The 144179-nt window shown below is 40.8% G+C and overlaps 3 protein-coding genes across 3 annotated transcripts; 2 read left to right on the forward strand and 1 right to left on the reverse strand.

Moving 5' to 3' along the window:
• The first annotated feature begins 5852 nt into the window (after window positions 1-5852).
• Window positions 5853-41606, forward strand: slc4a3 (solute carrier family 4 member 3). Its single transcript, XM_041056594.1, has 22 exons — window positions 5853-6153; window positions 12803-12977; window positions 13242-13492; window positions 13721-13908; window positions 15962-16188; window positions 26077-26222; window positions 27044-27224; window positions 27523-27658; window positions 31710-31893; window positions 32679-32784; window positions 33264-33448; window positions 33681-33900; window positions 34548-34763; window positions 34860-35008; window positions 35162-35356; window positions 35489-35680; window positions 36150-36239; window positions 36346-36512; window positions 36642-36895; window positions 38569-38738; window positions 39780-39953; window positions 41529-41606. Exons 1-22 carry the CDS (start codon window positions 6100-6102, stop codon window positions 41604-41606), a joined length of 3738 nt encoding a protein of 1245 aa, XP_040912528.1. The 5' UTR covers window positions 5853-6099.
• Window positions 41607-60214: 18608 nt separating this feature from the next.
• On the forward strand, window positions 60215-77069 carry LOC121194910 (insulin-like growth factor-binding protein 2-B). Its single transcript, XM_041058057.1, has 4 exons — window positions 60215-60650; window positions 69212-69363; window positions 73287-73427; window positions 76653-77069. The coding sequence occupies exons 1-4, from the start codon at window positions 60293-60295 to the stop codon at window positions 76773-76775; spliced, it is 774 nt and encodes a 257-aa protein (XP_040913991.1). The 5' UTR covers window positions 60215-60292; the 3' UTR covers window positions 76776-77069.
• A 6338-nt stretch (window positions 77070-83407) lies between these two features.
• LOC121194301 (insulin-like growth factor-binding protein 5) lies at window positions 83408-96367 on the reverse strand. Its single transcript, XM_041057091.1, has 4 exons — window positions 95669-96367; window positions 86742-86950; window positions 86377-86496; window positions 83408-86026 (listed from the first exon to the last, which is right to left on the reverse strand). Exons 1-4 carry the CDS (start codon window positions 95994-95996, stop codon window positions 85892-85894), a joined length of 792 nt encoding a protein of 263 aa, XP_040913025.1. The 5' UTR covers window positions 95997-96367; the 3' UTR covers window positions 83408-85891.
• Between the last annotated feature and the right edge of the window lie 47812 nt (window positions 96368-144179).

The raw sequence follows: 144179 nt of genomic DNA on the forward strand, positions 1-144179 counted from the left end.
AGATGTAGATGAAAAGTTAGGGGCCTACAAAAAAACATTTCCTCAGAGAAAAATGCTATTTTTCAGTGCTGTGAGCACAGCTGATGAAATACTGTTTACCTCGATCATACTGGTGTGGAAACAGAAATCTTTGACTGATAAAGCTTGGGCAAGACAATTGCATATCTGCAAACAATAAAAAAAAAAGTTTCTCATTTTGTTTATCTTTCCTGTGTTTGGTTTAAAGAGCACTGAATGTAGTAGAGGAGGGTGACTGATTTTAGAGGGAGTTTAAGCTGAAGTTTAGGTTGATAAATTATAAATGTTAGCACACTCTTTTATCACTTCTGGTGTCTGAGTGAATTAAATACTGATCAGTATAGTGATACGAAGATATTTGTTTACTGGCTGTACTTTGGCTTTGTCCTTGAAGCTTATTTTACTGACACACCCTTTATCTTTAACACCATCACAGTGTGGTTTTGAGGCTTTTGTAGATCTCTGAGCCACATGTCTCTGGGTTTGCTTCCCACTTGTCTCTAAATATAGATCTATACATCAGAAATAGCTTCCTGCTTTGTCTGGAGTGGCTTGATCTGGCCTGGAGAGGGAGGAGTGGTTCATACTAGGCAAAGACCTGTGAACGGTTCAGACCTTAGACTTTCTGACCAACAGGAGAGTTTTTACATTGTCTTTTTTTCAGAAGACAACAATGGCCTGTGTGGACGATGTTTTAGCAGTGCTGCCTGGTTGTTGTTAGAATTAGTGGTGTTAAAGACTGATGTGTGGTTGAACAAGTTGACTGTGGTTTGCAGTAACTCGTGATCTTACACTCTCCCTCTGCACTCAAAGTGAAACTGTGTCCATGTTTGTCAGTATGAACTGTGAAACTCTGCAAGATGTCTGTGTGCTGATGCCAAGACTAATTCTTGTTCAGTTTTTGATCAAAGTTATGACTCTCCATTTTCTTTGATGCAATAATTATTCCCAGATAATATCATTTACCATCCCATTTACCTGCAGTTTTAGGTTAAGAAAACTACAGTTCCTGTGAATGTAACAATGAACAGAGATCATCACATGAACATAAACCTTGTTAGTCTGTTTGTTTACACTGTGCAGCAAGTGTGTGAACAGACTCCAGCTGAGGGACTGAGTTGCACAAATACGAATGAGCAGGAATATAATAAGAGTAAACAGGAAATAGAATAACAAACATTTAAAAAACTGAAAGAAAATACACTTATACACTGATTTTAAATATAGGGATCGTAAAATTTGAGTTTGCACTCTCTTTTTTTAATGCATTCATTAATTAACAGATTGATTCAATTCAACCATAGAAACAGTATAGTACTTTAGACTAGATCTTTAAAGAAATGCTATTCATCAGTAGATGCATTGGGATCAACATAAAACACCAAAACCAATAATGTAAATAAAGCAGTGAACCAAGCTGAATGCTACAATAGCAGCATTAGCTGTAATCACTGTTATAATACAGTAAGGAGCCCTTTCCTTCAGCTGATTGAATCCCTGCAGCCATCTGGAGGCCACAGGGCAGATAGGAGTTTGGCATCTGCAGCATAATTTGTGAAGTGCCTCACCAAAGCACAGTACCATTAGGCACAAATGATCCACTGTGGTTACTTTTATTAAATGATGGGCAACAAACACAAGGCTGCTGAAAAATAACCACACCAACATCTCAGCATCTGTGCAGCTCTGCACATCAGACAGTTCAGATTTAAGTTAGACGTCTCCTGGTTTGTGTTTAGCTATTAAAAGTTCATCCCTCTCTTTTTCCCATTCACCCTCTGTCTCTATCAGGGGTCTTAGCTTTTATTCAAAGTTGGATTTCATTTAATTCCTAATCTTCTAGTATGTTGTGAGTTAGTCAAAATGTAAGTTATGTTAAAAACAACTTCACTCTGGGTGGTCGTGTAAACAAGTTAATTACACAGTTAATTCATTTGATTGTATAAATGGCTTCTTCATTCACAGCTTTGATGGAAGTGGTGTCATTGTGAGATGTAAACAAAACTAAATCTAGCTGAATGTATTTACTGTTGGTTGACAAAAGATTTAAATACATGTTCAATGACATTACATTGGGTTTGGGGAATTTGCCGTGTTTCTTTAATTTTTCAGCTTAGACCAGATGAGTAATTTATAAGTTGAGAAACCAACTGAGCAGATTTGTTAACAATGAAAATAATTGTTAGTTGCAGCCCCTAAACTAATGATAAACAATTATTAAGTACAAGTGAAGTACTGTAAAATAGACATACTCAGGTAAAGATCAAGTACAGGTAGTTGAGTAAATGTATTTTTCATCTCATGACCTAATATTGTTTCACCTAGTGCATCACTGTACTGTTATTTTTTCATGTTGTACTACCTCATAGTGATTCTACCACTTCTGCTGGAAATGACATATTTAATGTAAAGCTGAAATAGGTTTAATAATTGCTGACATAGTCAAGGAAGCACATAATTGGAACAAGATAGGCACCTTTAGATTGTGCATGCAGGAAAAAAAAAAAAACCCTGAATGCAGCTATTTATAAAGCCAGCTCTTTGGTTAAGAGTTCCACTTCACATAGTAATCTCATTAAATCAAATGTCTGCTGATAAAGACATCTTTCTGGCTCTCTTATCTTCCAAACTAGTTACATTCTTTAGCCATTTGCAGTACTGTTGTTCTTTGTTACTGTTCACTAACTTTTTTTTTAGAAAGAAGTAGCATTTGCTGTCATCATTCATTTTTATGAATCTAATTCTTGTGCTCATGCACAGTATGTTCTGTTTCACCCTCATCATTTGTATCCCTCTCATTCACCAGAGAATTTGTTTGTTGATCTGTGTTGACATTCCTCAGCTGCTCCTGTCCACCCCCCACCCCCCAACCTTAACACTATTAAAATGTCTTACACATGTCAGCGTCCCCTTCACACATTCAAAGGACGAACCATTCAGAGCTCTCTGATTACACAGTTGGGATGAAAGGGTTGGAGGGGTTGGGGGGGGTTGCACTGGATATTACTGTAGCAGTGAGTCAAGTGGTTGTGGGTTGGGTGTGAGCTGGGTCAGCTTTGGCCAAGGTGATTACACACTCCACTGGTGGGGAGTCAGGATGACAGCCTGGCCCTTCAGGCGCAGTGGAATGTAGGGAGGAGCATGTGCAGAGGACATATTTTCCTGTGGCACATTTAAACAGCACAAATATTAGTTAGTGAAAGGGAATGAGATGGTGGGAGTTGGTCAGAGTAGTTGAGTCTATGGCTTTGCAGGCTTAGGCACATTTAAAGGCTGTTTATTGAGCTGTCAGTACACATGTTGTTTGCTTTGTGTCATCCGTTAAGCTACTGTTGTAAGATAATTCTACACGTTAAAGCTAAAAATGCATGATTTTAACTAAAAAATGAGATGTACATGCATGATGCATTAATGGACTGAATAATGTCCATTAATGAACACTTAGCTCTAATTTGTCTACAGCTTCAAAGATGCCAAAACAGCAAAATTATTGCACATAAAGAAATTACAGCTAAATCAGGATAAGGTGGCTACAGTTCTGTATTTATACTCTTAGCACTGACAGAGCTGTAGTGCTACTTGTTTAAGCACAGGAGCACACGTGTGCACTAGTACAGTTAAGCTGTGGCTCGTTTCGAAGGTTTTGTAACCACTGTGGCAAGTTTACATACGTTAGTCAACTATAACTGATCACACAATAAAATGTTACACTGACTTTATGAATAGTTTCATCATGTTGATAATATAACCCAGCAGTCCGCCAAACATCTAAGTAGTATTAGATGATACCATGGAGCGTGGCATTAGGTATTATATACCTATTAAATAATACACCTTAAATGTCAAAATGACAACTCTGATCTGGTGCACTCCAGCAGCACTACACTAGTATTCAGCAACATATCACCTGTAGCGTAATCAAAATCATGCTTCACAGTTGGACCTCAGCTGCCTTCATTTTACACAAGATAAGGAAGGCGCAAAACTTCTTAAAAGAAGCCATTTAAGCATGGCGATGACTAAGAAACCCCACTGTAGCTCGTTCTCAGAGTTGCAGCACAGCATAATAAAACCATATTGTGCACAATAATTGCAGAAGAGCCCAAGAGATACCCCCAAACTGTTCTGCGTACTCATCTCTACAGCGTTCTTTTTGTTTGTGCAGTGCCTTGTGCATAATGTGAGCTATGAGACAGCTGTAAATGTCTCAGAGGGAGCGAGTGAGTCAGCTGAATAAAACTGAGACAGATGTAGAGACTCTTATTGTGACAGTGGGAAAAACAGCAGCTCCAGACAGAGTGGGCCGTTTGGGATTTATCAGCTATGTTCCATCAGTTCCCAGGACTTCTTTATGTCCAGAGAACCTAATAATCAAATGCAGTTTGTTTGTTTAATTCAGTTTGGTATTTTTTGTTTTGCCTCATCATTTCATATATTGCGTCATAAAAATCTTTTCAAAACACAAAACTTTAACTTCTGGCTTCCTCTTAAACATGCATCTAATTGATGCAATAACCTTTTACTATATACTAGCAAATTATCATTTGACCATAAGTAATATAATTAACTGAACAATTCAAGAGTATGAATTGTACAACAGCACAGTAATGCCTGTACATCAGAGAGGGGTTAATAGAATGACACTTTCTAGTATTTCCTGTCAAGTCTTTGGTGGAGTAAATGGCAGTTGTCTCTGCTGGCTTGCCCTCTCCTACACTGCCCAGAATAATTACAGACCAACAATCCTTGGCATGTTTACATAGATGAGAGGCACCTGTTTTCCTCCACGTTAAAACTAAAATAATCACCAGTGTGGTGCCTTCTCTGGTTTGTTTATGCACGTGTCTGTGTTAGTGACTTTCAAATTAGATTGACAATTGAGACATTAAGGAGAGTTAACTAATGTCTGTAGCAGGAGGTGTTACTGGAAAATAATGTGAAGTAAAGACTGAATTTGATAAGAGAAAGGCTAACTCTTTTTTAAATAATAAAAGAAAATAATAAAGACGTATATAGTGGCTAAATATTTGTCTATGAAATAATGTTTACAACAGCCTGTATGGTGGCAACCTGTGGGCTTGGCTAAGACTAGAAACAGGGGGAACCTCTAATAGCTCTTCCATCTTGTTTGTTTAAAAATCATGTAAAAACAAATTTTCTTGTCACCACAGTGTTAGCAGGCATGCAGCAGGTGCTGGTGTGCACACTTTGTCACTTTTGGAATACCAGAAGTAGGAAAGAAGTAGAAAAAAAATAAACAGCAAAGGTAACATGGGTACAACCACAACATCTTCACTTTTTCTGTGTCCAGACAGGGGCTCTGCTTGCATGTCAGCACTCTATCACCATAGCAGCTGATAAAAACACCACACACATACACACACGTGGACCTGAAGACTTATTTATTCCTAAAAAAAACAAAAAGAAATGCACAAATACCATCTTGTGATTGGAAGCAGCAGTGAAATACTGTGATGTAGCAGAGTTAGGTGCTTGATCAATTAAATAATTTAGTGGAATATCTTTGCATAAAGGTAATACAGGTTTTTGCCAAAATTTCTCAAATTTTAAGAAATAAATTGAAACTGGGGGTAGGTGTATGTTTTTCAGCATACAGTGATCATTTACAGTGATTAGACTACATCATGTGTGCTTGGTTAATGCCCATAAATTCCTCAGACTAATTTTGTCTCTCCTGTCCATCTCCTGTCTCCTGCAGGTTATGCCACCCCAAAGGCTTCCTGGATCCCCAGCCGTGAAAGAGAAGGGCTGAGCTCCATTTTCCCCCCAATTTCCTGCTGCTTTGCACCCCATCTTTCCCCCTTCTTCCCTCTTCTGATTATTCCCCCCTCCCAACCTCACTAGTCCCACACGGCACCCACACCTGACCCCTGCCACCCCTGTCATCCTCCACCCGTAGGACTTCTAGTCCAGTCACATAACCTCCCCAGCACCAACACCATACCTAGTGTCTCCTTCTACTTTTGTTCCAGCCACACTAAGCACACACTAAGACTCGCCCACAGTCCTCTGTCCTCTTCAGAGATCTGCTCTTTACCTACTGGCTGCTCGCCAAGTCCCATGGCTACAGGAGGTCATGCCCCTGAGACAGATGTGTTGATCAACCTACAACAGGTAAGAATTATTTTGAGGTGTTTCCTAAGCTTAATTTAGTAAGAAGATGACGCATGAAACATGAAATCAAAATATACACAAAACTATCTTTTGACAAACCCATACATTACCTTGGTGCTCGGTGGTATAATGTATTAAATTTTGCATTTCACATTTATTTAATCAAGAGCTACTCAGGCCTGCCCTGGAGAGGGTCTGTTGTCTTAGGCGAGCAGCCCTCTCAGGAGGTTAACTGTCCACCCCAGTGCTTTGAACAGTGTAACCTTGTGAAAAAGGAAACATCTTTCAGTTTGATTTGAATTGACCTCATTAGACTTAGAGCTCTCACAAGCAACTGAGTGATTAAGAACAATGGTAGAGTCCCTTGAGCAAGTAAAATAACACAGGCTCCTACAGTTGTGCTCTGTGTGTTTTGCCTGATTCAGTTCTGCGTTTACCATTTACATATTTTCTGTAGAAGCCCACTATAACAAAAGAGGGGTGTATTTATTGTTTGTGTATTCCTGATAAATCTGCAAAATCGGTAACCAGTTTGACATTTTTGAAAATATGTCTATTCTCTGAGAGATACTTTAGTGGCATCTGGACTGGATTCAAACAGCAAGTCTATTTGCAATATGAAAGCAAAAAAATATTACAATACAATACAATACACACTGGCTGTGGTGCTGGTTTGCATTGTGGGATGCATTGTGGGATATGGAGGTAAGAGAAGTGATGGAGGCTCAAGAGCACTGCAAGTCTGAAGGATGGAAATATGCAAACGTGGACTGCTGAGAAGTTGAGGAGAACAGCTGGACAGTGAGTGTGTAGCAGATGTTTCTCTGTCAGCTTGTGCAATGGAGTCATGCTCAGTGAGGCAGTAAAAGAGTCCTTCAGAGCTACAGTAGGTGGCCTTTTTAGTAGGGACATTAATGCCAGCAGCTCGACTGGAAACATTGAAAAATGAAGTGAGAAAACGAGTCTTCAGATAACTATGAAATAAGTCTTTAGTGCAGTATTAACTCTGTTCTTAGCTGCAAAATCTCTGACACTCATTTCACTATTTTCACACCAGTCAGCTGCCAAGTAGCTAGTTTATTGCAGTGCTTGTGGATCAGGTAAAATGTGCTATATGCTGTTTATTATATTCTGAAAAATAATATTTGTCGGACATGGTGTTTCCTCTTTTCCCAGATTGTGCGTTATCCAGCTGGATGTGGTATTTCAAAGGGAGGCATTTGGCTATGACAGTTTTCTAACCCATAGGAAAATGCTGCCCTTTGAAACAGCTTGTGCATCATAAATGTCAAAAACAAAGGACGTTTCAGTTCTTTCTTATGGCTTTTTTTTTTTTTTTTTTTTGTAGTAATATGGTAAATGAAATGAATTCGAGTAATCTGTGCCTAATGTTTTAACTTTATCTTCAAAGAGACATCTATTGACAATAAGCAGATTTTACTAAACAGTTTAATAAACAATCAGGTTAAAAATATAGCTACACATTTACAATGACATTTTTTAGAGATGGCCACACTAAAAGAAACAAATAAGAATTAATCCTTGAATCTTTGAAAATCAGGTTGTTTAAGAAGATCGTAGACATAACTACCTGCTGACATGCTAGCCTGCCATACCTCTCCCAGCTTGCTGTCACTTAGCAAGTTAGTTAGGCTCTCCGGCTCTCCATTCCCTCCAAGGTCAGCCCTGCCAACATGGTTTACAAGTGGTGAACAGAACAAACATGTTTGTCAGAGTTCACCAAGGTTAAACTCTACACGGATTTACGTCACCCCTTTGAGGGGATCCACTAATTCCATTAAAATGAATTGATTCTCCCATATAATGCTGCTGTTTCAAATACTGGTGTGGCCAGGTCTTTATTTCTGCAAAGGTTTAGAGGGACAGAATTGGCTCACACAAAGAGATGATGATTATCTGGAGAGAAAAGTGCACTGAAGTGAATTTAAGACTGAATTGTTGCCTGCAGTGTCTCAACACAGGCATGAGTCACACGTGTGTCTGTGGAAAATGGTCATGCCCTGCATAGCAGAGTGCTTTCTAGCTGTTATTCAAGTGAAAGAGATTAGCCTGTGTTCTCAGGGAAAACTAGCTCTGCCAGCTAAGTAGGTGATGTGTCATTAAGCGCAGTGGGGACGGTGTCACCCACAGTGTGCATAGCATATTGTGACACTGGTTAGAAGGAAATAATAGGCTGAATGCTTGGCTACATAAGTGGACCCTCCAATTTCCTACCCTTAATTACTTGTGCACTGGTGTATTTCAAATAAACATACATCCACAGCATCCATGGAGACAGACAGAACAGGTTCTTTGCATCGTTACCTCATATAACCTAACAATGCCGCTCAGAACCATGACAGACTTACTGTTTTAGAATGAGAGAATAGAATATGCTGCATGTCTGAAGAGTTTCACTCGCCTTTGTTTTCTTTAGTAATGGAACAGTTACACTAAACGTTTGCATAGTCTGGTGTCTGTTGAATCTGACTGCTCTTTATTTCTGCTGCCATTGTTTGATATCGACAGTGCAGAGGAGGTAACAAATGATTGTGCTTGTGACACATTTGAGTGCATGTAATGATTGGTCCACATTTAAGGAAATCTTAGTGTTTATTTAAAAAAAAAACATGTTAAGTGATAAGGCAAACATTTTAAAAATAATTGCTCATAAATATTAGTTACCCAGTGAGAAGAAAAGCTAAACACTGATGCTGGTATTTATGTTAGTTGTGGTTTGTTTGTCTGGGAAGTGCGCCAGCTCCTTCAATCAAAGAGACCAGAATGAAGGGAGTGGGAAGCAGTTTTAAATGCTGCTGAATAAAAAGAGCAGGAAGCAACAGAAAGCAGCATACTCTGCAGAGGCAAACAAACTGATTGCATATTTTTCATCAGCCTGAATTTCAATAAATAAGATGATCAGTAAAGAATTTTGTGTTTGACATTTTAAATTGACTCCCTGGGACTATCTATCTATTCAATTGGAATGACCAATTTACAGTATCTGTCTGGAGAACAAACAGTCACACTTACAGACAACACTGACAGACTGTATTAGATTATGTTGATCTGAATGCACCTACCGAGTGTCTAAAGATATTATGTCACATTCATGTTATCTAGGAGTTATCATAATTCATATTCTTTCTCCCTTTCAAACTGCGTTCATGTCAGCATCCGAACTGACAGGAAAACTCCGAAAAAAATTTCTTTAACTCTCCGATATATCCCAGTGGGTGCTTTATACCTCACTTCAGTCAGACTGCCTTTGACTATACTTAAACCCAAATTTGGTGGACATGGTATTATATTGTACATTGCACAGTATTTAATCCTCGCATGAATAATTTAGCAATCTCTGGCTCAACCAGTGTTTTTCTGTTGTTGGTGAATTTCTCTGTTTCAATAAGCATGTTCCTTAAGAAGATCACTAAAACCTTACTCTAACACGAACCAAATTCTTCTTCTTGTCTAAATTTTGGTTGCGTGAGAGAAAGAGAAATAAGCCAAATATACTCTCATTCCAGAGGGATTTCCTCATCGCTAATGTGAGGGCATTAGCGTTCCTGACAAGGCAAACGTGTAACACACACTCCGACACACACACACACACACACACACACACACCATCCTCCATATTAGTCAGCAGCTAATAAATATTTTAATACATCACTCTGGCTCAGCAATCCATTAAATATGAAATATTAACGTTGTAGTACTAGTTGGACAGTTCATGAGAAAAGGTTAGACAGCATGTTTTTACCTGAAGTGCAGCTTGGCTCAGATGCTCAGGCTGTTTTAAACCAAGTGTCCCCTCATAATTGAGTAGAAGTGGCCAAACCAGCCACAGAGCAGTTGAATTTTCATGTATCAAATATCATTGTGTTTGATGTAGATATTAAGAGGACCCACTCTGCTCACTCTGCCATTTTCATTTGAGCTAACGTCAGTGACACTGCTGCTTCTCATTATTACAACAAACAAAATAATAGAGTTGTCTAAACCAGGTCTGAAAGCAAAACTGTTTATAGCAGTTATGAATGGTCACACTAAAAGATACGTGATGAATCATACAAATGCAGATAACAGTGCAATGTTCAGGAGTTTTTACTTAAAATAATTTATAGTGTTGCATTTGGTACATAGGAAATGTGACAGAATTCACTGTGTTAAAAATGAAAGAGAGCTTTTCAAAGATAAAGTCTAACCCTGCTCCATTTCTCACCAGAACTGATGATGTTTTAATTATACTGAATCGATACTCTTGAAGAACTTGATACAGTAGGTAAAGTTTGTGAATACAATTAATCCATGTTATAACCAAGGTCATAACCAAGGTTATGGTTATGGTTCCTTTTCTTCAGGAACACATAACCTTGGTTATGGTTATAGCCCTTTACTAGACGGTATAACTGGTATAACTGTTAGTTTGAAAAGCTTGGATCTGTGAAAAACTTACTGCTTATCTCCTTGATAAAAGGGAGTGGTTTACACAGAACCCAAGGAATGCTTTAAAGGTACACTGTGGGGTTTCTGACCACTAGTGGAGCTATGAGCAATGTTTTTATGAGCAGGTCACTGTTCCCTAGAGCTCTACTTTGTCATGCACAAGCTCACACACGCAAAAGCTCACACAAAAGCACACTGTCCTACTGATGGTGGTGTTAATGCTGAGAAACTTAGAAACTTAGCAATGTACCAGCAATTAGGGATGTAAACAAAACATTTAACAAGAAGATTTGCTGAAAATGCACTAATTTTTGTGAGAAACACTGAATGTAAACAGAATTGTGTGTGTTTACAAAAAGAAGAAAATCCATGACAAGGCTTGAAAAACAGTGAAATTGAAAAAAAAAGTGTTTTATATATTATTTATATTTTAATAGCAAAATCCCTTAGCAATTAAATATGAGTCGGCGCGACATGCTAACCCTGCCTGTCATTTAAAACCACACTAGACCACAGAGCACTATCATAGTAAGATGTGTTTGTTTCAAGCAGTTGGCAAAAAAAATGTTTACATTTATGAAATGTGATTATCCACTAATTTATTAATTACTCCCTCAATGCAAGTGAGGGATGTGCGGGTGGAGGCCAACAGTCATCTGCAAACTCCATTAACTCACGGCTGTCCCATATCTGAGCTGCATTAGCTAAGCCACTGCCTAAAATGAACTGTATTTGAAATCACTGTGCTCCACTGTGTGTCATCTCACTCCTGTTCACATAGTGCCTCCACCACCTGGGCTGGGGTTGCCCTCCTCCTGTGTCCCTCCACCCCAACTGACTTCAAAGCTGACATGAAAGAGTTTTGAGTAAAGCAAAAGCAGGTTTAGAAGACTGTAACATCTTCCTCAGATGATTCCTTCTGGCTTTACATCAGAACTGTTAAATTCAGGGTCTAACACTGATGAACAGTGTTTACAGAATAAGGAAAGGAAATCAGGATGCAAGAGGAGAGGCTGAAATTAATCTGAAAATGGGTTTGGTTTGTTGGAACATTGAGCACCTTAAATAATGAACAATAATTGAACTGGCTGTCCAGTGAAAACAAGGCTTTTACTGCTCACTCAACTTCGAATTCTCCCTTTTATATTCCGTCTGGCTTCATCTGCCTGGGCCTTGTGTAGATAGGTAGCTCAGATCATTAAACGTATCCTGTCCCTTCATCCCACTGGTAATTAGGAAGTAATGGATCCCTGGCACACAGAAGTCTGAGACCACAGAGCTGCAGCCAGAGTGCTAACCATGCCAGCACCAATGTGAGGCGGAGAAAGCGGACGGTCCCAGTGATTTGACCTATCAGAGGTACCAAATGGCTCTGGCAGGACACTCCCTTCAGCTTCCACTGTCTCCAGGGACTGTCGAGTGCATTAGTTCTTTGCTGCTTAGCACTTTGTTGTATTGATTTAACGTCCTCCCTACATGAAGTGAAGGAAATACAGACACCATATGCCTATTCTACTTAAATGGAATAATCTTAAAATACATTTTGACACTTCTCTTATTATAAACAGGGCAAAAGCAGGGTTTTGGCTTGAATGTGGGTGGAAACAATAAAAAGCAATGTTAGAAACAGATTTTATTGCTTGCTGAGTTGCACAATTTTAAGTTGCATGTAGTCTGTTGATGCTGTTTCTCTATAATATAGACATAATGTAGAATTGGTGTTTTGGAACTACCCCATGTTTACTTGTTCTATGTGCATCCGGGATTAGCATTTTATTTTCATGTAGCGTGAATCTGCTCCCTGTGCAGCTGGTATTTCTGATGTCAGAGCCAAGCTGTGTTATGCTAAAGGAATGTCTGATTGGATTACCCATTCAGCTAATACATACAATACAGCAATCAGAGTGGCACAGTTCAAGTAATCACCGAGTTCCAAATCCATGGCACTGGTGATTGCTCTCTTAATGAACAGATGCCCTGCTCATGCAGAGATGATTCATCCTAAATTTTAAGTTCTTTATGAACTGAAAGACCTCTCTTTCACTGATTGTGATTGGTCATATGTGAGAATATCAACCTTTTAGTACCCTTCCACTTTTATCTCTTACAGCTCTTCTCTTGTATTGCCCCTCACCTCACTGATTCTCTCCCTGTTTTCTGTTAAACTGGAAGTGTTTTCTTTCTGTCCGTTCCTCTCCAGGTGAAGGTGGAGGAGGAAGATGAAGAAGGATCTGCGGAGGAACAGGATGAAGAAGAGGAGGAGGAGAACTGGGAGAAGGCGCTGTCTGTGGAGCGCTTTGGAGACATTATCAGTGACTCTGCTTCGACCAGTGGAGACAGGATGGGCCGACACTACACCGAGAAAGACTTTGAGTGTAAACAAAATTTCAGTTTTTACCTTCTAGAATTTTTTTAAATTGATAAAAAAAAATCAAAAAATGATATTTAATAATGTTATGAAGAAGACGATAAGATGCTTCTTAATGCAGTTAACTTACAGAACAGTCGCTTAGTTCCCTCGTATTTTGTACTGTCTTGCTTGCATAGTGTATTATGGTATTTATATGGTCAGTACACATCATTTCTGCATTTTATATTGTGATGTATTTTTGACTTTGTTTTTATTGTTTTTAACACAGATCACAGACACACATTTCACCATACGCACCACCCCTTGTCCACTCACCTGCCCCTGCCCCAGCGTTTACGCAAGAGGGTGCACAGCACGGACAGAAGGCGCAAAAAGAAGCGGAAGAAAAAAAAGACCTCTCTGCCCCCCTCCGATGTTACACCCACCATCCACGAAGTAGATGAGGAAGAGGCGGAGTCTGAGACAGACGGACTCGGGGCGGCTGCCACGCCCACAGAGCTACTTGATATCCAACCAGAGGTAAAATAGGACTGCAGAGCCATAGCATTTCTGTGGTATAAAGGTGGCAAAATAAATTTCCAGAATTTACTTGTTTGTGCCTTATTATCTGCTGTTGAGATGATCAAGGCACGAACATGTTTAAGTGTACTGGCGCAGGATAGGTAGCAGTGGTTTTGGCAGAACTACCAAGTATAACTACATGTAAGCAGATTCCACCCCTCTCACAGATCTTCCTTTTCCTCTCAGTTTAGTTTGGGGAGCCAAGAGGACTTGGAGGAACCCCTTCCGCTCACTACTTTCCACACGGAAAACGAAGAACATCCATTGTCGAGGAAAGCTTCACTCACTCTGATAAAGGGGGCAGCTCATAATGGGGGAATCGCTGTTCTTGGCCAGAGTGAGGAGGTGGATGGGGAGGAAGTGGATTGCAACAGGTAGGCTCTTACACCATCTCAGGTTGTTCTGTTTTTACTGAAGACTCTTCTCTGCTGTCTGCATAGCTTTAGAATGCAAGAAGCAGTGATACATGGGCTACACGATTGATACATCAGCTGAAAGAGGACTTGGGAGACACTGCAATATTATAATACAAGACCAATATTTTCATATTAACAATGGATTAATTGACTATGTGTAATGTGAGAGGAGTCGCTCAAAGTGATGAATTATCGCCTCTGCTGAGCATCTTTCACCTAACTGCTTTGCTTTTGCGAGCCACAAATCTTTGTGTTTGGTTTATCCCTACCACTCCTATTAACCTCATTTCCTGCAGTTATTTTGAGCAAAAACAGCTTTGATAAACTGACTCCACCCTCACCTTCACAGGTGGCAGATTGAGTGAATAGCACATAGTGAACATATCCATTCACAGCAAGGGAAATGTCTGGTTATCTAGCATTTAGAAGTTAGAGGGCCATTTTGCCTTTGGATTTGTTGGAAACCAAACCAGAGCTAAAAGTAGAATGAATATTAGACGTACACTCTCCAGGTTGCTGGGGCAAAGGGCAACTGTTTGCTAACAGGTTTGCCACAAGAACTTGACAAGGTGACAGTATGACAATATGTGTAAGTTCCCAGCTTATTCTGCTGTCACCATGTGGCTAACAAAAACAGAAACACCTGTGCTAGTATAGCAAGTCGAAATGTGTCTGCTGTTTGGTTCTGGGCAGGTGATGTTCAGTGGGTATATTAGAGCATTTTTGCTAAAATCAGCTGCCTGCTGGTTAGAGCAATGGGAGTAAAGTAAATTTGTGGGCCATAAAACTAAAACAATGAGATGGAAAATGCTAAAAAACTCTGTAGCACCCAAGAGAACTGCAGGGTGGGATGATAATTTTCCTTGGGTTCACCATAAGTGACCCCTTTCATGTGTTTTCATTTGATCCACTTGTGATATATTTATAAGAATAGTATTGAATTTGCAGCTTTAAAGGTTTGTAGTCAGTTTATCTAATAGTTAGTCCATTTCACCACAGAGAGTTAACTGGTAGTGTTGCATGAAAGTAGTGGTAAGTTTCCATGGTTACCAGCAGTTTAATATGCCTCATGGACTGGTTTGGTAAAAGACAATGTTTTCTATCATGGCCACCTCTCAGCCAGTCAGAAATGAGTATTTTGGCAGCAGTGGTATAAGAGAGGAACACACGCATACAAAAGCTGGATTGAAGATAGTTTAATATTCAAAGATTTATTTTGCCTTCTAAATTTGGACCTGACCCTGTGCGTCAAATACATACGAGGTAGGTCCTTTTCTGAGCAGCAAAGGACTCGAGCAGCTCAAAACAGGATAGAGCACAGAGTTGTTTCCATTCTTATTACATGCATTTGCTATAACGTTCAGATATATGTGAACTTTACATTAGCAACTCAAGTGTTTTATTACGAACAGGAACAGCATCAAACAAATAATCAATATGTAGAGTTCTTAGAGTTCTTAAGGCATTTATGATCTGCTAATGGCTCCAGCTGAACCCCAGATATGAGAAGACCCATCTGGCCAGCAAACATGCATAACTATCACAATATGAATTATTTGGTGATGGTTTGAATTATGTATGCAGTTTGCTGCAGGGAGGTCAGGGTCTCCATGGTGATTCAGGTATTTGTCTGTGCTAATGCTTGGTTTAGAACAGCACGGAAACACCATCATGCCTGTGCCACGCAATATCGTGTTGTGCTGTGTCTGAGTGAGCACAGCCGTGCATGACTCAGAGGCTCGGAGAGGAGATCCTGGGCTGCTGCTGTGTTGTGAAGCCCCCTGTTGGGGAAATGATGGCAATACAACCAAGAGGCACAGCATAGAGGAAATTTGTTTGGATCTTTTATCTAATTTTTAACCTTTAACATTTTCAACATTTTTGACATCTAAATTGAAACACACTGCTTGGCATCATTTTTTTAAGCTCATATAACGTGGAGCTCATCATAGCAACATCTGATAATCTTTAAAGTTTTCTCACCAGTATCTCCCTCTTTTCTCTTTGTCAGCGTTCCCGCAGAATCAGATCCCTCAAACTCAAACACGACCCGCGGCTGGTTCCGCAGGAAGCCCGTCCACCATCGCCTGCCAGGTGCCCAGCGGAGCAACTACGACCTGCGGGAGCGGATCTGCATTGGCAGTATGACTGCTCTGGAGACTGCCGTCTACCAGCAGGTGCCCACTGACGAGGCTGAGGCCCAGATGTTGGCCAGCGCTGATCTGGATGACATGAAAAGTAAGGAAGATACTGATCAATAAAGTGTTGTCAGGTGATGCACAGTAGCAGGCTTTTGGAAACTATGTTGGAAGATTTCAGCTCTTGGGTGATAGTGGATGATGGATGTGTGTGTAGGCATGCTACAACATGGCCATTTAAAATTACTAAAGATGTTGTTCATTTCTGTGGTTCTTTTGACCAACAGGTCATCATTTGATATCAATCCAGGCTGCAAGTAAAACTGAAACAGCTAATACTGATCAATTAGTCAATTGTCCCATCAACAGAAAATCAAGTGGCAACTGTTTTGATTATCGATTAATCTGGGATTTTTCCAGGAAAATGCTAAACATTCACGTGTTCCAGCATCTCACTTGTGTGATTTAGCTACTTTTCTTTGACTTATTTGAAAATAAAACTAAATATTTTGGAGTTTTTCACCAATTGTTTGACAAAAAAAAGGCAGGTTGAGAAAGTTTTGTTGGATGTTTTTCACTATTTTCTGACAATTTATGGATAGACTACTACTATTAGGCTACAAATCAATCAGTGTGCTCCAGTCCCCCTTTGTACCCTTGGAAGTTTCCTGTCCTGAAGCACCTGATCCACTGCACACTGCTGGAAGATGTGCGTAGAACCCATTTTCTTTTAGAGCTTATCTGTAGGTTCATTTAAAACATCATGAGCAGTTGCGTTGATCTCATCCATACTTCGTTGCAATTTTTTAGGCCAATTTTCTGTTGCTATTTTTGTGAATCAGGCACAGGAAGGCCGTGTGCCCATTCTTAATAATGCCTAAAAAGCGCTTTGCTCAGTTGTGTTACAAACCAGGGAACTGTTGTCATTAAGTGTCAGCAAAAAAACTTTGGGCAGAAACTCTCGATGCAGGGTAGCTCCATATACCCTCTGTACACATATTTAAGTAGCTGACATGGCAGAATAAGTGTTTTGTTGTGCTGTACCAGGCAGATATTCTCGTCAAGCTCCAATGAAATGGCATGAACTCAAAGTACTGTTTCTATTGGTGCCTGCAGTTTACAATACAGTATCATGTTCACTGAGGTATGTAAGTGGTGTCTTGTTATATACCTACTAAATAATTACAAACAAGTATATTCCATTCCATACCGGGTTTTACAATTTACAGGTACACATCTAACACAGAATGTAACCTGCTGCAGTAGTGCAAGATTTAACAGGGAGGTCATGCAGTACCATTGGACTGCATTATATTCAGGGGTGTTTTTTTTTAATATTGTGTGTAATACGTATGTAAAGGAAGGGTGTTTCTAATGTGGGCAAATTATTAGAAACACCTTTCAGTATAATGCTGGTGCTACCATAAGAAAGCAGCTGAATTGTAGAGAAAAATGGGCAAACAGCCCTGTGTGAGACAGAGATGCTGTTTTCAGAGATCTATGGTGTTTTTATCCCTGTACTGCTGGGGCACTTTACTGTTGCCAATGGACTGAAAAACTACCTTTATATTTGTTCACTGCTACTGAGAAATAAAGGCTGTGGAACAGGGTAATGGAAGATGAGTTCCTCTGTTTCTAAATAGACCTTCTGAGATGACTGAGTGTTACTTTTCACCCACACCACAACAACATTGTGGAGGAATCTTTGTGAGGTGTCTTTTTCTAGCTTGGTTGTTATAGATCAGCCTGTGACTGAGCTCTGCCATTTCTCCATCAGACCTCCATGACAGCACCTGATATGATTGCTAGAATATTTATAGCTGCCAAGTCTCTATAGCAGTTAAAGCAGTCATACATGAAGAATGTTTTCATATTGTTCAGCCTGTGTACTTCTTATATTTGTATATATATAATGTATATATATATATATATATATATATATATATATATATATATATATATATATATATATATATATATACATTTTATTTATTTATTTTAATAGTATTTTTCCCCCTTTCCCCTTAAAGCTGGATTCATAATTTAAGGTTCAGTACCCTCTACTGGAAAAGAGAAGTATTACTACACGGTTGTCTAGTCTGCCTTGACAACACATTAAAGGTTTAAAGAAATAATGGCTATTTGGAAAGTTACAATTGAGGCATTTCAGCTGTTTAAATGTAATCTTATGATGTCTCTTTGACCCTGTCCAGTAAATGGATCCTGGGCATATGTATTTAGAGAAATTTGAATTTTGCCTAATGACTTTTTCTTTCACACACACATAAAGTATTTTTTTCTTTTTAAATTTTTCTAAACATTTAGCAGCTTTCTACGAGTTACCTTATGACTCAGCAGCTCCTTGCATGCCCTCAAAAACAGGACTGTAGCTTACTGTTTAATTTAAGAAATCTTAAATATAGATACTGACTGTTTTTTATACTCTTTATTATATATTATCTGTTACATTTGACAGAGAACATATATTATTTTGTACTCTTATCAGAGCAACAGACATTTGTTGTCAGTTTCAAACAGCACGTTTTCTAACTATATTTTCTGACTGTAATAATATTGAAATCTTTGAAATACTGGTCAGCTTGGAAAGTCTGTTATACAGTTATTGACTCCCCTTGCTGCTCTGCTGCTGACCATTCACAAGTTTTGCTCACTGCTGCCTGTGGCTTGGCTCCATTACGTGCGTCCCACACTTTCTGTTTCATGAAGCCAACCCACACAGCTCCTGGCTCCCACACACACTGTTAAAAATAAGTTTCCAACAAAATAACACACATGATGGAGGAGAGAGAAATGACAGTATCTGCTGATTATTTCTGTAGATGATTATCACATGCAGGCTGCCTCCTGTGATAAAGAATAAACACCTGGATTTTTATTATATTTTCTTTGACCTTGAAGTGCATTTTCAGTTTTCAGATATTGTTTATTTGTTTATTATTGTGGCACTGCATTAATGCTTCAAATAGTGTATTACCAGCCATTAAGGCCCACTGCAGTTCAGAATGTCAATGAGGCAATTAGTCATACAATTAGGGCAGTAAGTATCAGTATCAGTAAGTATCATTTTTAGCTCCTGTCCTCATCTCTCATTCAAAAGTCTGATTCTTCACATAAATTGCCATTGCTGGCAGACTTTATCTCACCAAGTGGCTGCCCGAAATATCAGGTTTGCCATTACAAGGTAGAGGCCATAGCTGTAAATACAGAGTTAAAAGGGTAGAATAAACAGAGTACAATTAGAAAGAGAAAAAGAATAAAAAGAGAGAAGAGGAGAGAGATGGAGCCGAAAGCTCATATGGCCAGAGAAAAACTCTGCCATCCAGGGGAGGTAATTAACAGAGGCTGCGGTCGATTCCCCTTGAGCAGCGACCCTGCCCCTGGCCTTTCCTGCTTTACCAGAGCAGGGTAATCATTGACTGTTTAGGATCTGGAAACAGAAAACAGGGCACCCAGAGTCACTCAAAACAAGCTATCGGATTTGTAGCGAGTGATCATTGACAGGCCGTGTATATCACCACTGTTTGTCCCTCTCTTCCATTCTGGTTAATTTGAACTTTATCTCAGTAAAAAAAGAAAATTTGGCTCATAGATAATCTGAATTAGGGTTTTTGTCTTTATCGTAAACTGGGAGGACTTATTGGTTCAACAAATAATTGTTGTTTGAACAAATTGAATTTACATCCTTCAAATCACTTAAGTTGCAATTTCATTAAGCCAGTTATTTAAAGTTATAGCCTGAAATCAAGAGAGGTAAATGTTCTGGTAAGTAAATTCATCATCATCATTTATCATCACACATCAGTTACCTCGCTATAAAGTAATTTGCATTGTCAGTCTGCAAAGGATTAGAGATCTCCACTATGCTCAGGCAAAGACAAGTGTTAGGCATCAACAACTCAACAGAATGAGGCAAGTCCATGTATGGACAAGTTGTGAGGCTGCAACCAGTAGCAAGACAGAGACATCTTATGAACTGTTTCACATAGCTTTTATAAACTGCCTTGAAGTAGAACAGTGTGATACGTCTGTGTCACTTTAGGGACTGAAAAGTACACACAGAGATGCATGCATGCACAAAAATACAGAAGTGAGACACACTAAAGTATGTTGAGCATGTTTTAGAGAGGGTCCTGTTTGGCTTGTATTAGGTGCACTTGTTGTAGACCAGTCAGACCACGACACCTCAGGCGACGCATGGTTTCCATGGAGACTCAGGGATAGGAATGGTGCAGCTCACTCTGATAATTAGCACCATGATATCGCACTAAGCACAGCGCTGGAGCTGATTCCTGGGTGTTATTACATTATTCTCCTCAGGTCTCTCTACAGTTCAGTTCTCAGTTCTCTGCATGTGGCTGTGTGGTCCATATGTGTGCTTTTTCAATTTGGGGTGGAGACGCCAACCTTTGGAACTTGACCTTTACCCCTACACATCACATGATTGGACAGTGATGGTGGCACTATGGAAACGGAAGGCATGAACTCCTCTGCTCCAATCCACTTTATGTTGGTTTTCCAACAGCCACGAGGATCAATGGGCTGTGGACATCATTAAAAAAAGGGCGGCAGTACCATATGGCTGACAGGCAGGTCTCACAAAGATCACCGCCCCTTATCAATATTTGCCTTCAGAGTTGCAGCTAAAGTGAATGTTTCTATCATTTATTCATCTTTCTGATTGTGGATCCAGCAGGAGGCTTCTGCCTGAGGGTGTAGCTCCAGCTTTGCATTTTGTTTGGATACAAGGCAAAAAAAAGTTTTTGTGATGCTGAGGATCTTGTGTCTATACCTGTGATTTATATTTTTGGACTGTATGTGAATATTTTCAATTATCTGAAAACTTTCTTGATTTTTCTATATTGTTGTTTTTTGCTTCGTACAATACCTTATTCAGAAGTTGAAGTCCCTGACCACATCTTTTTCCTTTCTTGGTTGCCTAGGCACCACTTAGGAGCTGGTTAGTTTGGACATACGTGTGGTATTTTTTTTGTTTTGTTTGTTGGCACAACCAGTACAAAGAGGCAGGCTGGTGGACCCAAGCTCTTCAGAACAGTGACCCAGGGTGAGCAACGGCGTTGAACAGTTTGAAGCCCTGGATGAGCAGTGCGTCCACTCGGAGAGAGGAGGATAGAAGGAGGTACCGACCGTGGAGATGACAGATATTGAGGGACAGGAGAATCAGGGGCATGGGACCTCTGATAAGAAGCTTGCCACTGACCAACATGGTCAAGATCGTCGGTGCAGTGTCCAGAGAGGCTTTGGCACTCCAAAGCAGCACCAACATGAACACCACAGCTCTTTGTCCAACGTGGCTGGGTTTGAGGACTTTGAAGAGTTTGTGCTGGATTTTGATGATTATGACTTGCTTGAGTCAATCCACACTCAGCTGGGGTCACCACTCGAGCCTATCCGTAAGTTGTGTGCAGTTTGCGTCTGTGGAGATTCACCTTTACTTTACTTGCTGAGTAGCATTACATTTTTGTTCATTCAATGAAGACCTTTAAATCATGCATATTTGACAGTAGGGAAGGTTACATCAAGCTTCTGAGGGTCTGATGCAATTATGACACAATGGGAAATTTACATGGATCAGCATTTTATTTTGTTTTTACATGGATAGTCAATGGATGAGAGTTCATGTTTCTATTCATTGTAGCCCACTGCTAGTTTAATTAATGGCAATATGAGGCTCATTCATTGCACAAACAGAGCAAAGTTGTCCACAGTATTGAGCGAATTGACACTGTGCACTTGACTGGTGCTGTTTCCTGTTTTTCCTATTGATCCAGTGGCACCCATTTGGCTTTGGGCTCAGCCACAGGTAGAGCGGAAAGACATTTCATTGACAAACGGTGTGGTTCAGCTATTTTTATCCCTATTTGGAAATGTTAGAAACTTTAGTCCTATGATGAAGGTAGATTCCAACAAACTGAAAAGAAATGAAATTGACCAGCCTGAAATATTCAAGCTTTTATTGATGTTAAGTTCAATTGTAGCTGAACACAGCTGGTACCAACTGGGTTAATATGAGTACACTGGGCACCAGAAGTAGATCCTGTATTTATAAAAGATACAACAGGGATTTAACTATAACTTGACTCTTTATCCTGCCAGTATGGTTGTTGTTGTTGTTTTTTTTTTGTTGTTGTTGTTATTGTTATCTCATAGAATATCAAGCTAATAGCATGAACTTTCTGATGATGATTGATGGTACTATCTCAGAGTTGGTTGCTCTTGTGTCAATGTGCAAATGTGTCTGCCAAATGGGCTCTGAGCTTGTGTCAGGACGTCATTGACTTACTCCAGCCAGTTTTGGAAAATAAGAAAATCTACTCTGTATTTATTTTTAAATATAATTTTTAGGGACTCTAAGGGTAGTGATCCACCGGTCAGTATGGAAAGATTTTGATAGTAACTTGATGGATTGCCATTGAGTTTTTTCCACAGATATTTGCTGGTTCCCAGAGGATGAATCATCATGACGTTGGTGACCCTCTGACATTTTCTTTAGTGTCACAGTGAGGTTGATGTTTTTGGTTTTGTATGAAATTTCACAGAGACTGCGATTAATTACCCTGAAATCTGATAGACATTTAAATTCTCCAGAGAATGACCTAACCTCTGTGGCGATCCCTTAACTTTCCTTTTAGAACCACCAGCAGGTTTTTAATTATCCACTCTATTTCCACTCTAATGGATGGATTGGCACCAAATTAAGTTGAGAGAGTCATGAGTCCCACAGCGGGGGGGCCATGACTGAAGTGATGGAGCAGGTTGGTCACTGATTCCTGGGTTGACGATTTAATTATTGGCTCCCCAGGTTGCGCCAGGAAGGCATCTGGCGTAATAACCTACTGTGGCGACCCCTAATGGGAGCAGCTGACTGACAACAACAACCGCATTCACAATTCCCATGCTAATTATACAGATTTCTTTGGTGATCCCCTGAGTTTTCATCATCAGTGTTTTGGTTAATGATTTACTGTATTTGCAAAAATAATAAATAATCCCTTCAGTCTCAGATTAGCAAATATTAGCATGTTCACACGCTAAGCTAAGATGATAGAATCACTCAAGCCCTCACAGAACGGCTTGAGTGATTGTAGACTCCCAGTTCTGTGCAGTTATCAGAAAGTGATGGAAACTGTCCACAGCGAGTCCAATTTAACACAGACTGAAAACACTCATAAGACAAAAGTGGTGGCGAAGTTCAGGATCTTACTGCCTTTTCAGTAAAAGGAACAAACATTTTAGAGTGAGGCTGTGACCACCAGGCTGTACTGTATTCTTTATTGCCCGCACATATTTAGCAATTATCCCTTCAGCTGAGATATGTTATTCATCTGTCCCTCTAATGCAGAAACATTCCTTTCAAGCACTACCCCTTAAATTCAAAGGTTCATGACTAAATGTCTTCTTACTGACTGATGTGTCTCTCTTTCTTAGTAAAGCCAGATCCCATTTCATTTTGTACACAAGCCCAGTTCTTAAAACTAAGGCTTATTCATTGGGTTTATAGGCTCGTACAGATAAATATGTTACATATCAGATTTGTACAACAACTGGATCTCACTAAGGCCCAGAGCACACAGAAATAGAAAATCAGATATGTGGCAAGCAAATATCTAGCATTATGATTTTTGATATTGAAGGTTTTGGGGGTTTTTTTTCAATCATTCTTGGCATTTATCTCATTTCTAAAATGTACATTAATGAGTGTTATCAATATGAAATGATCGGCTACACAGATATGGTTTAGCTGGCCCCTTTTCCTCAGAATAACTATAATGTAGTACGTGTGTGTTTTATCATTGGCCCAAATGAACAACAAAGACTGGGCATGAAGCTGCTCACTTCCCATCACTTCCCATCAGCTAAAGGGTTTGTCTTACATCTCATTACAAAAGAAATAACAGTCAAAGGCTTATGAATGTGCCACAGCTCTATAGTCAGAGATGTCTGATATAAAAGAATAATTATGTTTGAATTCTGGATAGACTTGACTTTGCCTTTTAAAGGCAAAGGATCACTGTGCAGCACAAATGACTTTCAAATTTCCTTTTTGCATAGTCTATAGTGAATATTTGTTTGCATTTACTCCCCAATTAATTCATGACAGTTACTATTGACTAACAAAAGGTACTGATCTACATTGTTTAATATAGTTCATAATGTATTTTTGGTTCTGTTTGGTTGTAATGATGAAAGTAATAATGCTCATACTTGCTCACAGTTCCTGTAAATTCAGGGTTCAGATATTGTAGTGTTTTAACCATGGGGTACTTTGTGTTGTGCCTTCTCAGCAAGATTAAATGTCTTAAACCAAGTCAGAAACCAGGTCAAGAAGAGGAGGAAGAATAACGAAATTACCTCCTTTTCATCCAGAGTTATTTGCCCTGTCATTGCCTGTGGTGAAAAAAATCAGGTTGTCCAAACCATCTGAAGTTCAGACAAGGACAACCTTTAAAGCTTTTCCCTTGGGAGACTCTACAAAATGAAATACAGCCTGATTTCATCTCCATTTCCATTTCTCTCTGCTTCCCTGAGGAAGGCATGACGCAGCAGAATGGAACACTTACTGCAGTTTATGCATACACACACACCCACACACACACACACACACTCACACACACTCTGTCTCACCTCATTTTGGTTACCTCTCTGTGCTTGTGTAAAAGATTAAAAAAGACAGTGTTTATTTAGTAAGAAATTATATTCAGCCATTGGCCAGTCTTACCGGTTGGTCACAGTTCCACACTGAATACAAATGTCAGTTTCTAAACTGTCTCCCAGATCATTTCCCTGACCTTAAGTACACCAACCCCATGCCATAACTGAACCATGTGTGCCAGCGATTTTTGCATGTTACAGTGTAATAATGACAAATCATGTTCTGCCAACACTTCCACTCTCACATCCTGATGCTAAGGGCCTCTTTGGAAACATCGGAGGGGAGAGATTTCAAAATAGTCCCTTGTGCATTAGCATCATCTTTTAACAAAGATCATTTTTAAATTAATTCCAAATTCCAAATATTTATTGCATTGGATCATGCATGTGTAGTCCTTGCAAGTCAGATTTTCAGACTGAAGTAAAATGAGCATCAACTGTTTTGTCTGCCTGGAAAGTAGGAAATGAATCTAAACACTCAGGGTATGCTTTAGAAAATAGTTGATAGTAATTTGAATGAATTCATTGTTAAACATGCTCAACTACTGGTTTTGTATTTTCCTGTAACAATCTGAAATATATTTCTCATATATATACTTAAATGTCACCAAATACACACGTTGGACCATTTCTGCATAAAAAAAAACAAATATGGGACGTTAAAATAATACATCGGTTATAATTTAGCTAAATTATAGTCATTACCTAAAATAATCCTTCACCGCTCTCTAAACACATTTCCTAACAGGTGATTAACCTTTTACTTTACATTTCTCAGTTCTTTTGTCCAAATTAAGTGACCACCCAGGCTTCCCAGCCGTTTACATGGCAAATGATATACAGGTCCTCACTGTAATGAGAGGACCTCCTTGTTATGTTAAATTCAATAATGATTTGCACGTCAAGGAAATTGAAAATGAAATTACTCTTTTTGAACTGACAAACGTGTGGGGCTAAAAACCACCTCATCTGGAACAGTTTCCCATGGCACACATAGATTCTCACTCACCCATGAAGCCTTCTGTTACTGGATGTTTTTCTTCTGTCAGCTGGAAAACTAAACAGACATATAAATATGATTTCTGATTTTCCAGCATGAAACACATTTTCTGACTTAGAAAGGATGTTTGATTTGCTCACAGTCCTAAAAGAGCATTTCATTCTATTGTTTATGAAATGCTTCTTAGTAGGTTGGTTTCTGAATGACTCCTCCACCTGGCCTCCTAAAACCAAGACATCGTTGCTTAGAAATATTGACTCTTTTGCTTTTTAACTGAAGACACTTGTGGTTGTTCAGGTCACAGATTTGAGGACAACCCTGGGGTGAGACGCCACCTGGTAAAGAAGTCGTCCCGATGTCAGGTGACCCGGGCCAGTAACAGTTCCACGCCACTGTCCAGCCTGAAGAAGAAGAAGAGAGCTGCAGAAAAGAAAACTCATGAGGTTTGTAGCACACTCACTGCAATGCTGCCCCCGTCCCCAAGTGCATTAATCTGCATGTTGAACACTGGATGAATATTTGAAAATGCAGGCATCATACAATTTACTCTAGTTTCTTTTGTTAAACACCACTGTACAAACACATCCACAGACAGACATTAACATTTATTTGGAGTCATGTCTCAGAACACCCAACAGATTTTAGTCCAGTATTCACTCTCCTTGTGGCTCTGCTTTGGTTTTCAATCTTTTGATTCGGTGTTAAAATAAAAATATGAAGCTTTAAACATAACTGCAGAGCTCGTGGAGTGAGGCCTGCGCTTAAGCACATTCCTCTTCATTGACTTAATGGCTAGTCACCAGACCAGAAGAAACTATAAAATTGATCTTAGTGTTTTGCCTCAGTTTGACTGCAGAAATGGCACAAAAACACAAATTATATCACAGTCATTTTGTTTCCCTGAGAACGCTTTGTTAAAAATTCATTCTTTGTTGAAATGTAACAGAATGTCCCTCCAAACCATGTGGTTATCCCAAGTCAGGCCCTATAAGCATGTTTCCTGACTGCGTTGGATTGGATTGGATTAGCTGTCATTGATTATTATCGTTATTTTCTCCTATAGGTAAAATATGTTTTAGTTTAAAAAGAGAAAAGAAAGAAAAAAGGGAAAACAAGGTCCATTGAAAGATCTGGGAGAGGCATGGGGAATTTTAATGATTCAGCTGGTAAACATATTCCAAAAGTAATCTGTGACAGCTACGTATGACATGTAAAGCCATATATCTTATGTTTTAGTACTTACTTGTGTGCCCTGCTTCTTCAGTTGTTTGTGGAGCTGAACGAGCTGATTGTGGAGAAGGATCATGAAATGCGCTGGAAGGAGCGGGCTCGCTGGATCAAGTTTGAAGAGGATGTGGAGGAGGAGACGGACCGCTGGGGCAAACCTCACGTGGCCTCACTCTCCTTCCGTAGCTTGCTGGAGCTTCGTCGCACCATCACACAGGGTAAAAAAGTCCTGCTTGCATTCAGCAATGCAGATGCTCACAGTACAAGTCTTATGGTTCATCTGTTTCCATGTGCAGCTAGCATAAAATCCACAAGGATAAACACGACATGCAAAAAGAAGCAAAACCCATCTTCATTGACTACTAGTTTGACGACAGTGTGTTTTTGTGTTTTCTCAAATAGAATAACACTTGAAAATGTTTCTCCTGATTCTCCCTGGGACTGCCAAGTACTGAAATACTTTTTAGACAAACCAGTCAGTTTTGCCCCTTGTCTTCCTGTACCTTCGCTCCCTAGGTGCCATCCTTCTGGACCTGGAGCAGAACACTCTGCCTGGCATCGCTCATCTGGTGGTGGAGACGATGATTATCTCTGATCAGATCAGAGCTGAGGACAGGCCCAGCGTTCTTCGGGCTCTGCTTCTCAAACACAGGTCAGTAACCAGTCTGAGACTGACCCCAGAGAGAACAATTTTTTTTCCCTTGCACCTCAGCTGAAGGTAAGGGTTTAAAGGCCAAATCTATAATATTTTTGACATACTAAGTTCCTAGGAGCAGTTGGAAAGCAGCATTAGAACGGAAAACACAGGGGGCTTTTACTCCTGGTTTTTGAGTCGAATTCAGTGAGGTTTGGAGATTTTAGTGAAGGTTTGATCTTTAAGCTTAAACACACACTGCTGCATGCAGTTTAGATGTGGTGTTAATTGCTATGGCAGAACCAACCATCTCTATGAGACCAAAAAGCGAAGGATTAATCCCAAAGTTACCTGACTAACCCTTGACTCCTGCTTCATGTGACAGGTCCCGAAATATATTCTTACCACAAATGAAGTTTTTTCTCTAGCCATTTAACTTGTGTATTGTAGTGTGGATGGAGCTTTGTTTACATGTTGATCATGGATTGTAAGTCTGGCGGCATAAATAATCAAACCCTAGCTCTCTTCCTCCTCCTCCTCCTCATTAATCATTATTCTTTAGGGGAGTTTGCTAAAAAAAAAAAAAAAAAAAAAAAAAAAAAAAGCCTAACTCAAGGGAACTGGGCAGGGAATTTCCAAAAAGTGACATTTATCAAGACTTGGCTCATCATCTGGTGTACTTCCCCAAGCCTGACTAAATTGCAGATGTCAAGACTGTAGCTGCACTGGGTCCTAAGGTCTTCAGATTTAAAGGTTGATGCCTCATTGTGTGCGTTTTCCTCTGATCTCTGGCTTTGTTAAAATCTTTGTCTTCTCAGTCCTTCTGTCTTTCTGTCGGTCCTCTAGACCTAGGTCTATTTCATACACAGAATGTGTCTCAGCCTGACACTGATTACAGCACCATAAGAATGAGAACGACACTGTTTGAGGCCTCACATAATACATAAACTGTCTAGCTTGAAACCAGAATTTCTTTTAAACATTGATACTTTTCATAAATGCATGCTTGTTATATGTCTGAAATATTTGATTTGAGATGAGACAAACATAAAACCCGGGATTTGTCTTTTCTGCATGAACCTGTCCTTTCTAGCCAGCCCAGTAAGTCAAGCTCGATGGTGTTGTTGGAAATTATTGGGTGTGATGTTGTTAAACCAGCGGAAGCGGAAGTGTATGTGAGTAGACACAGAGAGGGGATAGACCATGGGACACCACAGCTTGCTTTCAGGTGTCAGGGTCAGGATCTTTCCCACCCGAAAACCTCAGAGACACGAATCCTCTCAGCTGATCCCATTTTTCTGTGTAAGTGCTCACAAAACACCAGAGGGAATAGTTACATCAGATCCTGTGCACTGCTAAATATACCTCAAATAAATAGCATGTCACATGTCATCTCCTCACTATCTCTAGCTCTCTCGAATGGTTCCCACATATGGATTAGCACTCGTATTGACAAACCAGCTAAACTGACCTAACACATGCCCAATGGAATAGTGCTCCACATATAGAGCATTATAGATTTTTCAGAGTTACATAATGAAAAAACAAGTTAACTAAATGTTGGCTGTCAGACTGAATTACCAGAGCGGAGATAAGCCATGCCTGTCAAAAATACAATGAATTTTGCCATCATGTTTACTCATTCTCCCGTTAATACTTTGTGTGATTTTAAAATAATTTAAAATGTTATTTAACATCTAAGGACGAAATTTCCATTACAATCATATAACAAGGCTGGAGGCAAATCTGCAGAGATGAGCTTCCATCTGTGTTGGAGCTTTTCATCGCACCTCCTCAGCAGATGGAGTTTACTCTGTTGTCATGGATTTGCTTATGTTCTGATTTCCATTTTTCTGAGAACTTTAAAGACTTTGCATCCATCCATTAGCTGAAAAGTTCTCAACTTTTATTGTGTGATAAGATCAAAAACTCCACCAAAGAAGGTGGAAGGTAAAAAATAAACTCATGCCTGTTTTTGTTTTATTTTCCAAGAAATTCATCCTCATCCTTGTGTGTCTGTATACAGCTCCTAAGCCAATGGTCCAGCAGTGTCTGTCTGCCTCGCTCTCTGCTAAGGGAGCATGATACAGCAGTAACAGTAATCTTGCATGGACAATGCTGTGCTCTGGTGATTATGGCAAATAATTCAATATTAACATTGTGGTGACCAGTTTTACTGTTTCACTAAAACCCTTTGCACAAGATGGATTTTTTTTTATATACACTCACAAAGTGACACAACAGATGCACACAGGATCAGATGGCCAGCTTCTCAGCAGCAGGCCATCGTACGCTCATTCCATCCTTCACAGCCTTTCCACATAAATTCCCGCGTGTTACTGGCTGCTTCCACAGGGGAAAAATACTCTCTGTCATTAGAGTCATCACCAGTCTGAGATATCAGATTTATGGCATGGAAAGAAACACAGTGAGGCGCTGCTAAAATTTAGCTCATTGCTCTCTCAGACCACTTTAAAGATCCTCTGGAAACGTCTCGAGCTCAGTTCACTTCAGTGTCACACCTCGTTCTTTTGTCTTGGGGTTGTGTCGCGTCCAATTTGGACGCCGTCTTATTGGATTATGCGGGCTTAATGAGAGAGGTGATGTCACCGGTGGACTCTGCAGTGATGTAATGAAGCTGTGTTAAAAACTTGGCTTGTGTGACGCATTATATACTTTTCTTTGATAGGGGAAATGCATTCTTACCCTCACATGCACAAAAGTGCTGATAGCAAAGCAACACAGATTAGTCTGTGGCTGTTGTAATGCAAATATCACATTTGGAAAAGTGTCTGTGTCAACTCAGACTTTCTCGTAACAGCTTTCTAATTAGCTTGACATGAAAAGTGGTTTCGATTTTGCTGCTAATTAGCTTGACATGAAAAGTGGTTTAGATTTTGCTGATGACTTTTGTAAATTTATGAGCTATATTGCTGCCGCAGGAAGTAAAGCTCTTCAACATGTCGAACGAAAAAGGTGGATTAGGTGAACAAGAATCACAGCTGTGCTGGGCTTGTCTAGAATCCAAATTATCCTGCAGATCTTTCAAAAACAGTACTTCATTTTTTTCATAGGTGAAAACTGATCATTATAGTATAATTATAATTATACTTATACTATAATGGTAGTCATTTCTCTTGTTCCTGATATTTTTGAGAAAAACATTAGAGCTGAATAAGAGCCTGAATCTTCATTCTTGAGCATCAAAACAGTAGTTTAACAAAATAATCTTAACAGCAACTGAACCAGCTCTATGAAAAATAAGCAAACCCCATTCACAGATGAAAGTTCAGGAAAAAGCTAGTGAGTGTACTTTAAGTTGTGATGAAATGTCAAACAGATATGTGTTGATATATCAATGAAGGAAGGTCAAAGTCTTGTAGAAGCACCTGTTAGGCCCTCCACCATGCTGCTAGGATGGCTGTGTTTTGCTTTGCTTTGGTTGAAGCCTGTAAGGCTAATTTTGAGTGATTTTACCAATGTCTTCCAAATAACGTGAAAATTAAACTTGGATTTTCAGGTCTGACTAGAACCATCCTCCCAGTATTAACTGGTTTTTACTAACTGGTCCAGATATCTCATCATTATCCAATTATTGGAAGGATTACCATGAAAGTTCATGCAATCTTGGAACAAACATTTAATAACTTTAATTATGCACTGACATTTTCTCTAGCATCACCATGGCATTGACATTTTGGGATTAAAATGAAATGTCTGGATAATTATTGGGTGTGGAGATTTGGTGCAAATATTCACGCCCCCCTCAGGATGAATTGTTTTAACTCTGGTGATCCCATAGCTTTTAAGCGACAGGTCAAAATTTTAATTTGTACTTTTGCTACTTTGGTTCATGAACTGTTAAACTAATGATATCCCTATAAACCTTGGCCACCCTTACTATGTAATGCTAATTGCCAAATAGTCTAATAACATCATGTGCTAGAAAACAACTTGTCTCTCTGCTGACATGAGCATTTAGCTCATAGCACAGAGGTGCCTACATCCTTACAAAGTTGCAAGCATGGCTGTAGACTATTATTCATGTTTTGTTTTTTTTTTCCCACAGCCATCCGAGCGATTTCAAACACCGCTTTCACCGCCACCACTCATCCGGCAGTCTTCATGGCAGCTTCAATCACAACCACGTCCATGACACCAGTTTGCCACTAGTGGCTGAAGAGCACGATGAACACCAGGATAACAAAGGGCCAGTATACGACCCCAAACAAGACGTGTTTGTCAGCCTGTTTGTACGTTTTTTTCCTGTCCTTAACTGTAAAGCGCTCCTTATTGTTCACACTTCCCTCACTGTTGTGTCAATCTGAGAGGCAGATGACAGGGATATGAGAGATATGAGATCTGGGTGATAACAGACTGTGATGTAGTTGAAACAGTGTAGGCAGACTGCACTCTGCTACACTATTTACCAAAGCCAAAGTAAGTGATTAATTAGTTTTGACAAGGACCCACTTGGATAATTGAACTCAGCTATCTAAATGGACAGAGATAAAAGCAACACGCTGAGCTTTCTTGTTCTAGTTTATGGTTCGCATTAAGTTCTAAGAATCAGAAGTAAGCATAGATTAAAGCGTGATTACACTAAAGGTCTGTAGCTCTCGCATTGTTCTTTGAAACACACCTCTGTGAGGTCAGAGGTCGCGTAAGTAGTTCTTGAAGTCGGAGAAAGCAAGCCTCCCTGGGCCACATGTGCTGAATTATGTTGTTAGTCAGCTTGCAGGTGTTTCCAGTTAAAGCTTCTTGATGCATTAACTGTGAAAACTTAATGTTCCCCATGGCTTAAATTGTTGGCAAATTTAAAACAGCCCATCAAAAACATTCTCTTCAAACATAAAGAGCAAGTTATGCAATTGTGTGGTTTAAAATGAATTGCATTGGTATATTATTGTTCATACAGGCACGTACATCACAATCCCCACAATAGTTTGACATTACTGGTCCCATGTTACATTATGGTGTCACATCACGTTGGTCGGAACAATGATGTGGATAATCTTTGTACTGGTCTTCCTCCAAGAAATCCCTCCACCCTCTGCCTCCTGAGAGCCATCCAGCTGCAGCCAGATCGATGAAACTGCTCGCCAAGATTCCCAAAGATGCTGAAGCTGTCATCGTTTTAGTTGGTAAGCTCGGGGAGGTTTGACTTAAGTAGATTAGTTAGAGGAATTAGGTATTTTGTTATTTGTGTTTTTTTGTTTTTATTAACTGTTAAGAGATGAATATACTTGTTGTAAATTCTTCATTAGTGTGGGCCTCAATGGTATCATACTATTCTGATCAGCTTTCGCGTTTGCTGGAGTTCGTAGTGTTTCACTGCTGTTAATGTAAAGTCAACACTTCTGCAGCTGTTTTTCTATTCCCCTGAGGACATGGAAGACTCTAAAGCTGCAGGACGTCATGATGTGGCTTTAACAGCAAATTAGCGCTACAAAAGATGTCAGACAGCAGCAGATTTACTTCTGTTGTGATTTTTGAGAATAAACAGATGATGAATGTTCTGTTAGCCAAAGTAAATCGCAGACTCTGTTCCTAATGTGGAGCTGTGGAAAATCACTATTAACTAAACATCTTGTGTTTTGTTGTTTTTTTTTTTTCCTGCCAGGCTGTGTTGAGTTTCTGGAGCAGCCAGCCATGGCCTTTGTTAGGCTAAACGAGGCTGTGCTTCTGGAGTCGGTGCTGGAGGTCCCTGTCCCTGTTCGCTTTATTTTTGTCTTGCTGGGCCCTAGCCAGTCCAACATGGACTATCATGAGATTGGCCGTTCCTTCTCCACTCTAATGTCTGATAAGGTAGATATTATATTTTCCTGATTTCAGTCAGAGGAAACAAAGCATCACAAAACAAAAAATATCAACTTGATAAGTGCAGGTGGGGTGCTAGTTATTCCCCTCAAAGTAACTAACTGAATAGATATTTACTGCCCACTGGTAATGTGTTTAAGTTGTGAATCCCATACCCTGAGCCAATAGTGTTTTACATGTATCTTGAATTTCCTTTCCATCCAATTGTATTTTGCTGTAGAACTTCCATGAGGTGGCCTACTTTGCTGACGACAGACAGGACCTCCTGAATGGCATCAATGAGTTCTTGGACTGCAGCATTGTCATTCCACCCTCAGACGTGGAGGGCAAAGACCTCCTGAAAACAGTGGCCGACTTCCAGAAGCAGATGCTGCGCAAGAGGAAGGAAAGAGAGCTTAAAAAGCACCACTCCTCATTTGGAATGGTGCAGGACAACAAAGGTGCTCAGTCAAGTCTCTAAAGAGCCTTTTCTACATCATATCTCCAAGTACAGTGCTATGTTTGAGGGAGGCACTTCTGATTCTGAAAACCAATGTTCACCCAGCAATGCAAAGTTTTTATGGCTAAAAATTACTTACCAAAAAAAAAAAAAAAATACCATTGCACCTTTTAGTAGATTAACACAGTACATGACACCATCAGTAAACAAAACAGTGGTGCAAGATGGAATGGATTTTCAGAAGAAAATACATTACCAACTATTTTAGTTATTGTTTTCAATCAGAAATGCTTAACATGTGGTGGTTCCAAATTCTCAAATGAATGAAGGTGCTTTTCTTGGTCTTACATATATTTTCAACTGTGGATTAATACATATGTTGCTCTTTGGAGAATTTAAGGTAGCATTGTGTATAAATGAACTCTGTTACTCAGGAATAAGATATCAGGCTTTAAATGTGTTTCTCTTTGCATAAGATAGTGAAGTCTCACCTTTTAGACTTTTCTGCTTGCATTTTGCCTTACAGATTTTGTCTTTAACATTAACTGTTGACTTGTGTAGTTGTTCATTGTATTGTTGTAGTATTACCATCATTATGATCAGCAGTAGTTTCTTTATGTAATGGAGCCTGTTACAAACCCTCTCCAGAGGTGAGTCCAGAGGAAGAGGAGGAGGGAGACCAGGAGGTGGACCCATTAAAGCGCTCAGGGATCCCGTTCGGAGGCCTGATCCATGACATCCGGCGTCGCTACCCACACTATGTCAGTGACTTAAAAGATGCCCTGGATATGCAGTGCATTGCTGCCGTCATCTTCATCTACTTTGCGGCACTTTCCCCTACTATAACCTTTGGAGGCCTGCTGGGTAAACTGAAAGTATAAACAACATGAGGAAAATTGGACTCCATGTCATGTTGATAATTGTGTCCTGAAGATGCTTTTTCTTTGTTTTTGCATACAGGGGAGAAAACAGAAGGCATGATGGGAGTGACTGAGCTTATAGTTTCGACTGCAGCTCTTGGAATTATATTCTCACTGCTTGCCGGTCAACCCCTTCTCATCATCGGCTTCTCAGGACCCTTACTGGTGTTTGAAGAAGCCTTCTACAAGGTACGTGACCTGTAAAATGCAGAAATTGTATGAATGGATTTTACGTCCAATAGCACCCACACAGTACATAACATACTCCCATTTTTTTGTGTTACATAATTCAAATTTTGTTTTCGCTGACCGTGTAACTAATGTCCGTGTCTTCTCACTCAGTTCTGTCAGGCTCACAACTTTGAGTATCTGACTGGTCGAGTATGGATCGGCTTCTGGCTCATCTTCATCGTCCTGGTCATTGTGGCAGCAGAGGGCAGCTTCCTTGTCCGCTACATCTCGCCCTTTACCCAGGAGATTTTTGCTTTCCTCATCTCCCTCATCTTCATCTATGAGACTTTCTCCAAGCTCTTCAAGGTAACTACTTCAGATATCACACAGCTCACTGAGCTCTATAAGAATTTGGACAGCATAAGTACCGTCTGCAGACAGCTCTGTCAACACTGTCAGTCACTGGGAGATAAATTGAGACTCTCGTCTTGTTTCCAGGTGTTTAAAGAACATCCACTGATGGCAATGTATCCGAGTGACTCCACCCCAGCTACTGAGCTTCAAGATGGTGATGGCCCCGTCTTCAACCAGCCCAACACTGCTCTTCTCTCTCTGGTCCTTATGATGGGCACTTTCTTTGTTGCTTTCTTCCTCAGGAAGTTTCGAAACAGCCGATTTTTAGGTGGCAAGGTAATCTTTTAAAAACGTTTACATATCTGTTTTACTTTTTGACTTTTATAGTCAAAGCCCTAAAACTTCTTTCCAGACTCAAAAGTTTGTACCATTACCTGCAAAACAATACAGCAACATGTATACCCTAGATGCAAGGCACCAGTGTCTCTTTCAGCAGTAGACCTGACTGATGCTAATGAAACACAGCCAGTTTTATCTTCAAAGGAGCTCTGTTCATGCAACTCTGAATAGCCAAGGCAGTTAGAGTAAAAGTATTACTAATTTTTTCATAGAAGAACGTGGCGATTATGTTGAAGAAAGTTTAAATCAATAATATTGATGCATACAACAGCGAATGTGTCCCTTTAAACTGAATATGAAGATGAATTGCTTTGACTTGTTTGTAGTTAATCTCTGGCTTGTGGTTAAATAAGCCTTCAACAAACTTTGCGTGCTGAACAGTGACTTTGTTTCTCAATGCTCCCAGGCCAGAAGAATCATCGGGGACTTTGGCATCCCAATCTCAATTCTGGTTTCAGTGTTGGTGGATTACTCCATTACTGACACTTACACACAGGTAACTGTACTGTCAGTCACAGCAGCAGTTGAATTCCATTTTAATACAGTTGTAAGAAATCAGTGCCTTTCCTGAGTACTTAAACATTACTTTTATCTGCTTTTAGAAACTCAATGTGCCCTCAGGCTTTTCAGTCACATCCCCTGAAAAGAGAGGTTGGTTCATCAGTCCCTTTGGTGACAAGCAGCCCTTTCCGACCTGGATGATGGGAGCAAGTGTTGTGCCTGCCCTTCTTGTCTTCATCCTCATCTTTATGGAAACTCAGATAACTTCGTAAGTAGAGTGTGATTATCTACAGTGGTAATACTCTGGGTGTAGTAATCTATACTTTTTACAAACTGTGTGCTTTAATGAAATTTCCACCTTCTTAAACGTGTACTTGTTGTTTCACCAATCTCTCAGATTGATAGTCAGTAAGAAGGAACGTCGCCTTGTTAAAGGCTCAGGTTTCCACCTGGATCTGCTGCTCATCGTAATCCTGGGTGCCATCTGTCCCCTTTTCGGCCTGCCGTGGCTCACCGCGGCCACTGTGCGCTCTGTCACTCATGTCAACGCACTCACGGTCATGAGCAAGGCCACGGCCCCTGGCGAAAAGCCCATGATCCAGGAGGTGAAAGAGCAGAGGCTGACCGGGCTTCTTGTGGCTGTGCTTGTTGGTAAGAGGAAAGAGGAGGAATGGAAGGGTGGGGTGACAGGTGACCATTATAAAACGTCCAATCATAGCATAGTAATTATAGCTAGGCACACAGGCAAAAAGTTGTGCTTGGAATGGGTTTCCAAGTTAGAGCCCTTACAAGTTATAGTAATGATAGTGACTGTTCAGTTCTTTGGAGAAAGTAACATGCCAGGAGCTCCAAACTTATCAGCCAGTCCTCGTCCTCAATGCAGTTTGTTTTTTTAAAGTTAAGCAAACTGTTTAAAATCATTAAATCATAAATCTAACAATTGCACTGCCTGTCCATATGTTTTCCTGTCGAAGGCATCTGAACCATCCCAGGTTTCTGCAAGAAAAAATTACATTTTAATTACATTTGTATCTACGATAATGTACATGTTGCTTTAGCCCCAGTCTTTAAACTGAATATCATGCCATGAGGACCCTGTTACATGGTTGTTATTTCTAAACAAATCAGCTGGAAACATTAAAAAGTCTGCTGGAGATGGAGTTTTCAACCAGCTCACAAAGTTTTATCATTAGCATTGGCTAATAGACTCTGCCAGTGACAGTTGTCATTCAGCCAAAATCTACTGTTGCTGGACAGAAACGCCTACTTTTGTGTGAAGCCGGAGTCCCATTGTTTCAACAATTACTGCAATTACTTGTGTGGTAAATCTGCCATTGTTATTGCTGTAAGCAGTTTGTGGTAATGTGTGCTGTGCAAGAGCAGAAAGCTTGACAGGCAAAGCAGCAATAACCACGGGTGGCTTAGAGAACAGTGGACTGGTTGATGGAAGGCTCCTTTTGAGGACCATAAGAAATCTTGTCTTTTTAAATCTTTTTATCTGTGTGACAGATAAACTTAACTTAAAAGGCCTTAAATTTGACAAAACATGTTTTAAAAGTAGTTCTCTCATTAGAATTAATAATAAGTATATCACATCAACACAGTAACCAAAATAGTGCATCTGAAATGAGCTGAAGAAAAAGAAGAATCTCAGCTGAAGACTGCTCCCAGAGCGATCACTCTACTTTGTTTTGCAGCTGCAGGGATTATATTTTTCTCCAGCATTAATTACAGTGCTGGAACCTCCAGGCAAGTGATTGTTATGAGAGGCAAACACGAGCTAGAAGGTACAGGGAGGCACTTCAGCAGCTCTTGCATGTCTAGACATTCATGAAGTATGAATCATCTCATGCAACAGCTTAAAATGATTTTACATTCTGTTTACAAATTGTCTTTAAATGAACCGAAACTGTCATTTTTAGTTAAACTCAAAATGCAATGTCTGACTGTGCAACGTTGCTTTTATCCACTGACTAGTACTGTTTTGCCAGCAGAATATCTTGTTTCAGTTAAGGTAGGTTTCCCAAAGTAGCCTTAAGTGTAGTTTGATCCACTTTGGGTATACCACCATAATGAGTCATCGTGATTGTTGAGCTTTTGTTTGATTGAAATGCTGTTTGGATTAGGACTAAGACTTTTGGATTAGCCCAGAGAGTGTTTGAGCTAAGGCGTCTGAACAGTGAATATGTTTCAAATAAACTGCACACACAGTGTGTTTGTCATGACGGCTGTTCCAATGTCAAAAGAATAATTCTCTCCACAGTTGCAAATCAGGGCGCAAGTGTTTAAACAACAGTCACCTTTAACCGCTCTCCACCCATCAGGTATGTCCATGGTGATGACAGACATCCTCCGCCTCATCCCTCTGGCTGTGCTCTTTGGTATCTTCCTGTATATGGGGGTCACCTCTCTGACGGGCATCCAGCTGTACGAACGCATCACTCTAATGGTCACGCCTGCCAAGCATCACCCTGACCACATCTACGTCACCAAGGTAACACAAGCAATGTTGAATGTTGATGTGCTCCCCTCTTGTATTATCAGTGGTAAGATGGAGTCCAGGCAGCCAGAAACCAAAGGGGGTTCATCCTTAACTTTTGAGTTAACTCAGTCAGTACAGGAATAACAGGGTGGAGCAGGGCGTTGAGAAGTCAAAGACATAGCATGACTCATATAAAAACATTTACATGCACACCAGTATTCTGGTTTTGAGTCTTGGTTTTTAGCCTGGTTTTGACAAAGTACCTTAATAATTCATATCCTTTCATATGTGATACGTCAACATTATCCAGGTTTCTACAGCTTTTCAAATCCTGGACTCCACCAAATCCAGCAAATCTGTCATGTCTGTAAGAACAGAGACATTTGTAGAAAGTGCTGCTGAAGTTTTGACCCAAACAGAGAGTTACCTCAACAACTGAAGATAACAGTTTAGTTTCTGGCTGCCTGGTTACTGCTGGATTCATTACTCTGGGCGGGTTTAGCTTCTCCATCTGATCATCGGTAATGGAACAATACAGCTAATCTGTCCTCGGCATTGCTGGTGTCTCCTCCAGCTAGCATACTGTATGTGTGTTTCTCAAAATTGGAACAAAGGCTAACCAATCCTTCTGAAACCAGGATATTGTATTAACATGCACAACAATTTGCCATGGCACCTCAAAATTGTAATCACAAGGAGTGGGTTTACTATAAAACAAACAAGATACAAGATGCAGCACTTTTCAAAAACGTGCTGTGAATGGCAGCTGAGCCCTGCAGAGCTCAAGGTGCAGGACAAGCCATAATTACACTGCACAGGTGAGTGCATTGGTTCAGTGGGGTTGCATTGGCCAAACACATCTTGTATATTTTAGACAAATGAGCAGGATTAACCACTAGATGGAGCCAAAAACATGTAAGATTTTCATAATACAGTGGAGCAGTTTGGGAATGAGTGTGTTTAGTGAGTATCTTTGTGTGTACACCTATGTGTACTGCGATCTATGGTGTCCTGGTTTTCTACCCATTAACAACCATGTGTGTGTTGCTTCAGGTGAAGACATGGCGGATGAATATGTTCACCATCATCCAGCTGGCGTGCATCGTGGCTCTGTGGGTAGTGAAGTCTACTGTGGCCTCCCTAGCGTTCCCCTTTGTCCTCATCATGACGGTGCCGCTGCGCCGCCTCATCCTCTCCCGGATCTTTGAGGAGCGTGAGCTCCAGGCGGTGAGTTGGGTAGCGGAGGCATTCCAGGAATATTTGAGTCTGTGCCACAGTCATCTGATCCAACATATAGTGGCTTCAGGAAACTTATTTTACAGCAAATTTAACATTAGATGGCTGTGGCCATGTTTTTAAATCTGCCTAATACTAACATTTCTTAAAGAAATGCTACAGAAGAACTTTACTCTTGACATTCCTGATGATTTCCTCCTCTGTGATCATGCACAACTTTCTCATCCAAATATTTTCATATGATATGCAAATGTTTCTTTTTGCTCTGGGTTCTAACCAGAAAAAAGGTTCACGGTCCATTGTGAAGCCGGGCTTCATGTTTTCTTGGTTTGATCCTCTAAACCCGTATGTCTCCTCACTGTCAGATTAAAAACTTGTATTTTCAAAATGTCAACTTTTTCAGGAGCTAGGATAAACAGCTTTGTCCTTAACTTCACCAACATTTGTGCTGTGTTCATCCAAAGGTCACATGAACCCAAGGCATTGTAGAATTGCCTTAACCACCTTAAAATGAAGTTATACTTCCTAAAATTTAACCTCCATAACATCAGATCCCTCCATCCTCTAACCTTCATTCTCATATAAAGATTGTTTTTTTTTTTCTTTGGTTTGTTGTTTTATTATTTGGTACCTAAGGGCAGCTTCACACCTGTTTGCTTTGATTTATTGCTATATTTTAGTTCTGATCTGGTCATGTTCATACACTTTTTACAAACAAACCAAGAAGAGAAAAGATAGAGTCAAACAGCCTGAGAGGCAACTCCTTGGCTGGGCAGTCCTGATAATGTCCCCTTGCACCATCAGTGCTGTACAGTATGTACCCATGTGAAGGACACAAACGTTCACTTTCATGCACCTCATGTATTTATTTATCTTCTGCTGTGTTTAAAGGGGGCAAAAAAGAGGCATTTTGTACTACAATATATGGAGAAGATAGTTGCTGAGTGGTTTCAGCCACATTCGAATGTACATAAATGTTGACATTACCAAGTTATGCATGAATATAAGCTACACATTGCTTATAAAGCTCATGAGATTATGTTCTTAAAGGAATGATTTTGGGAAATATGCATATTCGCTTTCTTGTTGAGAGATAGATGAACAGATTGATACCACTTTCATGTATGTATGCTAAATATGGAGCGACTGCCGGCACATAAACCCCGTCTGTAAAATAGCAGTTTGTTGTTTTCACTTTGTTTTTACACTTGTTTGTTGTATGGATTAAACAAACAAGATATAACATGTTAATTAGTGAGCGGGTAGATGGATTTCATTACCTTTGGACTGAGCCACACTAGCTCTTTCCACTGTCTTTATACAAGGTTAACTTAGCTGTGTGCTCGCAGTGGCTTCATACTTTATCAGTAGAGATCTGAGTAGTATCAAGTGGACAAAGACCCGCTTTTTCAAAACGGCCTCGATCTGATCGTCCACACCAGAGCTCAGTTGACAGCTCACAAACTAGACAAAAGAGCTCCAGAGTACGTTTGAACAGAAGCAAACAGGTGAGGTGTGAAAGTGCCGTAAGTTTTCCCATTTTAAAGATAAGTTGTGTTTTTACAGCTGGATTGTGATGAAGATTCTCCCAACTTTGATGAAGACGGACGAGATGAGTACAACGAGATCCACATGCTTGTGTAAATTTCTATTGGACCCAGCCAACAGGACTGCATCCCTCCTCCACCTCTGAACAACCAGAGCAAGCCTCTCTGGAAATCTCAGCCGTGACAAAGTGAGAAGAGCTACCATAACGGTGTTTGTAAAATATACAAAGGCTATAGCTGGATAATTACTCCTTAGCTTTGTTTATTCCAGTTTTTAAAAGAGCACACCTAATGTTAGATCTCTGTGGTGGTAGTGGTGTTGTGTTAACCTCCCTGAAGATGTTCCGTCAGAGGCCAGTGAATAACTCTGAGCACCCTACCTGAAATGCAAGATGCAAATCTAGCAAAATACCCTTTATCCCTTTAATTTATTGGCAGGTTCTGGGCATAAGTGCAATGATGATGTTGACCTCTTGGACTTCAGCTGGCTGGATGATTTAGGTTCATTTCGGGCACTGGAAGCAGGAAATAGGGTCGACTTCCCTACATTTCATTTTATTCAGGAAGTGGACTTTCATCCAAATATATAATTGTTCAGGTGAATTGACCCTAAATCTCAAAGTCCTGAAAGAATTCCACTGCCTTCTTAGTTAGTAGCAGCCTTTTCCCTTTATACTACTGACATTGCAAACAAGGAGTGGAGTAGTCATTTTCCTTTCTGTACAGACTTTTAGTAATGAGCACTTTGACTCCCTGGCACAAAGCCTCCTCTCTACATGTAGTCTCCCCCTGAAACCAAAATCTCTACAGAGACTGTGCAAGCCTCTTCAACACCTTGCTAGGTGTTTAATGCCCAACATACCAGTCCACTGACCTTATTATTGTGACCTTGGATGTATGACTAAATAGCCGACATGGTCTCAACCTTATTTTTCTACTTTGTTCTATCTATTTATTTTGTGTCCTTTGGACTCCAAATAGCTTGAACTGCTATAAGAGTTAGTGTAAAGTAAAAATAATATTGTGTAGGTTGACACACTCAAACAGAAAATGTGTAATTATTCACCCATTCTTTCATCCTCTCTGCGAGATTTCCACAGCGTGGTGCATTTTTAACAGATGTCATGAATAATATAATAACACACTTGACTGGAAAAGCATAGAAACTAAGCAAACACACAAGCACTAAAAATGCTAGGGAACAGTTGAGTGTTGGCAGAATGTATGAATGATGCATTGTACAGTAAGACTGTGAGCTTGTAATTATAATGTACCATCTGTGTTCAGAGTTGTTTTGAAATACCAGGAGATTTAGTTTTCACCTCCTATATTGTGAGCCCATTACAGAATTTAAATTACCATTCAGCCATAACGCTTTTCAGAAACCTTACTTCTTCCACACAGTAACACATTTTGTAAGAGCTACTGTACATAAAAATGGCACAAAACTTCATAAGGCACGTGATTATTCAGCGACATGTAAACTGTGCACTGATTTGTGTGCCTCACCTATTTAAATATAAGAAATAGATGTGGTGTCACTGAGACCTGTGTATGTTCTGACAACAGCTCAGACATTCCCAACACCCGAAATACTTCATCTTGGAAGAGCATTCAGATTTAAGTCTGAGGTGGAGAATAAACAAGGAGAAGCCTTAAGTGAAGCATTCACTGGATGTTTCTGTGTCAGCTCTTCCAAACGTAATGATAAAAAAAAATCTAAAAGATGCTTGATAACAAGGATAAAGAAGGCTTCTGCACACTGTCACACTTCCTAATATTCAATATTAAGTCAATGAACACAATTTTCAGTAGGAACTGTGTGCAGAATTCCACAAATCTTCATTTTTGTTGGCCTCTGCACTCAAGTGTAAATGTGAGTCAGTAAAGAGGCACTGTGTGGCTGCTGATGAGGTTTCTATAAATAGCTACATAGAAGAAAACTCATCATATTTTGTTGTATTCATCAGATGATTTTGTTGCTGTAGGTGTATAGCCAATTAAAAAAAAACACTTAAAAGTGAAGCACATTCTAAAAAAGTAAAACCCATACTTTAAGGGTTATCAGTGTATTAGAATTCATGTGCACCAACCACAAGATGTCTCATTTCACATAACCATGACCCAACATTACAAGCCATGCAAGAATTCTGTCTCAGGGGAAACTGACCTTCGATCTGTAAATATTGCGTCCCAGTCTTTAGTTTGTTGTCTTTTGTGTACATAAAGCGGTCAAGGCAATCCAACACTTGCAATGTAAAACATATATGACATACAGTCCAGGCTTTTGTGTTCTACAATGGAGAAAAGGAGGTCAATAGAAGAGAATAATGTGGTTACTCCAGTGAAGCAACATGCAATTTTAACTGTAAATTAACCCCATCTCCACCTCCTCTATTGTTCTCCTCCACTTGCAGCTTCACTTTGATGTGAAGCATACACCTGCTGGAGTCTGCATTTAATTCTGCAGCTCAAAAAGTTGAGTCACTGCATGTGCTTCACATTAGCACTCCATAGCAGTTGAAAACTGGCTTCTCTGTTAATGGACCTTTTCAACCATGTGTTTATGTTTCAGGGTTTACAAAGAGAGGACAAGTTTTGTTTTTGTTTTTTTTGTTTTTTTTTTTGTTTTTTGTTTTCCATTATATTTAGCCCCTGCAGTGTTCATGACATTTTTGAATGTAAATGTTTGGCAGCCTGTGTTTTCAGGCTCATGATTTTCCTTGTCAGATTTAGCAGAGCTGATTCCAATTTATGGAAGTCTTTCGCTATTGGGTGACCACCAACAAGTTAAAGTGATCATTCAGGGTTAAATATGCCATGAGCACACAAGAAGGGTTATTCATCAATTCAAATCAAGTGAGCAGGCTCATTGTCAGGATTTAAAAAATAATTCGCTTTAGCACCTCACAAAGAACGAACAAAACAAAAAACAGCATAAAAGCAAAAACTTGTCAATGTTCTAATACATACTAATATGAATGCTTTTATAGTTTTCTTTTTATTAATTTAAAACAAGTACGTTATGCAGTATGCCCACATAATCATTTAAAACCTGTTTGAATAAGAAATTCCCCTCAAACAGAAATTAAATTCAAATTTAGTCAAATTCAAAAGAATTAAGTCTTGTAAAATCCCCCTCTACAGTATGTAATTTTAAATTATAAAATGTAAACTACATTGCAGGTCCTCAAATTACCAGACAAAAATACCAAGGACATAACCTCTGTGTCCTCAGTAGTATCTAGCAGTGAGGCTCCTCTGCTCTCTGTCTACAAAGCCACACATCTTGTGTTTTGGCAATTTATATTCCTTTCATGTAAACTCCAGCTGAAAGCAGAGCAGGCCATGAGAGTTAACCTGGAATATCATCTGGTTCTAAAATTTACAGCCTTGAACCAATTAAGTATTGACAAGCTGATTGACGTTCTCAAGGCCCAGTTTCTGTTTAATTTGCTCGAGAAAAATAAGAACAGATTTCAAACAGGATTATTACATTTTATTTTAATCTTATGAGTCTGTAAATTGTTTGCTCCTATCTTGATTAAAGCTTGAATTTGTTTTGTGTTCGATTAACAGTTTTGCCATGAATTAACTTCCATATAAAACCAGCACAGGTTTATAGTCAGTTAATTAAACGCACAACACTTAGAAATGCAATGTTCTGAGCAGCAAAGATTGTTTTGAGGATCAAGCTATTAAAACAAAGCCTATTTGAATAAAGGTTAAAATAATAACTGTGCAGGAGTTCATTTTTTCCTTAACTGATATTAAATTAGAACATAATCATCTGATCTAAGCCTTGACAATCAACTTTTTAGCCAGAGGAGTTGTCAGTAGGCATCTGTGTATTTGCTGTGCTGGTTGACCCGCGGTGATAAAGGAGTCACAAGGGTCTACGTCCTCTGTTGTCAGAGAATACAAGTCAGTTAAGACTGTTCAACACATCCACGCGCTCTTATTATGACAAGACCTGGTGTGTCTGAGAGGGCCACAGTTCAGACTGAACTGAATACTTGGCAAAACATCCTTTTAGTATTTACACAGAGGAAAAAAAATGGAATTGTGGGTATTATTTAAGATAATAAAAGGTGTGGCGCTGCCACTCTGTCCCGTCTGGGCGCTAGATGTTGAAACACGCGAGATGAAAAGAAAAATAGTTTTGTTTTTTTTTTGACCCTCAAGAAGTTCTGCCTTGTCAATGTTCTGAGTTCACCACATTTCGTCGCCTCATACCGCCACAGTAGCAGGGCAGACCACCCACCCAAATCAAAGGCTCTGTTATTTTTGAACCTCTTTTAATTCAACATCATTGGTTTGAGTAAAGGCGTCTGGCTATCTTGGAGTTCTGACATATGGAATAATGTATTATGTTCAACCATTATTTAACTATAAATCAGGTATGTGAAACTAGATCATCTGAAGGTTGGCCGTGCTGCAGAATTATAGCTATAACTACAGGAATGCCATTATTTTTATCTTAAATTGCACTGCATACCAAAGGGTTAGTTCCTCAGTAGGATTAGTGTCCTAAATGTGGTAATCATGGACACACGTTGTTGGTGATCTCCCTTGCTGTAAATAAAATACTATCCTTACAAACTTATTTTATTTTATTTTATTTTTATTTATTTATTTGACAGAATTATGATGATGCCACCTGGATAGTATTTTATTAGTTTCCATGCCACTCATTTAAAGCTATGGATTCCATAATATATCAATATTCATCTCAAAACACTGTTAAAGCTGCAATAAGCACTTTTTTTTTTAAACCTCTAGAGCACAGACGGCAACTCTTCAAGTGCAAGCAAGTGCTTTTTCAGCTTGTCAAAGAATGCTAGTTAATGTGTTAGACATTACGTTATAGTTCCACATCCAGCAGAAACACATCAACATGGTCATCCCATTGGAGTCCAGCATTTTCATACAGATTGCCTTCGGTGTAGTCCACCAGCTCTTGAGAGGAACGGTGTATTTCTCTTTGGATTGCTAGATGCTCAGTTCTCTTTAATGCCCTTGTTTACCTCGGCTCCCTGCCATGCTGGGCACGTAGAGCTGCAGGTAGAGGTGGTGATTCTCAGTGAGATCAGCAGTACAAGCATCCATTTCACCTTATATGCAGTCCTAAAATTCCATGATAAAACTGAAGACGTTGCTTAATGGAGCTTTACATTGTTTTGATGACACATGGGTGGTCTTCATGAGGCCCACGCAACAATCATTTGATGTATTAATCCGATGATATGATAATTATGAAATGCAGTATGTTTGCATTCGTAACACAGACTGACACTTGGGTCGTGTGGATACTTGGATAGCAAGTCCATCTTGCTATTGCTGTAAAAAGGTTTTACTGTAACTGTAAAATGTTATTTTTTTGTCTGAAATAAATATTTATTATGTGTTTCAAATACAGACAGATTCCTTGTTTTTGGTCAACTTAAAAAAATGTACAATACAAAACAAATTTATTAGGTATCACAAACACATCTGTGAAGTTGGTATAAAACTTTAGTGCACTTACTGTAGGTGCCAGGTGGGTGGAGTTTATCATGTAAAACAAAATGATGAGTTTCAGACAGATGAGTTTCACACATTCACAGCAAAGCACTCAGTATAATTTTCTATGTCAACAAAATAAATGATAAGCAAAGATCATGGTGATGATAACATGGTCATGATCATGGTGATGACTAATGGAAAAACATTGTCCTTTTCTGTATATGTGTATATGCAATGATGTAGATATTACTTAAAGGAAAATTGCAGTATTTTTTCATGCTTTAGGATTATCACGCTGACTGCCCCGTCACGCTGATTTGCGAGAGGTGAATCTCTGTAACAGAGGCGCTGCAAAGTTAGCATGATCCCCCACAACTTGTCTTTGACATCAAAGTGCAGCAGAGCCCCAAAGTGCAACTGAGCAACTATGTGTTCCAGGTCGTGAGATTAACGCACAAAACAGGCATTAAGAGTGTGGCAACGACACCCGGTGTTATTAACATTATGAGAGTGGTGAGTGGGGGGTCCTGGACCAGTCCACAGAGCGAAAAGTACGTCTGATGGACCTCCAAGAAGACCTTGTCTACCAACCCATGACCCCTGCACCAAGACACATTCATCCAGTCGTCCACGCAAATCTTCAGTTTGTTGTAGATGCTGCGGAGGAAGAGAGCAGGTCAAAGGACAATGTTAAATTTGTCTGCTCACTGGATATCCATGCAATTGTGAGGTTAAATACGCTTAAGGCTGAAAAACCAAAAAGACCAGCTAGGTCCTTTAAAGGTGCACAACACGGCTTTGTATTTTGGCACATCCAGAAGAGGCAGCTGAGATATTTAAAGTACTTTGAGATGATGCAAAGTGACACCAGCCAAAAACATCTAGCCATGGCAACTCCAAGCTTTTTATGGATGGAACAATCACCCGCTGATGTTTAGGAGGCAGCTTACGTTTCACTGTTAAGTTTTGATTTGTCACGTCTTTTGGGTGGGGAGGTGACCATAACCTCCCTAAAGCAGCATAAATCTTGCAAGCAGTTGTCACTATGCAATTTTAGTGTGGAAAACATCCACTGATATTCAATTGAGCCTGACAGCTGGAAGCCTGACTGGCCTCCTTGCGATGATGGATCCTCCATTTAAGCTCTATGAGAGCACAGACTCAAACCATGTTAACAGTAAAATATGGATTATTACAGCCGTAATTAAAGTCTACTGTAGGTAGCACGGCAAGAGCAAAAGTCTCCACAAACAACTGCTGTCAGGGAATATGAGCACAGGAGTAACAGTCTAGCACTTTTTCATTAACTGATGACTAATTGGTTGAAACGTTGACCTCCACCAAATGTAGCCAGGAAGCAGGAAAGTATCTGACTTTCCCCATCACTAAACGTCATATGTCTTTACTGAAAAGGCCATAAAACGTGTACTGTGCCACACTGGGCTCAGGAACAGCCTCTGGCCAAACATGCATGCCAAGGCTCAAACAGCAACTATTAACACTGACTCACAGATGCATTTGTTTGCTAATCCCACACAATTCATCATTTAAATGTTGTAAGTTGATGAGGACTACTTGTCCACTCAGCTACTCAGTCCAAACCTGTATTAAGGGGAAGAAAGTTACATTAGCTAAATGATGTCAGAAAGAATGTACCGTTTTACTGTCGGCCATGGGCACCTGTCCTGATAGCTGCTCGTTGCCATGCTGTTGTTGAACTCCGACAGGCAGTTGTCAACATTACTGTAAAACATGTGCTGGTCACATGGTGGAGCAACAAATTTTGTAGCCGTTCCTGGAGAAAGCAACATTCAACGTCAGAGAGAGTTAACAGCCCTATTTTCAAGCTAAATAAACACCAAGTGATATGACAGACACAGACCTGGATGTGTGTCCAATAAACAAAAGTAATCTTAAAAAAAATATAAAGCCTACTTTCATCAGAAACTACACCAGTTATGTAAATGTAAATAGTCTATTTTACTATGTGAATAATATAGTGTGCTTCACAGCTTTGTCATTTACAACAGAATGGTTCTCTAAAGCTGTTTCCTGCTGTAATCCTGTTCCACGTTTGTTGATTTTACCAGGCTGCAGAGACAGTGTGGCCTAGGATAGTAAATATCCCTTAGTCACTGAATGAGACTAAGTCCAGACTAAATGACTAAATCTGAAAACCTTGTGAGAAAATGACACATGTCCATATAAGTATTTTTGTGTCCCTTTCAGCAGAAGCCAACATCTGGTCAGTGGTGGGACAGATAAAGCCTGGTTACTCTGCTGAGTCTCAGTTAATTAAACTACACATATTCTCAGCTGAATGAGATAAAAAAATAAAAAAAAATCATTCATTTGTCAGAGGGTATTAAATGCTACCTGTTAACCCAGTAAACACCAACTGATCTTGCTGGTCTTCAGCAGGCTATGTACCAGGCTGTGTCAATATGAGGGCTTACCTGTCCAGATGAAGACAAGTGCTAGAAAGCATGCAGTCAACACCATCTGTTAACAAAACAACTGTGAAATTAATTAATTATAAAGGACAACACGTGTTTAGATTGTTCTACATATTACAGTGTATTTAAATAAATGAATGACAAATTACAATTTTGCATTAATAAAGTTAGAAATATATTTTTTTAATTAATGTGTCACATGACTTGATTTTTGACACAGTATTCTGTGCCAATCGTTTAGGACCAACAACAACAGAACGAGCTCTCTGCTTTCTCTCTAAACTACTTAATCAGTTTGGGATATCTGTTATGCCTGTTACATTCATGCTAGCAGGGAAACTTTCTCCAGCTGGAAAATCCATTTTCACTTTAGTGATGATGTGCCAGACAGTACCTTGATTAAATGCAGAACCAAATTACAAAGGCAATACAAGATCTGTTCACAAACAATGTTTTGCTATAGTGGTGATACAAAATTAGGGTGAGAAAAAAAAGACCAGTGTTCAAACTGGAGAAGATGATTCCTTGCTCGTACTGTGTCTGCCTCTCCTTAAATTTACATTTACTAAGCCCTTTCTCTACCCAAGACACATTTTTAACAGTTTCAATTACAAGTCCAGCCTCAGATTAAAAAAAAAAAAGAGAGAAAATTAATAACAATAAGCTCTGTATGAAACAGACGTGACGGCCATCTGCTTCCTGGACATTCCCACAAATTCATGAATTTATCTCATGGGAGGTAGACACTGAAAACAGATGTTACCAGGGAATGCAATGAGAAGAGGTTTTTTTTTTGTTTTTGTTTTTTTTTTTTTTGCTTTCCTTTAATATGCAGTCATGTAATGTCTGTGGTTTTATGAAGCAAATATACTGCTGTGTTTTCCCTAAACTGGTGAGTTAGTTACAGGTCCATATGGAAGCTTTGAAATTTTTTATCAAACTGTGTAAAATAAATGCATTTAATGTCTTTCACATTATTTACACTAATAATAAAAAACATCAGATGTTGAACTCAATACATTAATGTAAAGCAGGCATAAAATGTTCAAACCTCAAACTCAAAGAGAAAATGCTCTACATGTACATACCTCAGCTTTTTTTGTTGACTGTTGTTTTTCTCCCTTTTAGATCCCCGACTGAAACCTGTGATGAAGATGCTTTAAATCATTAACGCACAAGCCAACTAACATATGCTCAACTGCATGGTCACAAAGAGCTCTTCTGGTTATGATTATCTGGTTCAGTTTCTTATCGGTGCAACTCGGAGCTAATTAGGTTGTGCAACAGCAACAGACAGCCTGCTTCCTTTCCCAGACTCAGCCTGGCTGTTCCCATGCTACCCGAAGACATGTTCCTCACATACACACACACACACAGATCCTGACCTAAGAGGCCTCAATGTCAACAAGCCTAGTCTCTTTTAAACATAATGTTATATGTCATGTTATACATCAGCTTTTTTTTTGAGGGGGGGGGGGGGGGGGGTGAATCTTATAATTTTATTCCTGTTCAGGATCAGAGGAGTGGACTATATTTTGCTATCCCCAGCATGCACACTGTAAAAGGTGAAGAAATATCTTAACCAGTTTGCCAAGGCTTATTCCAAAGCCAGTATACACACAAACAGAAAGACAAACATCTACAACCAGAAGCAATTTACAGTTTCCAGATCCCATGAACCTCATGTCTGAGAGGGAGCCAGAACTCCTGGGGGAAACGCATAGAAACATGTTCCCATCCATGCTCAGTACTTTCACCACAGACTGGACATACACATATTCACATGTGAACATGAAAACGTGCACACACATTTGGGTGTACTTGCATTTTACAAAACAGTTTTGAATTACTTCATTTCCTGAATCCCTTAGCTAACACTAACCTTAACTCTAATTGAGTTATAAATCATTTAGAGATGCTCAATGCAACTGGGAGGAAAACAAATTATGATGCAAGTTCTGTCCCGAAATGTGACACAGGTTCAGAAACTCACCCACACATAAATACAAATCCAAACATGTTCACTCTGTGGCTTTTGTCAGCTAAAACAGCACATTTGCCAACTGTCAAACATTTGGCAGGACCTAATAGATAGTGAGAATTATCATGTATTACAGGGTTTACAGAAAATATAATAAAGTCAAAGTTACCTAACATGAGCACTGATACAAAAATAATCAATGCATCCTTATAACCTACAGCAGCATGAATTCATTTTTTGGCCACTTGGAGGCAGCAGAAAAAGCTGTAAACAGAAACACTGACATATTGTCAGTATAAAATGTTGTAATGAACGGCTTAGCAAACGATTACCAATTTACACATCCACCTGATACAGATGAACTTTAGTATCCATTGGAAGTTGTGTTTCTGTCAGCATGACAGACTTTGTCTGCCGTCTGGTGCTGGGCAGCTTGCATACAGTGAGTTTTTAGAGTTGTTTTACAGAAAGCAGCTTCCTGCTACACACTGTCAAAAAGGATTTTAAGTTTAAGTTTTATTGATGCCTCCTGGGGAAATTATTCTCTGCATTTTACCATTTTGGAGGATGGTAAATATAACACAGCAAATCATTTAAATTTTAAGTATATTAGTCAGCAGGTAAAATATGTACTAATGTGTAAATTCCATCTCGATTATCTATTTGTCAACACTTACAACTGTAACATTAAAAATATAAAATACACTCCAACATATTCGCCCTGTGCTGCAATGTGCGCATGCGTCAGCGTCCAGGCGTGACGACCCAGGCCAATCCAATCAATTTGATCAGCGCGGCTGCAGAGCGTCCGGCTGCTGATGAGAGTCTTTTTTAACATGTTGCTGTGCATCATATCATGGATGAAAATGTTAACTTATTTAATGGTAAGATCTACCACAAGATTTGTAGTCTGTGTTTGTTTCTGTGTTACACCAGGAGCTTCAGTTTGTCTGTCTGTCGGCTGAACGTACTGTCAGGCTCCAAGTTTAGGCTAGCTAACTAGCAGCTAACTTGTCCGTGCTACAGCTCGTTACTGACAGGTTACAGTTTGTAGTCAGTCACTTTAGCCTTCATAGCAAACTGCAGGGTCCAAAATTAGCGCCCAGCACCCGACAAATGTGAGTAAAAATGTGCGTTGGTGAATAAAATAAATTCAGTCAGCTGATATTAGCGGGTTGGTCCTGAGAGCTCAGCGAACTGCAAATTAGGAGGAATACTATGTGTGTGCTGCCTTATTGTAAATGAATTTGCTGTGCAAAATATGTAACAGTCGCTTTCTCCTCATGCACAGAGTGGCAGAAGTCAGTCTACAGCATAAACATACATGGATCATACATGGACCTGACTTCAACAATTTCCCAAACTGTGCCATCAATGTGTCCAAACCGTGTTCAGCTCTAGTGTCCTCTGAAAACACTTTGTGTTTTTTCTAAAAGCTGCACGTGTTGTCAGATTAATGATGTTTTCTTAATTTGCTGGTCTTTTGTCTGTTTGCATGTGTTTTGTTTTAAGTTGCAGTGTGTTGAGCTCTCAGTTCCACTGTACCTGTCACTAAAATACATCTCCTTATTGTCCCAGAGCGTTGAGAGGAAAAGGGACGCGGCTGTCTGTTGCTTCATTGAGGAGCTTGGGGAAAACCAAGAGGAGTTCTTCAAAGTCTGTCAGGTATGTTATTAAAAGATCGATCATCAAGGTAAAATATGAAAGTTTTCCTCAAAGAAATTAATGAATAAAGAAAAGAGGTGGATGACCTTTGGTAATAGTGACTTCCTCTGAAGGAGAATAAGGATCTGATCTTTGTGTTGGTGTTGATGATAAACTGGTGTCCTGGTCTGGAACGTGCCCGTTGAACCAGATGTAACTTCTGTCCTGATTGTGACTGAGCAGCTTTTTATTTTCTGTTAACTTACAAAAAGTTTCTGAATGTGCTTCATTGTCTGTTTTGTATCATGTGTCACTGCTGAAGCAAACATAGCAGAAACACTTTGTAAACTGCAAATAGAAACATTGAGTTGAAAATATGCAGCTGTAATTTTATTATTTTTATATGGTCAAACTTTTGCCTACACTTTGAGCACTTGAAGTTGAATATGCTTTGAACATTTCATTGATTAAAAAGTTATTGACATGATCAATATTCTTTCCTGCGTCTGAAAATAATTTTTTGAGTAAAGCTGACCTTCCCTGAATAAGTAATGTTTAATTTGTCATAATGATTAATTATTAATTATAACGAGGCACATGAACAGTTGCCTGCTAATAATCAGGAGTTAATTTTAAGCACTTTTTTATAAGTTATTAGTCTTGAGGAATGTTAGGTAGACTTTAGTTTTAGTGTTAGTGTTGTCGTTTAGTGTGTCAGAGCTGTTAAATTTACGAACTCTTAACTCTAAACATGGTGTGAAACCTACCCAAACAACTCGAGAACAAATTGTTACCTCACGCTTATTGAGTAGTCTCTATGGTTTTGTTTTTACAGTGCATGTACTGAGAGAGGTGAGGATCCTCATAGCTTGTGACAGACACAGGATTTAGTGGTAAAAGTCTTTACTTGCCAATGGGTTCGGTACACAGGAAGAGAGTCAGTGGAACAGGCAAGCAGACCTGAGAGGGAATAGGCTACAGCTAGGTCAGGAAAACTTGACTCAAAGGACAAAAGCCATCTAGCACAGTGCAAGGGGAGCACAGAAACTAAATACACTGAGGAGGGGAAGACAGTGAGGCACTGGTGAAACCAAATGGGCAGGGCAGACAATCAGACTGATGGGAGACATTCAAGGGCCAGAGGTGAAGGATCTAAAACGAGAGGAAATGTGAGTCACACAAAACAAAACAGGAAATTAACTATAATAGGATATAAAAAAAAACATAACCTAGAACTGAGCTCTTCCTGAGCTGAAATGTCACACAGATGTATGTCAGCAGCATGAACATGAGTGGGCTGAGTACACAGCCCTGGGGAGAGCCAGAACTCAGCGTGGTGGTGGAGGTGGTGGTGTCGCTGCAGATCTGGACTGACTGCAGTCGACCAGTGAGGAAGCTGGTTCAGCTTGATCATCAGATGTTGTGGGATGATTATGTTGGAGACTGAGCTAAAGTCAGTCAAAAGCATCCTGACATCTGCTTCCTTACCTGGTGGGAGAGAGCTGAGTGGAGGGCATATGTTACAGCATCTTCAGTGGAGTGGCCGGAGTGGTATGAAAACTGTAGGTAGTCAAGTGTGATGGGGATGCTGGACAAGAGCGACCAGTCACTGGCTGGGATGGACCAGTCAAGAATAGAATAGAATAGAATTTTTTATTTGCCATTTGCACAGATACATTGCAGTACATGTGCATTGGAATTCTTGTGCATCCCTCCCCTGAGTCAAGCTTACTAAAAGGTTTAAAGAATACAATAAAATAACCAAGACATAATACAAAAGAAGAGCAAGACAGTAGCCCAACTTGCCCTGTGTATTTCCCAGGGCCATGGGGCCATTGGTTATGTTGGATCCTGTAGTACAGGGGAGACTTCCACTGGGATGATGGTTGGATGCAAGTTAGGGTTGAAGTTTAACAAGAAGTAAACTTTTCTGCTTTAAAAGTAAACCCATACTGTAACTGTAGCAGCACAGACGACGCAGCCAGTGCCAAACCTCTGATTACATACTGGTTAATGTGACCACTGGAGACTGGATCAAATTCAGTCCCAGATCCTCATGCACAGCCACTCTGATAAAAACGACGGCTGGACAGAGTCATGTTTCCTGCTTCAGGGCTGTTTGTTGTTCTCTGGAGTAATTACATGATAATCTGCTCCCACAGATCTGCTACTGAGCCTACTGCTCCAAGCACCTTTAAAATGAGCAGTAAATAAATATGATAGAAAAAGACGTAGGCTGCCTAAAAGCAGTACACTTCATACTGAGTTTTGCTTCTTGAATTCACCATTTCAAGACTGTGTAAACCCCCACACACACTCCTGAGAACACTTTGTTCTGAGGTTTTAACACAAAGATGGTATACTGTATATGCGTATCTGTGTTTAGCTGTAACCTTCAGTGCTGTTTGTTGTTAATGATAAACCAATAATGCTCCTTATTATAAAAGGAATTTTACAAACCCAGTCCTTTAATAATCCCTCAGATTAAGTCAAAAGGTGTTTTTTTTAAAAGAAGAAAAAAGAGCAAAAGCAGCCTTCTTTTCCTGTTAATCCTGCTTTTTCATCCCAAATCATTCTAAGACTTTTTTTTTTCTTTTAATCCTGCAATCCCACAGTGTGTAGTGCTGGATATGAGAATCCTCCCAAATATAGGCCTTCTTTTCACTTCTCTCCTTTGAATTATAGCCATGACTGAGGAAAATGAGTGACTGTGGAAAATGTGACCACCTGTCTGTGGTATTCCATTTGTCTCGACTAAATGACTGTTTGAAAGATGGATCTTTCAGGAGCCCAGTTAAAATATCTCTCAGCACGGCACTATCAGGTCGTTCCACTTAAGTGTAAAATTAAACGTTCCAACGTTGTTCAGCTATTGCCCATTCATTTGGAGTCGCTACGCAACACGCACACATAATGTAACAATAATGCATCTGTGAGCGGAGACATGTTGACGAGTGGTCATAAGAAAACAGTTCCATTTCTGTAGATTGAAGGCATAATAGTGTAAGCGACAAAGCAAACAAAGTACACAGCAGATACAGTTTGGTAAATGCTCTGCGCCTGTTAAAGGCAACACACGTGCTGTTTGGACAGCGTCTCTCATTTATAGTAATGGAAAATGTTTTCTCACGTAGACACAAGAGTAGAAAGAGGAGGCTGTGTGCCGGGAACTTAGACATCCTGTATTTAACTAGTATTACCCTGCTTTGCAAGTTAGACAGGAGAGGATATAACTATTCAGACAAGAAGGTACAGCATGGATATGATCACCCAGACAGTGCGGGTTGATAAGAAAGAGAAAAATACCATATTACATGGACGTCTGTTAATTGGATAGAGATAAGTGAATGTTTAACTTTCCACAACTGTGTAAATCTGATTTAGCCATTGAATAAATTTATTTACCAGGATACAGTATGTACTGATTTATTTTAGAGATGTGCAGATCAGCAGATGGACAGCACATATCCATTAGAATGGAGACTTTACAGAGACTGTTCAGACAAATAAAAGGCCCACAGGATGTATCTTGGTTTTGGAAGCAGCATTGAGCTGTGTTAGCAGTTAAAGGGATATTTCAACATTTTAGGAGGAGGCCAGTGTTTGCCAATAAAGAGCTTGCTTACAGCCTTGTAGTTGGGCCACTTAGCTCGTGGGTCCAGCTCTGTACTTAAAGCACACACAACAGTGGTATTGTTCTTCTCATCTGACTCTCAGTCATATGGAGCAAATGAGCACATTTTTCAAAATGTCAAACTATACCTTCAAATGGATCTGTAACAGTCTCAGATTAGCGATGTTCATGGGCTGTGTTAAAAAATAACTGACCACATTCACCTATATGATTTAATTCTATCTATATGAATCCCTAAACCAGAAAGAGAGCACGGACACACTGTAGCTGTAATAATTAGAGAGACTGTAGAGGAGGAAGTTTACGATCAGAGATTAATGAAGAGAATGTCTTGCTATCCTTTTGGGGCCTGAGAATAAAATGTCTTGTCATATGCCAGTTGTTCAGTGGAACAAGTGTGTTCCCTCACCCTGCAGCTGCAGACGTGGGTGGGAAGGAAACTGCAAGTGCTTTTAAATGTCAGTGGGCTGGAATTTTTGTCCAAATTGGTGTTTGGGCCAGAAAGTTGGAAATTTTGTCACCGTGTAAAGTAATTGTGTCAAAGCAATTTCATGCATTGCCATCAGCCCCAAAAAGCCTTTTTGACACAACCGACCAAAGAAATCTTTAAACTGAATCCATAGCAGTTTAAATCAAAACAACAACAACAAAAAAAACTGTTTCCTAATCAAATGTTTTCAGTTAACTCATAATATTATATGAAGCCTCATAATGTGCTTTTACTTTTATGCCAGTAAGGATTTCCTGACATAAAAGTGTTTCTCAACTAACAACTGCTTTTTTAGGCCCAGCATTCAGAGACTTCAGTTTTATTTGTCAGGAACTAATCTCATAAATTTAAACTTTATAATTGAGTCTTGTTTAGAAGTCAGTCACTCCAAAAACAACACTTACCATTCAGAAGCTTTTCTTTTTTTCCCCACTGGTCCTGTAGCAACCCCCGCCCCCCAGTCCAGAAACCTTATGCAAGTGACAGAATCAAGCAAAGTGAGGATAGATGGTCCTGACAGACATTACTTCATACTTCCAGACCAGCTAAGTTGAAGCTTGTTATACGTGCTACACTGACATCACACTGGAGCAGCACTGCGGGACTGGAAACCCTAGCATGCATCCTGGGGTCAGTCAAAGACGAGGAAATATCTTCCACGTGTAATGGGTGAGAAGTTTCCTGTTAGTGCGCGGTCTCAAAGAGGTGCGACTCACGCCTCATCATATGACTGTGTGTAGTCCAGTTGTTGCATGTCTTTGTTTTAGCATAAATGCCCTGGAGGGGGGGGCATAAATGCAAAGAAAGTCCTAGCAACTTACAGTGGCTTCAAAAGCAAGTGACCTTTTTGGGGCATGTGATCACTAGAGAAGTTCGATCCTTATTTAGCCTCGCATGTCTTTGTAGGCTGTGAAAACCTAACTTTATTAGCTCCTCATGCTCTCTCAGTGATGTTCCTTCAACAAAAAGCTGCACATTTGTCATTAGCATGTTGTTCAAGATACAGTGCAGCCCTGCTTAAAGCGCCTAACAGCACAGTGAAATGTTGTACCGTCTCTTATTCCTGCAGCTCCTTTTCCATCCCCAGATGATGGTGAACCTCTCGACTGTGCAGCAGCCATCATGTTTGCAGCTCCATGACCAGATCTCAGAGATGCACCGATGCCTGATGCTGACCTCAGCCAGTTTGCAGATGGCTCCTCCTCCAAGGATCCAACCACAGGTTTGAATGCTATTTGCTATTACACAGCATGGCCCTTTACATTGTGCACCCCTCCCACCACACTTCTCTGCTTGAGCTGCAGAACTGACAGCTGTTACTGAGGCCTTTGAATTGGCAGAGGCACTCTGTTTGCACTGATAGTCACACAGCCTTCGGGGTCCTCCATGACTTTGGCACGCTGTGGAAACACACATTTTACGACACCCACAGGTAAAACTTGCTGCCCGTCGCAGATTGTTGGCAAATCTCCTTGATACAGGGCTACTTGCTCAACAGCTTATATTAAAAAATAAAACAATATAAGGAAAGAAACACTACATTTCACTTGGAAATTACACAGCAAAACTACCCCCCCACACCCCCACTTCCCAGATCTATTTTTAGACTCCACACAGCACACTACACCTACAGCTGATCTTAGAGAGCAGCAGCAGCATGTCACTCTGAGAAATGACTGTGGTGGAGCTGTGGAGCTGTGTTTGGTGTAGTCCTAATATTAATCTATGTCTCCTTGCATGTTGTGTCAAAGGGAGAAATTGGGTCACAGAAATCAGGTACTGACTCACAAAAGGACTTTCAACCTTTGCTGCAAACTTTTGTGAAGTGTTGGACATTCTAAACTTGTACATAAATATGTATGTAAACATAACTTGTATTTGAAGCACCAGCAGTTGAAAAAGAACAGACGTGGGTGATATGGAGGGGTGACGGTGACATTACCTTGTGGTGCGGTTTACAAGACAACATCACAAATCTTTTTGGTGTAGATTACAGAACTAATGTATTTTCACTGGAAAAAGTGAAGAGTCAAGTTACACTTAAAACATGATAAACAGTATCTCATTGCATTAAAACCATTAGAACATAATTGTCATTTGGGGACTTTATAAAGATCAGTCTACTTAGAGGTTTTGCTGGCAAGGAGGGTTATGTACTGGTTCACAAAACACCTAGATTGCTCCAATCCGATGTAAAACTGCTATTTAGCTATATGCTTTAAAAATGTTCTTATTGTGGAATGAATGACAAAGTCAAAAAAACATCAAGGTGACCTGAAAAAATAAAGGGGGGGCTGAGAAACACCACAACGATGTTGGCACTACGTCACAACTGACCCAGCTTCATCGAGTGAAAGTCAACAGTTTGGAGCTGCAGGACAGCCAGGCTGTAATCACTTGGGTTTTCCAGGTGCTTTGGTAAAACAAGACATTACGTTGACTACCACCACTAGGCAAAGTAATTGGGCTACATAGACATGGAGAGTAATTTCTGCCCCCCTAGCCTCACCTTTAACTGAGTGCCAACTGACATGCAACAAATGAAGGGGCCACATCACAGACACTCAGCACTGACTTTAATATTCCCAAGGAAAGATCTGGTTTTCTGTGATTTGCTTTGAGCTGAACTTTCTTTTATTGTTGTATTTTTGTTTGTCATCTAAGCTTGGCACTGAAATGAACTTAACAAAAAAAAAAAAGAAAAAGAATTACAGCCTTCATTCTCTCCATTAATCTTGGCATGCTGAACTAGAATACTCTTGAATATTCTCTGCAGATTCCACTGCATATCTTCCAACTCATTTTTTAAAAACATGTATATATTTATATTAGCAACAGTTTGCAATGAGCCAAACCAAATCATTCCAGTATGTATACTTTGCTGGAGAGAGAAAGGGTCTCTCCTGTTTGTGAGTCAGCAAGTAAAATGAGAGCAGATAGGACCCTGTCAGTGGCAGCAGAATGTTTACCCACACACAGCTGACTCTCAGGATCCTGAGGTTCACACACACTGTTACCTTCCCAGGGTCATTTTGGATTTCAGTAGTCACTAATAAACCTAGCAAATGTTAGAATGGTTATATATTTTACGTACGGGTTGCTGTTTGCGTACTTTGCTTTGCCTGGAATCTTATTTGGGGATTTAGCTTTCCGATGCCCAAGCTGCACCTCAGAGGATTTAGCTTTGTGTCCCAAAGAGACACCAGAATGTGAATTGGTGAGGGAGCCGGGCTGCGGCTGCTGTCCAATGTGTGCCAGGCAGGAGGGGGAGCTTTGTGGGGTCTACACGCCGAGGTGCTCCACTGGCCTGAGGTGCTACCCGAGCACAGACGCTGAATTACCTTTGCAACAGCTCATCCAGGGTTTAGGTCGATGTGAACCAAAAGTGCCATTCAATGACACACAAAGTCAGGACCAACAGGCAACGAATGGTAAGAAAACTGAAAAGTCCAGAAGAGGAACATTAAAGCAACACTAATTTATAATTTCATGTTGAAAATGGATCAAATTACTCTGTATAGTGTAAAAGGTGTCACTTGTAGATGGCCAGATATTTCCCTCAGGAGTTGGTAGAGACCAGAACAGCGCTAAAAGGACAGTGAATGTTGGACAAGACCAGTAGCATGACTCTAAATGAATATTAATGTTGCTCCATATCTGCTGGATGTGACAATAGACATTTGCAGCAACAGCAACATCAATAACAAGATACTATGTCGTTATGCTTTGTTTTTAGCTGCATTAAACTAAATTAATGCAGCTTTAAGTCTGTGTTGTGATTGTAATGCTTATTAAAAGTTGGTAGGTGGTGATGTTAACTTCCTTAAGCCGGTTAATGTTAGTGTTACATGATCTACAATGTAACTGTCACCAGAAGGTGTTGCTAGAGGTGGTAATTTATGGATTATGATACAGGGTAGGTCTATAAAGGTGTAGTTGCAGTAGCATAAACGTGGTATAGTGACACAGTATATGTGGAGGGTCTGTATAAACTTGTTTTGTAGATTGGTTCTCTGCCAAGTACTTGCTTACAGTAATTTAATACAGACTCTTCCAGTATTCATAGGGGAACATCTTAATTAATATTTTCGCAAGTATGCCAGCATCACCCAGTCAGCTAGTTTTGACCTGTCATCATACCTGGGCATGATGTTCAAACCATTACCTTAAAAATAAAAGTTTCACGGAAAGCTGCACACTGAGGCAAAACAATATTTTCACTGCAGGACTCTTTTTATGTCAGAAAAACCACATCTACATCAAACGCATTCTGTGACAATAACTACCCAAGAGAAATAACTCCAAAATCCTGCGGGGACACAGAAATGTTAAGCTTTGCTGTCCCACTTTATAGCTATTAGGGACAAAAGGTCACTATTGATTCCTCCGAATGAATGTTGACATATGCAATGTGTTTGGCAGGCAGTGGCAGGCTCACATCTGTGAGTGCAAACAAGCAGTATCCGTGCGATGACCCCGCAACGTGTCTATAACCCACATATCCTCAAAGCTCTCGCATTGGGAGTGTCTTATTTTCATGTAGGGTTTTGTCTGTGGTGCTTGAGAAACACAATGGAAAGAAAAAATGACTTAGAAGCCAAATAGATTTTGGGATGTTAACATGCAGCTAATATGGAAGATGAACAACACAGACTCTCCTCACAATGGTGTTGGGGAAGTTGTGGATCTCCATGGCAACAGGTGCCACCTAATTTTGTCAATCAGGCTTTTTTTTTTTTTTTTTTGGATGTTTGTTGGGTCAGCTGTGTGAGGAATGTGCTTGACAAGGTCTTGTACTGAAATATTTTCAAAACTGAGCAAAAGTGTTGTTTTCTTATTTCCTGCAGGAATTGTCATTTGCTTCAAGGATGTTTTGGTGGGAGAGGACAGTAAAAACAAATCCAGCTCCACTGTAACTTAAGCTAAGCATGATGGACTGGTCTGTCCTTTGTACTGAGATCCTCTGTCCCTGGTGTTCAAACCAGTTTGAACACAAAAAGGAAAAACTTAAAATGAGTGTCAGTTGAGACTGTGGTTTTGCCCTAGGTTCACTGTGTTATGCTTGGCTTTTCAAGCATGAGTAGCTGCTGGCTATCAGATGTCAACATCTGTCTCCTTTGTACTTATTAAAATGCACATTTTGGGGTCCTTTCCTGCAGTTGGTTGAAATGACATTAACACTCCTCAATAACCACACTGCTGTTCACTTGAAAGAAAACAGAGACTTGCATTTTCAGGAGTTTAGTTGTGGTCATTCGGTGCGATTCTGAGTTCAAAAGGTAAAATTCTCACTAAACTGAAGTAAACAGCATGACAGCCTGAGTAAACAGTGCAGAGTTCAAATGAACCACTGCAGCGTTGTCTGGTAGGAGCACGCTTCATATCCTCTTTAACATTTTTTGACATCATTTTGCACCTTTGTACCGGTGATGTCATAAACCACCTCTGCTCCTGCTCCACCTCCTCTGCATTTTGTGACAGAAATACGGCAACACTGATGTTTTAAATCCATGGTCTGAAAGGCATGTAATATTCAAACTGGCACATCATCTTCAGTGTTTCCATGTCAGCTGTTTTTGCAATTGGAGTCGACGTGGAACTGTTCTCCCACTCGAGGCCCACAAAGGTTTTAGTCTCCAAATGAGTCAAAACATTTCTCTTTCTTTGAATCCTGGACAAAGGAAATGATCTGAACGTCTCTCATGAGGTCCTGAAGTCCATGGCAGGTGTGGAGCATCTGTCAGTGATGTGGATGCATCATTATACAACAGTATTTGTATTAGCCATCAGCTTTTCAACATGTACTGTGTTTATGCAAGGAAGGCCTGCTGAGCAATGCACACGCTTTGTTCAGCAGCTCTGTGTCCATCTGACAATCTGAAACTTAATGCTTCAATTCCACAGCATTACTTTCAGTCCCCTACCAGCAACAGTTTGGACATGTGGTCACTCAGATGTCTGTGAGGGGGAGAGAAGCTCTGAAGGCCTAAATAATCCCAGTGGCTGGGCTGGTGGTTGTGGTGCTGTTGTTACATCCATCGGTTTAGTTTGTTGCTGGTTTATTAGCTTATCACAGTAATTTGTGGATTTGGTTGAAGACCACTTGGTGTCCGCTTTGTGTTCTGGAAGGGGCAGTTCACTTTTGTGGGGTCTTTGTGTGTTGCTGACAGCACATGACAGCAACCTTGTCGTTGGTCTGCTTGTTGTGACTTTGTTGGTTTGCAGCTGCTGCACTCCACTTTTGGGTTGGTCACCTGTGTTACTTTTTTGTTTTAGGTAAATGCTGTAACATTTATCTGGTTTTGTGGTATTTGTTCACCTCATGGTGGTAACCTTTTTGTGTCTATTCGGAGTGGCACCCCCTTGTGTGGCTTGAGTACAATCATAATTGGTCCACATGCTCACAGAATTAGTGGTGTTTGCTTTTCATTGACTTTTGTGGACTGCGTTTCTGGTTTGTGTGTTGAGATAAGTAACACACAGCCTTGGTAAGTAGCATCTATTTTGTAACTGCAAATGTTGCTGCATGTTAGTGCCACACTTAACTTGAATGTTCTTATTGTGTGTGTGTGTGGGTTGTGTGAAAACTATCCATTGTTTTAGGGGTGGGTATGTTACAGCTGTGTGTGTCCCTGGTGCTGTTTGTCCCTTTTCCTTTCCTGTCTTCTCTGTAGCTCTGCCCAGGTACCACCTGATCAATCATAAGAGGTGCATCTGTCCTGGGGATGAGCTGCTTAAAAACCCCTGTGCCAGCATCACAGGGGAGAGGCTTCTACGCTGGTCTTGATGTGTCTCGGCCTGGGAGTTTATTTGGTGGAATTAAGACATGTACTCTCTGGATGAATGAATGAAAGGGTGAATGAGCAGAGTGAAACTCAACTGTGACACAAATGTGTGTTTCTCTCTGCACGTAGCCTTTCTACGACTCAGCCAGGCTTATCAAGGAATTACATATAAGATTATTGTGAACTTGACAGTTTAAATCCTGTGTCTGTAGTGTGCCATTGATGTAGCCAGGCAGGAGGTCAGGGCATGGTGCTGTGGGTGGTGGACTGGGGTGTAGTAAGTCAGACTTTTGGAAACTTGCATCCTGTCAAAGCCTTGAATTTAATGTTTGCCTTTCTGTTGACTGTAGCATCAGTTTTTTTTAATCATTTATTTCTTTGCCATAACCACATAACTGTAACCCTGCAGGGGGGAACCCCCCCCCCCCCCCCCCCCCGGCCCTGTTACATTTAAGGGCTTGAATGTAACAGGCGTGCATTTCTATGTAAAAATCACACATTTCAGCTTTAACCATATGGTTAATAGTGTAAGACAATTTTATAAACATTGTCACTGATCATAATCTGGAGTTTTGGAGAATCCAAGATTCACATTCTGGCCTTGCTGTGGGTTTGCTCCATCCACATGCTGCAGTAAGGCCTTTGCCCGAGTCCATCTCACCGCTAGGTGATTATGCAAGATGTGTGTATTCTTTGCTATTTAAACTATGGGGATCACTATTCCTCTACTGACACTCTCCTCCAGTCATTAGGATACCATTCTCCTGTATAATCCTTTTTTTTTCTGTCGTTTTCTCTCCTTCCCCTGTTCCTCCTGCTGTCAGTGGTCTAAAACTGGACTTGCTGCCCTGCAGGTGATCCTCTGCTGAGACTTGCTCTCTCTCCTTTACTCACCCTCTGAGGTCTTTCATTACTGTATGTAGATGTGAGTGCACATCGCATATGTGCATTACACATCCAGAGGAAAAGGTGAAGCCATAGATCACTTTGGGTGGGAGCTGCGTGCCGACGCCTGCAATTCTGAGAAATCTCCCCCTGAGGTGTAAATAGAAAGCCCTCCCTCATTCATACCAGTCGTAAAACAGGTTATGTTGAAAAGTCACGTGTGGCATAATATGATCACAACATTAATGAGCCACAATTTACTGTTACAACAGGTAAAGTACATTTACTCTACTACTGTACTTAAAAACAACTCTGAGGCACTAGTGCTGCTTTCTACTTCAACTCAGCATATTTTAGAAAGAAATATTGTGCTTTTAACTGCATTTACTCCACAATTAATATTACCACACATCAGTGCAGTTAACATTTACTACAGTGTTAAAGTTTTGAATCATTGTTAAAGCGTCAAGAATAATATTTATATAAAAATAAAAGTAAAAAAACACAAAATAACTGAAATTGATGTAGATGGTGAAAAGCGTACATTTTGTAAAAATAAATCACCTTGACCTCAGAGCACACTTACTGTCTTTCAAGTCTGACAAACCCTGTCGTAGTGCCAATTGGCAACAGTTGTCCTTTAAACTACAAAGGCAATTTCATTTGGTTTGGATGACACACACACACACACACACACACACACACACACACACATGCACAGCCCCATGGGAGCAAAGCAACATCAGGAGTTGAAAGAAATAGCTAACCGTAAAAGGTTTGAAGGGAATCTCTGGCTAAAATCTTCTTCATTATTCCACTGCTTTTTGTACACTTGCCAGCAGTAAAGTGTTTGAAGTGGTCGAGCCTTGAGAAGAGCCATTTACACTGACAATGGTTTGAAGTACTGTAAGGCCACTTTCTTGGCTGAGGAACCACGGTGAAGTGTTGGAGACACAGCTCCAGTGTATACGATAACAGGGCAAATACATTAATGCTAAGCAACTCTGGAAAGACATTACTCACTCTGTGCTATGAGAGAACTGTGAAAGCATTGCTCAAAGGCAATACCAAAAGCCAACACTCCCAACAGCTTGAGACAGGTAGTTTCTATGGCACTGAAGACAGAATCAACACAGTATTTAGATGACAGCTGTTGGCTTAAGACGTGTTTTTTCTTTTCCATGGAACATGCTGTCATGAGTTTTTCTAAGTGTCTATAGAAAACAAGGTCTAGAAAACCTTTACAACCTGTCTATATTTACACCTCAGTTAGCTTGACAACAATACAGAGCCCTTTCATTCTCCGTCGCTTTATGATATGAATTGCTGTGGTAATGCAGCGTTGTAACAAATCTGTTCTTGCTTCTGAAGAGAAAGGAAAACTCATCAGTTTTCTTTGTTTCAGAATGTTTTTCTTTATAAAGTTTTAACAACAGACTAAAATTAAAAATGTCATGCCCTCTCTTGCACATGTACTCTCCATATGAGAGACTCTTCCACTGTTTATGAATGAGTGAATATCTTAACACAACTTGGATCATAATTCGAAGCTTGTGTGGTCAGCTGGAGGATGGAATTTATGACTTTTAGCCATTGCTGGCACACTAGTGAATATAATATGACTTCTTCTTAAAGCTTAAGGTCTTGTTTGTGGCCACACAGTTTTAACTGTCTGCCCATGGGATGCGTTGCCTCCTTCATCAGACTGGGAAGATTTCCACGTGTGGCTATATCCGCATGCTAACATGTTAGCATGTTAGCAAGGTTAGGGAGAAGGAGATGGTGTTTCACAGTCTGTTTCACCTTTAATATGTTTTCCCTGAACTTAACCTGATCCTTCACTCCATGTAATCGTCTCTTATGATGCTTAGCCTGACCTCAACCTTAACTTTACCTAAATCCTAGCCACTTATCTCCACCTGTTTCCAAGACCTGGAATCTAACATCTCCCGTGAACACAGAGCTGCCAGCATGGCTGTAGACTCTGTGGTTCAAGACAAAGACTCAGGCTCAGGTAGAGTCGTCCTCTAAGCTCTGGGTCCACACTTTGATCTCGGACCCTTTCTGTCCACATGTCGAGGTGTCCTTCAGCAAGACGCTCAACCTGAAGTTGCTTCTATTGTGAACACCAGCACCTTGCATGGCAGCTCCAATACTATGGGTGTGCGTGCGTGCGTGCGTGCGCGTGCATGTGTGTGTGTGTGTGAATGGGTGAATGAGAGGCAAAAATTGTAAAGCACTTTGTAATCCGCTAATAAGGTGCTAAATAAGTGCACTCCATTTACTGTTTGCAGTTTTACAACAGCTGATACTGCCCAGGTGTAGCTGCTTGCATGGTCACCTTACAGTTCAAGTCAAGTCAATTTTATTTACATAGCAGCGAATCATAACAGCAGTTATCTCAAGGCACTTTTTGGTGTAGACTGCACTCTTAATATCATTATTTGCAGAGATCTAGCATTTCCCCCCAAGAGAAATTGAATTGATGGTGCTACCCTGCTGACATCATGTCATCACTAAGACACTGCATGATTTCTGTCAATCAGTCAATTAACAAGTAGCAATTTCCATCAAATTCCAATAAACTGTCATTTAATAGCATAAATGTTGAAGGCTAATTGTTTTCCTTAAGTAAGCTTGGTTTCATCACAACAAAGCTGCCTGCTGAGCTCAGTATTATGATCACAGATTGCTGCTGATGCCAGTAAGTAGGCGCCTGCTAAAAAGCACCTAGCCTGATGGGTCTGTTTGTACAATGAAAAAAAATCCTTTTAGTAGAAATTCTTTTTCATTGATTACTAAAATATTAAAACAACTACAGACAAAACAATACAACAATAACGCTATCATTTGACAAGCAAGTCACACCAATCTTACTTGTATAAAAGGTGTTAGGACAAGCCATTTCTACATGTGCAGAAGTTTCCTTTTGCACTTCCTGTGGCCAGAGTTCTTGGAGCAATTAAAAACTACACTGAAAACAAATCCTGTTTTCTCAACTCATCAGGCAAGTTGACAAAAGTAGATAAAAGCTTAATGTGACTTACAAGACAAATGAATGTTGCAGGGTACAAAACACCCTTACTTAGTTTGAACACCTGACAGAGTGTGAACCGTAAGTTGCGTGCACAGACACACATTAACACGCATGGAGGCATTTCAGACGGTGTCGTAGCATGTGCGTGGAGCTCTGAAGATTTGCTGGGGGGGCCTTTCTCTCTCGGCCGTGATTTACAACTTCAGAGTTGTGCTCAGGTTTTGACAGCGCTTATTACAGACACACACACACACTCACATGCAGACAGAGCCTCTGGCAGGTAGGGTAGGATAGATACCCCCCCCAAAAAGTCCTTACTCAGCATGGCATGCTTCCTCACACGTCTGGACTCAGCTCCAGTGACTATCAGTCAAGCTCAGCTCTTTAATTCAGCCACTGCTTTTTCATCTCCTGTTGAAATGTGTAAGACCAGGATCAGGACTTTGACAGCTAAGCCTATTTTGATAAATGTCTATACAGTGTAAAGCCCTCCATGTATTTGTGTTTCACCATTACAATCATCAGTGGCACAGTGCACGGCTCAGTTTCTGACGTTTCTGAATTCACTTGCGTCACACTTTGTCGGCTTCTGTTGTGAATTGACTTGTTAGCTGGTTTGTGTTTTCTCTGTCCTGTCTCCACCAAGAGAGTGACCCCACTGCTCAGAGGAGATCTGGCACACATGCATCAGGAGCCTTGTGTTATACAGTAAACCTAAACGGGCTGCATGTAGCACTTTGCTGTTTCACAGAAAAGATCTTGGCAAGTGTGTTTACACTGTCGCCATAATAATTACAGCCATTGCAATGCCTGACCGTCCAGCATAGTATTAGTCACATGAGGTATGAGGGACACAGGATGCCTTGAGGACACAGAGTGACTTTGTCTTCTAATTCCAGGATTAAGATGACTTGTAAAAAGGCCTGTTATTAGAAAGATGTTTGCTTTTAATGACAGCTTGTGATTAAAGAATAGGTAAATGTAGATAATATGCATGAGTGTTTTGGGAAGCAGCAGAGATAGTGAGACAGTTTTGTGTGTGTAACATCTAATTAAATATATACTTTAAAGTAGGATAGTATTACTTTCAAGTTAAAAAAAAAGAGACTCAGAAGAAGGATTTCTAATAACCTACATGTATTGAATGTTACACTGGAATTAAAACCAGAAATGTTGAATTAGCTTTGAAAAGCTTTCTTTGGAACCAGGCACAAAGTCTGTTTCCAAGAAGGCCCAGGCAGATGTTTTGTGTTCCTGAACTTCTTTGTGTGTTTATTTGCTGCAGAGGTGCACGGGACTGAGAATCCACATACCAAGAGACCTGTCTCAGACGTTTGGTTCTGGCATGAGTTCGCCAAGTATCAACAGTTGAAGGACCACAAAACCAAGATGAGGACACATCAAGAAGAGGACCAGCGAACCCAGAAAGAGCCCAAGGTCAGAATGAAACCTTTTAGCCGTAATCTATCTTTCCCCCTAATTTCCCCTCAATCAAATGTCAAAACAAGCACAAGATAAGCAAATGCTTCGTATTTGACACTCTTAGTTTCCTTATATTCAATATCAAACAGTTTGAAACATGCATTATCTTATACATCCACTGGATCAGCAGTGCAGCACAGCGGTCTCCCATATGTTGGAACCTCTCCTGCAGCCTTATTTGCTTGTGATACAGACACTGTAGAAGAATGAACAATTCAGCAAAACAGAAGCATAGTGCATTGTGTGTTATATTTTACATGCATGTGGGGCCCTAGCAGCTCCCTAAAAATTGTTGATTGTTTCTCCCACAGCATCATGGGTTGGCAAAGTGCAGTCAGATGCTCAGTCTGCCTATCAAAAGCAAGCAGGGACAAAAGGTCAATAGTGTGCTGTGTGAGCGACAGTGGTACAGTGGTGCCCTCCTCTGGGCACTCTTTCACTCCAGCAAACATGCCCACGAGCACAGACACACACTTTTTTTTTTTTTTTTTTTTAATCACCGACAATGCATGGACTTACTCATTCATATTCATGGTCAGAGCCTTAACCTAACTTTAATCATATCCCCTCCTCACTTTAAGAAAAAGCAAGTTCTAAGCCTAAAGCCAAAAGCGGGGACATGTTTTTTGTCCCACACCACATGATTAATACAAGCACACAACTGTTGTGTTAAAATGTGTTTGTTGATGCATCCAAGAATGTTGTCCAAGAACGGGAGACCATTGTCTGTCACAGTAATTCTTAAAAATAATAAATGCAACATGCATCTAAGGCAGCTTACAGGTACATACATATATGTATGTATGTATGTAGGGTAGGGAGAAGGGAGTGTTGTGTTACATACATACATCTTCCTTAGCAAATACAGGCCTTGTGTTTGAAATTCTTAGATAGTAGACTGGCTTTAGTGCTTAGAATATTTTTGCCCTTTTCTGTGCATTTATGGACGAGTTTCTAATTGCATGCACATGTAGAACTAGCTGCATGCAGACGGCATTGTCTTAGCTTCAGTAAGTGCACATAATGAGCATCTTCAGGATGAAAAGTGATATTGTTTTGCTCTTCACAGTGGAATGTGTGTTGGCAGTTTAATGCGATCTATAGATTACAACCCCCTGATCCCCTCACCCCCCCCCCCCATTCTCTAACATTCACCCAACATTTCACAGTCTCAAAAGCAGCTTCACAAGAAAATAAACAGTTCCTGGAAAATCCATAATGGGGTAGCGTATAAACACAGATATTCTTTCTGTCTCATGTAAATGAGCTTGGGCTCAGGGGGCTGCGCAGAGGAGGCCCATATATGTCTCAACATGGCAAACAATGATATGCATTTGCTCATTTTCTCCCTCACTTAACTCACTCGGTTGCAGCAAAACAAAACAAAATAAAACAAAAAAATCATCTGCGGCAGGGCACAAAACAATTGTCAGGATCATTAGAAGCAACAAAAGAGAGAATGCTGCAAAAGGAGTCATGCAGCTGGGCAGGGGGAGGGATATCAGACGGCTGGTGTCAAGCATGGATGCACTCCGTGGTGGGTGGCCGTGTGAGGTCAAACACTGTACACAAAATGAATACCTCGCTGTCAGAGTTGTAACCCAAATGTGTACATTTTTTTAGACAATTAAAAGCCTCTTTTGCGTCACTTTGATGTTATTGTTTTCATGAGAAGACCCTGTGAGTCCAGTTGTCTTGTTTGTGACTTAAATCTAAAACATCTTTGGCCTCATTCAACCTTTTTGTTTTTAATATTCGATTAACTAAAAACATGTATGTATAGAACATAGGGAAATGTAATGAAAGCAGATTGTGGAGACAAAATGTTGTCATGGTAATAATGTGATTTCACTTGAGTCAGTGATGGCTGGAGTTGAGGACTACAAGAATCTGGGAGTGTGGACTTAGAAAGGCGTGAGCTCGCCAGGCCTCTGTTGCCTGATCATCATCTCTGCTTGAGGTTAGTGGCTCCATTGGAGGCTATGTTAGCCGCTACTAGCACAACACACCGTCTGTGGTTAAGTTGCATCGTGGGTAATGTAGGCACCACGTTTTTTTATATTCAGCCTTTCTCAATATAGAGGACGCCAAGTTCAGCTAAAGAGACAAGACTCCCTAGGACTGAAGCACTATTTGCATTTGGAAGAACAGCGTTCTTGCTACTGTCAGCAGCTCAGGTGATTATGCTTCAGCACAGCTGTACCTGACTCTGTTGTGACAAAATAATCTTAATTCAAAGTTCCACAGACTGCGGAACTAATTAGATGGAATTAACAGTGAGTGATTTCAATCTGTATACATTACAGACTGATATCCAATCTGAATAGTATTATTTAAAGTCAACTAAATAATCCTGATCCTCTCTGACAAGCTGGATTTTATATTTCAACTCCAAATTTCATCTTCCAGAGGGAATTTTTCATTTATCAAAACACTACAGACAGCGGATCCTGGGATAAGATTTTTCTCTCCCGAGACGACCGGCTGGTCGTCTCAGCAGCTAAGCAAGCGAGCTGCCGGTCTCACGCGACAGGAGTGTCCTCACATCTGCTGGGTGAGACGCCAGAGCAAATTTCCAAACGGGCATTATTTGGATAAACTGACCACATGGTTGAGGTCTAAATGGTCACTTCCTCCTCATAAAAAATATCCAAACTTGATGAAGTGATATAGTAACAGTCCCAGGACGAAAAATTGTTACTGTCCTTGTTCTAACTACAGCCAAGCAGCATCCCTCCTTCTCTGCTGCTTGTACTATTTCACAATGCAGTTACAAAACAGGAATAAAAACTATACTGGAATATTTCCAGTATGTCCCAACCACTCTCTCAAACTGGCTGCAGAGTCTCACGGTTTTGTGTGGCAGAGTTCAGTCAGATTGAATTCTGCACAAAGTGTGAGTGGGGAAAAAACTCCACAGTCAGCAAAATCTCACTTACATGTAGCAGCCTGAAACATATATATATATATATATATATATATAGGACTTTCTTCTCTATTTCTCACAGTGTATTTGCATTATAAAGAATCTCTTTAATGCCATAAAGAGACCAGGGGTAAACAGCAGTCAGTAACTCTTTAAATGCAGGCACATGAGTATTGTTTGGCGTTAAACGTAAACCTATCCTTTAATATGTGGGAGCAGTGGAACTGGAGGGTCCATGTGCTGAGGTGTGGATTTATTTCTTCATTATGAGAGACAGAGAGAGACAAGAAGACAAAGACTGTAAGAGAGAGTGTGAAAGAGAGAGTCTGAGAGAGAGAGAGAGAGAGTACTTTTCATTCATATGTTCAGATGTCTGATAAGGTCTGTGGCAGACTGCGCCTCCTCCTGCCCTTCTCTCTCATCCTCAGCCAACTAATCATAAGACTGGACCTCTTTGATCCCACTGGCTGCCTGATACACTGTGTGTCCGTGTGTTACAGTAGAGTGTGTGTGTGTGTGTGTGTGTGTGTGTGTGTGTGTGTGTGTGTGTGTGTGTGTGTGTGTGTGTGTGTGTGTGTGTGTGTGTGTGTGTGTGTGTGTGGGGCCGTGGCCACCTGCTGAGTTAAGCAGTCTGGCCACTCATGTTCCACTCCACCAGACTCGCATCAATAATATTGGCTGAACTTTCTGCTTGCCTAAGTGCACCTCATAAAAATGTTGGCTATAAATGTGTGTATTTGTGACATTTTTACAAGACACACAGAAGTATTTTATTTCACCATTCTTTTTCTTGGACAGAGCACATTCTTGAGCCTCGAGCTTCAGTCTCACTTATCCTTACAGTGTTTGCTGAAAATTCTTTGAATCTGCTTTGATAGCTGCATAAACAGTTGTTGTCGTCATTAGTGTGAGGTTTTAGTCAGTAAGAATAACTGCCTCCTCATGCTTTCAGAGTGCCTGTCAGCAGGAGCTGGACAAGGTCTTGGAGGAGATCTCCAAAATGACCTCTGAGGATCAGAGAGGCCCGCTGGAGAACCTGTACGAGCTCAAATTTCCAAACTGTGACAGACATGGATTGTACAACCTCAAACAGGTGAGCCGTGGACAGAGTGCTGGCCTCGCACCACACTATTTTACACTAACCCAAACTGTTTGCTCTGTTAGCTGCTAAAAGCGGGCTGCACAAGGATCATCTAAGTAATAGTAATGAACAAACACAATCTGCTTTTAACAAAGAACACATAAATCATTGTTTTGTTCTTGCCCACAAAGAATAAATCCTTCAAACATCCACAGTGTAGGCTGGAAAAAGTATGTGAACCCCTCACTTAGTAGCATCAACGAAAGCTAACTGGAGTCAGGAGTTATCAAAGCTGGAGTCCAGTCAGTGAAACCGGATTGGAGGTGTGGGTTATAAAAAACACTCAGACATTTTGAGATCTGAGAAGACTCATGATCGATAACTGTTGATTTGCATAAAGCTGTAAAGAGTTACCGACTCATCCCAAAGAGTTTAGCCATTATCGCACATGAAATTTGCCAAAGAGCAGTTTTGCACTTCAAGACTACAGCAAAAATGTTTAGTGAACTAATGAAACTAAGCTTAAATTGTTTGGGAAGAACATGCAGCACTGTGAGTGGTGTAAAAAAAACCAAAAACAACATGAAAGCATTATCCCAACAGTGAAGCACAGTGAAGGCAGCTTCATGATTTGGGGGACAATGTCAGACTGGCTGTCCAGCAGCTGAAGCTCAGTAGAAGCTGGGTGATGTAACAGGACAATGGCCCTAAACTCTGAAGTAAAGCTACTACAGAATGACTGCAAACAGAGAAAATCCACCTTCTGGAGTCAGAGCCCAGACCTGAACCCAGCAGAGAGTCTGTGGAATGACCTGAAGAGAGCTGCTCACACCAGACATCCTACAGATATGATGCAGCTGATGCAGCTCTGTCAGAAAGAATGATCTGAAATTCTTCCTGAACGCTGTGCAGGTCTGATCCACAGCTGTGGGAAGTGTTTGATCAGTTATTAAAAGCAGGGGTTCACTCACTTTTTGCACCAGTACTGTGACTGTTCAATGGGAGTGTTAAATAAAGACATAAAATATTATGATTGTTTGTGTGTTATTAGCTTTAAAAGCACTTTGTGTTTATTCATACTTGTGATTTAGATGAAGATCAGATCACATTTCTTGACTAAGTAAAGCAGAAAACCAGGTAATTCCACAGGGCTCACATGCTTTTTTCTTACCACTGTGTGTGTCTCCTCCAAACTCACTTCCCAACGTTTCCAGCGATACCTAAATACAGTATGTCAGGCAGAGTTTTAGGAGAATGTCTATCAAAGACGTATTTCAAAAAATCTAGAAACGGCGTATTAGTCCTCCAGTGAATTTGACACCTGATGTTTTACATCATTGAAAACATTGCACACATTTCATTTAAATTCCATTATTCAGCTCAGATGATGAATGATCCATATCACATCCTCTGCAAAGTCAATTTTCACGTTTTTAAAAGTAAAAATCGCCAATGAATCACACAGCAGAAAACGGCCACACCCCGGTCAGCGATGCCGCGGCAGGTGTTTTCCATCCGCTGTCGAAGACAAAACACCTGCTCTGACATCACTCATTAGGATTTGGCCGGGGTCGTTACGTGTTTGAAAGCCTCGGCCCGTAGGGAGCGGTGCAGCAGCAGGTTTCTGCTCAGTGGAAATCACTGGTGACTTACTGTTTCTTGATGAATTGTAACACAAGAGCACAGGGAGAGACTCAAGTGGTTGCAGATGTCATCAGGTTTCGAGCTGTTCTGTTATAAGCAGTATTACTGCGGCCAGTGACTTTGATGGAGGAGAAAGCTCTTGTTGTAAGGAGTATCACTGAAGATTAGCGTGCCTACACGTGTAACACGTTTAAGTTAGGTGAAAATTTGTCCTTCATTTTTTTCTCCGTCTTTGTTTTTCACCTTTTCCTTTTTCATTTCGTGACCTCTCTCCACGTTTGTCTTTCTCACACACAGACGTACATATCGTTTGGTGTAGTTCTTCCTTGGATTTCCCCTCTCCTTTCTTTCATAGTCTGACTCACACACACATGCGCAGGGACACACACACACAAACGCACACACAAATTCTCTTATATCACCCTGGCAAAATCGCCCCGACAAAAAATATAACCGCCCCCTCCCTCCCACCTGCCACCAATCTCCACACAACTACCCCCCCCCCCCCCCCCCCCCTTTTTTTTTTTTTTTCATAAACTCACACACACCCTCCTTCTCATCTTTAGCAGTCTGCTCTTAGACACACACACACAGAGAAACACAAATGCGTGGAGAGATGTTGTCATCATGAATGAGGCAACAAGCTTCTGAGCTTAAGGTTACAAGGCAATAAAACTGTTTGGCGTACTTCATGGGAAGACTTTTGTTCAGCTGAGGAACGAACTGTGCTTCCGACTGGGGGCTTGAATTTGAATTCTGCTCATCCATAGAAATCAGACAGAGGAGGACAAACAAGGTCACATATCCAGTGTTGTCTTACGAGGATAGTAGAGCAGAAAAGAAGATTTGAATAGGTGCCACAGTTTCCTAAAGCAGGGCTCTCAACCACTCAGCCAATTTTCATCACTGGTCACAAACAACAGCATTGTTTCGGACTGGAGTCCTCGGTTCCCAGGGAGGAACACTGTACCTCCTCAACACTCGGCTCCCTTTTGGAGTTGTCCCTCCTTGTTGCGCGGTAATTACTGTAACTGTCACTTTTTTTGTTCTTTTTCATCGAAGGAAGAAAATGGAAAGTCTTTTCTTTACCCCCAGCTCTTCGTTCTTTTTCGCCGTCCCCTACTCAGGCTGCCCCGCGTGCGCGGCGTAAACTGTGTCCACTTCAATTACGACCTCATTTCTGAGTAGAGGGGGGCTCCGCGGGGGGGCTGGTCTACTGGCATGCCCCTATGTGTGTGTGTGTGTGTGTGTGTGTGTGTGTGTGTGTATGTTTATGTGTTAGTGTGTGTCTGTGTGAGTGTCTGTGATGGCATGTGTGTCTGTGGATGGGTTGTGGGTAGGGGGCATGACCTGAGGATGGGCTGTTATTGGGTGAGTGTTGTCCCACCCAAACCATAGCCCTCACTCTCATCCAATGGCCCCCTGCCACCAGAAGATCCACAAGCAAGTATACACACACACACATCTCGAGCCACCACACGCCATGCTTCATTAGCGCACCCCCCCTGCTTCCCACTGTGCATCCTTACCCCTCCCTCTTTTTTCTAGTGTTTTCCAACTTGTCTAGTTTGTGTTTTTCTTCCCTCTTTCCAGTGCAACATGTCCAGCCACGGCCAGCGGGGCGAGTGCTGGTGCGTTGACCCCTTAACTGGGGTCCAGATTCCGGCGACGCCTAAAGTCAGAGGGGATCCCAACTGTACAGTAACCTTCCACTAGCTCAGCTTGTCCATCGTGAACAGGGTCAAGTTTTCTTCGAAATTCAGAACCTGGTAGGATTTTGCTATTAAAAGGGTTATTCTGTCAACATGTGAAACAACAAAGTGAAAAGACCAAAGGCAACAACACATTCGTCCATCTTTTCCTTACTTTGTCTGTGGGACTCAGACTCAAGCTCATTTATTTCTACCAAAGATATCTCATTTTAAAAACAGAGGAGCAGATATATAGTGTCATTTCTTAAAAAAAAAAAAAAAAAAAAAAAAAAAAAAAGCCTGTCACTGTGGATTTTAACAAAAGTAAATCAAACTGAAGTAAATAGTTTGTTGACCCCCCTGACCTGAGTCAGTCCACTTTAGCTCCAGTTTAACTTGGCTGTGGTCTCCATCAGCTCCTGCTTTAGCTGCTAAATGGTTTAATGTTCATCAGCTTGTTGCTAACTTTGTCAGCCTGCTGTTTGGTGAGGTGCAGCTGGTGTACAGTGGGTTTATGTGAGTTGCGCGGCTGGAATCAGCTGTGTGCTGCAGTTGGAGGCCAGGAAGAGAGCAGCAAGACCGAACCAAAGTCACAGGCCAGGAAACTGAAACGATGAGCTAAAAAAGACAAGATGCTCTGCAGAGCTGAAGGTAGCTGCTGAGTTAAGTGACCATTTTCTGTAGGTTTGTTCTTTGTCATTATAAACAACCACTTTCCCAGTACACATAGCAGTTTGATCCATTTTTTCAAAGAAGAGCTGCGGCTGTGTGTTGAAGGCCTTGAACGTTTGAATGCTCACATTCACATAGTGTTACCGGATCCCTACCAACCTCAGTCAGGGGATAGTCATGCCAGATTTGTTGCTGCACTAATGATGGGGCAGAGCTGCCACTGATCGCAGTGGGACTTCAACTTCAGGCAGACCAGTCTCTGTTTTCTTGAGCTGAGGGGAGACTCTTGCAGATGCTCCTTAAAATCTTTTGACATTTCACAGAAACGTATGCTCAATCAGCAACCTATTTTTCTGGCAACACTTTGTGTAGCCTTGTTTTCATGATACTTTGTTAGTAGATAATTAAATGTTCTCTCACATTCATACTGATTATGTCTTGTCATATTTCTTCTCGATGCAGCAAGTTTGTTTCCACCATTGTTAGTAGTAAATGAATTAAATGGTCTTTTTCTCTGACATTCAATGAAAAAGCGGCTTGTTTTTTTTTTTTTAAAAGCATCATGTTAATTTCACATCTGAAACCAGCAAGTGTTTGTGTGAATCCACACCTACCTGTCAGCTATCTGCAGAGAGCTGCTGTTGCTGTTTGTCAGCAGTTTTCCTATCGACGCTTCTCATTTCCAAACGGGCACCACTGAGGAAGAATTACACTTACGGCAACAACGCTGGAAACTAGTGGGTGGCATCACTGTTCCAATCACTGCTGTGTGTGCGGACATGCGTGTGTGTGTGTGTGTCCATGTGTTGCTGGGGTTACTAATGAAGTGTTGACATGAGGAGGGATTAGGATGGGGGGCTGACGTTGACAGATGTGATACTAAGTGGGTAAAGGTGTCTATGAATAAACCAACCAGAGTGCGCGGATACACACACACAGACACACACACATATTTGCACTGCAGATCATGTTCTAAAGAGAGAAAACCAACATGACGTTTTAACAGAGGGATGTAGGGGTGAACAAAGCTTGGGCCCTTTGTGATGAAGTGTATCTTTGTACCATACTTTTCCACTCGCACAGGCTTTGCTCCTTAAGTTAAGGCGATGCTGACACTCATGAACTTCAGTGATCTAAAATCATTCCCGAGATTTTTCACCAGTTCTGCATTATGACGATTTGGAAACACTTTATAATACAGCCAATGATTTACATTGTGATTTGATGAATCAGTCAGGCACCAATAAAATACTTACCGGTTCCTCCTGTGACTTAAATGTAGGCACCACAACATTCAGACTTTTTTTTTTTTTTAGCACAAAATCCCATGGTTGTATTTCTACAGACAGTGTTCCCTGGCTGAGCTGAGGTTGAAGGACACGTCCTCTAACATTCACATGAAGGTTTGTTGCTGGGATACAGCACAAGCAGTAAACCCGTATGCAACTGCCAGTCCGAAGATGTCCACTTGATTTGGCTAACCCAGGATGGTGAAGTCTCATATTACCTTCAGCTCAATGTTAAAACGTACCTTTGCACTGCATAAGGACTGTGGATCTTGTCCACCATCTTTTACAGTGTATTGCATTTGGATGGTATCACTCATTACACTGAGCAGAACTCTCCCAGTGTAGGGGCACGCGAGTATCGGGGCAGAAAATACTATTTTACTACTATTTACTACTATTATACTATTCAGCCAAGGTGCTGTGTCGACTGATTGAGACATATGTGAGGTTTTTATGTGTTATGCAGCCTCCATCCTGTGCAAGGCTGAAAGTGCGAACACTAGCAACAAAAGTCACCACTGATTTGTGATCAGAGTGATTTAAGATTTGGGTGTAAAGAAAGACTTCTTTAAAGTTCTGGCCAGAAGTGTATCACATGAGGCCACTCCTGACTGGCTCTGGCCTTGTAACCTAATATACGTGCCAGCGTGCCAGTTAGCTGTGCACCAGTCCAAGGGAGCAATTAATCATGCTGTGCAAAAATATGAATACAGCTTACAGCTACAGCTTCACACCTTAGTTCAGCTTTTGTGACATTGTGTTTTTTTTCCCCCTCCTAATTTCTTTTTACTTTGTCTTATTAGTGGCTGGTGTTTGGCAGGGGGCTGGCTTTAAAGGTCTGACAGCTTGGCTTAGTTACACTCATGGATCTTGGCCATCCTTGGGTTGGTAGTTAATGGTAGTTTGAGGCCGAGCTTTCCCTGAGAACAAATCAAAACAAGTTGGTAGTTTGGCTTTGGGAATAGCACTAGGGGTGAGTACCTGTGCTTGTGTGATTGTGTGTGCGAGCATATGTGTGTATGTGCAAAAGCACACTTTTGTGTACTTGTGTGCTTCCGCCCTACTTTCAGACTACTATTTCTTTTGTTAGCATTCAACAACTTCCCTTGATATGTTGATGGTAGGTCTGTGTCTAATACTCACGGAAGCTGTACTTGTTGAATGTTAACAAAATAATTGTTGTTTTATCTTTGTTTAAATGACAAGGTGCTCCAATGTTAGCAGGAAGTACAACAGTAGAGACATTTATCCTTGAATGTGGAAAAAAAAAAGACAATTATTATGTTTCACCGTTGTAGAAAGACCGAAGAAAAACCATTCAATGCAAGAACACACTGTAACGGATGCGGAGGAACACAAGCTAACCCAGAGGCAGAGGAAGACTTCAGCTTTATATAGTCAGAGTTTAACAGTGCAGGGAATTTGTGCAGATGTGGTTATACACTTACATTTGTACTGCAAGTGCACTTGTAGTACAAATGTACAGAGAGAGAAAAATTGAACGAGCAAATATCTATAGGCCAGAGACTGATTTGAAGTTAAAAAACCTTTATTTTACAGGAAAAGTACAGGTTCTTACGACTTGGGTTTTATTCTCATTGTTCTGGCCGTCGGCTAAAACAACATTGCACCCATCAAAGTAATTGCATGGATCTCAGAGTGCTGTAACATCACTAAAAATAGGCTCAATGGAGCAAGAACAGCAGGCAGTCAGACAGTCACACAAATTATAAACAAGCCAACAGTTTTGTAAAGTAAAACCCAAAGTGAGCACACACACAAATGTTATTAACAATCCCTCAATTCAGTGAAATCAGTGAGTGTGTACAACTATGACAAGAACATAAGTTTATTCAGGAAGTTGGTCTGTAACCAGGGTTTTACCTAGTTTGTCTCCAACCTGTGTGACCACTTTCTTGTCCCGTCTGAACGTGATGTAGCTCTGTTCTGGATTCACAGCAGTTACGTTGATGAGTATAACTTATACCGATTAGAAGCGTTGGTATAAGGCAAAGTTAGAAAAGTCTACAGTACAGGGCGGCCATAAAAGGAGCATTGTAACGCTGCTTTAACATGCTCCTTTTATGGTTTGTAGGATGTAAAATATTAGTCTCAAAGTTAGTTTACTTAACAGCAAGTTGTGATTCTCACAGTCACATCCGATCCATGCTGAAGAACCCTCCATTTGGGATTACGGGTCTAAGTCCACCTTTGATGAAAGGGCTTGGATGAAGACTAGCAGGCACTTGTCTGCCGTCTTCTACCACCGGCATCGGAGGATTCCCCCGCTAAGTCATGTGATTTACTCCCAACTGCTGTAAATTCTTTCAAATCTCCTTTCATCTCCATCCCGGTGATGAAAAGAACCACCATTACCTCTTTAAGAGATAGCAATATACAAGAACACAAGCAGTGATTTGCAAAGATCCCAGTTATGCAGTGTAAACATCTGCATGCCATTTGTAAGCTTATGTCTTTAAATGCCCCATCATCATTTCCAAAAGTCACATTTAATGATATGAGCCACAGGCAAATCGATGCACAAGCAAGTGAGAGCACCTCACATCGCTGCACACACAGTCATGGCAGGAGGAAAAGAGTCCAGGCCTTCTGCAGCGCTTTGAGGTCTGAGGCTCACAAAACTCCTCTGCACAGCAGTTTGACTGGGTTTGGGATGGGGTGAGGTGCGTGAGTTGACGTTGGATTAAGCCATCCAACGTTGTTGGCCTAATTATGTAATAAAAGGGACATAAATGCTTTGAAGTCCTAAGTGCAGTTGTCAGTTTCTTTGAAGGCAAATAGTAATTGTCATGTTCTCTGCCTCACAAATCAAATCTTGTACACATGTTCCCTCCTCCCTGAAGTCAAAGTCTGTTCCGTCCCTGCCACATGCATGCACACACACACACTGAGACATACCACAACAACCTTTACGGCAGCCTTGATCTGCTGTGCAGGAACTGCTGGGCCCTCCACCCTTTCATGCCCTGCTGCAGTCACCCACATCTGGAGCTGGTCAAAGTCCTGAGGTCCCCAGGGAAAGATTTTGGTGGCCCCCAAGGAGAAGTCCCATTCTGTCTCTTCCTGGAATCCATGAGGGAATAAAAAATGACCAGACACCCCTCTGTGGGGATGCAGGCTCAGATCCTTAGATCCCTTTAGCATGTTATCCTTATGTATGTCTGCACTCACTGCAGAAATTGAAAGGAAATAGCTAATAGCGACCACAAAAAAAGTTTTTTTTTTTTAACCTTTACTTTTCACCAGGTGATCCCACTGTGTTGTGTTCCTCAGAGGAGCGATGTGAAGCTACTTCTCCTCTGACTTACTGTTGTCAGTGGGTAATTCTGCTAATTTTACCAGCTCCTTTACAGCTTTTTCTTTCTCTCATATTCTGTCCACACCTTGTGTCTGTACATGCACTTGTGTTTAGTTGCATGCGTATGTCTTTGTTAATGGCTGCGTCTCAGGGGAGTCCACTTTGCCTTGAAGTGGTAATAAATGTAGGTTTTCCATAACATGATGAAGCTTCCTCCAGGCTACAAATCCCTTCTTCCCAGTCATTTGAATAGTGAGCTGCTGCCATTAGATGTTATCCCCCCCCTTGAAGTTCAAACTCATGCTAAATGACTTCCTTGTTCCTGTGCAATCTTTTTTGACTATGGTGTTGAAAACCAGGTGACTTGCCCTTGGGCGAGGCTTTATAAAGTCACATCCTGCATGCTGCATGAGATCCTGTGGGCTACCCTGGGTGTCTCAGACTTATGTCTAAGAGGTTTATCAGCTCGTGCCTTGCAGATTAGTCGGTGTTTACTATCAGGGTGATTCCACTTCACACTGTACAGTTCAAGCCAATTTAGCGGCCACAACACTAGAAATGAAAACCTCACCAGGATGCTTAAATGAATACATAACTTTATTTAAATAAATGCTTTGTCATAACAAAAAAGACAAAGGTTAAAAGAGTACATAAATTACAAGTTGAATAAATATTACACAGTGATATTCACTTTAATAATTTGAGATTTTTTGTCTTTTTTTTTTTTTTTTATTTGTCTTATGTAGTTCCAAATACTGACCATTTTATTTCCCACTATCCTCCTGCCATCGATGGGTCTGTTTCACAAGCCAGTGAACACCAAATTCTGAAAACCAATTGTGTTGTCTCATTACATCCAAAAAGTGTTATGTATTCAGAAAAAACGCTGTACTGTAATTACTGTACTAAAGTACTGAAGTATGAAATGTGAATATGAATTTAACCGAGTAGGAGATGTGAAACCTGAGGAACTCACTACTTGCAAACAGGTGTGGGCAAACAGGGAGCTGCTGGAGAGACTTCAACCTGCAACCCAAACAAAGGGAAAATACCTGGAACATTGAAGTATTTACACCCTCAATTGATCCAGACATTAAATGGTACCAGATATCAGCTATTTCATTGTTTTACAACTCAGGAGTGTTCAGATCACTGTGGAGCTTCATACTCTACCCCTGGTTGCAGTATTGCATTCCCCAGATTTCAGCGACTCCGAGACCTGATAACTGTCTTGCTAACTGTATCTAATGTCATGCAGTTGGTGACCCCATAACGGGGAAGTGGCTAGGCCCTGATTATGACCACTGCCCATGGCGCTCTCTCTTCCTCTTCCCTCTCTCCTATGTCTCTTCCCCCCTCCTCTCTCTCTATCTCATCTCTTATCTCTGTGCAATAGGCCATGCGAACGTCTCTAGCTGTGTGTTGCTTTCAATCAATTTTTTTTTTTCTTCCCTAAAAAGATGTTTCTGTATTGGAGGTCCCAGGCATGGGCTGCACAGCCCCTGTCAACAAATATTACCTCAAAGCACCACCTTTACAAGGTAAGCACAAGATAACACAACATTTAGCTTTTGTGGCTGTTTTTTTTTTCCTTTTTTTTCTTTTTGTATTTGTTCCACTAACTTCATGATACCACATCTTAGGACGTCGTTGTGTGTCAATATCAATAGTGAGTAACTGAAATAAGTGCAAGCTGCTTTTTTTTTTTTTTTTTTTTTTTTTTCGAAAGTGGTAGTGGGGATTTGGTGCTGGAGGAGGGGCAAGGAGCCTTGATAATATATTCACAACCGGAAGCCATTCAGGATGCACGTATCCTTTCCCTTTTGTTGCAGCAAAGGAAATGGTTGATTTACCTCCAAACTTCCTTTGGCTTCCCCTCTCTGGCAATCATATACATTGGCATTCACATGAAAAAGCAAGAATCCTAGCTTATAGGTTGTCAAAGAAAGAAGGCGGTTTAACCGACTGCGATTACGCAGCGGTTCCTCGCTCCTCATTCTTGTCCAGAATTGCCCCGAGGTACAGGCAGAGATCACAAATGGATTTGCAATGTGTTGCTGACACCATTTACAGGACTTCCCACATTCACTGTTTTTCGCTTAATCAGAACCAAACCTAGACCTCTTTACTCTCGTATCAAGTATCAGCCCTGGCGGGGGGCAGTCTGAAAAACGGGAATTGCCCTGTATGATATCCATGTCACTTTCACGTCACTGTTCAATGTATTTGCATGTAGGAAGGCACTGTGATTTGCACACAGAGAGAGAACTCTACTTAAATGACCCTGTTAAAACCTGTAACGTTTTTGTTTTCGTCATGCTCCCCTTAGACGTAGGTAGATAACCTTTGCGTGGAGGCATGTAAGCGGAAGGGTTCCAGAGGGTTAGCTTCTTTGACTGCCCTGTAGTCAAATGACCCTGGGTCATTCTCCCAACAGGCTACAAGGACCTATTCAAATTCTTTACTGGCTAAAAAAAAATGTTTTTTTTTTCGAAGCACAATTACTTTGTTTCTACAGGAAAAACAACATTCAATAACTATATTTAAAAGTAATGTAATACACCATGGTTACACTGTAGTAGCAGTACTGAGGGGAAACCACTGGATCAAAGGAACATGGCTCAAAAGTGGGCGATCTTTACTTCACTGAAGGCAAAGAAAACAGCACAAACAAAACCATACAAAACTACACTTCACACAACTGAATCGGAGAAGCAACCGGCCTGACTGGCAAGTTTGATTACGCACTGAAAAGTCAAACTTGAGTCCTGTCACTTAAGCTGAAGATCTTTATTTCACCAGTAGAGTCAGCGCTCTCTAAGCTCTGTGTCGCCCTGCATGGCATTGTCTGTTAAAATAGGCACAGTTGGCATATCAGGCTAGCTACATTGTCGAAGAGCCACTTACATCGGTTCATCTGTGACGATCTGCTTACTCTTTTGTTTATGAATGCTCCGTGTCCCGAGACATACTTTACAATAAAGAGAAGGCCAGCCCCAAGACCACTTCAAGCGCTAGCAATACTTGTGACAAAAAAATCAAACGAAAGAGAACGAAATTAGGACATTCTTTTTTTTTTTTTGTAATAGGCTCACTCCATCATACACCAGCACAGGCTGATACATACCACACACTCGCACTGTATAACATACATACACACATTCATGCATGCATCATTTTGTGAAGTTACACATATCTAAGCAGGTTCCCCTATTCATAAGTGCTCTGACAGAACCACATACCCAGACAGAGTCAGCTGTTACAGCATCTCTATCTCATTTCTTTTTTTTTTTTCTTTTGGAAAACAGACAAAAAAAACCAAATTACTCATCAGCCAATCGTCAGTTCCACAGTAGCATCATGTTCCACAGCCTAAAACTGATCAATCAGTGTGCCTGATGCTTTGTTTGTTTTTCTTCAAAATGATTTTGTCTTAATTTTACATCATACAAAGTGTTGTATTGAAACCCCCAGCTTCTATAAAAAATATATCCATTGTGTGCATATATTTTCATGGATCTGCAATCAGGGGACCCGGCTCATACAAGGGGTCCCATGAGCGATAGTCAAGGGATCTAGTAAATCTTCTGGGACTTTTCCCCTCATTCCAAGATGAGTGCTTGGTCAACAACAGAAAAGAAAAGAAAAAAAAATTACAGGTGTTTTTTTTTTCACCCTGTTCTTTCATTTGGATTTCTTTTTCTTCCTTTTTTTCCCACTGAAAAAAAACAAACAAATCTTGAAGTGAATGGAGGGCGGAGCATACAGGTGTGATTCAGAGAGGAGGCATGGGCCCTGGGTCACATGGTGGTTAGGGGGCGGGGGGGTGGGGGATATGGGTCAAGGGTGGTCCTCCCCTTTTCACTCGTTGTTGTTGCTGCTCTCCAGGTCTTTACACTGAATGTCCCCTCCGCTGTAGTCTGTGCCGGGGAGCTGAACGCCGTACTTGTCCACACACCAGCAGATGCCCCGTTTGCGGCCGCGAGATGGCTTACACTGTGGGCCAGAAAACAGGTAAATGGGTTACAGGTAAATAGGAGGGGAGAGTAAAGAAGTCTGTTTGCCTTTCCTTGCGAAATAGGTTGAGGACATACTGACGACTTCAGGGCCTAGTTTGTGATCATATGAGGTTATTTTTTGACCTGTTAGCTCGGTCGCCCCGGAGAGTGAATCAGTTAATACCAATTCCATTGGTATTAACTGATTTTGCTGATCAATTTTCATTGACTGAGTCAGTGAGGGTAAGGGTACTGTACGTGGAGTGATGGGGAACAAAATGAAAACAGTGAGCCTGATTACAAGACACTGTCATTTTCATGCAAAATTTAAGTGCAAAGCGAACTCACCTGCTTGCGCTTGAAGAAGCCCTTTCTGTCACAGTTGGGAAGGTACAAAGACAGAGCCATTACACGAGAAGTGTCCTTCATCCCCTGAATGATCCCGTCCAGTTTTCTCCTGCATGGACCCTTTGGAGAAAGACGGCACAGGCTTTACAATCAAGCAACATAGTCATTGGAGGCCATTCTCCACTCACATTACACTCAGATTAAACATGCACTAAGATGTAACCACATAGGAACTGGCTACGAGGGAGCAGCTGTCTGTCACACTGCCTTTTATTACCGGTGGGAGCTGGCAGAGTCAGAAGTGTTCAGATTCTACACACAGCAGCTTTAGAAATGACACAGGATCAAACTCACAAGATACTTACAAATTCAGGCTCATGCTTGTCGATAGGCAGAGGGGGGTAGTCCATGGTGGAGCCCATGGAGCGCTGCTTGCCCATCTTCCTCTTTTGCTCCTTGCGCAGCGCATGGACTTTTTTACTGTTCACCATAGGAAGGAGTGGCACTTTGGCTGGCTGCAACTCCTCTGTAATCTCTGTGGTCATGGTGTCCTCATGTTCCCGAGACTCACGATCTGCACCGGAAAGAATAAAGGCCGGTCAGTCACATTTTTAAACCTATGTCATAGATTCAGATGTATTGATATTTTTATATACGTGTATGCAACACTGAGAGTCTTTATTTTTCAAAACATAATGTGCGAAAGTGTTGGCACTGGCTGTTCACTGGCTTTCTAGCTCTGTTTTGGTCTCCATCAGCTGGTTCTTTAACTGCTAAATGATCTACTACGTTCTCTAGCTAGTGTCTATTTTTGTCCGTCTGACATTTGGTTCTGGTGCAGTGTACAGTATACTGTATATATCAAAGCATTTGCACTGAGAACAATTGGCTTCCACAGCTGGAAATGATACTGATGAAAGACGTGTGACCGAAGCAAAACAATGAAGCTGTGGGCTGCAAAACCAAAACAACAATCTGAAAGACGTTTAAACACTCCACAGAGCTGAAAGGAACCAAGCAGTTTTTGATGGTTCCACCCTTTATTACACTACTTACGGTCACTTGATCCACTGTTAATATAAAAATACTGATTATTGTAGCTTTAAAAGAAATTTCATCATCTCAAATTACATGTTTATTTCATCTCCAGGGTTATTTAATATGAAACTTGGTCTTCTTTATTTGAACCAGAATAAGATTCAGGAATGTAAAACATCTCTGCTAAACAGAGAATTCTGATCTAACAACAGTTATTACAGACCCATAATCAAGCACTAAGGTCAACCAGCAAACATAATTTAAATTTAAGTCAAAAGGTAAAAACTTAGAATTCAGTATCATTATTGTAAGACTTATTATTATATATTATTATGTTTTAATTTGCTTTTTGCATAAACTGTGAAATTCTGCAGCTTATTACCCCATCAGGGGTTTTTGCCACCAAATGTTGCTTAACATTTGTTTGCCGAGGAGGAAAGGCTGGAGCTAAGATCAACAGCTGATGAGCTCCTTCAGCTACAGTAAATCTGTAGCTAAACTTGTCTTTTCCCATCCACCACCACTTTCCAACCCCCAAACTCTCTTATAACAGTTATGGCGAAGTGATACTCAAGCATCCAGTCACATAAGACAAATTACAGCTGATCTACATCCATGAGACCACGGATTTTTGTCCCGTGATTTATAAACACCAGTGTCTTTTAAGATCCTCAGTATATCCTCAGTATATCAGTGAAACATGTTGTCTTACAATCAGTTAAATCACACATAAATACAGACACACCAATGCAGGGCAGCAGATGTTTGCGAGCACACAGACCTCTCCAACTTGGGAAAACTGCATCACATGTCGCATGAACGCCTACACTGTGCCTGGAAAATCTGCTAACACATTATCTGGACTGGTAAAGTGCAACAGGGACCGAAACCTCTGAGTGTAGTAACTTTATAGCGACGTGTCCCACATTAAACTGATTCAAATGTCAAGCTAAGGAAAATCCAGTTGCTCTGTGGACTCATATAAATGCTTGTACATTTCTGTCACATTTTATGCAGCTCTTAGACGTAATTTCAGCTCCCCCAGGGGGCACTATAGTCTCAGAGATCTGAAAGTCCCTCTTGATAGGATATTCACAGGTTGAGGTCTTTTATCCTTAACCTTGGCCCCCCACCCCCCACTCCTCCTATCTTTGGGGCTCAGCCTCTTAAGCCTGGACCCCTAGCCAGAGGTTCTTTGAGGCCACAGAAAGAAGTCCTCTGCCCCCCCCCCCCCAACCCCCTTTGGCTTAGCTGTACCATAAGTACAGAGTTATTGTGGGGACTTTGCCAGGCCCCAAATGGCTGAAGTGATGGTGCCAGTGGATGACCCTGGCTATATTTATCTGACAAGGAAACCCGCCGTGGCGCACAGGGCCAGACTCACTGAACCAGAGAGGAATGTTGGCTGCGGACTATAGGCCAACTGCCATTGAAAGACAAATCAACTTCCATACTTGTGTACTTGTGTAGAGAATACATTGGAAAATATGATTTAACAAGTTGCCATAACTTTGCTGACTGTCCTGTTAGCACACAGCCACCGAGGAGAAAGGCACAGAGAGGTAACAAGGACATGAGCTCTGAGAAACTGATGTTCAAAGAGCCTGACACAGCATGAGCGTCTGGAGTCTCTGGGAGGGGAGGGAGGTGGGGGCAGGGTGATTACCAGAATTGGGTCTTTGGCTTCTGTGCTGCACTGCCGTCTCTTTGAAATTAATCTCACAACTCATGACTTGGCAGGCCTTGGTTTGTGTTTAGATATGTCCTTGTGTCTCCCCACTCAGACTACGAGGCTATTACTTGCTATAAATAAATACGTCAAACAAGCATTCCTATGTACACCATGCATGTGACCACTGTGGAAAAACTCTTTATTTCTGCTGTACAGTCCAATAATTTCTCAGGGCACTTGATTAAAATGCCACATATTTGGCAATAAAACGTACTGTTGAAAAAACAGACTGTTTTTTTAACATGCATTCTTGTTTCATGTGTAATCTCATTTGAGCAAATAAACGGCCAAACTAAGAAAGGTCTGAGCCATGGCACATCAATTATGCTCACCTCACAAGTCAGTCAGTCACTTTGAGAAACTGTCTGTCTTTAGAGAACAGTGTCAGAGACGTGGACTTCAAAAGGTTTTTAATCCGCCTTTCTTTTTTTTTCTGTTTTTTGAAATTCATGTAGCTTTTGTAAAGACAATGGTGACTGACTTCTTTTCTCTTCCACTCACAAAATCGCTAAATTCATGTCCTCTGAAGTGGGCTCTTCAGTGTAGCCACAAAAACTCAGTTTTTCCATGCTCAGGGTACCCAGCTTGTAAAGGAGGCTTAGAGGGTCTGTGTTTAACTCCTGAAACTCAGCCAAGACGCTGGACAGGAGCCAAGTGAGCCAAGTCATGTGTAGCTCTTCCATTGAGCCCGAAGCTGTGCCGCTATCTCTCTCTCCCTTCGCTCAGGCTAAAGATTTCATTAGGACGAGAGGAGCAGAGGAGCCAAAGGAGGTGCACCTGATACTTCTCTGTTTAAAAATTAACATCTGCACACAATTATGCTTCATGAATATCCCAAGTTTCTTACCGGCAGGAGTCCAAGCATGAAAGATAAGCTACCCCGTCTTTGGATCTTTTTCTCCACTGGATCTTTAAGACCATAATAATAGCTAAAAAACAAACAAACTGGACAATAGATTCTCGCACCTTTCATTGGATTTCCCAGCATTACACCACGTTTGTTTCATCCTGCCTTTGATTAAGTAAGTCTCTGTGCAGCATCTGAAATTACATCTTTACAACATGTAAGAGAGTAGTGAATGGGGGCGCTGTTTAATCTCAACAGGGGGTATGACAAGATAATTGTGGGGATAAATGAGCCTGAGGACCTGTGCATTATAAAGCACAAAGTTAGTAAACCATCCTTCAGCCTCAGACTGCCTCAGCTACTTAATATTTGAAAGAAGGTCGTGGCCTGATAACCCTGCAGTTTCTAGAGCAGAAAGGGAGGTGTGAAACAACCCAGTGGAGTTGTGTAAGTCACTGAGGATGTGTGTGCAGCGGCACAAAACTTTGGTCCTGATGACTAAGAGAAATGGGTCAGAGAGGCTTTTCAAAATTGTGGCAAAGTTACCACTGCTAGAATTGCTTGGTGGCAAAAGAATTTTGCGGATAAAGTGACAAAGGTAGTGTCATTGGAGTAAAGCAAAATTTGACTACAATAAAAGCATGGCTGGCCAGTAGCACCTCCATGGTGGTTTTAATCCAAAAAGCTAGTGAGTTTCATCCTCTTCACATGACTCGACAGCAGCGCGCAAAGCCCAGTTACATGAGACTGATGACTGAAAAAGGCTCCCTTCCAAACCAGTTGTAGCCATAAGGAAATATGGACTTTACCAAATGTTCTGTCCATGATTTTGTTTGACCACAGGAGTGAGGCAATTATGTTTTGACCCTTATGTCCTGTTGTTTCAGTGGAATTTCTGTTGTTCGGCCCCGTGCATGCTCTCACTCAGCTACTGAACATGCAGGAAATAACTCTTCCCCATGGTATTGTGCACACAGAATATGTTCATTGCAATCAAAAAGTTTCCTGCTTTTCTGAATACATGGTATAAATAGCAACAAGAACAATTCAAGGATCATAAATCACAAAACAGGACTTATGAGAGGATGCAAAATCTTTCCAAGTGGGAAATGCTCCTATAGGTAAGCAAACTTTCTGACCTGTTTACAGCTTCCACAGTACAAATAAATGCTCCATTCATGTTGCAAGTGGTACGAAGTACAAAAAAAGTACATTATCAGAGCAAGGCGCATGGCCCTTCTGCTGTATATTCCTAATTTTGGTCTGAGGTCTCATCCCACATCTGAGTTTGGGTTTTCAACAAGCCACACGGATGGACGCAACCTCTTTTTGGGTCACCATCACCACAACACAATTGCTGGGTGTGACGATGTTCTAACTCCCCAGCGGCAGAAGCAGCTATTTTGGCGAGAGACGAGCGTACTGCACAAGGCAGATCTCCAAACAGCATAAAAAGAAACGTCACACTGGGTGAATAACTAGCTTCAAGATTAATTTGTGTTTAACACTTTTTTTTTTGTGGGAATGACGGTGTGATATGAAGCACAGCCAAAATCCTTGTTTATGTAAAATGATACACCATTTAAAGTAACTTAGAATCAACAATGACATGATTTCAGTAATTAGAATAATTAGGAGGAAACATTATTCAGTGCAAAGGATGAGCTTAATAGCTGAGACTGGGTACAACAAAAGGTTGCCACCCGTCTCACATTCTGAGCAACACCAGTGTTTCAGAGGAGTCACTGGAGCCTCCATTGTTTTTCAAATCCTCAGAAACTTAAGAGGACTAGTTTTTTCTTTTTGCCCTGCTGGTAACTGGAGTTTTCAGAAACTCCTCTGTGGAGACAAAGCAATGATTTTGGGTCCTTCCTTGCACCATGCTGGCATGTAACCAGGTGTTAGTGGTGAGATCACAGCACACAAGTCATGTCTAAACACGTGACATCATTTTAAAGCCCAGCATGTGGCCATCTTTTTTTTTTTTTTTTTTTTTTTTAATCACATGCTTGTAGTGTAGAGAGACTACAGCGAGTGTTGATTTCTTTCACAGCTGTTGCCACCAGCAGGCTAGGTGTCAGTGACCAATAAGCTGTACAAATATCCCTCTAAAGTTTTATAGGGAGAAATCAGGCAAGTGTGCCAAAGAGGTTCTTTGCTTGCCAGCAACAGATCCAGTGCTGTAGATTGTCCCTGTGATCAAACTGTGCCTCAAAATAGGATCTGAAACACAGACAAAACCAGCTCCACATCAACGGTCTCTGTCATATCTTAGAAATAAGTTTTCTACCTTTTCTCGGCATCACATTTTCCATGAATTGTGTGTTTTTTCTTGAAGTCCTCATGTGATAGCTTGACAAAATGACCTTTCCAATAATTCTCCCTAGCACCTGCAACAGATCAGTTGCAGCATGCTAAGCTTTCACTGCTCTGTCTCAGATGTTCAAGGTGAGACGGATGGAAAGCCACATACAGTCTTTCCTTTCACATGAGCCCATCATGAAGCTGTCAGGCAGCTGGGACCACACGTGACCAGGGCTATATCTAACGTGGCATGTCTGTATGAGCACGCAACGTCCACAGCACATAACGGTATGGTGGCTGGTTGTCATTACTTCTGAGTGTACGGTCGGAGAGAATCAGCGTTTTACCGCTCGCTTCAGTTTCTCAGCTAACGACCCAGTTGCCAGCTGTGTCAGTGATGGTGTGGACATGGAAAAAGCAGATGGTAATCCTCAAAGTTGAATTGCTTTCTAAAAGCATGTGATGACAAGTAATTCTGTATCGTGCTCAGAAATGTGAAGGCGACAGTGGGACCATACATATGTGAAGGTCTCTGGCAAACATTCAGTGTCAGAGGCCTGCAGTTGCATGACTTACTGATAACTGTGAATATTAATGACAAATACAACTATCCAGAATGTTACTGTGGCTGAACTGACTCAGAAACTGTCTGGCAACAAGACTGCGTCTAAAGAGCCAAGACACCATGTAAAGTTTTACAGTGGTCAGTAAAGGCACCAGGTTTCCTGTTGCTATGCTAATAAGGGGCATTGCCTTTCTGTCCATGTGTGAGTGGAGTATTCTGGATTTGGAGCCACTCCCTAATCATCTTTTGTTTCTTGGCAAAGAGCAATCTGTTCAAACATAAGGCCCTTTCAGAAGCTCGGAGGACGAGGGGCCTGCTGCCATGAAGTCATATCTGTTGGCAAGCTTTCCAGAGTCTGATTCACTCGTAGGGGGCTAACAAAATGTGAGTGCCCCTAAAGCACATACCACCTCCTGTGCCTTACAATCCACGCAACTCCTGGGATCACAGCACAGGCAAAACATGAATTAATGCACTGCAGGGACATGAACCCAGACGCAGAGTGACGGCCAGGATTCTTTTTCTTACATGAGCAGTAGAGGGACGGGGGCAGTGGGGGACTGAAGGATAGTAAAGATTCCTCTCTCCCATTGTTTAGCTGCCCCGGTCAATATTTAGTAGGCTGCAGCTCGCACAGCCTACTGAGTGTGGCAGACACTTGAGCTCCTCCTCCCTGTGTTTGCTTTGCTCAGCTGGTACAGCACACAGACAGCTGCAACCCCACACCACAGGAAACCAGAAGCTCACCTCAACAGTTCCCATCCGCTGAGTTGTTTGACAGAAGGCCCTTCAGAGGAAAGAGAGAGCCGGAGCCATTCTGCTGAATCACTGCGTTGTGACTGGGCGCTCATGCAATGAATGCACTGCCAGAGGCAGGAAAAGATGCTCTGATTACCTCTGTGGGCCAACAAAGAAGTTAGGTTCTGTGTGTGTGTTTGTGTGTGCAAAGCCAGAGTGAGACAAAACTGCCTAAGGTGTCATCACTCACAACAATCACACACAATGCACACCCAGACTCCCACACAGCCCCGCCCAAGTATACGTGAGAGCAAACACACACACACACACACACACAGGGCTGGCAACCTACCTTCACCCACTCTCAGTTAGTGATCAATGCTTTGCTAAACACCAGGTTAGCTGGGTATTTTTGGATGTGATCAGGAGCAGAGGTGAAGGCTGCTCACTGGCTGCACAGAGCCTAATGATTCTGTCAACAGCCAAAATGAGCCCAGTGGTAGCCTGCTTTATAGAATGAGGCGTGTCGCCAAAACCTTTGTGGTTACCACCTACTTATCTAGTTGTTGACAAGCTGCTAAAACTCTGAGTGACAGTGGACCTCTCTGCTACACCAAGAAATGTCTTAAATCATTCAAGACTGTTGGCTCAACTCTCCTTCTCCCTCCGTCTGTCTGTCTGTCTGTCTCTCTGTCTCTCTCTGCCTCTCTTTCTGTCTCTGAGTCTCTCTCACGCATAGGCTACAGATTTAGTGGTAATCCGACTCTAAACACCACCCTAGGGGTAGCCCGAAGACCTCAATCTATCTTCTGCTTTAACTAGAACCAAAATTTGTGGAGGGGCACCTCATTCCTTCCCACCTCAGTCTCCACACACCAGGCTTTCCCTCTCTACCTGTATTGATTTCGCATCTTTACTAAATAGGTGCGAACTCTGTGTGAAATGAAAGACCTGAAAAACTAACTGCGCTCCGGCGTGAGGATGGAAAACCGTGGCGTTTGACAGACACTTGTTAAAGCGCTGGATATTAAATGCGGCAATTTGCAGAATAAGCTCCACTTGAGGGGTTTCCACACTTTTCCTCTCCGCGATCTTCACATAAATAAACCCTTCTTTTGCTCTTTTGATAAAAGTTTTAGTCCCGCTTGAGAACCTTTTTTTTGCAGTTTGCCAAGATCAACAGCAGAGGCGGTGAAAAGTCTTAGAAGAAATGATTTAATAATTCGCGCTGCCTTGAAATGTAAATGTAAAAAAAAAAAAAACAAAAAAAAAAAACGGGGGCTGCTTGGATCCCTGTCAGTCAATCGTGGGTCTGGCAAAACCGCAGTTTGACAGCCACTGTCCCGCACTAAAAGCTCAGCTCAGCCGGACACACCATGTGCGCTTTACCGCAGCGGAGTGTCGCGCCGCCCGCAGCAGATTATCCGGCACCGGGAACACAACCAGAGTTTTTGTTCACCCCGTGTTATTACTGTAAGGACCCACAAAGCGCAGCCTAACACAACACAACACAACACAACGGTGACGTTACAGCTGGATGCTGAGCCCGCGGCCATCAAGGTGCATTCACTGTATGTGTCCACAAAGCCCCGAGGAGAGAGGAGGAATAAGTTCCTGCAGCCAGTTTAATAAAGGCAGTGGATAAAAGTTAATCAGATGGCACCTCAAACCATCTGTCAAACAAACGGTCTGTCAGAGAGCACTGATACCGGCTAATCATGCACAGGAACGGTGGGTCTGTTGATGAGAAACCACCTAAGGTCCCTCAATACGGGAGAAAAAAAACTGAGGGAAACAAACAAAAAAATAATTTACTTTGGATTTTAGTAAAGATACTCTGTTAGACTTGTAGCTGTTTAGTCCTACCAGACCTTGCTGCACACAGTGGATTCCCGCATGGGACAAGATGTTATTAAACACAGATCCACAGAGGAGAGTGGAGACCCTGCTGTTCCTGCTCTATCTCACACTTCTTGCACTGATGCTTTGTAACTCTACCCATTTCAAGTAGTCGGTTTTTGGTCCCCCCAGCATGCGTTCGGGATCAGCCAGCCGGTGCGGGTCTTACCTATGGGCGGGTGAGCAGGTTTGTATCCTTTCTCGTTGGTGCACACTCCCCTGCCGTGGAGAAGGGCGTGCAGGGGTTTCTCCTCCCCGCTCCTGGGCAGGCAGCGGAGGCCCTGGGTGCACGTCCCGGTGTAAACGCCGCACGCCTGTCCCTCGGACAGGGCGCACGTTAGGCAGCAGCCGCAGCCCGGCTCCTTAACCACCTGGCATCCGACCGGGACCGGAGGGCACATAGACAGCGCCTTCTGGTCACAAGGCTCGCACGGCACGTATGAGCCCAAGCACAGCCTCAAGATAAATGTCACCAGGAGGCAAAAACTCACAATCATTGTTGGTGTTCTCTTCAGTTATAGCATAAACCTCAAATGCGAAGAGGAGGGGAAAAAGTAGACTGGTCTAATGAACACAATGCCTCAGTCAGATAATCCGATTTTTTAAAGCTAAAGCCAAGAGTCTTTATCCAAGAGTGTTTCTATTTAAAAAAAAAAAAAGAGAGAAAAAAGAAAAGAAAAGAAAAAAAAACATTAATTGCAGGCTTTGAGCTATGCACCGTGCAAAAAGAGTTAAAATGATCAATTTAAAATATGTGTGCTGTTTTTCCCGAGGTACTGTCCTCTGCAGGAGCAAAGCAGTTCTTTGCACAAAATCTCAACTTCTCTCCCCTTCAGCGTGGACTCCCAATACTTTCTCCACCAGAGGTTTCCTGAGCAGACTGATCAACTTGAGAGCTGCCTTGCCTTTTTAAAAACAGCCGAGCCCAAACCCCTAACTATGAATACGCTAAACAGCAGGGAAGGGAGGCGCACTTGTTCCACGGCTTGGCAGGCGGCCAGGCATTTTTTTTTTCAGCAGCAGGAGGATCGCTCTTTCACCCTGAATACTGAGCTGATGCCGAGGGTATAAGAGGCAGCAGCGGAAAGCAACGCAGCCCTCATCAAACCATTTCAGCAGAGCGCTCCTCAAAACCTGTACAGTTTTAGCTTTAAAGACTTCCCCCCAAAAGACATTTTAACTGCCCATACTGCAAAAAAAAAAAAAAAAAAAAAAAAAAATCATTATCAACAAGTCACCCACACTCAGAAAATAAAATCTCACTTTAGTATCAATCTTTTTTTTTTTTTTATAGTGAGTGACATAATTCCCCCTGAGACTCATACAAAGAAACGGTTGAGGATTAGAAGCCTCTTTATAAATGGCACCTAATTCAAGAAAAGTCTTGAAATAACGCGCATTGTCTCCCACTTTGACAGCTTATTGGATCCCTGTGAGAAACTAGTTCTCAAATCGAAAATAACGTAGTGCGAATTACAGATTCCTGGATGTGAAAACCTCCTTTCTAAAACTTTTACTCTGGTCTCAAGGAAAATAAAAATTTCTTACATCATGATCCCCCCCCACCGGCCACAGAGAATTAATCATCGGTAACCCCCTGCGTGAGTCATGAGTGGCTCATTGTCACGGGTTGAACGGGAATATCCTCGGTAAGGAGAAGGAGTGCGGAGCGGAGCTGCTTTGCATTGACGGTCGGAGCAGATAGCAGAAAGCCTATCGCCCCACACCGCAGGGGGACAGCCATCACTTCATGTAAATGATTGGAACAGGAACATGGATTCATCTACGTTTCGCCCAGTGTACAGCTCTCCACGCTGAACCGTCTGTCTGTTTATACAGGCCGACCCTGCCGTCCATAAGTCACCTTTAAAGCCTGCACCTGTTGCTTCCATTGGACACCATTTATGTTACAAATGTAGCCAGAAGGGGAATCCACCTACACGCCCCTTCTGCCTGTCTCCCCCCCGTCTCTCTCACTCTCTCTCTCTCTCTCTCTCTCTCTCTCTCTCTCTCTCCCTCACACACACACACTCTCGGGGAAAAAGAGAAAGTCATGTGCAGGGAAGAAAAAGAGAAACGGGGAGAAAAACGGGGGGAAGATGTCACGAACTCTGAGATTTGAGGCAACAGTCTGACAACTTAAGCGCAACTGCTCTCTATTATTTTATAGCCTGCATGCAGAATAATGCCTGATTGCTTAAGCGTGTGCTTTTTCTTTTCTTTTCTTTTCTTGCCCCACATATGTACTCCAAATCAGCCCAGCCAGGGCTGTTCTTTCCATCTCTGCAGGTTTTTAAAGCTGATCCTTCTTCCTTCAGTGACAGCGGAGTGTCAGGAAGCTGTTTCTGCTAGTCCCATATTATTCTTTACCCTCTTACTATATCCACTCACTGCCTGATAAACGGTCGCAGTCAGCTCCTAAACGTGGCTATCATTTGATCAAACTGCATTTGCAGGCTGAGGATCCATAGAGAAGTGATTTACTCACCCTGGTTTAGCAGTCGACCACTAGAAGGCGCTGTTAACAATGATAAACCCAGTGGAGCAGCTCATCCTCCTGTCCTGAGAAATCAGAGGAATGACCACGCTAATGATGCCTAATTGCAAAGCATGGCTGTAACGTAGCACTTAATGTGCAGCAGACTCTCAGAGCACATGCAGCTATTGGATTAGTGCTCATGAATCTAAAAATAGAGACACCGATTTATTTATTTCATACCAAAACTATTTTAAGTGGAATCCGTGACTGGATAATTATATAATTTCACTTACATGAAATCAAATTCACATGGGCATTGCTAATATTCTTTGCAATCGCTCTCAGAAATGTGATTCACCACAGAGTTAGTATGGCACATGTTTAGAGTTTCCTTTATTTCAAGTCAGCCATGATTGTTTAAAACTTGGTTTACAGAGGATGCTGAAGGAATCCATAACCACCGTTTACATATCTTGACTGTTTTTTTTTTCCCCCATGGCTTTTCCTTCTGGTTTCCCTTACACGCCTCCATCCATGCTATCACTTCCCATCTTTTGCATTCAACCATAAAGATCTGGAACGGGCTGAAATCCTTTTCAGAGACTGACACACAGGGGACAAATTCTGGAAAAAAAAAAAGAGGTCCCACATTAATCCAGCAGCCACAGGCACTGCACAGAGTGAAATGTGAAGACTAAACTTCTCACCAGCCATCTCCGGAGCAAAAGAACTGTGGTGAGTCAGTGTTCCTTCCAAAACCAACAGGAGCAGCAAAACCCTGCAAGAACAAACTAAAACATAAATCTGAGCCACTTTGGCTAAACTAGAGCAGCGATAATGAATGGGATTAAGACAGTGAAGCAGCACGGATTAATGGTGCATCCACCAAATCTCAGCTGGGTATGAGACGATGGATGAAGAGACAGGATGACAAATTGCACAGAGAATATGCTCCCAGCACAAGCTCCAGATAAGGACGTACAATGTGATACATGTTATCATCACTGAGGGGACACAGTGTTCTTGTTCTTTTTTGTTTTTTTTTTTCTCAATGCAAATTGTATTGCCTAAATTCCCGAAAGATCTGTTCCTGCATCAATCCATCTGTTCCTCCCTTTGTCCCACCCTCATCCATCCATGCATCATTCTGACTTAAAGGAACAATAACAGAGTTTTATGCTGGAACAAAGCTGCAATCTCTTAATGACTAAGTGATTTCTTTGGGTGGTAGTACATTTTGAAAGCCAGAAGACTCATCACCTGGCACTACAATTTCCCAGACTACATCTACAGAGCTCAACTACTGGCAGTCTCATCTGCTCAGCAGCGCGAATGGAGTCCAAGTGAACATCACCCACTGAAGCATCGTAATTTATCTCCTCAACTGAGGCTTAAAGCCCAGCTCAAACTCCAAAACAAGAAAGTGCTGAGCAGAAATAGTTACATGATTTTAATGGTAGATATTGCTGCTAGATCTCAGCCAGAATCAAGAGTGGGGGGGGGGGGGGGGGGGGGGGGGGTAAGACTAGGGAGTAAAAGTTATGACAGAGCTGTTAAGCTGTTAAGTTCTGTCATTGTTGTTGCAGTCCCAAGCAGGCACAAGCAGAGGTCAGAGAAGGTCACAGATGTCTCATGATAATCCTGCCTTTCTTTCCATCCAGTGGTTCAGTTCTTCACATCACAAAACTGATGTAGCTTTGCACCAAGGTGCAGTGTGACAGTGTGATCAGTGGTGGGTGTAACTGCAAGCACAGCAACATAAATCTAACAGGAGTCAGTGCAACAAAGATCTAGTCCCTGTCTCTACTAACATTTCAGCAACTTCATTCCATATTCTGTTATTTTGCCTAAACCCACACTGAAAAGTTAAGTTAAGTAAAAAATACAGCATGGTCCATGAGCCTAGTAGATATTCAAATTATCATTTGACAAAGAAGTTGACCGTTTGAGTTATTGGCCTTGTCACTGGCTGTGATTTGAAATCTGTGATACCTCTGATGGCTGCACAGGACTCCATTCAGATCCTATCAGTGTCCACTGGTTTCAACCCCAGCACCAGACAGGACCATGATACTGGGGTATTGGGGTAAATTACATTAGTTGCATTCCACAGCTAGCAAATATCAACTCTTGGTCTGAGACAGGACACAAACCCTTGCCTCCTGCACAACATTTGGGTCCTGTTCCATATGCCTGTTCACAGCCTCATTGTCCACAACCTTACTGTCTCTTTTGTTGCATAAAGGTCACCCTTCTTCCTGCAATGGCACTGAATGTTGTTCCTGGACATGAATCAGAACTTGCACAGCTGCTCAATATGAACATGATTTCTAGGATAGAGGGCTGTTAGTTGGTAATTACCTGGCTTTGTTTAACAGCTGCTTCTGATTGGTTGATGAATATATCAGGAGAGTTCAGCGGCCAAAAGGTGCAGCCATGCTTTTTGTGCAAATCTGGCAAATCATTGGCTTCACCAGCAGATTATTCACTGGTTAATGCAACAAACCGATTATAGAATCATGGACAGTTTTCCAATATTCACCAAATGCAAAACATTTGGTCGCTGGATTTGTTTTCACGGCTGTGGACACGTTTTTTAGAGTAGTCTGGGTGTAAGCCATAGATGCTTCAGAGCGATGTGTGTTCCACACTTTCCGTTTTATATTTAACTAAAAACCAACTGACATGGTTTGAACATTGCTTACTGAGCACAGAAACTACATATTTTATGATGAGTCTCAGCATTATCTGCTAACCATCCTAAGGTCTCACACTGTATGTGCTCAGAGAACAAAGTTTGTGTACATGTGTGATCTACAATGCTTATTGTATGCATATGTATGTGTTTCATTTCATGTTTATGTGTGTGTGAAAGAAAGGGCCCTTTTGTGTTTATGTGTTCCAATATGCTGTAAATGGGTGTGTGTGTGTGTGTGTGTGTGTGTGCGTGTGTGCGTACGTGTGTGTGTTTGTATGGTCAGGTGCATTTGTGTTTTATGTGCTTGCATTCCCCATAGATGGAAAATAATGAATGCCCAAGAATGCAGCTTGTAATTTTTCTTGTTCCACTTTGTCAACTCGTCACTTTACATATACACAAGAGGAGTGCGTGATACACAAACACTCTTGGGCAGACAAACAGTCCCATTTCCAAGGACATACAGAAAGGTGTTGTTGTGTATATCTGTTGAGACCAGACAGCATGGCTCCAGGACTTAACCTGTTAGCGGTCTGCATTGTGTCATTTGAACTGTGGAATAAAATGCTTGGCTGTGGAGTCAGTAACGTCTGCAAAAGTGTGAGAAAGACACGAGGACGTGAAAATGTGAGCTTGCACAATACAAATCAAGAAAGAAGGAAAGGAACGAAGAGATTTGACCAACACACTGGGTAAATAAAGAGCTTTGATTTACAGAAATAATGGACGAGGGTGATTTTATTCTTTGTGAAAGCAGTGGATCTTTGTGCTGCAAAGAATTAAACCTGAAATTATTTCATTTGTATGGGTTTCGCTGGAGACTTTTAATATCTAATTATGGTATGAATGCTGTTTCAGAGTCTTTTGTTTGCGGTCAAGAGTAAAAATATTGACTTTTTGGTGCATTAATATGGTCAAATTTTAATGAACCACATTGAATATCAGTGCAAAATATGAGCTGTTGATAGCTCCAGTACAAAAACACTGATGCCAGGATCAGCCTTGAAACATTTGAAATCCACATCACTAGACTAAATCTCATTTTGTAAATGACTGGAAAGAAAAGTTGGTGGTTTTAGCTGTATATGTGCATTGGCTCATTTAAAGAAATTCCCAACTCATTTTGGTAAGAAAGAAAGAAATCTCACAAATGTGGCTGGTTTTCTCAAACACCAGATCATTTGGAAGTGTGCGCAAGGCTTTTAACTCACTAAATACTGAGACGTCTTCAGCTCCTTGCTTGGACTGCAGCGTGACAGTATTGCTACGGTGGTCTTGTCAACAGCACGGTGAACTTTGTGGCGATGAGAGTCCATTAACGTCGAATCGTCTCGGTGTGACCATGAGAAGCCCCTGCACGATCTTGTAACATGAGAAGGTGCGAAGGCTTACCTGAGCGCTGTGATGCAAACTCTGGAGCTCAAGATAAGCTGGGCTGTGAAGTGTAAAACCTTACTGAAGTGGCAGTCTTTTTATAGTCTATTAATGTATGGTTTACCTAAAGCATTTCCAAAACAAAGCCTATTAAAACATGTGCATGAAGCCAAAGAGAGGCTTGGCAGGAGGGGCCTGCGGGCACCATGAGGGGGTTTTGGTTTGTGGCCCAGTATACCTGGTCAAACCTTTAGCTTGAAATGGCTAATGCTGACTTTTGTTAAAAGGTGGTGTGTTTGTGGTTTCTCCTCTGTTTCACTTCTTAAGCCACAAAGATGTTTAATTTAAAGCTACATTTCCCTTTTCTCCCTGCATATTTCCCTGTCTACTTCCTCAGGCTTGTAAATGAAAAACCGCCTCCCACAATCAACCTGATGAAAGAAATGTTTTTAAATGTGTATATGTGAGTATGTGTGTGCATGGAGGCGGCAGACCAGGTCAAAAGCGACTAATCACTACTTACAAATATTTGAATTTTTACATCAAGTATGCCTCAAACATTCTTTAAACACTTTCAAACAATGTCCTCAGTTTGTCAGTTTAGGTATTTTGCTAACGCTCTCATCCAGAATGTCCTACACTAAGATCAACATTATAATTCTTTGCTATAAATTAAACTGAATTCCTCTGCTGTCAACAGTTCAAGAAAGCATGGAAAGCAGCTACACACACATTAAAACAAACCAAAAAAATCCTCATTTATCATCAGAATTAAAGAAGTGCTATGCAGAAATTAAGAGCTAAGCAAAAAATATATATACATATGTATATAAAAACTGACCGCACATGACTTCTGGTTGACTCTGCTATGTAACAAAGTTTTATTAGAATAGCTATCGGCAAATGTCATGGTGGAAGCTAAGCAGTCAGTTGCATTTATGCATTTATAAAAATAAAAAATGTCAGTCTAATGAATGCAGTAAAATAAACAGTCTAGGGAAAAGGAAAACATACTCAAGCAAATTACGTTCCTGTCATTCCCTCTTGGGGATAAAGCTGGTGTGGTTGAGACCACAGAGCATGCCAACATGCCCGTTTCCGTGCCAGATACTGCATGGTACTGTACCAGCTCTGGGCAAAAGACCCTGCTACTGGGCAGCTCAGGTATGTGCCAACCTTTGGGTATGAATGGCATTTTGGACAGTAGGAGACAAACTGGCAGAGGCTGAACCTTAGTGCCAAGACTCTGCTGGAGAGCAGATCAAATACAATAGCATGATATGCCAGGCTCTGTGTGTGTGTGTGTGTGTGTGTGTGTGTGTGTGTGTGTGTGTGTGTGTGTGTGTGTGTGTGTGTGTGTGTGTGTGTGTGTGCGTGTGTGTGTGTGTGTGAGAGAGAGAGAGAGATAGAGCTGGGCACAGGGGCTACAAAAAGAAGTAAGTCTGAATTACATTATGAAACTAAGGGTTCACAGTTATGCTAACATGCTCATTTTTAGCAGGTCTTATGTTTACTGTGTTGACCAAATTAGTTTAGCATGTTCTCATAGCACTGAGGCGATGTAACAAGTTTTGTTGTGATAAAGCAAAATTTTGGACAAATTAAAATTTTGACCTAATGATGACACTGAGCGAAAAGCTAAGTGATCACCGAACTCAGTAGGATTCATCCTCTGGGAACCATAAAGGTCTGCACAAAATTCCATGCCATCAATCCACTGCTGAGATGTCTCAGTCTGGACCAAAGTTGTGAACTAGTTGATAGGCAGACCCACAGAGCCATTCACAGAGCCACGCTATAAGCATAGTTAAAAGTGTTTATTTAAAGTTGTATCACATGGCTGCTTTCCAAATGACAACAAGGCGTCTTGGACAAACAGTTAAATACAAATGGATATATGGATTTACATTCTTGTCCTGCAGCAAAGAATTCTGCAGGCCACAAATATATTTGACTCATTTTCCTGTGTGTTGAGGGAACAGCAATCTGTTTTACTGAGCGTCTCTGAGTGAAGGCCTGAGTGTAAGGTTTGTATTTTCGGACATTACTCACAGCCGTTACCATAACATTGTACTTGCCAGCTTAATTGCTGAAATATGGGGATACAGAGGGCAACTACATGTTTTGGCCCCTTAACATCCACTGTGCTCATTTTATTCTGCCTTAAGTAGGTATTAAGTTGGGAAATGCTTCATATGAAATCTGACAGTATATATTCTGAGACTTTTTTTTGTGTGTGGCTGCACTGTTCAATCAGTTTAAAATATTCATGATGTGTTCTGCATCACTTTATTCACATTGCACTGAAATTCAGCCTGACATATTTGGTATCTCTGAGAACTTTGGGATTTCCACTAGAATTTAAAATAAAGGTTTGTGGGTTTGAACAAAGTTTGGATGCACAGCATGAGTTTGTAATGATTGACCCAGCTGCAGGTCAGTGGGTTTAAGAGGTTACAGCTGCCTAGTTTGATATATTTTTGCATGCATGCAAAAACTGAGGTGAATACATAACCTGTATCCCTTGCGCTCACAACCATTTCAGGTGACCTACAATTGGTCAACTGTTTGGTTAATCATTTTTACATTAGCTATCCTTAGATTGCGGGAGGAGTGGTTAGAGCTGCAGGTCAGGTACAACTCCAGTGAAGCAGCACATACAACACAATACAGTAGCTCAGTGGTTTGCACAGGAAAGAAAGGGGTTGAGGGATCAGTAGGTTAATTACTACTGGTATGGTAACCCTCTTGACCAGGGGTGTCCAAACTGTTCCACAAAGGGCCGTGTGGCTGCAGGTTTTTGTTCCAACCAATCAAGAGCACACAGTTTGACCAATCAACTGTCTGAAGACTGAGATCAGTTGATTAAATGAGTGAAGTCTGGTGTGCTGCTGCTGCTTGGTTGGAACAAAAACCTGCAGCCACACGGCCCTTTGTGGAACAGTTTGGACACCTCTGCTCTTGACTGTCCGACCTGTAAGCAAGAGTAGGACTATTTTAAAATATCCAGTTGTAAAATCTTATTTTTATTTTATGTTGATATCATTTTTTTAGATTTAGCTTGTTAATAACTCCTGTGCAGGTTTAGAGATGATTGCCTATTGTATTGTGAATTGTCTTTGTATTGGGTTGGATGTACAGTAGGCTTTTTCACACAGATGGCAGAGAATTCAAGACAATGCACTCACCAGTAGAGTGTATGCTAGGGGTGGGAAATATTTGGTTCTGGTTTGGTACTAAATAATACCAGGGCCAGAATCACTGATGTCGATGCAGATACTTTATATTATGAAAAGTGGCTAATGTACAGTCATGTTTTGTGAGTTTAATGCATCATTAATAGGCTTCTGAATACACATTCATTAGCACTGGGTGATTGCTAACCATTAGAACTGATAGTCAGAACAAGATGCATTGGCTGTATTGTTGCTTTAGACACTGACCTGCCCACTGTAAGTGAAGAATGGAATGAATAATGACAACATGGTCAGTTCACACAGGTTGACAAAGTTTACTGACAAATCAACCTTTTACCCAGTGTTTACAAGTCAAGTGAGTGAAACCCAAACCATCCAACAGCCTGTTACATTAAAAAAATAAAAATAAAAAATAAAATAGCAGTCCACGTGGTAATAAACAGCTGTAACACACCGGTATGTTTGTGATTTAGCATATGTGTACATCAGCTGTGTTTTAATTGTTGTAGATCTGTGCAGGATACAGAAATGGATGAAACACTGGTGAATACTTGCTGCATGTTCTCAGTCACTGGTGAGTCACTGAGTCCTTTGATATTGAATATCTGCAGCCTTCATCTGAATATTGGAAATTTTGATTCAAAATTGTTGAGTTTATGAGCTTAAATCATTTATGTGACATAAATTATCAACAGCAGAATTCAACTCCTGACACTGATGAAACGTGATCCACTGGAGAGAAGGTGTCTCAGTTTCAGTTGTACAGTGGTGTTACAGAGTGAAGCTTCTTTCCTTTAGAAATGATCAGGGCTGATATGACCTGCTGCCAGTAACAACTGTCATCTTAATAGGTAGAGGAGATGACGGTTAAGTCTTGGATTGAGATTGGATTTATTTTAATTGATACCAGTCCATTCAGGCGTGCCTGGATCAGCCCTGATACTGACACTGAGGCTCAGGCCTGGACATCCCTACTGCTTTTGCCAATTTTAAAACCGCACATGAAGCATCAGTCTCTGGATGATCTTTGCTGTCCCCTGACCTGTAATCTGTAATTTTTTTAAGAACTTCAGTCTCAACAATCACATGTGAACCTGTGTTACAGTGACCATATTGTTGACAGTAGTTTTTCCTTGTGTTTTCTAATGGGTCAGGAGTTTCCCAGCAGCCACAGTGGTGTCTTTGCTGCCGTATATTGCCATTTTTCTCAATGTAGCCCTGCCAACAGAACTGATGGGACAAGTTTTGCACTAGTAGTGCACAGACTGCAGAGTTTCAGCCGAGTGCTGTTTTGCAGTGGCTTGAATGAAAAAACATTTGGCTAAGCTGCAAATCAGAAATTACACCCCAATTGTTGGTGTAAGGGTATTTAGCAAACTGCAGACATAAAACTTTGCCTCTGGATGTGAGTTTTCCAGTTTTTTGATTAGAGAGTGGGTTTGAATTTTGATTTGGTCAAGGCTCTGGTTGTGACTGCAATGCTACAGAGAATCCCAAACGGGCCAGAGTGGACACAGAGGCTTTTGCAGAGTATGTAATTACATAGTAAATTATTCAGTGGGTCCAAACCAAAACATAAAGGCATTCATTTTCAAAACCAGCTTACAAGGAAGCCTCTGGCAGCGCAGAGCCACACTGTTTAAAAAAAAGGAGACCTTCGACATATGCCGGAACCCTGTACCTGGAAGTGGTTTATTGTTTTTGTAAAAAAGGATGAAGCTTTGCATTTCTTTGTTCACACAGCCTCAGTGAAATATTGTCAATAAATATGAAGTAAACATGTCAAATCTGCTTGAGGGACCAGTGAGTTGTATCTTGGCTTTGAGGAACAAAATAAGTGTGTAAAACGATGCTTTGCACAGCAAGATGCACACCATAAAAGTGACTCAGTGATGACAGGAAGAGAGAGATATATTGTATGAGCCAGATGGCTTTGGCCATGACTTTGATTTAGTGTAAGTATATCCGACTGGTGTGTTTGTACAGACGAAAAAATCCAATGGATCCTGTGTCTTAAAAACTTAATACAAAACACAATTGACTTCTGTAAAGAGTTCAGCATTCCTCTTCCAGTGGAACATCCTCTTCCTCATGCAATAATTAAGGCATGATGGAGTTACTGGTTTTCAAGGCACATTGCCGAAATATGATACATGAGTTAGGATTTTGTTCAAAGTCAGCAAAATACGCTCATCAGTTCACGTTTGATACTTCAGGGTCTGTGGTTATACTTAATTCCTGACCTTTGAGACGACCTCCACTGCTCAGTTACATTTTTCTTCCTTGCATTGTTTTCTTGGGCATGTGGACCTTTCTTTATTTCTATGAATAGTGATGGTGAGGAGTGGAAAGTAGAAAGATGTAGATTAGATTGATCTAAGAGAGATCTAAATATGCTTTTTTCATTCTGAGAGTGCGAAGATTGATACCCATCCACTGACTGTGCCTTCAGTACTGAACTGTAGTTTCATGGTCAGTGTAACTTAGCATGAAGCATGAAGACTGAGAGACACAACGAGCCTGGCTAATGTAAAACAGGGAGTTGGCTTCCATCAGACTATTTCAAATGAATGAGAGCCTGTGACTTTTTGTAACAAGTCATGCTTTAGGTTTCTGTTTACTAAGACTTGATGTCAAGACAACATGGCTTCTGGGGTCCTCGTAACAAGTTGAGCTTCACAAATAAGACTGTTTTTCTTTGATTTTCAATCCTGAAATTAATTTGTTAATTTGTTGTTGCATCAAATGTAGGGTTTTGTTGTTTAATTGTTTCTGGTTGCTTCTTAACCACCCAAAAATAAAGCGGTACAAACACATATACAGAAGGTATGTGTCATTCACCAGAGGGTATGTACAGTGGTTTGCCCATGGAGGACTGTACACCATAAAAAGGATTTTGGAGGATGGTAAATATAACACATGCAAATCATTAAAATTTAACCTAAGTGTATTAGTTGGGAAGTAAAATATATAAATAAAATGTGTGGGTAAATTCTACCTGGACTATCTATTTGTTAAAAATAACAACTGCAACATTAAAAAATAAATAAAATAAATAAATAATCCTAAAATACATCCGAACAGCGCTGCAATGTGCGCATGCGTCAGCGTCCAGGCGTGACGACCCAGGTCAATCCAATCAGTTTGATTAGCGCGGCTGCAGAGCGTCCGGCTGCTGGTGAGAGTCGTTTTTAACATGTTACTGTGCATTATATCATGGATGAAAATGTTAACTTATTTAATGGTAAGATCTACCACAAGATTTGTAGTCTGTGTTTGTTTCTGTGTTACTCCAGGAGCTTCAGTTTGTCTGTCTGTCGGCTGAACCTACTGTCAGGCTCCAAGTTTAGGCTAGCTAACTAGCAGCTAACTTGTCGGTGCTGCAGCTCGTTATTGACAGGTTACAGTTTGTAGTCAGTCAGTTTAGCCTTAGCAAACTGCAGGGTCCAAAATTAGCGCCCAGCACTCGACAAATGTGAGTAAAAATCTGCGTTGGTGAATAAAATAAATTCAGTCAGCTGATATTAGCGGGTTGGTCCTGAGAGCTCAGCGAACTGCAAATTAAGAAACACAACAAAGAGATGGACGTGGATGAAACTAGCCTAGAGTTAGCCTTTAGCTTATTATTAGCCTGCTAATTCCCATAAGCTGAGAAAATACACAGAATAAACAGTGAAACAGTTGTAAGAAAAACAAAGCTGATTTAAGGGGGCAGCCGTGGCGCGACTTTGGACCGGCCTGAGATCGGAGGGTCGTGGGTTCGATCCCTCGGTGGTGGTGAAGGAGACGCGCCTCTGCGACCATGGCTGTGGTGCCCCTGAGCAAGGCACCGATCTACCCCAGCTCGTCTTTAGTGCATGTGTACATTTTTGTGTGTGTGTGTTTCGTTCACTTGTTGTGGGTAAAATGCAGAGAATAATCCCCAGGAGGGATCAATAAAGTAAAGGAAGAGTTCAGTGCGCAGCGAGTGAGTGGTAGAGAGAGAGAGGCAGAGAGACGGTGGCTGAGAGCAGGTGATGGCGACTGAAGCAGAGAAAGTTGGCAAGTGTTGGCAAATATGCAGAGAAAGTTTCTGTTTGTCCATTAATAAACACCGCAGTGTGTTGTAGTGTATAATATAGTGTAGTAGTGTACAGTAATATCTGACTCAGTGGATCATATATATAAAATAAACCCCTTTTGACTTGCTGATGTACCATGTATGGAACAGTGTCTTTTATCAATGATTTCATGTCCTGCCTAAATCTTGATGCTTTAACACTTTTGAAATGTTTCTGACTCTTTTTTTCTTCCACAGCTGGATCCATATGAAAACCATCGAGGAGCCTGTGAGAAGCTTTTGTGTCCAACAGTTTGCAAAGACAGACTCAGACTTCAGGTACCTGAACTGATCACTGACTGAAGACCCGTAATGGAGGAATATTATGGGTGTGCTGCCTTATTGTAAATGAATTTGCTGTGCAAAATATGTAACAGTCGCTTTCTCCTCATGCACAGAGTGGCAGAAGTCAGTCTACAGCATAAACATACATGGATCATACATGGACCTGACTTCAACAATTTCCCAAACTGTCCCATCAATGTGTCCAAACCGTGTTCAGCTCTAGTGTCCTCTGAAAACACTTTGTGTTTTTTCTAAAAGCTGCACGTGTTGTCAGATTAATGATGTTTTCTTAATTTGCTGGTCTTTTGTCTGTTTGCATGTGTTTTGTTTTAAGTTGCAGTGTGTTGAGCTCTCAGTTCCACTGTACCTGTCACTAAAATACATCTCCTTATTGTCCCAGAGCGTTGAGAGGAAAAGGGACGCGGCTGTCTGTTGCCTCATTGAGGAGCTTGGGGAAAACCAAGAGGAGCTCTTCCAAGTCTGTCAGGTATGTTATTAAATGATCGATCATCAAGGTAAAATATGAAAGTTTTCCTCAAAGAAATTAATGAATAAAGAAAAGAGGTGGATGACCTTTGGTAATAGTGACTTCCTCTGAAGGAGAATAAGGATCTGATCTTTGTGTTGGTGTTGATGATAAACTGGTGTCCTGGTCTGGAACGTGCCCGTTGAACCAGATGTAACTTCTGTCCTGATTGTGACTGAGCAGCTTTTTATTTTCTGTTAACTTACAAAACGTTTCTAAATGTGCTTCATTGTCTGTTTTGTATCATGTGTCACTGCTGAAGCAGAAACACTTTGTAAACTGCAAATAGAAACATTGAGTTGAAAATATGCAGCTGTAATTTTAAATACATATTTTGTGAAACTTGGAACCACAGCTGAAGCTGTTAATGGCAGGATCATAAGACAGTGATTGTGTTTTGAAAACAAAACAAACTTTGTGTCAGTTGAATTTGCTATAGGTTTGTTTTTGCAGTGTATGTACAGTAGCAGTACTTTTTCTATTTGACATGTTGGCCCCTGCTAGTGCTCCCAGAATCCCCCTCCTGACCACCCTACATCAACAGGCCAGTCTACATGTCTTTTATGAGCTGAAAGTGAGTCCCACCCTGGCCTCAGCCGTGCATCATATCATGCTCTCATTACCTCTACGATTGGTCTTTCTCTGGGTCAGCTTAGATTCATCAAAAGGTTAGCACATTGCTCCCTGAGGGGCCACATCTTTCAGGTATATCAAAATGTATGACAGATACAAACCTGCTTCTGGTTTAGAGCAGTAGTGGAAGAAGAACTCAAAATGTGTAAAGTACAGTACTCAATTATCAGCAAATGTCCTGCATTCAGGTATTTATTTAAGTCAAAGTCAGCATCAAAGGTAAAATACAAGGCCCCTGTGACTGATAAATGATCATTTATGACATTATTAGATTGTGAACATTAATGTAACAGATCATAAGCTGTTCCGGGTGCGGCTGCTTTTAACCACTTATTCAGTTTGGTAGTGTTGTCTAGTGGTTCCTAACCTAAGGGTCAGGGCCCTTTGAAAGGGTCACATGATAAATCTGAGGTGGTGTGAGATGATTCATGGGAGAGGAAAGAAGAAAAGCAAACTTGAGCTACATAAACTTGTATTTATTTTTAAAAATGTTTTCTACACTTTTTACATTGCTTGAAAACTTTGGAGAATTTTACCTCTTTGGCTCTTAAACAGTTGTTTAAATGAAAAGGTGAGGTTGAAAATGTGGAACGTCTTTTTGGTGGAACTGCTAACAATTTGAAAGGCATCTGAAACATAAGGGGCAATAATTTATAAACAATTTTTAGCTTTATGCAAAATCTGAAGTTGAAAGCTAGAAATTAAGTTACTGGTACTGCTGTCAGGTTAAATGTAGTAAATGTAGTGGAGTAAAAAGCACCTCCTCCAGCATGCAGTGGAGTAGCTACTCCATCCAGTACTCCAAGTTAATACTTCAGGTGGCCCCAACTTTAGTTCTTGGTGAAACAAACTGTATCAGTCCCTCCTTGATCTTTGTGCACCTTAATAGTTATTCGTTCACGTGTTTCCACTCAGAGAGAGAGGGAGAGAGAGAGGGGAGGGGGGAAAACGATCTGGCCTCATATGTTAAAATTTATGCAGTGTCCTCTGATGTTGTTATCATGCATTTATGTGCTTTGTTACACAGAATCTTGTGGCAACTCTGGTTTTAAAAGCACTTCATAAATTACAACATTGACTCGACCAGACATCTCTCCCTTCGTACTCTCTCCGCCCTGTGAACGGCTGGAGATAAACTTGAGTAGGTGCAATCAGTCCAACAAATAAAGTGGCTCCATCTGGTTTTGTGAGGGCTCTGGTGTTGACATTATTAAGTCAGAAAAACCTCCAGTGTGGTGGGGCTATTTTGGACGGTCCACAGTGCATCTGCTCTATTTCAGCCTTAAACCAATGCAATAGATATTGTCACAAGACACCAAAGCATTTATCATACGTCATCTCGCGGTCCCTAATTAGCGGTAAATATCATTCCACCTTAATGAATGCATGTGAGAATGGACGTTTTGTATCCTCATCCAAACAACCGTAGAAATTACTACTGGGGAAAATACATTACAACAATTTTAATAGTGTGGAAGCCAAAGAGATGTCTGATTAGGTATGGTCAAAACCTAGAGTAGCTCTGTTTTGAAATGATGCTTGTATCCACATGTTCCTTTGTTTGCAGGACAGTGGTTATTGAGCTCAGCTGCATCTTGTACTCGCTAGTTGTGAAATGACAGCATTGAAATAAGAAAAAAATATTTATCCTCCGTTATTACCTTAAAAGTAGAACTATAGCATGTCTGTTTTCATTGTAAACCTTACAATCCTAATTCAAGGCCCCAGTCTTGCTTGATTGGGTGCCCTTATTACCCAGAAGCCTTAGGGTTTTTTTTTACCCCAGCAGAGTCCCAGTCGCCACACTTCGGTGGGACCTGGGCTGAGGCGGTGGGGGTCAGAAGGTCTTCGTCAACATGTGGGCCTGCTCTCAGCATGTGACTGCTGACCCATGCATTGTATCACATTGCACTCATTTAAAAGGTCAAGACTTGTGGAACCTGGTGCCTTTTGCCCAACCCAACCTTTGGCCTGGTGTGGACACTTGCTCTGTTTTAATCCCCAACAATAGGACCCATTCAGAGCACAGCAACCTGTGGAACATCTGTTTCTGTGGTCTGGAGCAGACCATAGATCAGCAGTAAAGGAGGGAGTTGGCAGAAGGTGCTGCTTTATCAGAAACTTTTTTTTTTTTTTAATCTTTTCCATAGAGGGCTGTTGGAGAAAAAAAGACCAGAATATTATGAGTTTTAGGTGCAAAATGTTCAAACTTTGTTCAGTTAAATGAGATCCATGTCCAACACTGTGTCCACTGTTTTTATTCAAAATCCTGCCTTTACACAGACGTTGGAAACCATTTTGAATGGTTCATAAATGTCTACTGAATCACAGAGTGTGAGCCTGGCACTTTACCCTTTACCTGTTGAATACTTCCAGAGATCTAATACAGTTTGTGTGTCTGTGTGGCTGGGAGGTGTCCTCTAATCAGTTTTTCATGTTTTTTGTGCTTGTCCATCTGCTCATAATTTTAACTGAGCAGTAAATATTTTGATAGAGCTTTTGTTGGAGGCACATTACAACGCATACGATGACAGTGTCATTTATTGAAAATATGGAATCTGTTTTTACATTCTTTATGGTGGAACTATAAAGTAGAAACACTTTTGTATTTGCACTTATGCAGTTATCATTTTTAGGGAATGACTGAGCCTTTTTTTTTTTTTTTTAAATGAAACTAAACATTTGTGACTCAATTTTCAAGATTTTTGTTTTCAGTAGAAACCAATGAGCTCAGGGCAGAGCTGCACATATAATTTATCCAAACTAATATTGCAGTAAAATGTGCATGTGTGTTTCACATGCTTGGCTCAGTTGAAGTTGCCAAAAATAAATGGACACTATTATACCTATACAACTGCACAGAGGCCATCCTTCAGACTGACTGGTAGTTGTGGTGGTTCAACCTAAATGTCTATAAAACAGGCTTGTGACCAGATGTTTGCTACAGAGAACGTTTCGGACCAAGATCAAAGAGAGCTACAGTAACACACTTCACCCTCAGCCCGTCAGTGAGACACACTGTTGCACTAGGTGACATGTTTCTTCATTACCATGCACACAGACACACACACACACACTGCAGATTATTTTGCCTCAATCCCACACACACCGTCCTGCTGCTCTAAATGCTCCGTCTGGCAAAATAAGTGTGTACTAATTCACAGCTGAAAATAGTTCCCAGTAAATCCACTGTTTCATTCTTACTGAGTAATGTTTGCTAAGAACTATAGTGACCAGCTGTTTAATGAAATTATTTAGCCTCTTTAAAAATGAAACTATATACTTGTGAACCATTTGTAAAGATTTATGTCTTCAGTAGGAATGGGTTTCAGGGCTCAGTGCCACAGACAGGGAGGGAAGTCAGGATTTATTGAGAAATGGACTAACAGATTGTTAGTGTTGGTCTCTTCTTGGGATTTTTTTTCATAGTTAAAAAAAAATATATATATATATATATAGAGAGAGAGAGAGTTTATCCTGGTGAAGCACTTCTAGATTGTTGGCTTCTGCATTCATTAGGTGATAAAGGGAAAAAGGAAGAACACCTCCAGTACAATTCCATCTACTTTGTTCAATAATTGCAGAATGCTTCCATGTCTCATCCCATCCATGGAAAACTTCATCGCATTGCGTAAACAAGTCGCTCCCAGTGTTTCCAGTTTATTCTGTCATCTTAGCAACCTGTAAATGTTTTCTATTATAAGGACGTACATACTTATCTCATTATAAGGATAAACACTTGTTTTTATAATGAAATAAGTTGGTATGTATTCATGAATAGAAAAGAATGTCTTGCTCACATGCGAGTATTTTGTGATAATTAGAAAAATATTTTGTTATGACAAGACATTTTTCTTGTTATAATGAAAAACTGAGTGGTTGACACAATGAAGCCCTGATGACATGATGGCAGGGGATTGTGTTTCATGGAAAGACAATATGTTATCTTAGTAATAATTTGGCAATAATAGTAATGCAATAATTTTATCTAATAATTTTTATCTGTTACACAAGTTGTAGTTCAACACTTTTTAATCTGTAACATTCATTCAATCAACATTGAATAAACATATTTCCAACAAATAAATTGTCCTGCTTTATTCTGTGCCTCTTGCTCTATTGTGGAATCCAAATGCACACTGTTATTAGCACGTCTGCTACTTGGACATTGACATTGTCATGATGTGAATGTGACTGAAGGGCATTGTGCTCCTTTTGTGAACAGTGAATGTTTAGATTTCTCCTCCTGGTAATGTACCTTCCTCCTCAGTAAAATACTGTTGTGTTTTTCTCTGTGTACTGTTTTCTGAGTTTGGATTTGGGCTTCTTTCAGTCTGTTTCCTTTCTGTAGACACGCCCCATTTCAGTTGCAGTCGACTTTGAAGTTTGTGACAAACAAAGGTGTAGCCGGAAGCATTAAGGCTTGTGGGCTGAACCTGCATGTCTTTTTCTGAATGAGAGGATTTACCACAGCACCATCTTGAGGGCCTGAACTGAGCCACACAGAGACAAAAGCTAGTCGTGCATTCAGGAGGTTTTTGTCAAGTCTGAAAATTCCAGCTCTCTGGGACTGAGCCCAAAAACATCTGGTAAAAGTGTTAAATACCAGTGGTAAACTGAGACAAGCTCATTGATACCCGTGTTTAGTTTTTACATTTCACTTCAACGTACAGTATAATATACAGCTGCATGTTTCATGTTAGTGTCTATAACATCTATTTAACATTTAACATCTTATCCAAGCCTCTGGTTATGCCTGTCTGCCATTATTTATCTCTTGCAGCCGCATTTTCATTGGTCCAGTTAATGTGATCTGTTTACCAGTGACTGATGACCACCTAAAAGCAAACGCCTGCGAAATGCTGTAGTATGATGTTTTCCCAACTTTGAGTTGATGAGGACTGCCCTGAATGCTCTGTTAAACTATTGTTCTGGTTTTGGATACCCAGATCTCCAAGATATACAGCAGCTATGTCCTGCACAGTCGCACAGTTGGCTCTGCTTCTCAGCCAACATGGTCGATTGAAGTAAGGGTTTCTTTTCTTCTTTGCTGTGCATTTAAAGAGTGACATTTATGAATTTGGGCTTCAAATGGAGTTTTACTATTGTTTTATTTGATCCAGATGTTCCTGTGTGCTATGCCTAAGCAGATACAGAGCTCTAGTCCACAAATCTTAGGTCTTGTCATAATATTTTACCAGATATTGACATATGTTTGGTAGGTGATCCGAAGAAGCAGTGGTATGTATGAAAGAAGTCACAAATTGTACCCCTCACACACACCAAACAGATGTTAATACTAAAATCATTGCTGCTTTTGTCATGATTTGTAATAGGTACGAGCAGTTTTTCAGATTTCATGATTTGAGTTGACCTGTTGAACAGGTATAAACTTTAATTTCAAAAATATGTGGCCATCAAGGAGACATGGAGGCATTCTTGACAAACATGATGCTGCAGATGAACGTTTTCATCCAGCAGCTATGGCAGCAGTGCTGCTGGATTCGGTGCCTTGCAGATCCAGTTACACATGTGAGCCACTATCAGCTCCTCTCGTGACAGGCTCCCAGCACCTCAGGCGCTGCAATGTTGGCAAGCCACAACAAGAAGTGATGAGCTACTCTAACAAAAACTGCTGACACGCTTACTTTTCTCTGCCTTCGTCAGTCAACTCAAAACAGCCACAAGTTACTTTGTGGTGATTTTAATTGTTGGTTCTGGATTTTTTTTTTTTTTTTTTTTTTTTTAGAAAGGTTTCTTTTTTAAAATTACTTCAATAATGCTTGAGGAGCTGGCTGATCACTGATGCAAGAGGCATGAGAAATAGAAATATACACATTTCTCACCTACAGTTTAAGTAGAAAGTATAACCTTCGACCAGTTTTGCTTTCCGTGCATTCAGGACCATGGCAAATCAAGCCACATGGAGCCTGATCAAACGTCAGGAATGATTTTAAACATGGAGTTTCTTATCAAACCTCATAGCCATCCTGTATTTTCATGTTTCCATTAGTTTCATTAAGTCTTTTTCAGTAGCTGAGTGAGAAAGCATTGCCGTTTACTGGATCAATAAATAAAACAACCCAATCATAAAAAGTGCCTTAAAGTTTATTTCATTGACAACTTCTCTTGGACGCTAACCTCTCCAGAGGAAACAAAACATACCCATACTGTATTAATAAAAGGGGACAATTAAAATGTGTGTATGTGCAGTGTGTGTGCCTGTGTGAGAGACTGTGCATTTGTAGTGTGTGTTTTGTTTGTGCATGTGAAAGCTAGCATGATGTAATACCAGTATCATATGCCTGCTAAGTATAAGCATATTCCACTGTCTTTGCTATGGGCGTCTGTATGGTAAGATGTTCCATGTGTTGGGAGTTTCATAGAGCATTTCATCAAGTGAAATGATGCACAGGTACTCTGAGGTAATGACATAATGATGCTAATCTGATTAGTTGCAATGATAGCACCGAGAGGGAAGACGTGTCGCGATGACGTGCTAATGATACTTGTAGAGATTGCCTCATGAATAATCTGATTGGTTTTCCCAATGGCTGAAATCGAGTTTTGATAAATATAATTCCAATACATATGAAGGGAGGAGTGTGTGGTTTATTTCTCTTCCCCCTCTAGCAGTAACCAAAACCTTCATGGTTTTCTGGATATACTCAACATTCTTACTGGGGCGCTCTTGGATGATGTGATGTACGCAGTAAAAGTTTTACAAGGCTGATCCAAATTCTCCTAATGTAATTTGTTTAAAAAAAAAAAAAAATGGAAATGTGTTCACAGAGGGCGTGCTGAGCTTGCACGCTGCTTTCCAACAACATGCTGGTTTATTCACATTGATACAGTTATATGCATTCACACCTGGGAGTCATGCAGTAAAACAGCAGTGCACGAAAGCATTTAACACTGAGCAGTTGTGATGCTGCATCTGGAGGTTGAAGGCTTTTCACCACACCAGAGGCTATTAAAGGGGGAAACGTATGACCCATTTACTTCACTGCTATTATGCTTATGTGGCCCTCTCCTTTTTTAGCATTCCTATATTGTTTCCTCATTTCTCCTCATATGACTGGAGTCACCTGACAGTCTGAAATAGCTTCATCTGGTCAACAGCTTCCATTTCAAGACAGGTTACAGCAAGTACTAAGGGTTATCGTCTGAGTGATGGTGGTCAGTTTCTGGACTTCAGTCTTTTTGGCCTTCTCTCTCTTCAGCTGTGGTTGATAAACTGGTAGAAACTGGACTATATTATGATCCAAGGCACTGGGGACTAGGTTGCCTTACTGATGTTGCCATAGCAGAGGTCTAATTAGGAGCCTCAGGTTTTCTGTTTGACATTCACATAGTCATTTGTAGAGTTGCAGTCATGTTGTTTATGAACCTTGAATATGTATCTATACTATCCATTCATTCAGCTATTATCTGTAGTTTATCTGGCTCTGGGTTGTGTGGTAGCAAGAAGAACAACAAAGTCCAGATGCCCCTCGCCTTAGTTACTTCCTCCAGTTTCTACTGCATGGATCCCAAGGTATTCCCAGGCCAGATGGATTATACCTCTAGCATGCTCTCGGCCTACCCCAGGGTCTCCTTACAGCTGGACATGCCAGAAATAACTCCATAGAAGAGTGTCCAGGAGGCCTCCAAACCAGAAATCCAAACCACCTCAACTGACTCTATTCAGTGCGAGGGAACAGCAGTTCTGATACGAGGTCCCTCTGCATGTCCAAACTACTCTTCCTCATGTCCCTCAAGGATAAGGCTTAACACACTGTAATGGAAACTCAAGGCTCATGACTATAGATGAGGGTTGAAAGATTCAGTATATCAGCTGCTAAATCAAGAGCTTCCTCTTCATCCTTAACTCCCTCTTTAACACGACAGACTAGTTCAATGTCTGCAAAGACCACCAGGTACTTGAACCCCCTTACACATGGGGCAGCAGCTCGCTGACATTGCAAAGGGGGCAATCCAGAGTTTTCTGGGGTTGTGCTTGTTTTGAATCCTTTGAGAAACACAAACACAGCTGTTTTCTACAACAACTCAACTACGTAAGAGTACCTCAAACAAAGTGGAGGGAAAACTAAGGCCAAGGTCAGCCGCTTCTCCAATGCTGTATGATATAACTAGTGAGCTAACAGGATTTGAAGAAGAAAAACAACATGATGAAACACATAGCTCAGGAAATGAATTCCAGTATACCTCCCACCAGAGACAGTAAGTGTCCAATCAAAGCTGTGTATGGAGATATATGGTTAATGCTAAACATGCCTGCAAGCACACCTGATAATTTCATGTGTGTAGTGGCTAAAAGTAGAGTACATCATTTGCAGAAAGCAGAGATGCAACTCTAAGGTCACCAAACCAGAAACTGTCCCTGCCTCTGCTGTGTAGACAATAGACTGTATTTACTAGTGTGCACAGAGGTTATTTGAGGAGAAAAAAGGCTGTTGCTGGTTGTCTTTGCCCAACAATTGTGTTGCACTATTTGATTAAGACTGAACAGAACAAATCAAAATAAATACCCATGTGGAGTCATGCTTTGAAGCACATTTTATATGACAGCATGGACAGTCAATATGCATCATCCTCTCTCTTCCAGTAAAATGTAAGAAACAGGCTAAAACACGCTCTGGATACAATCTTTTTGCTGTGTTGTTTGGATAGTGCGATCGAGCCATAAGGATAAGCCAACACACCGCTGAATACACTGGCTCTTTCTGCTTCTCTGCTTTTCAGTTAAGGGAAAGAGCAAAGAGGAATGGGATGGTTGGTGGCAGTAAAAGTTGATGGTAGGGGGGATGCGGGGGCCAGTGTGAAAGGGAACAGCTGGGGATGGATGGTAATCTCAATCTGATAATGCTCATGTACCGTGCAACAGAGCACAGAAAGGTAAAACATGATGCCACAGACCCCACTCCCTTTTTCCGTATCTGGTTTTCATTGCCTTCCCTCACACTGTATGCTTCACTGACAGAGTACAGTTATACATGAACACGCCCAGAATAAAAAATCATGTTTATTATCACATTTATTGGTAATACAGACAGGCTGCTGAAGATCTTGTGCCCAAGATCTGGATAAAAACTTCATCATTACTAGCAGAACCTGAAGCTGAATACAGTCCTTTGGTACATTTTCTGTCTCGTGCTCCTTTCTCCTGGTCAGACATTCCAGGATTATGTTTCTGTGTCTGAGGGCAAATGTGTCTGTGCAAACCAATCTTTCATTGTGCGGCGCTAAATGTCACAATCATGCCACAAAAGGAGAGAACATGATACACATTGTGTTCACAGAGTGGGAACACAACGTTGCAAAATACAGGTTTTCTTTTTCTTTCTGTTTTTTCCCCTCATTACAGTTTTGTTTTGTCAGACACTTTGGCAGATTTATGAAGAATGATTCAGTGCAATACAGTTGGTACTTCTACTTAAATCAATATTGACACAATTTATGATTTAAAAATTACCAGATTAGATACACTTCTTGTATATTTTTAGTCTATTTCAATATTAAACTTATCTACAGTATTTCTACTATTCTGTGTAGACAAGCGCCATGTGTTAAAAGCTATTGGTTGGAAAATGGTTTTCCCAGCAACCATTTTTGACTTCTGTCACAATCATTATGCACATGGACGTTCATGCTGTCCCCCGAGACACAACTCTTGACATAAAATAGCACTGCACAAACCCTCACTGGCTTCCCACCCACAAAAACTTGGACCTTTGAGTTTTGAACCCCATTAACTGTGGTGATGGGTGATTGCTATTTATACAGTTCCATGTTGACAATAGACAGTACCTGTGTAAAACTGACTCCTGTAATTAGCTGGTAGCTAACTCTGGCATGGCTGAGAGCTATGCACTGTCCCTGTTAAATAAACAAACAAATAAATAAATAAAATAAATAATGCAGGGTTAGGGTTAGAGTTAGCCTTAAAAGTGTTTTGTTAGTCTGGTTTAACATGCAGCAGTGTCTGTAGACGTTTGTGTTTTGCTGTCTTTGGAGCTGTGAGTGTGTGTGCTTGTGTACATATATCTTTATGAGGACCAATTTTAGCATAGAATGAATGCATTATATCAATGTGTGTCCTCATAAAGATGTATACATATTAAATATTATATATCATATTAGCACCTACTATTCAATGCCTGCCTAATCCACATTATCCTGTTCACACACAAAAATACACACACAGACACACATCCATCTGCATTCAAAGCTATTCTTTGCTGGACGTGTTTTTGCCTCTGGTCTGCTATTGACCCATCATTTTGGATTCATATTGTATTCCTCAGATTGTTTTTGTTCCTTTTGTTTGTGTTGTCCGTCTTTGTCTTACTTGGCTATTTATGTGTCCCTGTGCTTGTCTACACTTGTTTTGTAATCACTTCATTGCACTATAATAAGAAAACATGTAGCACTTTGATGCAGGAGGAAACAACAGGAAGAAAATCTGTGCAAAGTTTTCAGTGCAGGGCTTTTGCCTGCTATACACCATTACTCCAGTATTGTCTTTTTAATGGCCTCTTTTAAACCTTACCTCACTCACATGACCAAAACATGAGACAATTGTCATCATTCACATTTACTCTATAACCATTATATACATTACTGTATCAGAAACAAAGTATGCTGTATCTAAAGGTGTGTATGTGGTCATAGTAGGTCCATGTCCCACCAGCAATATGTTGAAAAGGCATTAAATGAAAATACCAGTTTTTTCCCCTTCTTTAAAAAAAAAAAAAAGACACCTGTAAAATACATCTACATTTGAATATGGTTGAAAAGGTGAAAATATGTCTTTTTCAGGCCACGTCTTCATAGGCACATCACATAAAACTTGGGGTCAGACAAATAACTCTCAAACTGCCTGAGTCCTTAAAACAAAAGTCCAACTAAGGAGTTGCAGTACCACTCAAACACCACTGTGCCCACATTAGACCCTTTATTGGGGATTATTTGCAAGAAACTTCTAGTTTATGTGACACATATAATGAACTATCTTACAATAATCTGTGAAAACTTTTCAGATGGACAAAACACAACAAACAAGCACAAAAAACTGTGACCCCATAAAAGTAAACCAGCTCTGTTTTTTAAAACCATTTTGTTTTTAACAATTAACCCTTTGATGTGGAACATATTCAAACCCTATTCAAATTCATATTCAAACAGCAGGATTAAGTCTGTGTCTCTTTAAAGGGGAGAATTCTCCTATGTAAAAGCGCCGAGCACTCTTAGTACCCACAGTTGTTTTCTGTTTTAGTGTAACCTCTGCCTCCAGCCTGTTCAGGGACACATTGTGTTGTGTCAGACACTGTGACACAGCAAGGAAACCGGAGCATCATGGTCCATGGCCTTGTTGTCTCACCAACCTTAAAGGACAAGACTGGCGCTATTCTAGACTTTTGTTATTGTCAACAGAGTCCATGGAGAGACACAAAACCATATTTAGATGACTCAAAACAAAATGTGTTAGTCTGTTTCTCAGTTCTTTCTGACTTCCCTACATTATCTGTGTATCTCAGCCCCATCCCCTCTGGTTCCTTTTGAAGACATTAATCTTTAAAAAACTCCTCACATATACATATCATTATATTTTTTAAAAAGGCTTAGTGATTTCCTAAAATAGCTGGGCACTGGAAATTTTATCACGTTTCTCAAACTGTAATAAATAGTGTGAACAGTGTGGCTCACTGATGTATTTTGAATAGGTTTTGGACAACAGTGGAGCTCTATGGTACAGAGGATTAAGATGTATCAGGCTTTGCAGGCAATACTTGAGATCAATGGGATGAGTTCATTATTGATTTTGATTTTGATTTTGGTCTTTCAAAGGCATTTATCGACAATAAGAAAAAACAGAGCATGACTGGACCTACCTTTTAACAGCAGCTGCAAGTAAGAAAAACATTTTTAAAACATTAGCTTTGTTAAATCGTTCTGATTATTACGAGCTTGCTACCATCCAAGGATCTAAGATTTTAAAATAACAGTAGGTCTGGTAGCAGAAACCTTCTGAACAGAGTTTACAGAACATTACTGTATGTTCACAATAAGCGCTTTTGGAATATGGTTAGCGAGTGAGTTTGTTAACAAGGCAGACATGAATGATGAAACTGTAACTTGTTAGTGACAGATGAGTGGTTTCTAAATCAAATAAAGCGAGTTCAATACTCTGAGGATGGTTACGATTTCTGGGCTCTGGCTCATAGGAATGCAGAGAAAACAGTCCACTAATTCTAGCCGAACAGCCCTCCTGTTTATGACTCCAGCAATTTGGTTTCCTACTGACGGGTGCAGGACTCTCTTAGTTCAGGGAGATGTTACACCTCAGTGAGGTTAGAAGCCTGATACTCTCTGTGGGTATGATGACGAGTAGAGGAACTGCATAGGAGATGAGGAGGGGATTGGCAGACAAGGAAACACCATGACAGAGGGAAAAACAAAAAGATGTAGGCAGACAGGAATGGATATTTGGACAACATAGAGTCAGAGTAGAGCGGTGATAAGGCCCAGTCTTCGTCAGTGCCAAGCAGATGACAACACCGACACCCTTGAGCCACTGTTAGTCATTAGAAATAGTAATGGAAACACTGAGTGGAAATATCTACTACCACATTCTCTGAAAAGTCTCACCCTCCATAGCTTAAGAGAAAAAGCCGTGTTTTTCTTTATCACGGTAAATGAAGCTGACTGCTCCTCTGTATTGTTTTAGGAGAGCACGCGTCTGCATCCCGCCGAAGCGGGGCAAAAAACCGTGTTGTCTTTCCTTGAAGTCAAGTTGGGCGTTCTCACATCTTGTCCCTGGGGAGAGCTGCTTCAAAGAAATATGGCCAAGGACCATCGTTTCCCTTTAGGAATTTATCAAATGTGTTTTAGTTCTGCAGCAATCAAATTTCACAAAAAAACAAGGGTATATAGTAACTGTAAGATGAATAAATCCTGGCAATAAACAAAAGAAGACATGTCATACCATGTAATTTTAGCCAAGTGCTGGCAGGCACTTGAAGTAGTCATGATGCCTGTGTAGGTCTGTGTTTGATCTCATGCAGATCAGGCTGTGCACAAGCATAAATATGAAAATCTGTGAGTGGATTTGATGAGAATCACAGTTTGCTCGCTTGAATCAGTGCTTTAGTCAGTTTGTCCAACTAAAAGATGTTAAACAAGGGAGCTGCACATAAAAGAAGCTACTTACATTCTGGTTATTGTGATTCCAGGCCACAAATGCACTTCTGCCATAGTCTCCTAATGCAGCTGAGGGTGAAGTATGTTACTGTAGTTCACTTTGATCTTGCCTCTAAATGGTTCTCTATAGCAAACATCTGGTCACAAGCCCATTTTATAGACATTTAGGTTGAACCACCATGACTACCAGTCAGTCTGAAGGATGGGCTCTGTGCAGTTATATAGAAATAATAGTGTCCGTGTATTTTTGGCAACTTCAGCTGAGCCAAACGTGAAACACACATGCACATTTTACTGTGATATAAGTTTGGAGAAATTAAATGTGAGCTGCAACCAGTTGTGTATGAGCAGCTCTGTCGCACTCTGCCCTGAGCTCATTGCTTTCTACTGAAAATGAAAATCTTTATAAATAAGTAACAAATTTCTAGTTTCATTCCCTAAAACTGAGGATCACTGCACTGTTATAGCAGAAATTAATCAGACAGAAGTAAACAGTGCATTGAGTTGGAACTTTTATCAGCTGCAGATTAATACAAAGGTTTTGCTCTGGTGAGTGTTTACGGTAGCAGAACGGTGTATGTGAGACTCACAGTGTGGCTCATTAATGTGTTTTAATTGTATTTGGGCATCAATGGAGCTCTGTAATACAGAAGAATAAGATAAATCAGGCTTTGCCCACACACACTACTTGGGAGTAGGATCGGTTAATGGCTTGTGTATGATTATCTGTTATGGTGTCACTGTATTCTTCGTAAGAAGATGCAACTTCAGTTGAGCCAAACGTGAAACACACTTGCACATTTTACACGACTGTAGTGTCAGTCTGGAAAATGTATATGATGGCTGCAGGCTAATAAGTGTATGTATGACCAAGCTGTTCTTTCATTTCTGAGTGGACTGCCTATACATACAGCAAGTCCTTGAAAAGAAGCCAAAAAGACAGGGGTATGTGTCAAAAGAATAACAAGCAGTGAATACGATTTAGAGCTGACATCTTTGAGTGTGAATTAGTCTTGGCATCTGCTGGATAGAGGCTGTAGTCTGACTGCCGGGCTTGCTATCTACACAACAACGCATTGTGCATACCAGACTGAGAGCAAATCAAGTGATGGAGCAAAGATAAACAGGTGGAGACAGGATCATCATTATCAAGCAATGACGGAGGCTTGGGAGGGAAGCATTGTGATGAGCACAAATGGTAATGTAGACCTAATCTGAAGCGTCAGCTTTTGTTACAAAAAAAAAAAGCTGCCAAGGCCTGAATTCCTTCTACCCAAATGACGCCTTGAAGGACAAGAAAAAGCCACAGTGATTCATAGGTTTACAGTTCTGGGGATGTGATTCAAAAAGGGCCATTGTTTGGCATTTATCCTCACCACAATGTGGCAATGGAGTCTAACAAAGCGACTGGCAAACGCCATGGCTACAGTTGGGTCATTAAGGCAACGTCAGAGCGTTGCTTTTCCTTAGAAACTACAATACAAAAGACTAATGAACACAATGAAGCCCTGTTGTAAAAGGTTGCTAATAATTTGTAAATTGTAAAGAGAGAGCACTGCACTGGGATAGCTAACCAGCCCACACACAGACTTCCAAAATGTCCCTCAGACTGAACAAAACCTGGCTGTTTTTATGTTGGACTGATGGTGTGGCAATGTGGAACCAGCCTGCAGGAATTAACAAGCTCTCACTGAGGGAGAGGTTGGAGGACACAAAGCTGAGGGACAGCAGGGGAGTAACAAAGTCAAATATTCTGCATGTCATCCATCACTGTTAACCGGGGGCCATGTTAAGATCACTGGACTCTGAAGGCTCTCAAGATTTCTCCTTCATTAGACTGCAATGAAACACTGATGTGTTGTTACGGTTAAAAGTCTGAATTGCTGTGTGGTGAGGACATGGCTATGTAGGCCTTCTGATCCACCCTTCTGTGTTAATATAGAGCTACCCACTCACTTGGAATCAGACTTAGACTCACACAGAAAGCTTTTGAACATTGCCAGCTCAAGGCAAGCAGGAAAAGTTCCTTGAATTCCTGCAATAAGACATCTCTGTATGGCACAGACCAACCAGAAAACAGTCACTGCCACCATTACCCTATAATCCCCATTATCAAAAGGTGGACCTGTATCAAAGGCTGTGCTTCATTAAACAACTCTTGTATGATTTCCATATGAACACTGGTTATGTCCAAACTATTTTTTAATTTATAGATATATATATGTTGTTTCTCTTGTTTTCTAGTTGGTCCATTTTCCCCAAACTTAAATGTTTATCTTTGTGAAAGACAATTTCTTTTCATCTCTCAAGTTGCTGTCTTGTTTTCCTTTTTCCCCAGCTGTTCATCTAACACAACGCTGTCATAACAAAAAATACAGATGTGGCTCAGTTTATTGTGTTTTGTTTTTTTTTTTTTTTTTCTAGGAATGAAAAACCCAAGTGACATTTCCCAGACCACGCGTAAAATGTAATCTGTGGAGCATCAATCTGTTTTGTGATTTTTCTTGTTTTTGCATATGTGTCAACCTGTCGGCTCAAGAGCCCAGGCCATTTCCATCTTTGTATGTCACATGACTGATTTCTGGTTTTTCTGTGTTGAGTCACTGGACATAACATCAATGAGGGAGAGGACATGCTCATAAAACTTTTACTAGAAACAGACTGCAACATGAGGCATTTTGTCCATTTCTGTTGCTCGCTCCCATCCATCACAGGATCCTTCAGAAAGGCCTGCTGAATGTGACAGAACACGAACATAGCAACTGACAGATTACTGGCAGCAGATAACAACACACCATTTTCTTCTTGTCTTTGAAGGCTATGTCCCACCTCGATGAGAAATGAGAGTGAGTTGAAGTAAATGAGACAGTAAATTTATCTTTTCTAACCTCTGTAACACCAAGGAGAGATTCCTCTTCATATAAATACTGCAACAGTAAAAACAAAACAAAAAAAAAAATATATTAAAGAAAAAAAAAAAAAAAAATATATATATATATATATATATATATATATATATATATATATATATATATATATATATATAAATATATATATATATATATATAAAAACAACAAAAAAATATATATAAAAAAAAAAAAAAAAAAAAAAAATATATAAAAAAAACAAAAAAAAAAAAAATAAATAAATAAAAATAAAAAAACTTACACACCAGTGTGCAAGTATTCACACAGAAGTTTAGTGGTTACTAACATTCTGACATGCAGTAGAAACATCTTAGCAGTGTCATTAGTACAGCATCTTTGTGATCAGATACAAGTTAAGTTATTATAAGTGCAGCAAGAGGCCTGGTATTCTTCCTTGGCTGTTGAAGTTGGCAGGAGCACTCACGGTGTGAGTGGTGTGATTTGGCAGAGCGGGAAAGTGAATTTTTGTGTATTGTATTGCACAGACTGTGATGACTTAGGCATGGATGGGTTAACCTGTTAGGATCCTCAGGGCAAAAAATTAACTGCTCTGTCTCTGTTAGGCCCCACTCCTTTCCCTTTATGTCTAATGTGTACAGTCGTCCTACATCAGGATCTGACATGGCCCCAGATTTGCAGTGTGACAACACAATTAAACACAAACGACTTATGAACAATATAATCACAGTATTAGCTTAACTCTTAAAAGATGCTGTCCCCTCAAAGACACACGTAATTAAGTTGTGAAGGTCAATGTCAAACTATTGCTTTAAACTAGCAAAATGTCTTACCTCTCATTTACCTTGAAAGATGCTGATAATCATTTATTCAAAAATGCAGAATCTTGGCTATAAAGACACAAACAAGCTGCTGTGAACTGTCCACTCTTTTCCACTAAGTGTGATTTACCAAATATGCTGCACACATCTATTTATTATCCTCACTTTTGGTTTAAAGAGACCACCTGGTGTATGTATTAAAAACGCTGCAAACTCAGATTTGACTCTTTCATACTGTTCACATTAGGGAGGTAGTGTGTGAGCGTGTGTGTGCCAAGTCAGTTTTAAGTGGATGCTGTTTTTATGATGTTATGTCTTTGGCAAAATCAGGAGCAATTACTTATCTGGCCGAGTCACATTTTAACAGGCGCTTCAGCCCTCCCTTTTCTGCCTTGTAAAACATGTCCTATCCTTTTTGTAATATCACGTGGTTTTGCTGGCATTAATGAGTTACTTCCTTTAGCTTGTTATATAATGATGTCACCTTCATAAACAGCGTTGGGTGTTGGGGGTTTGGAGGTTTTGCAAAGTTGAGATCCCACAAACTTTGATGCAAAAAGAGACCTCCAACACAGTGTTTTATGTATTCTTACTCCCCACGTAACAGATTTGTCTCTGTTGGTTAATTAGAGTCATGAGCTCAAGATTCAGGAAAACGCTGCTCTGTCATTAGATTTTACAGAATGAGGTGGTTAAAAAACCAGTCACAGAGCCACGGAGTGAAAGGAAAGCAGTGAAGCATGAGGAATAACAGCACTGACCAGCTGCATTATGTTAACCTCATCTCCGCTTGTATGAGCTAGGCTGCATATCTGAATCTGACCTGACAGTCAGACTGAATCAGACTGTTTGAACCCTTTTTTTTTTTTGTAGCCAATTTCTGTTTGAGGAATTGCAGGGATATTTGATGTAGTTCTGCTTTAACCAATAAGTAGTCAACAACCTGTCTGTCCACACTAATGTCATTTTAGTCAATGTCAGAGCTGTGGTAGCAGCTGCTGTGAGTTTTTCATGAAGATCTAAGAAATATCCTGATTTAAAGACGTATAAGACCTATAAACAACGTATATAGTCATTTAAGTTGCCCTTGTTTTTCCTATTTTTCTGTCACTGTTTTTCTGGGTACACCTAGGTAGAGAGATATGTAGGAAGATACCAGCCTGATTGTACATCCCACCTCCTCTGATTGAAGCTCTGATTCATCAGCTCCAGCCAGGGAAACATCAGCCAATTTCTCAACAAAGACATGGGCAGTGATTTAGAGGTGTGCAACCTGGCTAACCTGTGTATTATACAACTGGGTACCGTGTTCCAAAATGGCCTCTAACCAGTGAGTGTTGCTCACTAGAGGCTTTTGCCAAAAAGCTTTTCAGCCTCCCTCAACACATCTAATACCACAAAAGTAATTTTTTTGATGGGGCTTGTCAAGAAGTGTAATATTTTATTGGACCTAGTGGATCAAATTTCAGTTATACAAATTGTAGTTTTGGAATTGACAATGGAAAAAAAAAACCAAGACAAAACAAGAAATTCTTTTCACAGCTGTTTCTGTTGTAACTAAGTGTTAGGGTGAAGTCACTTAGGGTTCATGGGCATCACATGACCTGCATTTCCACCTGTGGCCACAAAGCCTAAATTGCCTCATAGCCAAACACTGGCTTGGTATTTGCAACCATGACATTTACAGAGTATCCATGTAATATTGAGATGCTTAACATTTAGGCACAGGTAATGAATCTCCAAGCTGAATGAACTGTTCCAGTTCTAAGGTTCAAACTAGAAACACAAAATACTTCAGGCTTCTTTGTCTTGTTGATGGAAACTCAACTACACAAGATGGCTGCAATTCTTATAATGAATTTGCTGTGAGCTGAACAAGGAAAAGACTTTTGTGATTGTTTGTTCTAATATCTTGAGTGTTATCCACCCAGAACTGATTTGTGATGTTACAGGAAACCTTTCTTTGGCAGTATATGCACAGGGAGAAAGTTATTTGTTTTTGTAGAGAGCTCGGTGCACCTTTTCAGCGTCCTCTTGTGAGCTTTTAGCCGCATTGTATGAGCACCATTATTTGATATGTCATGAAATATTGCTAGATTGCTCAAATATTTTCCCAGGAAGGAGCCCAGAGCTGCTCTTGAGAAGCACCTGTTACTTGCACCTCTATTTCACTCGGTCTCCAGGAGCGTAATATTTACAGCGTTATGGATTTGGGTGTGGTTACGAGTCCCACTTGGAAGAAGCAGCAGTGAAAATAGGCCTCGGAGTTCACACACATTTGTTTCCACGTGAAGTTTTTATCAAGGATGTCAGAAGGTTGTTGGAAGATTACATGGGGGAGGCAAGATCGTGAAATTTTAGTGCAAACACATGAGAAGAGGACTTATGCACTCACTTATGCACTCATCAGAGACACGGAATATTTATTGCAAGGCTGGTGTTGCGCAAGCAGAGAGTTAATTCCCCGTCTGGTTTTCTGAAGTTCAGGGAGTATCTGAATCTGTGTGTAATACTTATTGAGCTGACCTCCAGATATGAATGTGGTTTGTCAGACAAAACAAAAGGCCCTTGAACAGTTGAAGTCAACCAGTTCATGTTGTTGGGGGTTAGTTTATGTGCACACTCCACTTGAAAAATGACCAGGCAAACCTCAACAAGTTAAAAAAAGCAAACATGCAGAACACACATTCACATCTTTTTAGTGCTCAGTTGAACACACAAGTGCAGATGGTTGCTTGGATTTTGCTATGACCCTCTGCTGACCGTACCATACCAGGAATCAGACTTTGTGTGTGTAGACAGACAGACATAGGTTGTTCCAAGAACTTGTCATTCGGAGGTTCAAATTGGATTGAAAAACAAATACAACAGAATTACACATTGTGTTACGTGCAGTTTTTCTTGCAGTGGTAAGAGGTTGAATAAGAAGTTGAAAAACTCTTATTTCATCAGTGGTCTTCAAGGGGATTTCTACTGGTGCCTCAGAGTTGGAGATAATGGTTCAGTTCACCCTTCAGTTGGCTGTTTTGATTTAGGTCGATCAGTAGCGTGGCTGTCGATCATGCAGTGGTTTGTGAGTTCTGGTCTTGGTTAGCAGGGAGAGCGTTTTATATTGTTGGTAGTGAGCCAAGTTCTGCCATCTTCACTGTTTTGTGTTGGGTCATAGTGAGTTGGTACAAACTGAAGTTGTGGCTCTGCTTTGACTGGAAATCCCACTTCTTTTCCCTGCTATTCTGCTTTTGGTGTTTTCTTTATTCTGAGTATGAATTCTGTATTTTAACATGGAAGATGGTAAGGTACCAACTCAAAGGTATCACAAAGTGCAGTCTACAGAATGATCATACAGTTGAATCAACACATCTCTAAAACTGAACCTTACAACCTTTAGTTGCAGGGCTGTTGTGTGAGACTGAATTAGTTTTAGCAAGGTGTTGCTAATAAACTGCCAAATACTTGTAAATATCAGATTATTATTATTAATTTTTTTTATTGCAGCAATAGGTCAGATGGCTGAGTGTCTTCAGTTCTTAGGTAGAGATTAGCTGATCATAGTGGAGCATTAAGCAGAGAAGGAGACCCAAACTGACTCCACATATAGTTCTGTGTCTGCTGGATAATTATGTAAACAAAGCATTTTATTCCTAACTGCTTTATTGGGTGATAAGACAGTGTGTCAGTGTTAATGCTGCTTTAATCTGACAGTAAATTCTGTGTTTAAACATGCATAATGGTAATGTGAAATGCAGATGGTTGGCCTTGTTCAACATTAGCCCAAACGAGTATACAACTTAACAGAATTATCTTGTGGTGTGGTAGGTAGACAGATATAAACTTCCTTCCAGTAATGTTTTTTCTTTATTATTTTATTTTAACCACAGGCTGAACATATTAAGAAGCCAAAATGAAAGGTTGGCGTCCTTGACGTCCGTAATATTTCTAAAATTGTGGCCACAGACTAAGACTCATTTTTTTTTAAGTGGCAGATCTGTTTACAATGTTTTTTAGCCACACATCCAAAGGTTGGCCTGATTCCTGCTGCAACAGTGTTCACCGCAGTAAACAGTAAACAAGGTCCTGTGGTGGTAAGTGCAGCTCAGAAAATGGCTTTGGTGATAGAACGTGAAGAGAAAAATGTTAATGAAATGAAACTGAGCAGCTGATCATGTGCCAGAGTCAGTCAGATGAAACAAAAATGAAAAATAAGTGGTTAAACTGTAGAATGTTTGCTCTTTAAATGCTGTTTCTCATCTGAATTTTTCTGTTATAAATTACCTGATACAGTTGTTACCCATTTTACTATTCAGAATAAGATAATAGAAGCATAATGTGACCTGATGTCATTCACATCACATGCTTTTTGCGTTATATCTTGTATGTCTTTATCATACAGTTACTGGGTCTCTACCCTGTGCCTGATGTGTTGGCCTTGTTTAAAATACTGTTCTGCTCTCAGAAGGCCTTGAGACATTATTGTAGAAATGATAATCACCCTTTCTCCCCACATCGCTTCAAGATGCTTTATGGAAACTTTTTCCTAAGATAAAATCCTCCACCAGAGATCTGAGGAACATGGCCCACTTGGTTCAAACAGCCATGAAATTGTAGCAGAGCCAGATAAGACCTGATTAGACTTGTCAGGTTTGCTGCTTACCAGCACGTTCAGCAGCACCACCTGCATCTTCTAACTCTCCAACTGTCTAACCACTCATCCCCCTCCCTGGGAAATGCTGAATGTGCACTTTCTCTCCTCACATCTGTGACCTCTTGTGGTGCCTCATTGAATGCCGTCTGCTCCTTCTATCTCCATCTCAAACACACACACATGCACACACACAGACATGCACAAACAAGTGCACACATGCAGACACACACTTCTTTCAACGTTGGCTTTTCCCCAGTCTGTGTCTCACACACACAAACACAGATGCACACTTCTCTCCTCAACCTCAGAACTTGTTCCTCCCTTCCCCCACTCTACCACTCTGCGGTCTCAACCTTAACCTGTTGCATATGAGTCTCAAGGGCTGCGTTCCAGCTCGAGAGCCATTTGCCAAATGCAGCAGCAACAGCCTGAAAGTCAAGTTGTCCTGCTCCTGCCTGGAATTAAACACAACCGTCGTTTGTTAATGAAGTTAGATTTGGACGTGAAGTTCATCATCTGCCATGTGTTAAACTTCAATTTTGAATTTATGTGCGTTCTTATGTGTTTGGTCAGGCACAGCATACAGTACATGCAATTACAATTCCAGAAGTCCCCTCCCTTGTTTGGATGAGGTTCACAGTCACCGAGTGTTTTGCACAACAGAGATTAATCCAGAATTGACCAAATATAAATCCTTAAATATACTGTAGTATTTCAAATAAATGGTTATGAATAGCACCCATATGCAAACAAATGCAGATGTCTCAACCACAGGCGATTTGACTTGGCTCCTTTAAATATGCCGCTGTCGCATTTCTGGGCATGAAAAAGTTCCACTTTAATTGAGAGTAAGCCAGATACCTAATATTAAATCTTCATTTCCTAAAACTCCTTTTGATTTGTTTCCTTTTAATAGCAACTTGATTTACACTGCGTTATATCTTCATTCTTTTACCATATGCAGTATTCATTATTACGGCCACTGGGAATTCTGTACTCACTGGGCTCTGCATAATACTGCATCTAATAAAAATAAATTACGTTTTAAATTTAAAGTTTGGATATCAGGTTGATCTCTAATCAGCTCTGTAAGAAAATCAAACCCCCAAAAAAATAAACAGTGAGGAAAGAAATATAATCAAAAAAATCTCATGATTTTGGCTCATACCTGGCATCTATGAGCCAAATGTCAGGTCTGGGTCTTTAGAACACTACCAGAGTAGCTACAGAGCAACCTGAGGATAAGGCCACTGAAGCTGATGTGCTTTTCCTCAACCAAGGGTCAGGCTGAGCCTAGTGGTCATTGGAGCACACATAGTCTGTTGGTGCTGCCTCTGATATTGTCGCGTCCTCTTTAACATTGCTGCCCACTGTCCCTTCCTCTCAGACTCAGAGGATTCTTAAAGCGCAAGTGCACATCCCTGTTTATCCCTAGTCAAGGAAGTCAGAAAGTGTTCTTGCACTAAAGATGATGAAATGACCATAAATCATAAGATAGCCTTGGGGGCAGTGGGAGGTGAACCAGGGATGACTGTGACTACATGGTCAGTGTCAGTCCTCTTGTCTATCAGGATGTCCTCTGTAATCACGTTGAGTAGAAACGGAACAACACAGGTATCCCGTTTGCACCTTCTTTCTCTCCACCTGTCAAACCAAAGTCCAGACTGTGCTGCCTTTTTGTTGCCTGGTTTGGTTTTCTAACTTTTCTAACAAAAATGGCTTCCTATATATTCAGTGTTATATACCACAGTAGAATGACAAGCTGTAGAATTTGTTTTGTTGTTTCAAGTTAGAAATGATCATGACTCCGAAACAGTAATACTTGGGGCATTTTCCAAAACACAGCAAGCAAGAATTTAATATCATTACATATAGCCTACTATGTGGCCACCATACATATCTATATCGACATGCATCTCTGGCTCAGTGAAGGTTTTTAAACATGCTGATAATCTTAATGGATCCTATGAAGAAGATTATCTTTAATGTCAACAATGACATCAGTTAGTTCAAGCAAGCTACTGTTCTCTGTGGTGTCTAACACTCACAAAAACACAAATGGATCTGATTAGAAACAGGGAAGCCTAATAAAAGAGCCCCGTGGTGTATTGTTTCATGAAGTGTCAGTTCTTAAAAAGCAAAAGAGGGACGTGCAGGCCTGAACACTGACAGCTGCTTCTGCAAAATGCCTCTCTCTTCAAGCTCAGTCAAAGCCACTGTTTGCTGATTTTAAAAAAAAGTGAACAGTAAAATATATCTGGCCGCCAATTCAATTAATTCAAGCCAGCCAAAATTCCTTCATTCAGTTAATAATGTGCCACTCATTAGAGATTTTAGATTTAGATTTTTGAACATTGGTCCACGGTCATCCATGAAAAGAGAGTTGTGTTTGTAAGCTGCATCCAAACATGTGGCAAAATGCAAATACAGTTTAATGATGAAGCTTTGAGATGACATCATTTATCAGTGACTTAAACCTAAGTCAAACTCTTGACTCGGTGCCATTTGCAGGATGAAAGTTAATTTCACAGGGGAGTGTTATGTCATTAGCTACTTCTTGCCACACTAACAGTGAAACACACAAAGCTCTTCCCAACTGGATTTCACTAACGGCTTAAAACTAATCCTGCAGTTGCAGATATCCTGACTTTTGCTCTTCCTCTGGTGAAATCCATGAACTCCCTGAAGTTAGAGAGTAGAAGTCAGGAGATCTCTGTCTCTGCTGGCTATTTTTAGTCAAATCATGTATTTGCACAGGTTTCTCACAGGTGTGATTTTCAATTAGAACATCAGATCATATTGACTGATATACATGACAGAATCTTGTCTTTGACAACCGTTTTTAAGTTTAAAAAGCACTGTCAATACTAAGTTTCATCTCCAAAGTCTAAATGCAGCACTCGTGGGAACTGATCCTACGGTAATCCAAAAAAATAAAATAAACCAGGCATATTCCAAGGGTCACTTCCATGAATAGTGATATGGTGAAGAGATATTATTAAAAAAAACATCAGGAAACTCTACTGGTTTCAGAAGAAAAGTCATTTGGGGAAAATAAATTAATGTGCTTTTACAACCTGCTGGCCAGTCCTCCTATGCTGTGGACCCAGAGGAAAATTTGAGAGGTGGCATTCTCTGTTCCAGACAGATATTGTTTGTGAACTGCATGTATCCCTGTCGGAGCTCCTGCTTATCCACGGTCAACACAATACAACATAGCAGGGCAAAGCCCCAGAATATGATGTCATCCACTTTGAACCTAATCCATGACCAGGATGTTGGAGGATCTTCCCCTCCTCCATTTATTCTGAAATAGAATAAAAATGAACAAGAGCCATCACTGAAACCAACCTGAAGAAAAAGAGAGATTAAGATTTCCTCAGAGAAGAACAGGATGAACTTAAATGAACTGCTCTTAGATCCCCTGACTCAAACAAGGGTACTTCCAAGGACACGTAAGGACTGCATTCCATTGGCTCTTACAAACAGAGCCATACCGCCGAGCCACCTCACTCAAAGTTTGTTCAAACAACATAAGCTTATTGCTCACAAAGCTGTCTCTTCGTCTTTACTGCCATGAGACGTAGTAGGCCTCACTATTTCATGTGCTGATGGTGTGGTGTGAGAACTAAAGTCAACTAACACATGCATTGTGGTTGAAAACGTCACCAGGTCATAGTGTCAACACAGCATTACAGTGGTACATTTTTAAGGATACAACACTTTCAAATGTTTATGTACAGGGACAGACATTAGTCTGACAGCTTTTTAAAGTGATTTATAGAGTTTGTTTTAATTTGGATCCGCTCACTTATATATCTGTGATCCAGGCTCATTGAACAGAGATATTGCCCTTCTAACCAGTTAGAGAAGACCAAGGTCAGGGGTGGCAGCTAGCGGCTGTAAATCGATTCGTAAACACTCGTCTAGTTTATTATTCCTCTGACACCGAGGACTGCCACTAGTATTAGCTTGCTGGGAGACTGCTGCTGTGGCTGACTTGACCTGCATTAGCTGATACAGTGAACATGACGAAGGGCTGGGTCTCATGCTAGCGCTATCTTGATTTCCAGACTAGCACATCTGAATTCTAATCTGAATGACTAAGACATTGTTTCCGCACATGGACATGTGCCCATCAATCACCTTACATTACGAACTGTTGGCAGAGTTTTTGTCAGTGACCTGAACTGGAATCTGTACCCACCGCTTGACTCCCTCCTCACAGGACACTTGACATGTGTTAATGTTCATTTCAGATGCTTTGTATGCAGTGATGAGGTATTGTCCAGCAGTTTCCTTCCTCGGAGCAAGAGAGGGCTGAGAATACAGGAAGGTGAGACGGAGCTAACAAAGCTATTAAGAGCGATTAATGATGGGATGTGTGCGTGTGGGAAGTCAGAGGAGCGAAACGGGGAGGAAGAGGCTCGATAATTCTGCACCTCATTTGTAAATCTGTTGCTAGACTGGAAGTCCTGTCTTAACAACTCTTTAGTACATATCTCACATTTACTAAAGAGTTTCATGTCTGAAAACAACAACTCTCCTCCCTAGAGTTATTATTTTCTGCATGACATATTCCAAAACATTTTTATTAGATGCCTTGGTGCACTGACATCTACTTATGGAACATATGACATCTACTTATAGGACATGTTTACCCACATTCTTTTTGGAAGTACTTCCAGTCTGTGTCTACATTTGAGGCTTCACTGTCTCAATCTGTTTGTGTGTGTGTGTGTGTGTTTGGGCATGTAAAGAGGGGAGGTACGTAAATTAGAGATTATGCACAAGTTTTGTGGGGTTGTGGGGTTAACCTCTGATTAATTGCACAGCTCCAGTCGGTTGCGGTGAGGGCACGCTACTGTAATTTTGCAGCTGCTTGATTTCAGCATATGATACATGCAGTCCAATTGGCCTTCCGACCGCATACCAAAGCACTTAAAATAGTGTTCGTTTCTCAGGGCTCCTTGCTGTCAACAAAACAATATGGGGAGTTATTAATAATGTGTTTTTCTCTCAATTGGAAGCATGTACTAACAATAAAGAAGACCTTTCTGCCCTGAAGGTTGTTAATGTGCTTTTTGGCTTTTTGTCCCCTGTTGTGTCTTTTCAAAAAGAAAAAAAAAAAAAAAAATTTCCCTCTTGCATGTTAAGGCTTGCTTTTAATCGTTTTAAAGATGGGCTAAAGAGTGTGTGTATGTGTTTGTATGTCTGGGAGTGAGTGGGAAGAAATATTTACTAATAGCACGACAAAGCATCTGACTCAGTAAGCCATGCGCCGTAATCCTGAGTCAACACGAAGTCTTGTGGATTTTCTTGTTGATTCATTTCTCTTGTTCCATACTGTCAGTGTTTCAGCAGAATTGCCAAAACAGCTGCACGAGAGGTATCTCTCTCTGTAAGGCATTAATCCCAAGAATTTATTTTGTCACCTAGATTGAATCCATCGACACATAAAAACACAAATATCGCTCCTGTGTAGCTGCATCTGCATTGCTTTGTCCCAAAGTCACACGTTTGCCCTGATACGAAATGTTTTTAATCACCTACAGATCCTACAAAGTTGGATCTTGCAGGGGTACATAAAACACAACAGATGGAGTTGTCTGTTTGACGTAGCTTGATAGTAGACAGATATAGAGGAGTGTCGCAAGCCTGACTCACTGAACTGAATTTGTTGCCTAATGACCATGGCGTCCTGACAGTTGCGCTATGGTAAAAATGTCAAGTTAAATATCACCTCATAAATCAACTTATGAGTTTTACTCCAACATTCTTCTTTAAGAGCCACATAATGTCCATCCAACCAGAGACAGCTGAGACAATTTTGTAATGCAATCTGAAAAATGGAAACTTCAGGAAGGAAGCATCTTTTAAAATGAGGAAAAAATGTGATGCAAAACTTGTCCCATAATCCTGAACTTCATTCAGAGCAGGATGTCGAGAAGACAGCTTTGTTCGACTCATTCAAAGTGACCAAAGAGGACCGTTAAGGGATAAAACCTGCTCTAGGTTTTGGTACCGTGCTTCTGGACTTCCTCAGAGTGCATTTGGTTTAACAGATAATTAAAAGTGAACTGGTGAGCAGGGAGCCAGTGCAGGCAGGGAGACAGGCTGTCAGGAGGCTGGGGACCGGCCAAGGATCCTGACCTGCCACACGGCTATGGCTCCGTGACGTGGCAAGGTCACTCCACGCTAAGAGGTGCACAGTAATGGAAAAGTCACACACACAAGTGTAGCTGTTCACACACGTCCACACCTGGATTCAATCAGACGTGTGTGTCTCTACTGGCTTGAGCCGTGCAGTCTGAATATTGAAGAAGGAATGGATGTTGAAAAGCAAAAAAAAAATACAAAACAGGTTTTTGGAAAAAGAAGAGTTTTAGAGTTAAGTGATGCTAAATTTAAATGGGGTGTTGAATATCATTTATATTTGATTTATTCTGAAGCTGCTTATCAATTCTGTATTTTGATCCAGCTTTGGCTTTCTAACTAAATTTAAAGCACAAAAAAAAAAAAAACACCTTTATTTTCATCAGATTTAGGCAGCCAGGAATGAGAAGCATGTTGCTGTCCTTTTTGACTTTTAACTGATGTGTTTTGGCTCTTGAAGGCTTGGCCTTGATCTACTGCAGCTTTGATTGCACCTCATATTTACGTCACTTTGGATAAAAGCGTCTGCACAATGAATATATTCGAATGTAAAAAAGGTAAAAACAGGTCACTACACTTGTTCAGACTGACTACACAATTCAGACTGTAGCGGGGGAAAAAAGCAGGTGTCCTGGCAAATCCTTCACTGTTAAAAAACTGGAAGTGGTTCCAATTCAGTCCTTAAGACTTAACCTTATTTAGTGTGGAACATGTCTTGGTTCCTTAACGTGCATTGTGCTTTCATTTAACGTACATGTCAGAGTCAGTTTACTTCATACAGATAGTGCTACTAAGCAGTGAAAACAGTGGTGTAATGTCCTACTCAGGTAATATTGGTTTGGGCTTCAGGACTACAAATTAGAAACTGGGGCTGTGGCGTTTGAAAGACATGGGCGCATCCTAGGAGGTGCAAGCCAAATACCTGGCGGAAGCCAAATACCTGGCTGAGTTGCATTATGGGATTATTGGATCCTGTGTTTTTGGAGCTTGATCCATACCAGACTTAAAGTCAACACATCTTAGGTTGGGCTAAATTAATATTGGAATATTTTGGTTTAGCTGTTTTTCACAAGCCCTTCAAATTTATACAAGTGTCATACTAAAGCAGCAGCAGCAGCAGCAGCAGCAGTGGTTAGGTGGGAACAGAACAGCTTTTTCCAAAGCAAGTGATCAAGTATCTGTTAGCTAACCTGACAATTCAAGGATAAGCATGTAGGAAGAGGAATGAAGTGCCTGGTTTCACCAAGAGCTTTCTCTGAGATTGATTTTTATCTGCCGAGGAGGGTAATAAAAATATTTTTGTGCTATTATTATGTAAATTGAATGAGCCGAGGATTTTATGTTTTATTTTATTTTCTTGTTGTGACACTTGAATACTTCATAGCATTTAGAGGTCACAGGTGAAGAAATTGATTTCACGGTGTCTCCTGTGATGGTAACAACCATTCAGAGATCAGCGCATCTGAAAAGAGGCTATGCCACAGCTTGTCTTCAGTAAGACATCGCGGATCTGTTTGACAAATTCATCTAGGAGGACGTGAAAGGAACAGGGCTCTGTTTCACAGCGGCCTCCCTCTTCTCTTCTGCCCATTTTGGTATTCCCCTGTGGAGAGTCTTGCCACCCAGAGCCTCATACAGAACAGTAAATTAGGTCCCCCCTTACATTTCAAAAAGTATCAGTGTGCCGAATGGTAGTGGCATGCAAAGTGAGTCTAAAGCAGTGCCTGAACTTTTGAACCTGTCACCTCGCCTTTCTTCCCTGCAAGTGCATGTGAACTCTGCCTGCCTTTGTGTTACAAGCTGAAGATGGAATCAGGGAGGTTGGACTTTGTGTGAACTTTTCTCATTAACCTAATTGCCCCCACCCCCCCACCCATACATACACATACATTTTACTAGCTCCCTCAACGAACATGCGACATGCAACTAATCCCAAAAGGAACGGATTATATATGAATTAATAACTCATTCTCTGGGATTACTTAATTTGTCAGCATAATTTATTTAATTAATTTCTTTGCATTAATAGGTCAGGAGGGGGCACAGCGCTGACCTGTGTTTTAGCACTATGGATGTACACATTACTTTATTCCCTGATGAATATCATTAAAATATAAATTTATTCCCTCTGTCCTTGACACACTCTAAAACTGGTGTAGGCCATAATGTGTCAAACATGTGGGTATAAGCATTGTCTTAAGATCAGACATAAACAACCAGAAACAACTGCAAACTGAGGAGAACATTTCTAAATCACATGCCAAAAACTACTTCCCCAAACAAACAGTAGATTTACCTCATCCTCAACCCAACTGACTATGTAACGTTTGATTAACAACCGCTGTGTATTGTCTTGAATCAGTAGGTTTTTCACAGCAAACCTTTTGACAAATCATAGTAGGAAAAGCACAGGTGTTACTGATACCGTTAGTGATGTCTGTGTGATGACCGCTCTATTCAGATCTGTTCTATATCCCCAGCCCCGCCTACCTACTCCCACGTTCGTAATTCCCTAATCAGCTCCTTATATACATGTGTGTCTGTTGTTCTTTCTGTACTGTACCTATCCAGCCTTTCTTATTTGTTTTTATCTCCTTACTTTTGACCGCCCACCTGTTCTTGGATTTTGCTTTTTTCCTGCTCCTTTTGTGTTTTTCCTGGTTTTCTTGCTTTCATGTTGCTGAGCACTGTCCCACTGCCCCGTGACATCCGAATGTTTTTTGTGGGGGGGGGGGGGGGGGGGGCAGTTTCTTTAAAAACTTCTTCATTAATAGACAAGACTGACAATGACTGGAATGTTACTTCAATCATTCCTTAGAAACAACATATTACCTCTGTGATTAAAACCATTGAAATTTGTATGAAGGCTAAAATGTAGAATAATGCGAAAACACACATTGAAATGTGTAAAAAAAAGAAAAGTCAGCTGCAAAACCCCTGAATGAACTAAACTGGAGGTGTGTTGTATTGTCTGTGATTTTAGCTTTGTAAGAGAAAGATTGTGACATGTTCCCCCTTCAGAATAACTACAGACACAATTATGCTAATGCAAAAAACAAAAAAAAACCCCTGAAATTTACACCATGTACACTGTATTGACATAGGCAACAAGCACATGTGCAGTTCAATGACTACTTTGCTAGCCAGAAAAAGATCTGGGGTAGGGAGCATTGTGGAGGGGTAAACAGAAGGATAGGGGACTGGGGGCTGTGGAACAGTTAAACTGCTGAGCTTGGGTTTCAAATCTTGCCTGAACACCTGGGTCTTCATATTGCTTGGTGGAAGCAGCTGGGGAATTTTTTTGGCCTGGAATCCAGAACCTGGCTCTTACTTGGCTCTGCTTTCCAGCTTGCTCCCATCTTGCTGGAAAGTCCTTTTCAGCTGGTGGAAACTGAGAGGTCTCCCAGAGCCCCAGAAGCCTCAATAAATAGTGTCAAATGCCCTTGCATGCAGGATGGGGGATGTCTCAATTAAGCATTTGTGTCACACTGGTTGCCTTATGTAGTGTGTCACTCAGATAGTTATTACTTTTGTCAAGACCTGGCACCGCAGGAAAAGAGAGGGAATATGACCATCTAGCAAGGTAAAAACTATGTTTATTGTATTTACTGATTTGAGCACGTTGCGTTCTCCTTGGGTGAAAAGTCAGGTCTGTCCAGGAAAAGATCATATGTTTGCAAAATCAACATTTAAACCCAATATTTCCACAGACTGCACCGGCCACTGGTTTGAGCAAAGAAGAAGAGCAGAGCAGTGTGGCACAGCCTGTAGAAACGTCAAACTATGATTACACCCTAAGCTTACATTTAATCATTTTGGGCAGAAAGCAGACCTATGTGAGCTCACAAAAAGAATTTAAAGACAAAATCCAGTGCTGGATAACAGGGGAAAAAAAAACTGACATCTAATGCTATGTGACAGAATCACAGAGTAGCATACAGATCAAATGGGGCAGGGGGCCTTTGAATTTTTTTTTTACCACATTTGTGCAAATCTGGTTTGCAAGTACCAGCCGTGCAGATGTTAACTCAGCTAGGAACATACAACCCTGTTCAAATGCAGTGGGCCTGTGTATATGTTTGAGTGAGAGCTCAGACACAGACTGATTTTAATCTTTACCAGGAAATTCAGTTTTTATCTCAGCTCATTCGTGGAACAGACTCATACGAGCTTTAAGATGAACCTTTCAAAGCGCTGGATGTATCCCCACAGCAAATTTACATTTGTTGGCGTCCACTTGTGTCCTGCGGCTGACTTTGAATGAAGTCGCTCTGCCTGTAAAATTTGTTTTGTCTTGAGCTCTGTGTCTGTCTGCCTGGAATAAATCTGCCAAAGGTGAATCCTACATGTGCATAAACATACAGCAAATAGAATTGAATTTGAAAAACTCTTGTATTTTTACAGTGTATACACTGTACGTTGACCTCTGGGCCAACAGAGAAGTGAGAAAACGCCATTCAGGCTCCTTCTGTCTCCCCCCAACTCCTTGGTTAATCATAAATCAATTAGGACTATTTGCCGGGCACAGGAGAACCAGGGCCAGAGGGAAGGGGGGGTAGGGATTTCCATCAAACTACCTCACAAATTGGTCTCCAGCGAGGGACTAGGATTAAGTTCCCAGTCCCAAACAGTTGCAGCCAGTAGTGACTGCGTTGCTTGGGTTGGACAGATGGGATAACTGGGCGGGTCAGAGGAAGCAGGACCAGCTCAGTCTGCTGCTGCTGCTGCTGCCGAAGCCATCTGGAAAAGTGGAACGGGACTCCAAGGCCTGACGATGAGGTGAAGAAAAGTGCTTTCCCCTCTGGGTCTGCCGGGCCTCGCAGTGATTTGTACCACAGCAAAAAAAGGAGCTTGGTGAGAGGAGCTGCTTGTTCTTTCCAAGCAGTTGTCCTGAGATTCCTCCAGCGTTTGTCGTTCCTTCTCATCTCTTTCTTCACTCTGCACCATCTTTCCCCCCTTCTTCCCTTTCTATCTGGCAGCTCCTGGCTTCCTCTCTGAGGTGCCTTTACTCTCCTTTTCCTGACTGCTCCTTCCTCTTCGTTCGTCTCCAAGAGTCTTTCCGTTCAACTGCCAAACTAAATGCACTGACAGTGGAAGGAATCAAATTCTTCCGTCAAAAAGGCTCATCACTTTTTTTTTCACGTGTTCTGAATTACAGTTCAAAGGTTTTAGAACGAACATGGGCTAGAACACACTTTTCAACCTAACATCAATTTCTAAATGCGAACTTTATGTATGTAGCACCGTTCATATGAACATACAGCTTAATGGTGCTTCACATAAGCAATATAAAACAATAAACTTATATAATAAACAATATAAACAATAAACTCCCAAATTTCCCCAAGGGACCTCCCAAAGGGATCAATAAAGTATATTCTATTCTATTCTTGTATATTCTAAACAAGTAAAAGTCAATTAAAAAAAAAGCAATAATAAATATGAAAACTAGAGGTTAAAACTTAGAAACTGTTTCTATAACAAAGCCAGATTACAAAGGTTTTTGGTTTCCTTTTAAAAAAAGAGTTTATCATTCTAATATCCAGAGGCAGTGTTTCCTCAGTTTAGAGACATAAAAACAGAAGGCAGCCTCAGCGGCACTTTTATGAGACACATGGAACATTTGAATGATAAGCTGTGGAGGGACCTTAGTGATCTGACTTGGACATAAAATGAAAGAA

This window comes from Toxotes jaculatrix, chromosome 15, assembly GCF_017976425.1.
Source record: "Toxotes jaculatrix isolate fToxJac2 chromosome 15, fToxJac2.pri, whole genome shotgun sequence".
In the NCBI taxonomy this organism is placed as follows: Eukaryota; Metazoa; Chordata; class Actinopteri; family Toxotidae; genus Toxotes; species Toxotes jaculatrix.

Coding starts and splice junctions, on each gene's coding strand:
- LOC121194301 (XM_041057091.1), bottom strand. CDS start 95,996: ATGATTGTGAGTTTTTGCCTCCTGGTGACATTTATCTTGAGGCTGTGC. Junction 86,951..95,668: donor ACCTGCTCACCCGCCCATAG/GTAAGACCCGCA, acceptor TTTCCGGTGCAG/ATCGTGAGTCTCGGGAACAT. Junction 86,497..86,741: donor ACAAGCATGAGCCTGAATTT/GTAAGTATCTTG, acceptor CTTTCTCCAAAG/GGTCCATGCAGGAGAAAACT.
- slc4a3 (XM_041056594.1), top strand. CDS start 6,100: ATGGCTACAGGAGGTCATGCCCCTGAGACAGATGTGTTGATCAACCTA. Junction 27,225..27,522: donor TCGTCGCACCATCACACAGG/GTAAAAAAGTCC, acceptor TTCGCTCCCTAG/GTGCCATCCTTCTGGACCTG. Junction 36,240..36,345: donor TTACTGACACTTACACACAG/GTAACTGTACTG, acceptor ATCTGCTTTTAG/AAACTCAATGTGCCCTCAGG.
- LOC121194910 (XM_041058057.1), top strand. CDS start 60,293: ATGGTTATATATTTTACGTACGGGTTGCTGTTTGCGTACTTTGCTTTG. Junction 60,651..69,211: donor GGACCAACAGGCAACGAATG/GTAAGAAAACTG, acceptor TATTTGCTGCAG/AGGTGCACGGGACTGAGAAT. Junction 73,428..76,652: donor GATTGTACAACCTCAAACAG/GTGAGCCGTGGA, acceptor CCCTCTTTCCAG/TGCAACATGTCCAGCCACGG.